Raw genomic sequence first — 144,179 nt, 5'->3', positions numbered from 1 at the left:
GTTAAAAATTGTTTGTATAGCACCTCGCTGTACCAGTGAACCCTAAAAAAACTAACTCGATTACATGGTAAATTTCATCCAACCCATCACCGTCCAGAAAGCCTACGATGGGATTACTCACGCACGGCAGTGGGCATCATGAAATTGGTGATGGAGGATGGTTGATGATGACGATGGCGACGATTTCCCCTCTCCGGAGCCCAAAACGGACTCCATATCTGCCCTCCCGAGGAAGAACAGGAGGTGGCGGCGGCTCCGTATCGTAAAACGCAATGAATCCTTCTCTCTGATTTTTTTCTCCCTGAATGTGAATATATGGAGTTGTAGTTGAGGTCGGTGGAGCCTCATGGGACCCACAAGACAGGGGGGACACGCCCTAAGGGGTGGGCGCGCCCTCCACCCTTGTGGACAGGTGGTGGGTCCCCTCTGGTTGATGCTTTTACCAATATTTTTTATTTATTCCAAAAATAATATCTATGAAGTTTCAGGTCATTCCGAGAACTTTTATTTCTGCACAAAAATAACACCATGGCAATTCTGCTGAAAACCGCGTCAGTCCGGGTTAGTTCCCTTCCAATCATGCAAATTAGAGTCCAAGACAAGGGCAAAAGAGTTTGGAAAAGTAGATAGACATATCAATCATGAGTATCATTCATAGCAGAACTAGCATCATCAATGACTTGTGACATATTAGGATTAATAGCATGTGGTGGTGTTCCAAGTCTACTCAAAACAGAAGGAGAATCAAGTGCAGAGCGTGATGGCAGTTCCTTACCTCCCCTCGTCCTAGAGGGAACAATCTTGGTTTTAGTATCCTTCAGATTCTTCATAGTGATAAATAGATAGTAATCCCAAGTGACTCAACAAATATAGCTATGCTCCCTGGCAACGGTGCCACAAAAAAGTCTTGATAACCCACGAGTATAGGGGATCGCAACAGTTTTTGAGTGTAGAGTATTCAACCCAAATTTATAGATTCGACATAGGGAGAGCCAAAGAATATTTGCAAGTATTAGCAGCTAAGTTGTCAATTCGACCACACCTAGATATTAGATATCTGCAGCAAAGTGATCAGTAGAAAAGTAGTATGACAGTTTTGATAATAGTGGTAGCAGTAATAGTAGCGGTAACAGTGGTAGCAACGATTTTGTAGCAAGTGTAACAGTAACAGCATCAGTAGTAACTTAGAAAGAACAATATATGAGAAATTTGTAGGCATTGGATCGGTGAATCCGTTGGATGATATTCATCATATAACAGTCATAACCTAGGGCGATAGAAAACTAGCTCCAGTTCTTGAATATAATGTAGGCATGTATTTCGTAAATAGTCATACGTGCTTATGGCAAGAACTTGTATGACATCTTTTGTCCTACCCTCTCATGGTAGCGAGTTCCATAAGCAAACTAAGGGATATTAAGGCCTCCTTTTAATAGAGAACCGGAACAAAGCATTAACACATAGTGAATACATGAACTTCTCAAAGTACGGTCATACCCGGAAATTATCCCGGCTATTGTCACTCCGGGGTTACGGATCATAACACGTAATAGGTGAATATGACTTGCAAGATCGGATCTAGAACATAGATATAATGGTGGAAACATATACGGTTCAGATATGAAATCATGGCACCCGGGCCCAAAGTGACAAGCATTAAGCATGGCAGAGTCATAACAACATCAATCTCAGAACATAATGGATACTAGGGATCAAGACCTAACAAAACTAACTCGATTACATGATGAATCTCATGCAACTCCTCACTGACCAGCGAGCCTATGAAGGAATTACTCACTCCTGGTGGGGAGCATCATGGAATTGGAAATGAAAGACGGTTGGTGATGACGAAGATCGAAGATCCCCCTCTCCGGAGCCCTGAACGGACTCCAGATTTGGCCTCTCGATGAACAACAGGAGGTGGCGACGACTCCGTATCGTGAAACGAGATAATTCTTCCTTCCTCATTTTTTCTCCAAGTATAGGTATTTAAGGAGCCGGTGATAGGGTCTGCGGGGCCACCTGGTGGGCACAACCCACCTGGGCGCGCCTGGAGGGGGACGCGCCCTGGAGGGCTGTGCTCCCCCAGGGGGGCCCTTCCGGTGGTTCTAGGCTCTAGTATTTTTCTTTTATTCTAAAATAAATATCCAAAAAGTTTCATTCCATTCTGAGAACTTTTAGTTCTGCACAAAAAAAACATGATGGTAGTTCTGCTAAAAATAGCGTTAGTCCGGGTTAGTTTCACTCAAATCATGCAAACTAGAGTCCAAAACAAGAGGAAAAGCATTAGGGAAAGTAGATACGGCAGAGACGTATCAATGAGTCAGTGTAAACATTTAAGTATGTACAGAACCGGTTATGTACATGCTTAAATGTATATAGTGATCATTAACCTCGAGGTCCTTATTTTGCAAATTTTGACAATTTTTGTGTTGTATTTTGAACACATGTTAAATGGCTTGAAGAAGATCTATCGCGTCACTTTACGACATGTTTCCAAAAAATGTGATATGACTTTGGTCAACTTAAAAGTCTTATTTGTCAAATTAAGCTCCAAGTACTTGTTCTCAAAATTTTGAGAATGATTTTTTGGTCAAATTTTCAGTCATGTCTCTCAAATTAACCTCCAAGTCATTTCACAATTTTTACAATGATTTTTTGGTGTTTCAAGACGTGTTTACTTGATTCTAGAAGGTCTATGGCATTAATTCAAGACATGTTTTCAAAAAAGTGATATGAGTTTGGTCAGCTTTTGAAGAATGTATTTGGCATTCTAATAGGTGCTATATGTATGATTGACAACAAATATCAGCAAGGTGCATCTTCCCTTTTGGTACCTCAATCGATGTGATAAGTCTTGATAAACATTGTCTAAATATTTATAAAGGCCCGTCACATCCTTTAAAATAATTTTGAAATCCTTGTTTTTAAAATTTTGGGAATGTATTTCATTTATTTTATTGACTTTGCGTGCATGACATTGATGAAAAATGTCCCACAAAGTCTGCTTCATTTTGATCTTATTTCAATTGCAAAAGTTAAAAAGAATAAAAGGTTTTTCATAGATGATCTGTTATTTTACGTGTATTTTCCTTATCACTTTATTACAAAGTTTATGCTGCAATTTAATCCTAATATTTCTGTGCTATGGCTAACAAGTGGGCCCAAAACTAGGCAGACGTCCGTGTATAATCCCATTAGCTTTGTCGTCTCTGTTTATCTCCTTCAGTGAAGACCCCCACTCGACGGCGTATAGTCCCAAATCCAGTCTCTCGCCCCTTGTCGCCGGCGCGTATCGCGGCCATACTTCGCAGCTTCATCTACGCCAATGAGGATTGTTTCCATCTTTCCCCCCTTGATCTAACACGCCGACTAGGGTAGTCGCCTATCGTCGACGCTTGCCATGGTTCAGGACTTCCCATACAAAATAAACCTAGTTTGTAGGGTTCAATCAGAAATGAAGGCAAGTCTTCATATACATTTGCTTATCCGATGCAAATCACCTTAATCTGCTACAAAACCCCTCCAGATGCTATTTTTGAAATAATCAAGGGTTTCGATATGCAGTGCCGGAAGTGTTTGGACACCAGGAATCTCTGGGTCTCCCCTATGTTCAGAAGGACAGGTACCTTCGCATCACACTTCCGCAAGGATTCAAAGAAATTATGGTATGGTTCTCATACTTGAAGTGTATCAAACATACATGTCGTTCGAGTGTTTGGTTAAGTTGTGAAGATTCTCTACATGTAGATTTTAACATAAATGCTGATGGATTTCATGATCGGTTAATAAGTAGAAAAGTCTAGTCATGAGTTGAACAGAAACCATGCTAATAATGGAAAGTATCTAAAAATAGGTATACCTAACTAAATTTGGTAAAGTGCCAACCGTACCCCCTTGGTACCACTTGCTGCTACATTCCCCTCTTTAGATGTCATAAGTAACCTATGTGTAGTCTGAAAATTTCTTTTATGATTATTACGACATAGAAAATTCCAGATTTGTATTGCAGCACTGATATTTCATAAATCATTCTGAAACTAAAAAATTCCGAACCTAATTTGTGATATCCAATGTTCCTAAATTCTAGTAAGCACTGCCGGAAATGGTATTTAGCACTTCCATAAATGGTACCTGCTTCATAAACATCGTAAATAATTTTGAGCAATCTCTGAATTTTGCTCAGTGCATCCCCTGCTTTGCAAGAGTCAAACTTTTGAAGAAGCTGAGTATAAACAGGTCTGTCAGGACCAATGTACATGTCCAATTGGAGACAAGAGAGGGCTTCCGTTTTTTATGCAGGATCAGGAACAAAGAAGATAGGACCTTTTTCATAGGACGTACTTGAAAAGAATTCGCCAAACTGTACCAGTTGGAAGTAGGTATGGAAATGTCCCTCGGACTAGGTGAAAAACCTAAACGTCACCTCCAGGTATGTTTGACCACTGATCCAATAACTCACCCGTGTAAGTTCTGGCAAATATCAAGCAGTTTTAACTAACAACATTTCATCGGGCTGTTATATTTAACAAACCTTATTTACAAATATTTTCATAGTTTATTATAGAGTGGATATTGTAACAAAACATTTTATAGAAAACATGGAGGTTACTGAAGGGAGCGGAGTATACTAGGAAGATCTGTGGTTTATTGTCGGCTTTGTTGATCAAATTTGGATGCTCGTGGACGGTTACAATGCTGGACCAAGAGATCAGTCCTACGTGCCCCTGCTGCACACTTTGAACAAGACCAACATTGACGACAGAATATGTTTGGAATATGCCCTAGAGGCAACAATAAAGTGGTTATTATTACATTACCTTGTTCATGATAATCGTTTATTATCCATGCTATAACTGTATTGACCGGAAACTCGAATACATGTGTGGATACATAGACAACAACATGTCCCTAGTAAGCCTCTACCAGACTAGCTCGTTGATCAAAGATGGCTATGGTTTCCTGGCCATGGATATGGGTTGTCATTTGATAACGGGATTGTGACGCCCCCGATTCAATCATACACTAATCATACACGCAAACCGATCAAGATCACAACACAACTCTAAAAATAAATAAGTCATACAAGCATCATAATACAAGCCAGGGGCCTCGAGGGCTCGAATACAAGTGCTCGATCATAGATGAGTCAGCGGAAGCAACAATATCTGAGTACAGACATAAGTTAAACAAGTTGCCATAAAATGGCTAGCACAAACTGGGATACAGATCGAAAGAGGCGCAGGCCTCCTGCCTGAGATCCTCCTAAACTACTCCTGGTCATCGGCGGCGGCCTGCACATAGTAGTAGGCACCCTCGGTGTAGTAGGAGTCGTCGAAGGTGGCGTCTGACTCCTGGGCTCCGGCATCTGGTTGCGACAACTGAGAAGAAAAGAAATGGGGAAAAGAGGGAGAAAAGCAACCGTGAGTACTCATCCAAAGTACTCGCAAGCAAGGATCTACACTACATATGCATGGATATCAGTGTAAAGGGGCAATATCGGTGGACTGAACTGCAGAAGGCTAGAATAAGAGGGGGATAGCTAGTCCTATCGAAGACTACGCTTCTGGAAACCTCCATCTTGAAGCAGTAGAAGAGAGTAGATGGTAAGTTAACCAAGTATCATCGCATAGCATAATCCTACCCGGCGATCCTCTCCTCGCCGCCCTGTAAGAGAGCGATCACCGGGTTGTATCTGGCATTTGAAAGGGTGTGTCTTATTAAGTATCCGGTTCTAGTTGTCATGAGGTCGAAGTACAACTCTGGGTCGTCTATTACCGTGGACACGGCTATTCTAATAGATCCACTTCCCTACAGGGGTGCACCACATTACCCGACACGCTCGATCCCTCTGGTCGGGCACACTTTCTTGGGTCATGTCCGGCCTCGGGAGATCAACACGTCGCAGCCCTACCTAGGCTCAACAGAGAGGTCAGCACGCCGGTCTAAAACCTAAGCGCGCAGGGGTCTGGGCCCATCGCCCATTGCACACCTGCACGTTGCGTACGCGGCCGGAAGCAGACCTGCCCCCCTTAATACAAGCGCAGGATTACGGTCCAATCCGGCACGCGCCGCGCAGTCATTGACGTCAAAAAGAGCTTCGGCTGATACCACGACGCCAGTTGCCCATATCTTGTCCCACGTGGCGGTTAGTGCGTATAAGGCCAACGACCCAACTCAGATCAAATACCAAGATCTCATTAAGCATGTTATTATGAAGTAACCGCGGACGCCGACCAGGGCCAGGCCCACCTCTCACCTAGGTGGTCTCAACCTGCCCTGTCGCTCCGCCACAAAGTAACACTCGGGGGTTGTCGGGAACCTAGGCCCACCACGATGGAACCACCTGTCCTTTCAGCCCCCCACATCGGAATCACTTGCGGGTACTCTACGAGCCAACCCGACTTTAGTCACATCATGTAACATGTATAATAGTGTAGTATGTATATACCCGTGATCACCTCCCGAAGTGATCACGGCCCGATAGTATAGCATGGCAGACTGACAAGAATGTAGGGCCACTGATGGAATACTAGCATCCTATACTAAGCATTTAGGATTGCAGGTAAGGGTAACAACTGTAGCAACAATGACAGGCTATGTAGCAGAATAGGATTAACCGAAAGCAGTAACATGCTACACTCCTCTAATGCAAGTAGTAGAGAGAAGGAATAGGTGATATCTGGTGATCAAGGGGGGGCTTGCCTGGTTGCTCTGGCAAGGAGGGGTCGTCAACAACGTAGTCGATCAGGGCACCAGCAGCGGCGTCAGTCTCGTAGTCTACCGGAGAGAACAGGGGAAGAAACAATGAATACAATGCAAACAGATGAATACCGATGCATGACATGACAATTAACGGTGCCAGCTGTGCCCTAAAACAGTAGGAGGTGATACCGGCGAAGGGGGCAAACATTCGAGAAAGTATCCCCGGTGTTTCGTGTTTTCGGACAAATGAACCGGAGGGGGAAAGTTGCGTGTTTGCTATGCTAGGGATGTGTGGCGGATGAACGGGCTACGTATTCAGATTTGTCTTGTCGTTCTGAGCAACTTTCATGTACAAAGTATTTTCATCCGAGTTGCGCATTATTTTATATTAATTTTCAAAGTTTTATCAATTTTCAGGAATTTCTGGATTTAATTTTAAATTGAAATCACAATGCAAACACTAGGTGCACCCGGTGCAGTGCACCCACAATGGACCACCGAGGCTGACAGGTGGGGTCAGATGGTCCAGTTGACCCAGTAAACAAAGAATGGTCAACAGGGTGAATAGTGCGGGCGGGATCCGCATGTCAGTGTCACATGTGTTATTTTAATTTTAATTTTTTAACTAGGTTTAATTTAATAGGGTGGTGTTGCGGAACATAGTAATTTCAAAAAAATCCCTACGCACACGCAAGATCATGGTGATGCATAGCAACAAGAGGGGAGAGTGTTGTCCACGTACCCTCGTAGACCGACAGCGGAAGCGTTATCACAACGCGGTTGATGTAGTCGTACGTCTTCACGATCCGACCGATCAAGTACCAAACGCACGACACCTCCGAGTTCAGCACACGTTCAGCTCGATGGCGTCCCTCGAACTCCGATCCAGCCGAGTGTTGAGGGAGAGTTTTGTCAGCACGACGGCGTGGTGACGATGATGATGTTCTACCGACGCAGGGCTTCGCCTAAGCTCCGCAACGATATTATCGAGGTGTAATATGGTGGAGGGGGGCACCGCACACGGCTAAAATATCGTATATCAACTTGTGTGTAGAGGTGCCCCCCTGCCCCCGTATATAAAGGAGCAAGGGGGAGGCCGGCTGCCTTGGGCGCGCCAAGGAGAGGGGGGGAGTCCTCCTCCTAGTAGGAGTAGGACTCCCCTTTCCTAGTCCAACTAGGAAGAGAGGGGGGGAAGGAAAGAGAGGTTGAGGGAGAGGGAGAGGGAAAGAGGGGCTGCGCCCCCCTCCCCTAGTCCAATTAGGACTCCTCATGGGAGGGGGCGCGCCACCTCCTAGCTGCTGCCCTCTCTCTCCCCTCAAGGCCCACTAAGGCCCAATACTTCCCCGGGGGGTTCCGGTAACCCCTCCGGCACTCCGGTTTTATCCGAAACTTCTCCGGAACACTTCCGGTGTCTGAATATAGTCGTCCAATATATCAATCTTTATGTCTCGACCATTTCGAGACTCCTCGTCATGTCCGTGATCTCATCCGGGACTCCGAACAACCTTCGGTACATCAAAACATATAAACTCATAATATAACTGTCATCGTAACGTTAAGCGTTCGGACCCTACGGGTTCGAGAACTATGTAGACATGACCGAGACACCTCTCCGGTCAATAACCAATAGCGGAACCTGGATGCTCATATTGGTTCCTACATATTCTATGAAGATCTTTATCGGTCAAACCGCATAACAACATACGTTGTTCCCTTTGTCATCGGTATGTTACTTGCCCGAGATTCGATCGTCGGTATCTCGATACCTAGTTCAATCTCGTTACCGGCAAGTCTCTTTACTCGTTCCATAATACATCATCCCGCAACTAACTCATTAGTCACAATGCTTGCAAGGCTTATAGTGATGTGCATTACCGAGTGGGCCCAGAGATACCTCTCCGACAATCGGAGTGACAAATCCTAATCTCGAAATACGCCAACCCAACAAGTACCTTTGGAGACACCTGTAGAGCACCTTTATAATCACCCATTTACGTTGTGACGTTTGGTAGCACACAAAGTGTTCCTCTGGTAAACTGGAGTTGCATAATCTCATAGTCATAGGAACATGTATAAGTCATGCAGAAAGCAATAGCAACATACTAAACGATCGGGTGCTAAGCTAACGGAATGGGTCAAGTCAATCACGTCATTCTCCTAATGAGGTGATCCCGTTAATCAAATGACAACTCATGTCTATGTCTAGGAAACATAACCATCTTTGATTAACGAGCTAGTCAAGTAGAGGCATACTAGTAACACTCTGTTTTTCTATGTACTCACACATGTATTATGTTTCCGGTTAATACAATTCTAGCATGAATAATAAAAATTTATCATGATATAAGGAAATAAATAATACTTTATTATTGCCTCTAGGGCATATTTCCTTCAGTCTCCCACTTGCACTAGAGTCAATATTCTAGTTCACATCGCCATGTGATTTAACATCAATAGTTCACATCACCATGTGATTAACACCCATAGTTCACATCGTCATGTGACCAACACCCAAAGGGTTTACTAGGGTCAATAATCTAGTTCAAATCGCTATGTGATTAACACCCAAAGAGTACTAAGGTGTGATCATGTTTTGATTGTGAGATAATTTTAGTCAACGGGTCTGTCACATTCAGATCCGTAAGTATTTTGCAAATTTCTATGTCTACAATGCTCTGCACGGAGCTACTCTAGCTAATTGCTCCCACTTTCAATATGTATCTAGACCGAGACTTAGAGTCATCTAGATTAGTGTCAAAACTTGCATCGACGTAACCCTTTACGACGAACCTTTTTTCACTTCCATAATCGAGAAACATATCCTTATTCCACTAAGGATAATTTTGACCGCTGTCCAGTGATCTACTCCTAGATCACTATTGTACTCCCTTGCCAAAATTAGTGTAGGGTATACAATAGATCTGGTACACAGCATGGCATACTTTATAGAACCTATGGCCAAGGCATAGGGAATGACTTTCATTCTCTTTCTATCTTCTGCCGTGGTCGGGCTTTGAGTATTACTCAATTTCAAACCTTGTAACACAGGCAAGAACTCTTTCTTTGACTGTTCTATTTTAAAATACTTCAAAATCTTGTTAAGGTATGTACTCATTGAAAAAACTTATCAAGCGTGTTGATCTATCTCTATAGATCTTGATGCTCAATATGTAAGCAGCTTCACCGAGGTCTTTCTTTGAAAAACTCCTTTCAAACACTCCTTTATGCTTTGCAGAATAATTCTACATTATTTCCGATCAACAATATGTCATTCACATATACTTATCAGAAATGTTGTAGTGCTCCCACTCACTTTCTTGTAAATACAGGCTTCACCGCAAGTCTGTATAAAACTATATGCTTTGATCAACTTATCAAAGCGTATATTCCAACTCCGAGATGCTTGCACCAGTCCATAGATGGATCGCTGGAGCTTGCATATTTTGTTAGCACTTTTAGGATTGACAAACCCTCCTGGTTGCATCATATACAACTCTTCTTTAATAAATCCATTAAGGAATGCAGTTTTGTTTATCCATTTGCCATATTTCATAAAATGCGGCAATTGCTAACATGATTCAGACAGACTTAAGCATAGATACGAGTGAGAAACTCTCATCACTCTCACTCTGGTTTACCTACGAGGTTTGGTAGTAACTTGATCTGAAGTTACATGATCATCATCATTAACTTCCTCACTAATTGGTGTAGGAGTCACAGGAACAGATTTCTGTGATGAACTACTTTCCAATAAGGGAGCAGGTACAGTTACCTCATCAAGTTCTACTTTCCTCCCACTCACTTCTTTCGAGAGAAACTCCTTCTCTAGAAAGGATCCATTCTTAGCAACGAATGTCTTGCCTTCGGATCTGTGATAGAAGGTGTACCCAACTGTCTCCTTTAGGTATCCTATGAAGACACATTTCTCCGATTTGGGTTTGAGCTTATCAGGATGAAACTTTTTCACATAAGCATCGCAACGCCAAACTTTAAGAAACGACAACTTTGGTTTCTTGCCAAACCACGGTTCATAAGATGTCGTCTCAACGGATTTAGATGGTACCCTATTTAACGTGAATGCAGCTGTCTCTAATGCATAACCCCAAAACGATAGTGGTAGATCGGTAAGAGACATCATATATCGCACCATATCTAATAAAGTACGGTTACGATGTTCGGACACATCATTAGACCGTGGTGTTCCAGGTGGCGTGTGTAGTGAAACTATTTCACATTGTTTTAACTGAAGGCCAAACTCGTAACTCAAATACTCTTCTCCACGATCAGATCCTAGAAACTTTATTTTCTTGTTACGATGATTTTCCGCTTCACTCTGAAATTGTATGAACTTTTCAAATGTTTCAGACTTCTGTTTCATTAAGTAGATATACCCATATCTGCTCAAATCATCCTTGAAGGTTAGAAAATAATGATACCTGCTACGAGCCTCAATATTCATTGGACCACATACATCTGTATGTATGATTTCCAACAAATCTGTTGCTCTCTCCATAGATCCGGAGAACGGCGTTTTAGTCATCTTGCCCATGAGGCACGGTTCGCAAGCATCAAGTGATTCATAATCAAGTGATTCCAAAATCCCATCAGTATGTAGTTTCTTCATGCGCTTTACACCAATATGACCTTAACGGCAGTGCCACAAATAAGTTGCACTATCATTATTAACTTTGCATCTTTTGGCTTCAATAGTATGAATATGTGTATCACTACGATCGAGATCCAACAAACCATTTTCGTTGGTGTGTATGACCATAGAAGGTTTTATTCATATAAACAGAACAACAATTGTTCTCTAACTTAAATGAATAACCGTATTGCAATAAACATGATCAAATCATATTCATGCTCAACGCAAACACCAAATAACACTTATTTAGTTTCAACACTTATCCCGAAAGTATAGGGAGTGTGCGATGATGATCATATCAATCTTGGAACTACTTCCAACACACATCGTCACCTCGCTTTTTACTAGTCTCTGTTTATTCTGCAACTCCCGTTTCAAGTTACTACTCTTAGCAACTAAACTAGTATCAAATACCGAGGGGTTGCTATAAACACTAGTAAAGTACACATCAATAACATGTATATCCAATATACCTTTGTTCACTTTGCCATCCTTCTTATCCACCAAATAGTTGGGGTAGTTCCGCTTCCAGTGACCAGTCCCTTTGCAGTAGAAGCACTTAGTCTCAGGCTTAGGACCAGACTTGGGCTTCTTCACTTGAGCAGCAACTTGCTTGCCGTTCTTTCTTGAAGTTCCCCTTCTTCCCTTTGCCCTTTTCTTAAAACTAGTGGTCTCGTCAACCATCAAAACTTGATGTTTTTCTTGATTTCTACCTTCATCGATTTCAGCATCACGAAGAGCTTGGGAATTACTTTCGTCATCCCTTGCATACTATAGTTCATCACAAAGTTCTACTAACTTGGTGATGGTGACTAGAGAATTCTGTCAATCACTATTTTATCTGGAAGATTAACTCCCACTTGATTCAAGCGATTGTAGTACCCAGACAATCTGAGCACATGCTCACTAGTTGAGCGATTCTCCTCCATCTTTTAGCTATAGAACTTGTTGGAGACTTCATATCTCTCAACTCGGGTATTTGCTTGAAATATTAACTTCAACTCCTGGAACATCTCATATGGTCCATGACGTTCAAAACGTCTTTCAAGTCCCGATTCTAAGCCGTTAAGCATGGTGCACTGAACTATCAAGTAGTCATCATATTGAGCTAGCCAAACGTTCATAACGTCTGCATCTGCTCCTGCAATAGGTCTGTCACGTAGCGGTGCATCAAGGACATAATTTTTCTGTGCAACAATGAGGATAATCCTCAGATCACGGATCCAATCCGCATCTTTGCTACAAACATCTTTCAACATAATTTTTCTCTAGGAACATACCAAAAAATAAACACAGGGAAGCAACAACGCGAGCTATTGATCTACAACATAATTTGCAAAATACTATCAGGACTAAGTTCATGATAAATTTAAGTTCAATTAATCATATTACTTAAGAACTCCCACTTAGATAGACATCCCTCTAATCCTCTAAGTGATCACGTGATCCATATCAACTAAACCATGTCCGGTCATCACGTGAGATGGAGTAGTTTCAATGGTGAACATCACTATGTTGATCATATCTACTATATGATTCACGCTCGACCTTTCGGTCTCCGTGTTCCGAGGCCATATCTGCATATGCTAGGCTCGTCAAGTTTAACCTGAGTATTCCGCGTGTGCAACTGTTTTGCACCCGTTGTATTTGAACGTAGAGCCTATCACACCCGATCATCACATGGTGTCTCAGCACGAAGAACTTTCACAACGGTGCATACTCAGGGAGAACACTTTTATCTTGAAATTTTAGTGAGAGATCATCTTATAATGCTACCGTCAATCAAAGCAAGATAAGATGCATAAAAGATTAACATCACATGCAATCAATATAAGTGATATGATATGGCCATCATCATCTTGTGCTTGTGATCTCCATCTCCGAAGCACCGTGCTCGTGATCTCCATCTCCGAAGCACCGTCATGATCACCATCGTCACCGGCGCGACACCTTGATCTCCATCGTAGTATCATTGTCGTCTTGCCAACTTATTGCTATTACGACTATCGCTACTGCTTAGTGATAAAGTAAAACAATTACATGGTGATTGCATTGCATACAATAAAGCGACAACCATATGGCTCCTGCCAGTTGCCGATAACTCGGTTACAAAACATGATCATCTCATACAATAAAATATAGCATCCTGTCTTGACCATATCACATCACATCATGCCCTGCAAAAACAAGTTAGACGTCCTCTACTTTGTTGTTGCAAGTTTTACGTGGCTGCTACGGGCTTAGCAAGAACCGTTCTTACCTACGCATCAAAACCACAATGATAGTTTGTCAAGTTGGTGCTGTTTTAACCTTCGCATGGACCGGGCGTAGCCACACTCGGTTCAACTAAAGTGAGAGAGAGAGACACCCGCCAGTCACCTTTAAGCAACGAGTGCTCCCGACGGTGAAACCAGTCTCGCGTAAGCGTACGCGTAATGTCGGTCCAGGCCGCTTCATCTCACAATACCGCTGAACCAAAGTATGACATGCTGGTAAGCAGTATGACTTATGTCGCCCACAACTCACTTGTGTTCTACTCGTGCATAGCATCAACGCATAAAACTAGGCTCGGATGCCACTGTTGGGGAACGTAGTAATTTCAAAAAAATTCCTACACACACGCAAGATCATGGTGATCCATAGCAACAAGAGGGGAGAGTGTTGTCCACGTACCCTCGTAGACCGACAGCGGAAGCGTTATCACAACGCGGTTGATGTAGTCGTACGTCTTCATGATCCGACTGATCAAGTACCGAACGCACGGCACCTCCGAGTTCAGCACACGTTCAGCTCGATGACGTCCCTCGAACTCCGATCCAGCCGAGTGTTGAGGGAGAGTTTGTCAGCACGACGGCATGGTGACGATGATGATGTTCTCCCGACGCAGGGCTTCGCCTAAGCTCCGCAACGATATTATCGAGGTGTAATATGGTGGAGGGGGGCAGCGCACACGGCTAAAATATCGTATATCAACTTGTGTGTAGAGGTGCCCCCCTGCCCCCGTATATAAAGGAGCAAGGGGGAGGCCGCCTGCCTTGGGCGCGCCAAGGAGAGGGGGGAGTCCTCCTCCTAGTAGGAGTAGGACTCCCCTTTCCTAGTACAACTAGGAAGAGAGGGGGGGAAGGAAAGAGAGGGAGAGGGAGAGGGAAAGAGGGGCTGCACGCCACCTCCTGGCTGCTGCCCTCTCTCTCCCCTGAAGGCTCACTAAGGCCCAATACTTCCCCGGGGGGTTCCGGTAACCCCTCCTGCACTCCGGTTTTATCCGAAACTTCTCCGGAACACTTCCGGTGACTGAATATAGTCGTCCAATATATCAATCTTTATGTCTCGACCATTTCGAGACTCCTCGTCATGTCCGTGATCACATCCGGGACTCTGAACAACCTTCGGTACATCAAAACATATAAACTCATAATATAACTGTCATCGTAACGTTAAGCGTGCGGACCCTACGGGTTCGAGAACTATGTAGACATGACCGAGACACCTCTCCGTTCAATAACCAATAGTGGAACCTGGATGCTCATATTGGTTCCTACATATTCTACGAAGATCTTTATCGGTCAAACCGCATAACAACATACGTTGTTCCCTTTGTCATCGGTATGTTACTTGCCCGAGATTCGATCGTCGGTATCTCGATACCTAGTTCAATCTCGTTACCGGCAAGTCTCTTTACTCGTTCCGTAATACATCATCCCGCAACTAACTCATTAGTCACAATGCTTGCAAGGCTTATAGTGATGTGAATTACCGAGTGGGCCCAGAGGTACCTCTCCGAAAGTCGGAGTGACAAATCCTAATCTCGAAATACGCCAACCCAACAAGTACCTTTGGAGACACCTGTAGAGCACCTTTATAATCACCCATTTACGTTGTGACGTTTGGTAGCACACAAAGTGTTCCTCCGGTAAACGGGAGTTGCATAATCTCATAGTCATAGGAACATGTATAAGTCATGAAGAAAGCAATAGCAACATACTAAACGATCGGGTGCTAAGCTAACGGAATGGGTCAAGTCAATCACGTCATTCTCCTAAGGAGGTGATCCCGTTAGTCAAATGACAACTCATGTCTATGTCTAGGAAACATAACCATCTTTGATTAACGAGCTAGTCAAGTAGAGGCATACTAGTAACACTCTGTTTGTCTATGTATTCACACATGTAATTATGTTTCCGGTTAATACAATTCTAGCATGAATAATAAACATTTATCATGATATAAGGAAATAAATAATACTTTATTATTGCCTCTAGGGCATATTTCCTTTAGGTGGGGTCCAGCTGTCGTACTCTAATTAGGAGGGGTGGTATTAAAGGGGGATTAGCCCCTTTCCCATTATGCAGCAGCCCGACCGGCCCGGCGAACAGAGGCCAGCAGCACAGGGCACCAGCGGCTGTCGGTGCGAGGCCTCACGTGGGCTCGAGCTAGCGAGCAGGGGCGGACGGCCACGGGCATGCGGGAGGAGCGGCAGGGTGGTGGGGCGCTAGGCAGCGAGGGCGAGCGGAAGCGGTGGTCCACGGCGGAGGTAGGCGGCGCGAGGGGCCAACAGCGGGCGACGCCAGCGGAGAGCAGCGCCGGCGTAGGGCGGCGCGCGCGTGGCAGGCTAGCGGGGCGGCGCCGGCGAGCGTTGGCGGCTGGAGGCGAGCGCGTAGCGGTGGCTGCAGCAGTTCACAGTAGTAGCAGTGCAGAGCGGCTGCGGGGCACACGAGGGAGGTGTGGGGTGGCCTGGGCGCGACTGGCCGCATCGGACAAGCACGGTGCGCGGCGGCAGCAACAGGAAGTAGCAGTAGTGGCTCGCAACAGCAGCAGAGCAACAGCATAGCAGCGTCGGCAATAGAGCAGGAGCATCGAGCAAAGGAGCAGCGGGCACATGTGTACGCGTAAGCACCGGTGCTCGGTGAACAACGGCGTAAGCGGCACGGATCAAAGGGGAAAAGGAGGCGAACGGACCGAGTAGCTCACAGTGGTTCCAGTGGCAACCTCGGGGAAGTCCGGAGAGCTCGGGGGAGACAGTGAGGTAGCGACGGCCGGGGATCGGCGAAGAACGGCTACGTCGATCCAAGGAAGAAGACGCGGTTGGTGTTGGAAATATGAGCAATTTACCGAATGCTTTTATTAACAGAAATACTAGATAAAGCACGACTAATATAGTAGTGATAAAACAAGTCATGCGATTTGACAAAGAGAAGGTAAACAGCATCTTCATATATGAAGTGTAACTAAACACATCTAGAGCAGACAGTATAGCAAGTTGCATATATAAAATAGTGTCTAACATATCAAGGGTAAACACTAGAACAAGGAACTGTAGCAGGGCCTCTAATAGAAAGAGGAAGAACATGTACGGGACAGCAGCAGCAGAAGCGCTGGACTTGGGGTCGGTGTCCTCGGCAGCCATGTCGTCGAGGAGGTAGTCGACGTCGGGGAAGAAGTCGTCGGAGACCGGGGCGTCCATGACGAAGAAGTTAGTAGTCGCGCTGAGCGCTCCCCAAAAACCTTATCACCCTTCTCCCGTACAGGACTCAAAGAGGTGGAGTTTCGGTGGCCTACTATCCCGACCTGCGGTGCACGCCGCAAGCCGGGATGGGGAAGATCGTAGCAGCAGCACAATGCTCAGGAACTTTGTGGCGAGAGGAAGAGGATCTTCTGGTGCGTCTCTCTGAGAGGAGCGACCTCCCTTTTATAGGCGCAAGAGAAGGAGGTGAGAGGCTGCGCCGGGAACTGAAGGGAACGAGGGAGACGAAACGAACGGGCAGCAGGCGAAGAGGTGCGCCGTTCGTATTCAATCTCCACTACAGCAAAATGTTTAAGCTTCCACGTGACCTTTCATATACCCGTCGTGCGTGGCAAAAATTTAGACATCGGCTCGGCTCATTCCCGCATCCCGTGGCGTGGCGCGTCGTGACGAGGCAGGCGGCGGAGGAGGAGCACGCGTGGATGTCTCTCTTGTTCTCATCTTCATACATGTGCAGAAAGAGCCTCCCTTATAAAGAGGTCCAACTCCCTCTAAACTAGCAATGTGGGACTAAACTTTAGTTCCACCTCTTGCCTTGCACGAATGGGCTATGTGGGCCTCTAGGATTTATTAGGAATTTCTGAAACTGCTATTGGGCTAGGCCCAAAATAGACGAAATTCCAGCAATCCCCCACCAGATCCCAAAGGCACACAAAATTTGCCTTTGGTTCCAAAACACTGTTTTATATAACGGTACTGCAGTGGAGACTGTTAAGTTGAACTTCCACCTAGAACTCTATGCTACACTAGTAATCAAGTTGAACAGTGGACTGGGCCTTGAACTGCAAGTTTTCTACGAATTTAGCTTCACATAAAGCCTTGACCGATACGTGGCTACCGTGGGTCTTCCCCGCGGGTGGAGCTTATGCGTCATACTCCGAGACCTTTCATGAGTTTACTAGAGAGAACCCTATTCTCATAGGTTGCGACGTTTGACAATCAGACTTATATAGGTGCGTTCTTGAAAAGATGTTCTGCGGGACGACATCTCTGCTTCAATGAGCCACTTAGAACACATTAAGATATACATCAACCTGCCATGCAGATTAGGAGAGTATTGCATCTTCATGGAATGGTATTGTTAATAGTAAGGATACTCTCCTCTCAGTTGACCAACAGCTTGTCTTTCACATCTAATTCACGGGATCTCCGATCACATAGACTAGGTTACCACTCTGTACAACTCATATTGTGGGTCTCATACCCATCTCCCTCGATGCATTATCTATCACATTATGTGATAGACCCTTAGTGAAAGGATCTGCCGGATTTTTAGACATTTGGATATAATCCAATGCAATAACTCCAGAGTTTCTCATTTTGCTGACAGACTTTAACCATCTCTGAACGTGTGTTGATGACTTCATGTTATCCTTTGAGCTGCTCACTTTCGTGATTACAGTTTGGTTGTCACAGTTCATAAGGATACCCGGTACAGGTTTCTCAACAACCGGCAAGTCATTCAAGAGCCGACGAAGCCAATCTGCTTCGAGCGTAGCTGTATCTAGTGCTGTGAGTTCTGCTTCCATTGTTGACCTCGTTAAGATAGTCTGCTTGCAAGACTTCCAAGAAACAGCGCCACCTCCATGAGTGAATACATATCCGCTTGTGGCCTTTATCTCATCAGCATCTGAGATCCAGTTTGACTCACTATACCATTCAAGCACCTTTGGGTGCCCGGTGTAGTGAATTCCATAATTTGTAGTGCCTTTCAAATAACACAAAACTCTCTCTAGATCTTTCCAATGCACATCTCTTGGTTTTGAGACAAACCGACTTAGTTTGCTAACAGCAAAAGAGATGTCAGGTCTTGTAGCACTGGCTAAGTACATAAGTGAGCCAATAATCTGAGAATATTTCAATTGATCTCTAGCAATTCTTCGATTCTTTCGAAGTAACACACTCGCATCATATGGTGTTGGAGAGGGCTTGTAGTCACTATAGCCAAAGCGACTCAAGATCTTTTCCACATAGTGAGATTGAAGCAATGTAATCCCACCATCATCGTCTCTCAACAACTTGATGTTCAGAATGACATCAGCCACTCCTAAATCCTTCATCTCAAAACAGCGAGATAGGAAATCCTTGACCTCCTTAATAAAATTTAGATTTGTTCCGAAAATCAATGTGTCTTCAACATACAAGAAAAGCATAACTCCCTCGCCCCCACCATGGCGATAGTACACACATTTGTCAGCTTCGTTTACAACAAGGTCTGCAGCTGTTAAAGTTCTTTTAAACTTCTCATGCCACTGTTTGGGTGCTTGCTTGAGTCCATAGAAAGACTTCAGCAACTTGCACACTTTTCCTTCCTGACCATCTAGTACAAACCCATCTGGTTGTTCCATATAAATTTTCTCGTCCAACTCTCCATTTAGGAAAGCAGTCTTAACATCCATTTGATGAACGATAAGACCATGTGAGGCAGCTAGTGAAAGTAGAACTCGAATAGTGGTCAGTCGAGCCACAGGTGAGTAAGTGTCAAAGAAGTCTTCACCTTCCTTTTGGGTATAACCCCTAGCCATGAGCCGAGCCTTGTACTTTTCAATAGTACCATCAGGCCTAAGCTTCTTCTTGAATACCCATTTGCATCCTATAGGTTTGCACCCATAAGGACGATCAGTTATCTCCCAAGTTTCATTCGCCAAGATGGAATCACTAGTAGGAAAAGGGGCTTTTACCCCGGTTTGTAAGGGCCTTTTGTCCCGGTTCTCGAACCGGGACTAAAGGGTCGTTACTAAGGCCTCCCCCCTTTAGTCCCGGTTCTTACACGAACCGGGACAGAAGGTCCTCCACGTGGCCGCTGCTGCCAGCCCATGCAGGGGGCCTTTGGTCCCGGTTGGTGGCACCAACCGGGACCAATAGGCATCCACGCGTCAGCAGCTGGCAGTAGCTGAGGTTTTTGTTTCTTTTGAAAGGGGGTGGTTTTGGGGTTTTGGGGGGTTAATTTAGGTGTTTCATATATTGTGTTAGCTAGCTAATTAATAGAGAGAAGTGTCCTCTCTTATCTCCGTGCTTGGTCGACGCTACGTACTATATACGTATGGAGAGGAGTAGACACGCTAGCTAGTAATCAAATGAAGGAAATAGAAGATCGTCATGAACATATGCATACAGAGAGAAGTGATATCGACCACCCTCTCCTTCTCCGAGATATTGGTCGAACAACAAGTTCTCGTATATCTATCCGACACTACCGGCTACACATATACAATAATTATCTCTTACAATACAATCTCCTAATTAAATTGTAGGAACACAAGGTCCACATAGTATTCTCCATTTTCAGCGATCACGTGGTCAAGGAAGAATGCCGCCAATTCCTCTTGAATTCCTCGCATACGATCTTCTGCTAGGAGTTCATCCCGCTTCCGAAACATCTAATTTGATGAATAAATGAAACTCAACACAAATGATGGTAATAAAATAAAATTGTGAATATTATAGCTTACGCACTTCATATTGTTCTTCAGTGTAGCCCCGCTCACAGGTCGTGTAGCGGATGGACTCGCAAACGTAGTATCCACAGTAATTATTCCCGGGTTCCTGCCAGAACCACTTTACAAGAAATAGAGGTCAATCAAACTGATAAGCAAGCATGCTAAATGGTATTGATGAAACTAGCGCTTGAATCACTAGGAGATGCGCGGAACATGCTACTATAGTTCTTACTTTCGGGTGATTAAATTGCAGCTTCTTTGGCAGTCCCGGAGCTTTTGAGGTGAATTTTCTCCAAACCCTGCCAGACAAAGAAAACAATTAATTGATATCAGGAAATGAACAAAGTTGCTGATATGGTGGATAATGATTGATTTAACTTACTTCTCGAGCATTTGAGTCATGTTCGCATAGTCCTGGGGATATTTTCGTCTCGAGTCTAAGATGGTTACTACTCCCTGCTCAAGCTTAATCTCTAGGAGAATATAGTGGAAGCTGCGCATGCATGCATAAGTCATCAATTACATTACCATAACCTGGACTAATAAGGGAAACCGAATATGCACAAGACAGTAACACTCACTTGAAGTTGTAAGGAAAGAGTATTATATCTTTGTTTTGATTTAATACCAACGATTGTAGCAAGTTGGCCTCGGCTTCTTTGAGATTTGTGTTAATGAACCCAATATCACCGATTTGTCTTTTCTTCAATTCGGCGATCTTCAATCTGCATAATATAGTGAGGATAGTTATAAATACATGCAATGAAAGAGCTGACCTATATAGAGAGACTTAATGACAGAAGTAGTACTACTTACAGACAGTAGCAAGTGATCGTTGTTTTATCGAGGGCCTTTTGATTGTAAAACTGGATGAAATCCTCAAATGGAACATTCAGCAGATCAATTCCAACGAGGTCATGCTCTGGTTTAACTCTCAGCGTCAAAGTATCCATCCCATCAGACTCTCTGCAGGTTTTCATGTACCAATCATGTAGTCTTCGCATCATCGTTGATAGAGATCTTTCATCTTTGACAAGAGGCTTCCCGTAATGGTATTTGTGTTCGTCCACCTCCATGATTTTATAATGTACATCGTCGGGCAGGTAATCTCCAAGATTGCTATAACCGGGCACCATACTCGGATCATTAGCGACGATGTCTTTTGACACCTTGAGCGGGGGGCACGATTGGTTCGCTTGTTCGCCGAGCTGGGCAATTTTTTTCCCAGCTCATCGTTCTTTTAACCTTTTATCACTGACAGTACTTCCCGACCGCTCCGCTTCGGCATATGTCTTTGCAAGAATGCGCTCATAGTTGCCTCTCGACGGAGACTTTGGTGGTTTTGTCAGGGCAGCCAGAGTGCGCTTTGCTTTCACCGGATCTACCTTCTCCTCCGGAGGTGGATGTTTCTTTGCTTTCACCCCTTCAAAGAAGTTCTTCACTTCGGCTCGCACGATCTTCGCGTTCTCCTCCTCGGTCCTCTCGTATGGTAACTTCTCTGGAGTCTTCAGAGAAGGACCGAATCTATATTGCCTCCCGCCTCTGGCAGCTGTACTGCTAGACGCCGGCAGAGCAGACGAAGTGGCTGCGGCTGTCTTCTTTCCTTGCTTACGAGGCGGAGGAGAAGGACTACGACGTGCCGGAGTAGCCGCAGCGGCGGCGGGTCTCTTTCGCCCTTGCTGACGAGGCGGAGAAGGAGGAGGCTGGCTGCTCTGGTGCGCCGGCGCTGGCGGAGAAGGAGGCAGAGTGCCGTCACGCGCCAGAGAAGGAGGCTGAGTGCCCTGATCACTCGCCGGAGGAGGAGGCGGAGTGCCCTTACTCGCCGGAGCCATCCAGTTCGGAAGCTTGATGAGCTCCTTCCGCCATAGGCATGGAGTCTTCAGAGCAGAACCCAGCCGAGTCTCCCCTTCACCGGTAGGGTGGTCAAGCTGGAGCTCCTCAAATCCCTCCGTTATTTCATCCACCATCACCCTAGCATATCCTTCTGGAATCGGCCGGCAGTGGTAGGTTGCGCCGGGTTCAGGAGGTGAAACAGAGCCAACAACCGCCTTGACTTTGAAGTTCTGCCATTCCGCCATAAGGTGGCAATGTTGAGACTCCGTGATAGCATCCACGGGGTAGCTAGCAGGAGCCGCATGCTCCAGCTGAAGCAGCTCGGTGGAAGCCACGCTGCTTCTCCGCTGAGATGGCGGTGTAGCTTCGGGGGCAGTTTCGGCATGTCGATTGCCGTCTCGTTCCTCTAGCGCTTGAACCCTTTCGTGCAGCTTCTGAATTTGGATCTGCTCCACTTTTTTCCTCCTCTCCTAGGTTTTGTAACCGCCTGCGTCCGGAAAACCAGCCTTCCACGGAACGGAGCCTGGCGTGCCTCGTGTCCGTCCAGGGTGCTCAGCATTCCCGAGGGCCATTGTGAGCTCGTCGTTCTCTCTGTCTGGAACGAACGTCCCTTCCTGCGCTGCATCGATATATTGCTGAATCTTCTTGACTGGTATTCTCAAAAGCTCGTTCGTCCAAACGCACCTCCCTGATACAGGGTCCAAGGTTCCGCCAGCCCCGAAGAACCAAGTCCGGCAACGGTCTGTCCAGTTCATTGTCTGTGGTTCGATCCCTTTTTCAAGCAGATCATTCTCAGCCTTGGCCCACTTAGGTCGGGCTTTGAGGTAGCCACCTGACCCCGTGCGATGGTGAAGCTTCTTCTTCGCAGCATTCTTCTTGTTTGTCGCTGACATCTTCTTACTCTTTTCCGATGTCTTGTGGGCCACAAATGCGGGCCAGTGATCTCTGATCTTCTCATACCGGCCGATGAATTCTGGTGTCTCTTCTTTGTCGACAAACGTTTTCAGCTCATTCTTCCACCTCCTGAATAGGTCTGCCATCTTCTTAAGAGCATGAGACTTGATTAATTGCTCTATAACTGGCTTCTCCGGATCCTCCTCTGGCGGTAGGGTGAAATTTGCCTTCAGCTCAGTCCAAAGATCATCTTTCTGCATATCATTGACATAAGACACCTCAGGGTCTTCCTTCTTAGGCTTATACCATTGGTGGATGCTGATCGGGATCTTGTCCCTAACTAGAACCCCGCACTGAGCAGCAAATGCATCCTTTGTCCGGATGGGTTCAATCGGTTGGCCGTCGCGCGCGATTGCTGTGATCTCAAACCTTTCATCCGAGCGCAACTTTCTCTTCGGGCCTCGTCTCTTTACCGCAGTTGTGCTCGATCCGGAGGGCTAGAAAAAAGAAGAAAGACGAGTGTTAATTAATATGTGTACATACCAAAACAATGAATGCATCAATTAGCTAGTCAGCACAGGCTTAACTAATATATTTACCTGGCCGGACTCTGTTCGGTCACCGGAGCCGTCACCACGGGCTCCTTCTTGCACCAGCATTGGGTCACCGGAGCCATCATAATCATGTCTTTCCTCCTCCACTCTTCGATCACCGTAGCCTGCTTCTTCACCCTGTTCTTCCAGACCATCATTGTCGTTAAGATACGACAAGATATCACCTCCGGCTAAGATTATGTCCCCCAACACCTCTTCTGCTTGCTCATCTCGTCCGTGCTCCATTGTTTCTGCAAATATTACAACATGGCAATTATTACACAAACATGACAGCAGGTGGATATATTAGTGCAAACGTAGACCTAGCTTATTCCGGGTTTGGGGTGGCCTAGGCAACGCTTCAAGGGTAGGGGCGCGGCGGGAGGGGGTAGGAGACCGACATCGTTTTTTTCTAGGGTTTGGGTGTCCTCGAGAGTTTTGGTCGAGCGAGAGGGCCGGGGGGTGCTCCCGTGGTATAAGTTATCACGGTCGAGAGGGGGTATAAATATCGACCGTCCATCATGTCGAAGTTATCTGGGAGGGAGTTATATATATCGACAACGACGACATACATACACGGGAAAATAATGTTATCGGGGAGGGGGTATATCGACCCCCCCACGTGTTGAAGTTATCGGGAGGGGGTTATATCGACAACGACGACATACATACACGGGAAAATAATGTTATCGAGGAGGGGGTATATCGACCCCCCCTCGTGTTGAAGTTATCCCCCCTCGTGTTGAAGTTATCGGGAGGGGGTAATATCGACAACGACGACATACATACACGGGAAAATAATGTTATCGGGGAGGGGGTATATCGACCCCCCCCCCACGTGTTGAAGTTATCAGGAGGGGGTTATATCGACAACGACGACATATATACACGGGAAAATAATGTTATCGGGGAGGGGGTATATCGACCCCCCGGTTCCCCCTCGTGTTGAAGTTATCGGGAGGGGTATATATCGACGACGATAGACCCGATAAAACATAAGAAAACGAAGAAGAAATAAAAAGAGGAGAAGAAGAAAGGAATAGAGGAGAGGATTGAAGAAAAAAAAGAAGAAAAAAAAGAGGAGAAGAAGAAAGGAATAGAGGAGAAGAAGAAAAATAGAATATTTTCTATTTTTTCTTCTTCTCCTCTATTCCTTTCTTCTTCTCCTCTTCTTTTTCTTCTTTTTTCCTCTTCTTATTTATTTCTCCTCTTCTTCCTCTCCTCTTCTTCTTTCTTTCCTCTTCTTATTTTCTTCTTTCCTATCCTTCTTTTTCTTCTTCTTCCCTTCCTAGCTAGATATATAAAACTTTTCTAAAATTGTAACTTTTGCATATATAAAACTTTTCCATGGATCATCATTTCTCATATATATCGAATATATATCCATTGTCATATATAAAAACTTTCTATATATGAACAAAAAACTTTCTATGAACAAAAAAACATTTTGGACATATATATTCATACATTTTGAACATCTACATACATACAAATTTTTTTTGTTCACATATACATTATAGCCACATACACATATACATCACATATGAACAAAAAATTAAACTAATAAAAATAAAAAACATATAGCCACATATGAACAAAAACATATAGCCACATACATACACATATACATTATATATATATGATCAAAAAACAATTAAACTAATAAAAAAACAGAGCCGGGGCGGCGGCTCTCACAGCGGGGGCGGCTAGGACGATGGCGACGGCGGGGGCGGCGAGGGCGCCGGCGCGCGGGGGCGGGATGGGGCGGGGGCGGCGAGGGCGCCGGCGAGCACGCGCGGGACGGGCAGGGGGCTCGGGGCGCCGAGGCGGCGCGCGCGAGCAGGGGAGCACGAGGCGGGGCGGCGCGTGGGGGCAGGGCGACGGCGACGAGCACCGGGCGGCGACCCGTCTTAGGCAAGGGCGCGGGGCGACGGCGACGAGGAGCGGGCGGCGACGGCGAGCACGGGCAGCCTGGCGGCGTCGGGGGCAACTGGCGAGGGATCTGAAAATTTCCCAAGTGTTGGCTTATATAGGCACACCTTTGGTCCCGGTTGGTGGCACCAACCGGGACCAATGCCACCCTTTAGTCCCGGTTGGTGCCACCAACCGGGACCAAAGGTCCCTTTTTCAGCAGCGCAAAGGGCGGGAAGCGGCGGCCTTTGGTCCCGGTTGGTGGCACCAACCGGGACTAAAGGGGGGGCATTGGTCCCAGTTGGTGCCACCAACCGGGACCAAAGGCCTTGCGCTGCCCGCGGCCAAAAGTTTAGTCCCACCTCGCTAGTTGAGAGGGGCTCGGAGTGGTTTATTAGCCCCACTGCGGCTGCCCTCTCGAGCTCCTCTCAAATGCAGGCTTACGGGCCTAATGTCACATTGTGCTGTCTGTGGGCCTATTGGGCCTTCTGCGGGCCTGAATCCTGGCCCAGGTTGGGTTTCTAGTCGTATTCAGGCCGTGGTGGCCCAATAGGTGGCAGTTTTTTAAAAAAATTCCAGTTTTTTGGTTCTGTTTTTTGCATTATTTATTTTCTTTTGTTTTTTGCTTTATTTTTTAATTCTTTGTGCTTTTAGGTCAGAAAATTTATAAACTTTCTGTTAGTGCCATTAGTTTTCAAATTTAAATAGTTAAAATTTGAATTCTATGAAATTTGTGTGAATCACAAGTTTGTGATTAACTTTACTATAAAAATAGTTTTTTTTCAGTTTTTTTGTTTTGTTTTTTGCATTATTTATTTTCTTTTGTTTTTTGCTTTATTTTTTAATTCTTTTTGCTTTTAGGTCAGCAAAATTATAAACTTTCTGTTAGTGCCATTAGTTTTAGAAAAAATATAAACTTTCTATTAGTGCCATTAGTTTTCAAATTTGAATTGTTAAAATTTGAATTCTTTGAAATTTGTGTGAATCACAAGTTTGTGATTAACTTTAGTATAAAAATAGTTTTTATTCAGTTTTTTTGTTTGTTTTTTGCATTATTTATTTTCTTTTATTTTTTGCTTTATTTTTTAATTCTTTTTGCTTTTAGGTCAACAAAGTTATAAACTGTCTGTTAGTGCCATTAGTTTTAGAAAAAATATAAACTTTCTATTTGTGCCATTAGTTCTTTATGAAAATTCTTTTTGCTGTATTTAGTTTTTTTTTGTTTTCTTTTTTGCTATATTTATTTTGTTTTGTTTCTACTTACAACAAAAAACTTATCTATTTTATTTTATTTTGTTTCTAATTACTTATTTATTTTACTTTATGACAATTCTTTTTGCTATTAAAGTTTCTATCAAAAAAAGTTCTTTATGAAAATTATTTTTGCTTTTAATGATTAAAAATAAAAAAGAGACTGCACTGCACATAGCTCGATGCACTCTACCTTATTCCTCAAGGCTTGAAGCTAACCAACGTGAGCATTGCGCCTCTTCTTCATTGTCTCTGCACTCAGGGCTTATAAACCGCTCCTAGTGCCTCTCAGCTAGCGAGGTGGTACTAAAAAACTGCTTAGTAAGAAACTCTAGTACCGGTTCGTGCCATGAACAGGTACTAAAGGTGCTCATGGGGCCACAGCCTCATTAGTACCGGTTCGTGGCACCAACAGGGACCAAAGGGTGGAATTGGTCCCGGTTCGTGCCACCAACCGGGACCAATGGCCTTGCACAGCGGCGTGGTGGTGAGTTTAGTCCCACCTCGCTAGCTAAGAGAGAGCCGCACCTGTTTATAAGGTGCCGTGCGCCTGAGCTGTCGAGCTCCTCTCTAAAGCAGGCTTACGGGCCTAACCTCTTTGTACATGCCTGTGGGCCTACTGGGCCTTCTGCGGGCCTGAATCCTGGCCCATGGATGGGTTTCTAATCGTATTCAGGCCGTGGTGGCCCAGTAGGTGGCATAATTTTTAATTTTTGGCCTGTTATTTTTCATGCATTTACTAATTATTTTGAGCTATAAGACCCTAAAATTGAAAAGCATTTCAAATGAACTCTGAAAAGGTTGAAAGTTGGCATGGTATCATCATTTCATCCACATAGCATGTGCAAGAAAGTTGAGAGGGTTACGGCAAAAACTAGATGCACTTCTTGTACAAAACGGACAATGGTATCATACTCGTCTATTACAAAGTTGGCATGGTATCATCATAATAGTTGCGGGAGAAAGTCTCCACTTTTTCTTCGCTTGTGTCATTTGCTTATTGCGCCGTAACCATGGATAATCTTCATCGTTTATCAGGATGCTTGGGTCAGCCTTGACTTTGAAGGGAGGAATTTCATGAAACTTTTCATAATCTTCAGACATGTCTGTCTTGCCCTCCACTCCCACAATGTCCCTTTTTCCTGAAAGAACTATGTGGCGCTTTGGCTCATCGTATGATGTATTCGCTTCCTTATCTTTTCTTTTCCTCGGTCTGGTAGACATGTCCTTCACATAGATAACCTGTGCCACATCATTGGCTAGGACGAACGGTTCGTCAGTGTACCCAAGATTGTTCAGATCCACTGTTGTCATTCCGTACTGTGGGTCTACCTGTACCCCGCCTCCTGACAGATTGACCCATTTGCACTTAAACAAAGGGACCTTAAAATCATGTCCGTAGTCAAGTTCCCATATGTCCATTATGTAACCATAATATGTGTCCTTTCCCCTCTCGGTTGCTGCATCAAAGCGGACACCGCTGTTTTGGTTGGTGCTCTTTTGATCTTGGGCGATCGTGTAAAATGTATTCCCATTTATCTCGTATCCTTTGTAAGTCAATACAGTCGAAGATGGTCCCCTGGACAACGAGTACAACTCATCACAAACAGTGGTGTCACCTCTGAGACGTGTTTCCAACCAACTGCTGAAAGTCCTGATGTGTTCACATGTAATCCAGTCGTCACACTGCTCCGGGTGTTTGGAGCGCAGACTGTTCTTGTGTTCATCGACATACGGGGTCACCAAGGTAGAGTTCTGTAGAACTGTGTAGTGTGCTTGAGACCAAGAATATCCGTCCCTGCATATTATTGAGTCCCCCCTCCAAGCGTGCCTTTTCCAGTCAGTCTCCCCTCATACCGCGATTTAGGGAGACCTATCTTCTTAAGGCCAGGAATGAAGTCAACACAAAACCCAATGACATCCTCTGTTTGATGGCCCATGGAGATGCTTCCTTCTGGCCTAGCGCGGTTACGGACATATTTCTTTAGGACTCCCATGAACCTCTCAAAGGGGAACATATTGTGTAGAAATACGGGCCCCAGAATGACAATCTCGTCGACTAGATGAACTAGGACGTGCGTCATGATATTGAAGAAGGATGGTGGGAACACCAGCTCGAAACTGACAAGACATTGCGCCACATCACTCCTTAGCCTTGGTATGATTTCTGGATCGATCACCTTCTGAGAGATTGCATTGAGGAATGCACATAGCTTCACAATGGCTAATCGGACGTTTTCCGGTAGAAGCCCCCTCAATGCAACCGGAAGCAGTTGCGTCATAATCACGTGGCAGTCATGAGACTTTAGGTTCTGGAACTTTTTCTCTGGCATATTTATTATTCCCTTTATATTCGACGAGAAGCCAGTCGGGACCTTCATACTGAGCAGGCATTCAAAGAAGATTTCTTTCTCTTCTTTCGTAAGAGCGTAGCTGGCAGGACCTTCATACTGCTTCGGAGGCATGCCGTCTTTTTCGTGCAAACGTTGCAGGTCCTCCCGTGCCTCAGGTGTATCTTTTGTCTTCCCATACACGCCCAAGAAGCCTAGCAGGTTCACGCAAAGGTTCTTCGTCACGTGCATCACGTCGATTGAAGAGCGGACCTCTAGCTCTTTCCAGTAGGGTAGGTCCCAAAATATAGATTTCTTCTTCCACATGGGTGCGTGTCCCTCAGCGTCATTCGGAACAGCTAGTCCGCCGGGACCCTTTCCAAAGATTACGTGTAAATCATTGACCATAGCAAGTACGTGATCACCGGTACGCATGGCGGGCTTCTTCCGGTGATCTGCCTCGCCTTTGAAATGCTTGCCTTTCTTTCGACATTGATGGTTGGTCGGAAGAAATCGACGATGGCCCAGGTACACATTCTTCCTGCTTTTGTCCAGGTATATACTTTCAGTGTCATCTAAACAGTGCGTGCATGCGTGGTATCCCTTGTTTGTCTGTCCTGAAAGGTTACTGAGAGCGGGCCAATCGTTGATGGTTACAAACAGCAACGCGTGCAGGTTAAATTCCTCCTGTTTGTGCTCATCCCACGTACGTACACCGTTTCCATTCCACAGCTGTAAAAGTTCTTCAACTAATGGCCTTAGGTACACATCAATGTCGTTGCCGGGTTGCTTAGGGCCTTGGATGAGAACTGGCATCATAATGAACTTCCGCTTCATGCACATCCAAGGAGGAAGGTTATACATACATAGAGTCACGGGCCAGGTGCTGTGATTGCTGCTCTGCTCCCCGAAAGGATTAATGCCATCCGCGCTTAAACCAAACCATACGTTCCTTGGGTCAGCTGCAAACTCAGCCCAGTACTTTCTCTCGATTTTTCTCCACTGCGACCCGTCAGCGGGTGCTCTCAACTTCCCGTCTTTCTTACGGTCCTCACTGTGCCATCGCATCAACTTGGCATGCTCTTCGTTTCTGAACAGACGTTTCAACCGTGGTATTATAGGAGCATACCACATCACCTTCGCAGGAACCCTCTTCCTGGGGGGCTCGCCGTCAACATCACCAGGGTCATCTCGTCTGATCTTATACCGCAATGCACCGCATACCGGGCATGCGTTCAGATCCTTGTACGCACCGCGGTAGAGGATGCAGTCATTAGGGCATGCATGTATCTTCTGCACCTCCAATCCTAGAGGGCATACGACCTTCTTTGCTGCGTATGTACTGTCGGGCAATTCGTTATCCTTTGGAAGCTTCTTCTTCAATATTTTCAATAGCTTCTCAAATCCTTTGTCAGGCACAGCATTCTCTGCCTTCCACTGCAGCAATTCCAGTACGGTACCGAGCTTTGTGTTGCCATCTTCGCAATTGGGGTACAACCCTTTTTTGTGATCCTCTAACATGCGATCGAACTTCAGCTTCTCCTTTTGACTTTCGCATTGCGTCCTTGCATCGACTATGACCCGGCGGAGATCATCATCATCGGGCACTGGTTCCTCTTGATCTTCAGCAGCTTCCCCCCTTGCAGCATCATTGGGCACATCGTCTGGTTCCTCTTGATCTTCAGCAGCTTCCCCCGTTGCAGCATCACCGTATTCAGGGGGCACATAGTTGTCATCGTCCTCTTCTTCTTCGCCGTCTTCCATCATAACCCCTATTTCTCCGTGCCTCGTCCAAACATTATAGTGTGGCATGAAACCCTTGTAAAGCAGGTGGGTGTGAAGGATTTTCCGGTCAGAGTAAGACTTCGTATTCCCACATATAGGGCATGGACAACACATAAAACCATTCTGCTTGTTTGCCTCAGCCACTTCGAGAAAATCATGCACGCCCTTAATGTACTCGGAGGTGTGTCTGTCACCGTACATCCATTGCCGGTTCATCTGCGTGCATTATATATAATTAAGTGTGTCAAAAACCATTACAGAACATCATGAATAGATAATTAAGTGACCAAATTAATAGAAGTTCATCATCACATTAAAACCAAAGTACATACATAGTTCTCATCTAACAACATATATATAGCTCTCCAGAGCATCTAATTAATTAAACCATACATTGAAACTATGTAAAACATTTCAATGCGAAAACAAATGCGATCATAATCGCAACCAAGGTAACAATTGATCCAACGGCATAATGATACCAAGCCTCGGTATGAATGGCATATTTTCTAATCTTTCTAATCTTCAAGCGCATTGCATCCATCTTGATCTTGTGATCATCGACGACATCCGCAACATGCAACTCCAATATCATCTTCTCCTCCTCAATTTTTTTATTTTTTCCTTCAAATAATTGTTTTCTTCTTCAACTAAATTTAACCTCTCGACAATAGGGTCGGTTAGAATTTCCGGTTCAACCACCTCCTAGATAAATAAAATCTATGTCACGTTGGTCGGTATATTTGTCATAAACAATAAATGAACCAAATAGTTATAAAAAGATAATATATACCACATCCGAATCATAGACAGGACGAGGGCCGACGGGGGCGGATACCAAAACCATCGCACTATGTAATAAGAAGGAATAATAAAAGTAACAAAATTAGACAAGTAACTATCTAAAGTAAGAATTTTTTCCTTTCAGAAAGAAGATAAGAACAAGAGGCTCACCACGGTGGTGCTGGCGACGAGATCGGCGCGGGCGATCGACGGCGGTGAAGACGGGGACGGGACGTGACGGACCGCTAAACCTAGACAAATCTCGGGGAAAATGGAGCTCGGAGGTCGAGTTTCGAGAGGACAAAGATTAACTAGTGTGGCTCAGACATTTCATCGAACACCTCATGTGCATAGGAGGTGAGCTAGAGCACCCAAATGCCCTCCCCTCGCCGGCCAGAAAAAACAGAGCACTCTGGAGTGCTCTGCTGTGGCGATGGGGTATATATAGGGAACTCATTGGTCCCGGTTCGTGGCACCAACCAGGACTAAAGGCCTTTGGTCCCGGTTGGTGCCACGAACCGGGACCAATGCCCCCTTTAGTCCCGGTTGGTGGCACCAACCGGGACCAAAGGCCTTGTGCTGGAACTGGCGCGGTGCGGTGGGATGTTTAGTCCCACCTCGCTAGCCGAGAGGCTTCGACAGTGGTTTATAAGCGCAGCTGCGCTGACCACTTCGAGCTCCTCTCAAATGCAGGCTTACGGGCCTATTCTGTCACTCTTTGCCTGTGGGGCCTACTGGGCCTTCTGCGGGCCTGAATCCTGGTCCATGGATGGGTTTCTAGTCGTATTCAGGCCGTGGTGGCCCAGTAGGTGGCATAATTTTTTTCCTCTGTTTTTTTCTCTTTTGCTTTATTTGTTTTGTTTTGTTTCTACTTACAACAAAAAACTTATTTATTTTATTTCTAATTACTTATGTATTTTACTTTAATTATTTTTTATTTTTTATTTTATTTTTACTGCTGCTATTTTTACTTAATTTATTAAGGTTTATTTATTGTAGTTACTATAGTTTATTTTATTTTATTTTATTAAGGTTTATTTAGTTTTATTTATTTTATTAAGGTTTATTTACTTTATAAATATAAAAAATGAAAATAGATGCGCTTATAGAGAAAATTCAACCTAAATTCATAATAAATTTCTATGAAATTTACTGTGAATTTAGGTCAAATTCCCTGTATAAGGGCATCTATTTTCACTTTAAAAGGCAGAGAGGGACGGGCTTATAAACTGGTGTGAGCGCCCTTCGTTTGGCGAGGTGGGACTAAACACTGGTCGCAACTAGGACCAGCCCTTTAGTCCCGGTTTGTGATATGAACCGGGACTAAAGGGTGGTGGGCCAGGAGCGTGGCCCTTTGGTCCCGGTTTGTCCCCCCAACCGGGACCAAAGGGGCCGGACGAACCGGGACCAATGCCCCCACGAGGCCCGGCAGGCCCCTGGCCGCACGAACCTGGACCAATGCTCACATTAGTCCCGGTTCGTGACTGAACCGGGACTAATGTGAATATTGCCCTGTGACCAAAGCCCAGTTTTCTACTAGTGAATCCATCTCGCTACGAACTGCTTCCTTCCAGTAGTCAGCATCTTCAGATGCATAGGCCTCTGAAATAGAACTGGGAGTGTCGTCTATGAGATACACAATAAAATCATCACCAAAGGACTTTGCAGTCCTCTGTCTCTTGCTCCTAGTAGGAACCTTATTGTTCTCCTCCACAGGATTTTCAAAATGTTCCATCAAAATGGCAGGTTCGATAATTGTAACTGGTTCCTGATTCGATGAACTAGGCATCTCCTGATTGATGAGGTAGCCATATCCTTCATTGGAAAGGTATCTTCAAAGAGAGTCGCATCATTCGACTCCATGATCGTATCGACATGCATGTCAGGTACCTCAGATTTTACAACCAAGAATCTATAACCAATGCTATGAAAAGCATATCCCAGGAAAACACAATCCACGGTCTTTGGTCCAAGCTTGCGTTTCTTTGGAATTGGCACATTGACTTTCGCCAAACAACCCCAGGTTCGTAGATGAGTTTTAATCTTTTCTTCTCCCATTCCTCGAATGGAGTTATCTCTTTATTCTTTGTGGGAACTCGGCTTAGGACATGACATGCAGTCAATATCGCCTCCCCCCACCATGCCTTGGAGAGACGCAATGTGTCTAACATGGCAGTAACTAAATCTGTTAGAGTACGGTTCTTTCTTTTGGCCACCCCATTTGACTGAGGTGAATAGGGAGGCGTCCTCTCATGGATTATACCATGTTCCGCACAAAAAGCATCAAATTCATTGGAAAAATACTCTCCAGCACGGTCGGACCTAAGCCTCTTGATTTTCCGATCAAGTTGGTTTTCCACTTCAGCTTTATAGATCTTGAAAAAGTTCAAAGCCTCATCCTTAGATTTCGGAAGATACACACGGCAGTATCTAGTGGAGTCGTCAATTAACGTCATGAAATATTTCTTTCCACCTTTTGTCAAAACACCATTCATTTCACAGAGATCTGAATGTATGAGTTCTAGTGGTGCAAGATTTCTCATTTCCGCAGTCGTGTGAGACTTACAAGGTTGCTTAGCTTGCACACAAACTTGACACTTAGATCCCTTGACAGTGGTGAAACTAGGGCTTAAGTTCAATTTGGCTAGTCGCGACATGCAACCAAAGTTAACATGACATAGATGTGAATGCCACACATTAGATTCACTATTGTTGCAAATATGATTAACAACTTTATTGCAAACGTCTGATAAGGATAAACGAAACAGGACTCCTGACTCATAGCCTTTACCAACAAAGGTTCCATACTTGGATATTACAAATTTATTCGACTCAAAGACAAGCTTGTAGCCATCTCTACACAGAAGAGATCCGCTAACAAGATTTTTATTGACGGAGGGGACATAATGCATGTTCTTTAGCCGCACAATCTTCCCCGAAGTAAACTTCAGATCGACTGTGCCAACACGACGAACTGAAGCACTTGAACCGTTGCCCATCAGCATGGTTGAAGTCCCTGCGGTCTGATAAGACGAAAACATGGAAATATCATCGCATACATCATTAGCACCCGTGTCAATCAACCAATTAGGAGAATGACATACTGAAAGAATAGTGGGAAATATACCATACCCAGCATCCTTCATGTCAGTGTCTCCAATGACAACATTAGCGGTCTTGTCGCCTTTCCCAGGATGACGCTTTTCATAGCGATTAGGGCAACTAGGAGCCCAATGATCAGGATCCCCACACACATGACAAAACCTTTCTTTTTGTCATGCTTCTTCTTGAAGTTCTTGTGCTGCACAGCCTTTTTATTCCCATCAAACTTTGCTTTACCATCAAACTTGCCCTTGTTCTTGAACTTGCAGCGCTGGAAGTTCTACTTCTGTACCAGATTGGCACTAGATCCTCCCTCAATATCTCGAGCACGTGTGTCCTTTGCTCTCGCCTTTTGTTCCACATCAAGAGTACCAATGAGATCCGGAACGGAAAACTCATGTCTCTTATGTTTCAGTAAGGTAGCAAAGTTTCTCCATGAAGGAGGAAGCTTAGTAATGATACCTCCAGCAACAGACTTGTCCGTTAGCATACAATTGAAGTGCTAAAGTTCTCTAACAAATGACTGTATCTCATGAGCTTGCTCAACCACGGAGCGCTCTTCAGTCATCCTGTAATCATAGAATTGCTCCATGATGTACAGCTCAGTGCCAGCATTCGAGACCCCAAACTTGGCCTCGAGTGCTTCCCACATATCTTTTCCATTGTTAATTGATGCATACGCATGAACTATGTTCTCACCAAGAACACTCAAGAGAGCAGCCTTAAACAGAGTATCCATTTTCTAAAAAGCTTGTTCCTACTGGGCATCATGCTCCCCTTCAGGTTTGCCAGGAGTGGCGTCATAGCAACTCATGGTTTGAAACCATAAGCTCTCACGCGCCACCTCTTATAGTGGATACCCTCAAACATAGGAGGTCTCATTGAAGCAGCAAAACCACTTGGTGTAAATTGCCTATAATAAGGTTTTTGGATTGTTGGAAATATGAGCAATTTACCGAAAGATTTTATTAACAGAAATACTAGATAAAGCACGACTAGTATAGCAGTGATAAAACAAGTCATGCGATTTGAAAAAGAGAAGGTAAACAACATCTTCATATATGAACTGTAACTAGTATAGCAAGTTGCATATATGAAACAGTGTCTAATATATCTAGGGCAAACACTAGAACAAGGAACTATACAGGGCCTCTAATAGAAAGAGGAAGAACACGTACGGGACAGTAGCAACAGAAGCGCTGGACTTGGGGTCGGTGTCCTCGCCGGCCATGTCGTCGAGGAGGTTGTCGACGCCGGGGAAGAAGTCGTCGTCGGGGAAGTAGTCGTCGGAGTCCGGGGCATCCGTGACGAAGAAGTCAGTAGTCGCGCGGAGCGCTCCCCAAAAACCTTATCACCCTTCTCCCGTACAGGACTCAAAGAGGTGGAGTTTCGGAGGCCTACTATCCTGACCTGCAGTGCATGCTGGAAGCTGGGATGGGGAAGATCGTAGCAGCAGCGTGGTGCTCAGGAACTTTGTGGTGAGAGGAAGAGGATCTTCTGGTGCGTCTCTCTGAGTGGAGCGACCTCCCTTTTATAGGCGCAAGAGAAGGAGGCGAGAGGCTGTGCCGGGAGCTGAAGGGAACGAGGGAGACGAAACAAACGAGCAGCAGGCGAAGAGGTGCGCCGTTCGTATTCAATCTCCACTACAGCAAAACGTTTCAGCTTCCGCGTGACCTTTTGTACACCCGTCGTGCGTGGCAAAAATTTAGACATTGGCTGGGCTCATTCCCGCAACCCGCGGCGCGGCGCGTCGTGCCGAGGCGTGGCGAGGCGGGCGGCGAAGGAGGAGCGCGCATGGATGTCTCTCTTGTTCTCATCCTCAATCATGTGGAGAAAGAGCCTCCCTTATAAAGAGGTCCAACTCCCTCTAAACTAGCAATGTGGGACTAAACTTTAGTTCCACCTCTTGCCTTGCACGAATGGGCTGCGTGGGCCTCTAGGATTTATTTGGAATTTCTGAAACTGCTATTGGGCTAGGCCCAAAATAGACAAAATTCCACCAGTTGGCGCTGGTGTTGATGCTCCGCGGTCCAGCTCCTTCTGCTCCAGTGTCGAGGACGACGGTGCTCACCTCCTGGACTTCCCGTTGTGGCTCATGGTGGACGATGGTCGCGACCATGACGATGGCATGGCGACGTGGTGCTCGGCTCTCTTCTAGAAAAGAAAAGAGAGGAGAAACTGGGGTGATGGGGATTTAGGGTTTGCGGGGAAGAGAGGGGGTGCTCTTATCCACGCGGGGAGGCGGCGGATGCACGACGTGCGGAGGATCCGCAGCGTGTACGAGCGAACGGTGGCCACCGAGCCTTCTGTGAACAGAAGGTTGAAGATGGCTGCAGGGTGGGCTGGGTCTGTAGCATTAGAAGTGATGGGCCAAGGACACAGTGCCCCGGCTATTCCCTTTTATTTCTATTATTACTTTTCTGTTTTGTAATTTTCTCCTCTGAATTGTATTTTGTTCTAATAATATTTGATTTTTGTTAAATGTGAAAACTTGCACATAAACCTAGCATAATATTGGGGGTGTTTCACAAAAAGTTTCAGAGCATTTGGAAATGTTTAAATATCTTTAGAAATTGAAAAGATCAAATATTTTACTGCTGATCCTCTTAATTAATTACCAGAAGCAATTTGGGAATTGAAATGAGGTTGGGTTCAACATGATAATTACTTAAGGATTTTATGGGACATTACCAACATTTTTGTTTTATTGTTTGAAGAAATAATAATTTGACTTGTATTTTAAATTTGAATTTGAATTGAGAATTGATTAAGTGGCAATTTGCATAGTAATCATGATGACATGGACACCATTAGGGGGAGATTACTGTAGCATGATTCTCGGGGTGTTACAGGGATCACATCCTTAGGAGAATGATGTGATGGACAAGACCCAAACTATGAACGTAGCATATGATCGTATCAAGTTTATTGCTATCTTTTTCTGCATGTCAAGTATATGTTCCTATGACCATGAGATCATGCAACTCACTGACACCAGAGGAGTGCCTTGTGTGTACCAAACATCGCAACGTAACTGGGTGACTATAAAGGTGCTCTACAGGTATCTCTGAGGGTGTCTGTTGAGTTGGCATGGATGAAGACTGGGATTTGTCACTCCGTATGACGGAGAGGTATCTTAGGGCCCACTCGGTAATACAACATCACAATAAGCTTGCAAGCAATGTGACCAATGAGTTAGTCACGGGATCTTGTATTACAAAATGAGTAAAGAGACTTTCCAGTAACGAGATTGAACTAGGTATGGAGATACCGACGATCGAATCTTGGGCAAGTAACATACCGATAGATAAAGGGAACTACATACGGGATTAGCTGAATCCTTGACATCGAGGTTCGACCAATAAGATCTTCATAGAATATGTAGGAATCAATATGGGCATCCAGGTCCCGCTATTGGTTATTGACCGTAGAGGTGTCTCGGTCATGTCTTCATAGTTCTCGAACCCGCGGGGTCTGCACACTTAACGTTTGGTGACGATATAAGTATAGTTGAGTCATTATGGTGGTTGCCGAAGGTTCTTCGGAGTCCCGGATGAAATCCCAAACGTGACGAGGAACTCCGGAATGGTCCGAGGGTGAAGATTGATATATTGGACGAAGGGTATTGGAGTCCGGAATTGTTCCGGGGGTGCCGGGTGATGACCAGCGTCACCGAAAGGGGTTTCAGGGGGGGTATGGGCCAAGGGGAGGTGGTAAACCAGCCCACTAATGGGCTGAGCGCCCCCCTCACCCCATCTCACGTAACCAGGAGGGTTGTGGGCGCCCCCTAGGGCTTCCCACCTCCCGGCTTGGGGGCAAGTGACCCTAGGGGAGATCCCATCTGCCCTGGCTGCCGCCCCCCTAGGGGAAACCCTAGGGGCGGCACCCCCTCCTGCCTTGCCCTATATATAGAGAGGTAGAGAGAGGGCAGCCGCACCCCAAGAGCACATCTCCACGCCATGGCGCTGCCTCTCCTCTCCCTCGCATCACTCTTCCTCTCCGTAGTGCTTAGCGAGCTCTGCTGAGATTCCGCCACCGCCGCCGCCGCCATGCCGTCGTGCTGCCGGAGGACTCGAGCTACTACTTCACCATCACTCGCTGGATCGAGGAGGTGAAGGCATCATCAAGCCGTACATGTTGAACGCAGAGGTGCCGTCCGTTCGGCACTTGGATCGGGAGTTCGCGGGACGGATCATGATTGGATCGCGAAGACGTTCGACTACATCAACCGCGTTTCTTAACGCTTCCGCTTAGAGATCTACAGGGGTATGTAGATCCAATCTCTCCTCTCGTAGATGGTCATCTCTTATATTGGATCTTGGTGAGTGTAGGAATTTTTTTCTTTCCCATGCAACGTTCCCCAACAGTGGCATCATGAGCTAGGTCTATGCGTAGATGACATCTCGAGTAGAACACAAAGGAGTTTCTGGGTGTTGATATTCAGATTGCTTCCTTCCTTGGTCTTCTCTTGGTTCGGCGGTATTGTGGGATGAAGCGGCCCGGACCAATCTTACATGTCCATGTGCATGAGACCGGTTCCATCGACAGACATGTGACTTTGTTGCATAAAGATGGCTGGCGGGTGTCTGTCTCTCCCACCTTAGGTGAATCAGATTTGACAAAGGCGGTCCTTGTAGAAGGTTAAATAGCAACTTGTATATCACCGTTGTGGCTTTGCGTAGGTAAGAATCGTTCTTGCTAGATACCCATAGCAGCCACGTAAAACATGCAACAACAATTAGAGGACGTCTAACTTGTTTTTGCAGGGTATGTTGTGATATGATATGGCCAAAGACATGATGAGATATATTTGATGTATGAGATGATCATGTTTGTAATAGTTTATATCGACTTGCATGTCGATGCATACGGCAACCGGCAGGAGCCATAGGGTTGTCTTTAATTATTGTATGACCTGTGTGTCAATCATTAAGAGCTATGTAATGCTTTACTTTATCGCTACGCGGTAGCAATAGTAGTAGAAGCATGGTTGGCGTGACAACCCCGATGGTGACACGATGATGGGATCATGGGTCATGCCGGTGACAATGGAGATCATAACGGTGCTTTGGAGATGGAGATCAAAAGCACAAGTTGATGGCCATATCATGTCACTTATGATTTGCATGTGATGTTAATCCTTTTATGCATCTTATTTTGCTTAGGACGACGGTAGCATTATAAGGTGATCCCTCACTAAAATTTCAAGATAAAATTGTGTTCTCCCCAAGTGTGCACCGTTGCGAAAGTTCGTTGTTTCGAAGCACCATGTGATAATCGGGTGTGATAGACTCTATGTTCACATACAACGGGTGCAAGCCAGTGTTGCACATGCGGAACACTTGGGTTAAATTAGACGAGCCTAGCATGTACAGACATGGCCTCGGAACACAAGAGACCGAAAGGTCGAACACGAGTCATATAGCAGATATGATCAACATGGAGATGTTCACCATTGAAACCACCTCATCTCACGTGATGATCGGACTTGGGTTGGTGAATTTGGATCGTGTTACACTCGGACAACCGGAGGGATGTTGATTTGAGTGGGAGTTCTTAGGTAATATGAATAATTGAACTCATTATCATGAACAATAGTCTAATGTTGCCTTTGCAAATTTATGTTGTAGATCAATGGCTCGCGCAGTAGCTCCCTAGAATTTCAATGCGTTCCTAGAGAAACCTAAGCTGAAAGATGATGGAAGTAACTTTGTGGACTGGGCCCGTAATCTGAGGATTATCCTCACGGCTTCACATAAATCTTATGTCCTTGATGCACCGCCTGGTGCGCCACCCCCTCCAGTGACTGTGGACGCTGTGAACGCCTGGCAGTCGCGTGTAGATGACTACTCAATAGTTCAGTGCGCCATGCTGTATGGCTTAGAACCGGGACTTCAAAGGCATTTTGAACGTCATGGAGCATATGAGATGTTCCAGGAGTTGAAGTTTATCTTTGAGAAGAATTCCCGGATCGATAGGTATTAGACCTCCCATAAGTTCTATGCCTACAAGATGGAGGAGAACGGGTCTATCAGTGAGCACATACTCAGAATGTCTGTGTACTAGAACCGTCTAGCTGAATTGGGAATTGAGCTCCCGCCAGTGGCTGTCACTGAGAGAGTTCTTCAATCGCCACCACCTAGCTACAAGAGCTTTGTGTTGAACTATAACATGCAAGGGATGAACAAGTCAGTCTCCGAGCTGTTCGCGATGCTGAAAGCCGCTGAGTCAGACATCCGTAAGGAGCATCAAGTGTTGATGGTGAATAAAACCACTAGTTTCAAGAATAGCAAGGGAAAGAAGGGAAACTTCAAGAAGGGTGGCAAAACAGTTGCTCCTCCCGTGAAGAAACCCAAGGCTGGACCTAAGCCAGAAACTGAGTGCTTCTATTGCAAGGGAACTGGCCACTGGAAGCGGAACTGTCCCAAGTATCTGGCCGACAAGAAGGGGGCCAACGCCAACAAAGGTATATATGATATACATGTTATTGATGTGTACCTTACAAACTCGCGTTGTAGTGCTTGGGTATTTGATACCGATTCGGTTGCTCACATTTGCAACTCAAAGCAGGAACTGCGGAATAGAAGGTGGATGGCAAAGGACGAAGTGACGATGCGCGTGGGAAATGGTTCCAAGGTTGATGTGATCACCGTCGGCACGCTCGCTCTTCGATTACCATCCAGATTAGTAATGAACCTGAATAATTGTTATTTAGTGCCTGCGTTGAGCATGAACATTATATCTGGATCTTGTTTATTGCGAGACGGTTACTCATTTAAACCAGAGAATAATGGTTGTTCTATTTATATTGGTAATATGTTTTATGGTCATGCACCCATCATGAGGAGTTCATACTTATTGAATCTCGATAGTTGTTGCGGGATATCCGCGGCCACCTATGGGACCAGGCGGCCCCTTGCTGGTTCAGCGGGGGACCTCGTGTTGCACAAAGAGCAGATCAGCGCACGGCAGCACGGCAGAGAGCACACAAGCAATTTACCCAGGTTCGGGCTGGCGCGAGGCGTAAGACCCTACTCCTGCTTTCGTGGATTGATAGTGGAAACGAACGCGGTGGTGCGTGGCACACTTGCCCGGCAAGACCTGCCTCAGGGCTACGGTGGCACACACATGTAGGGTGGCTTGGGTTCGTCAAGTTTCCAACCCTCTAACCCCCTCCTACGATTGCCATGGACCTCCTTTTATAGATTAAGGGGTCACCACAGTGGCAAAACAGTGATTACCCACTGATATGATAGGAAATAGTGCTATCATACCCTACTCTGCGGGCTGACAGAGTGCATTAAATGCACCGCTTAGTGTCACATCGCTAGCTGCCCGACAAGGCTTGTCGGGCTTGTCTTTCCAGCTCCGCATCTGTGTTCTTGACACGTTGCTGGACGGGTGTCATCTGTGGGCTTCTTCTGTAGGAGCCGGCTGCCATGTGGCAAATGCTACCACTTAATCATCTTGTGGCTTGACACCGCACTTATTGACGACGTGGGTCATACTTGCGCGGTTGGCGGGGTGGTTCAGCCCCCCGCGAGCCTGCCGGGGGTCTTGGTTGCTTGCTTCTGGTGGTGGCCTGGCCCCTTGCCGGGCTCGCCTGCCCGACGAGGGAGGCCCTTTCCCTGTAGACATCTTGTTCTCCTGGCTCGTCCTTGGTCTCTCGGGGTTGTATGTTTGGTACTTCAAATCTCTTGATTCACCAATCTCAGGCTTGAGCTGGTGCTTCAATCTTGATCTTATGCCTGTGCACAGTTGGTCAACATACCATGGGTCTGTTGCACCGACAGAAGCCCCCGGGCCTTCCCCGAACGCGCTGCGGAGCATCGTCGGGGTAGGGCCTAATAAGTGCATAGGCAGGGCTGCTGAAGGAGTTGGCACTTTGAAGTTTTCCGTCGCTGCTTCAGTAGTTGATTTCGGGGCGGTTTCCGATTTCTCCGCGCGTGGTGCGTGGTGTCGTGGAATAACACGGAACGTGGCCCGCGGATTCTCCCCGCTCCACGATCACGGGGCAAAAACTACCATCCCACTAGCCCCTGCGTCCCGCATGCAGCTCGCCATGTGCTCCGCATGCATTGGGCATGGTAAGTGGTGGATGCGGAGGGCACGGGGAGAAGTGTCGTGGCTGAAACCCGAGCGTCGATGGTTGGGGCAGAGGGGCGGCCTCGGCCCTCAGAGCCATAGTGGGTGTTGAGAGGCCGCATTGGAGGAGAGGGGCGGCCGTCTCCCGCAGGAGGGGTCAGCCCCTTTCCCTGTTTCCCTATAAAGAGGGCCCGGGGCGGTGTTCTTCAGCACACACTCCTCTTTCTCTTCTGTAATCTTTCTTATCTGGCAATGGTGCGGGGGTAAGGGCGCGGTGGAACTCCGGTGGCGGCGACGAGGGCTTCTCCTCGACAGCGCGTCCTCCCTCCCCCAGACCCTGAGGCAGCGGAACCGCCCGCAAGGAGGGGCGGAAGGGGGCGCGGTCGTGGTCGCCGCGGTGCTAGAGGAGGAGGAGGACGGGGCGGCTGAGGGAGTCCTGGATTAGGTGGTCCTCGGACTGCCGGACTATATCCTTTGGCCGGACTATTGGACCATGAAGATACAAGACTCAAGACTTTGTCTCGTGTCCGGATGGGACTCTCCTTGGCGTGGAAGGCAAGCTTGGCAATACGGATATGTAGATCTCCTCCCTTGTAACCGACTCTGTGTAACCCTAGCCTCCTCCGGTGGCTATATAAACCGGAGGGTTTAGTCCGTAGGACAACAACAATCATACCATACGCTAGCTTCTAGGGTTTAGCCTCTACGATCTCGTGGTAGATCAACTCTTGTAATACTCATATCATCAAGATCAATCAAGCAGGAAGTAGGGTATTACCTCCATCGAGAGAGCCCGAACCTGGGTAAACATCGTGTCCCCCGCCTCCTGTACACCACTATTGGGCCAGATTCCTCCTTGTAATGAACAAGGTCAAGGACTGTCACGAGGAAGACGCAATTTCATTCTTTTGCAATAATTGCACGGACAATGGAATCCTCAACGCCATAAGTCGCCGTGACATAGCACACTTCACTGAGTTGGCGGCCATAGTACGGAAGTACTGTGCGATGGAAAGCGCCTGGAAAACCCAAACAAAATTTTGGGATCCTCTGGCTCTGACAAAACCCCCAGTCCAAACTAAAAGGGTGCACTCTCGTAAGTCGCCCGACCCAATTACAAAGAAGCAAAAGCCCACTACAGGGCGGGGAACCGTATTGGAGCGATGGCTTAATGGGCCATGCAAAATTTACAGTACAGCGGATACCATACCAACACACAGCCTTAGAGCATGTTGGGTACTCCGGCAGGTGGCCAAGAGCGGTGAGGATCTCCTCATTAACAATACCACAGAGCACCATCCCGTGGCGAACAACAATACAGTATTGACAGTCTTCGAGACCTTTGCCTCAAATAATAGGCGTAAGCGAGCACTCCGCAGCCTCGCCGAAGTCGGCCACATGGCAGCAATAAATCCATGGAGCGATACGGCTATCACCTTGAATGCCAGTGACGAACCTAAATTCCGAACAGCCCGAGCACCAACCGCCTTGGTCCTTATCCAATTGTGGATGGCTTCCGGCTTACTAAAGTGCTCATGGACGGCGGCAGCGGATTAAACCTCATCTATGAGGAGACTCTTCAAAAAATGGAAATAGTCAGAAACCGCATTGAGCAAAGCAGCACAACCTTCAGAGGAATCATCCCTAGTCGGGAGGCATGATGTGCGGGGAAAATCACACTAGATGTGGTATTCGGCACGCCGGAGAATTATAGGTCCGAAGAAATCACATTCCAAGTGGCCCCGTTCAATAGCGGATACCACGCCCTTCTAGGGTGGGAGGCATTCACGATCTTCCAAGCCATACCCCATTACGGGTACATGAAGCACAAAATGCCTGGGCCCAATGGAATCATCACTCTAGCTAGTGATCCGGACATAGCACTCCGCGCCGAAAACAAAACAGCCGCACTGGCCCTCGAGGCGTTATCCGAAGCCCTCGCGGCCGATGAATTAAGTGCGCTGCGCTCCATAGTGGACAAGGACGACGTGATACTCGACAAAAGATCCAAGTCCACCTCTTTTAAACCAGCGGATGAAATAGTCAAATTCCAAGTCCACCCAACGGACCCTACAAAAACAGCATCCATCGGGGCACAGTTAAACCCCATAGTAGACGCCGCACTATGAGAGTTCCTGCGCGAAAATTGGGACATCTTCGCTTGGCACCCTTCAGACATGCCAGGAATCCCACGCAGGCTGGCCGAGCATAGCCTTAACATTCTAAAGGGGTTCAAGCCGGTCAAGCAGACTCTTCGGCGCTTCTCTGAACCTAAGCGGCAAGCCATGGGAGAAGAGCTAGCCAAGTTACTGGAGGCCGGATTCATCCGAGAAATAAAACATCCGGACTGGCTAGCAAACCTGGTGATGGTACCAAAGAAGGACAATTCCTGGCGCCTATGCGTCGACTTCAAGGACCTTAATAAGGCTTGCCCAAAGGATCCCTTCCCCCTCCCTCGCATCGATCAAATTACCAACGCTACCACAGGACACGACTCACTGTGTTTCCTCGACGCATACTCCGGATACCATCAAATTAAGATGGCAGAGTCCGATCAAGCCGCAACGGCATTTATCACTCCATACGGCCCCTTCTGTTTTAACACCATGCCTTTCGGGCTCAAAAATGCCGGTGCACCCTATCAACGCATGATTCAGACATGCTTGGAGACACAGATCGGCAAAACAGTGGAGTCATACGTAGACGATGTGGTCATTAAAACCAGACACGTCGAATCCTTAATAGACGACTTGAGGCTCATGTTCGACAATCTCCGAACATACGACATTAAGCTCAATCCGGAAAAATGCGTCTTCGGCATGCCCGCCGGAAAGCTCTTAGGCTTCATCGTATCCAATAGAAGAATCGAAGCTAATCCGGCTAAAATCCGAGCTCTGTCACAGTTGGCCATCCCAACAGACCTCAAGCAGATCCAGAAATTAACTGGATGCGTGGCTGCTTTAAGCCGCTTTATCTCTCGATTAGGAGAAAAGGCACTGCCTCTTTATCGCCTTCTTCGACGCACCGAACACTTCGAGTGGACGGGCGCAGCCACGACCGGATTAGAAAAATAAAGGCCATTTTGGCCACAAACCCAATCTTGGCCGCACCTAACGTCGGTGAACCAATGCTGCTGTATATAGCAGCGACACACCAAGTTGTAAGCGCAGTGCTCGTCGTCGAACGAGAGATGGACGGACATAAGTTCCCGTTTCAAAAAGCTAGTATACTATGTATCCACCATCGTCACTCCATGCAAATCATGGTACCCACATTATCAAAAGATAGCATACGCGGTCTTCATGGCATCCCGGAAGCTACGACACTACTTTCAAGAATGTTCAATCACGGTGGCCTCTGAAGTACCACTCAATGACATAATAAACAACCGCGACGCCACGGGCCGGATTGCTAAATGGGCTATTGAGCTCCTCCCGTTCGACATAATATATAAACCACGGCGAGCCATTAAGTCACAAGTATTGGCTGATTTTGTCGCCGAATGGACAGAAGCCGAACTCCCTAAAGAGTACGGCGCATACTCCAATTGGATTATGCACTTTGACGGCTCTAAAATGTTGGCCGGTCTGGGAGCCAGCGTCGTCCTGACATCCCCCACCGGAGATACAGACCAATACGTACTCCAAATACTATACACAGACTCCAACAATGCAGCAGAATATGAGGCCGTATTACATGGTCTCCGGATGGCAGTCTCCATGGGCATTCAACGCCTGGAGGTGTGTGGGGACTCGAACCTCGCGATATCTCAAATAAATGGAGATTTCGACGCCAAAGATCCAAAAATGGCGGCTTATCGCAACGCCGTCCTCAAAATGTCAGCTCGGTTCGAGGGGCTTGAATTCCACCATGTGGCCCGGGAAAACAATCAGGCGGCGGATATCCTCGCCCGCATCGGTGCTAAGCGCGATCGTGTCCCACCTAATATCTTCTTGGAAAGGCTGTTTAAGCCATTCGTGGTATGGGAAGGAGAGACCGGTAACAATAGTCCGGACCCGGCCACAACACAAGATACCGAACACTCTGACATAATCGGAGGCTCTGCCACCGAAATAACACCTTCCGCCCACGTGATTATGGCTGTCATCGCCCCCTGGACAGAACCTTTCCTGGCCTACCTAACTAGGCAGGAACTACCTGAGGACCCAAACGAGGCACGCTGCATTGTGCGGCGGTCTAAAGCCTACAAGGTCCACGAGGGAGAGCATTATAAGAAAAGCGCTACCAGAGTCCTTCAAAGGTGCATCTCCGAAGATGAAGGACGGCAACTTTTGGTAGAAATTCATGCTGGACTTGGTGGTCACCACGCCGCAGCTCGGGCCCTTGTAAGCAAGGCCTTCCGTACAGGTTTCTACTGGCCGACGGCCCGAGCAGACACACAGGACCTTGTCCAACGTTGCGTCGGTTGCCAGCTTTTTGCAAACCAAAGCCATATGCCGCCTACCGCTCTCCAAACAATCCCCATTACTTGGCCCTTTGCGGTCTGGGGGCTTGATATGGTCGGACCCCTCAAAGGGGGAAGCCATAATAAAAAATACCTATTGGTCATGGTGGACAAATTCACCAAATGGATAGAAGCCAAACCAGTTAAAACGGCTGAATCCGGACCAGTGATAGACTTCATATCTGGGGTTATACACCGTTATGGCGTCCCCCACAGCATGATCACCGATAACGGCTCGAACTTCACAGCCGACGAGGTAAACCTTTGGTGCAGCAACATGGGCATCAAGCTCAACTATGCTTTTGTCTATCACCCGCAAACTAACGGTCAAGTCGAGCGAGCAAATCGTCTTATCATGAGCGGCATTAAACCCAGATTAGTGCGGTCCTTAAAGGAATCAAACACGCACTGGGTAGAGGAGATCGACTCCGTACTATGGGGGCTGCGGACCATGCCGAATCGCACTACCGGATACCCACCGTTTTTTATGGTGTACGGCGCAGAGGCGGTACTGCCCTGCGACATAATTCATGACTCACCTCGAGTGCGCATGTATGAAGAAAAAGAGGCCGAGCTTGATCGGCAGGATAGTTTGGACGCCCTGGAGGAGGAGCGTGATGTGGCAAAAGCCCGTTCCGCATTCTATCAGCAACAGGCTCGAAGGTATCAAAGCAGAGAAGTACGGGCCAAAACCTATAACGTTGGCGAACTCATTCTACGCCTACCGGAGAAGAAAAAGAACAAGCTCAAGCCCAAATGGGAATGTCCCTTCAGTATTGACCAAGTTCTGACCGGTGGAGCGTACCGTCTACGGGATGCATCGGACAATCGACTCGAGCCAAACTCATGGAACGCAGCCAGACTCCGAAGGTTCTACGCCTAGTGCCGGACTCTATGTTCGTCTCCTTACCTCCGTCAATTTGTTACATATCCGTTATCTGTCTTTTATCTCTTTCTTTTTTCCTTTCTCTTCAAGGCCTTAAAAGGCTAAATTGTGTCTTGACTACACAATCTTGACGCGCTAACCGCGCTCATTATACCTGGGGGCTTCTTATACAGAAGCTTAATATAACTATTCTCTGGGCTCTATGCCCCACACATGTGTTATTCTTCGACATGTACCTTTTTTCGCCATTATATGCATCGATATGACTTAAGTTTTGGCCAAGCTGGGTTGCCTGGCTCTTGTGTTTATGCCCTACGTTCCTGTTAATTCGGCTAGGGCATAAGGGGTGCACTTCTGTGATTGTTACTGCCGGGTCAGCCGGATGTGTACCTCAGACTGGGTGAAGCAGAAAGCTAGCGTTCTTAAGGGAATACTCGGTCGGTGAACAAAAGATGAATTTTATTTATTTTAATACATGCCCCCAGATGTTTATAGCCTGCGTTTCTTTTCGCAGTTCGGACATGCACATTAGGGCATGCGTACCCAACGAAAGGAACCCTTAAGGAACTATTCTCCCTGGAAGATGTTTCTTACTATCCGTGTAATATAAAATAGCTAGTTGGGTACTTGTCTGTTCAAGCACTTATGACCCCTACGCCTGGTTTCCACGCATACCCTAGTTTTTACATAACTGAGCCGGTATTCGGATACACTCCGGACTGTCGGGTCCAGAGGTTGATGCGAAAAGGTCCGCCATGACAAATGATTTACAATCCATCTAGGGACAATACATGTCACTAGAAGTACACAGTCACTTAGACTGACTAAATTCTTCTTCTATACCATCCAATAGGCTGTCTAGCCTACAATCCTGTTGGCAATACTTTCCGGCTAATTCTACTTGGTCATACACCAAACTAACGGGGATCTCTTTCCCATCAGGCCCCACAGGTCCGACCTCGGCCATGTGGTTAGGGTCAGCCTTGGTATACCGCGTCTTCACCATGGCCCAGGCTTCCCTCGCACCTTGTCGGCAGGCTGATATCCTCCATAATCGGAAGTGCTGCCACGCTCCCTTGAGCTTCTCTACAAGCTCCCCATGACCCTGGCAGGGAGACGGATGGCCACAAGGCTCGGGCAATGCCCTGCATCACCTGCCGAACTTGTTCGTGTAGTTGTGAGACCTCTGGCAGAAGATCACCCGCAGACCCGGGCATCTCCTCCTCGGGACGACCCATCAGCATACCTGCAGATATAACTCTGTTAGCTGGTTTCTTCGCCGAACTCTTTAAAAGTTTGTTCAAGCACTTACTGAAAATGCCGCGTCAAAGCCTCTTATTCTCCTATACGGATTCAGCAAGCTGGGCCCGAACATCCTTCAGTTCCACGCCCAGCTGGATATTGGCATCTTGGAGATTGCTTTTCTCCTGCCTAACCTTTTTAAGCACACGCTCTCTAGCCTTTAGCTGTCGTTGGGCATGCGGCTCATTCCCTATCGCGACCTCCGGATTCACTCCGGAGTCATCTGCAGAATCTATTGTTAGATTTGCATGCATGTCGCATACTATCTGGTACCTATCATTCTTTGCAATAGAGACAAGTGCTACCAGAGGGGGCCTTCTCAGACTCCTTCAGCGCGGCAACTGCAGCCCGTAGCTGGGCTTTGCACTCTTCCAGCTCTTGAGACAATTGGGTATTCTTCTCCGTAAGAACCTGCACAAATAATGATCCTTAAATCAGTGGTGTCAACTGTTTCAAGTCTCAGGGGCTACGGATATACATAATTATTAGATTTCCTCACCCGTATATCCTTTACATACTGGTCCGTGGCTCTGGCAAGACCATTTTGAGCAGCTCGAATGTACGCGTCTCCTGAATCTAAGGCATCGAACGCCTCTGGGAGAAACAATCGTCACGAAGTACGGCCAGGCGACGCCTGTGATTCATGGCGCTCTCCACTTTGGAATTTGTAGCGGATAGCCTATCCGCATCCTCTATAGGAGGAACATCCGGCCTTCGCCCCATGTTAGCGTCTGCCTCTATGTCCGGCCCTGGAGCCCGACTGGTGGAGGCGTGATCGGCAACCTCTCCGGATATAGTCCGGCGAGCGTTTTTCCTACTAGGAAACATGGACGTTATTATATTTTAAAAGATGACAACCACGGAGCGGGGTTCTGTATCATACCTCTGCGACGGCGTCTCAGTCCTGACCGCCTTCCTTTTAAGCCTACCCGGCTTCGGTGCCCCTTGTTGGTGAGTCACTGCGGGTTCGGCATGGCGTCCCGAGGGCCTTCCTGTAAAACGCCATATGTGTGCGGTAGGTGAAGTGCAGAAAAAGGGATCCTTCTCAGAAGTTGGGACTCCGGTTTTACTTACGTGCGATGCAGGGAGTAGTCCAGGATAATCGGCTGTGATGGCCACCATGGCATCATCGCAGCTCAATTGATAGAACGTCCTGTCAATCAGCTCCACAAATATGTCCGGATCCTCTTCGAGTCCGGGGTTGAGGGCACGGTCAGGGTCCTCTGGTTGTGGAGGCGGGCTATGGACCTCCCTCACAGCTTTTCGCAGCTCCTGCTATGAAATGGCAAGGTAAATATTTATGACAAAGAATGCGGGAAGGTCTGGAGTAAAAAGTGATATTTCACCCAGCTTGGAGGGTTGTACATGGAGAATCCATCTCGTGGCTTAATGCGGATGAACTCCTCTTCCTCCCCCTTATATAAATCGGACAGTATCTTCGCTAGAGCAGCGACGGAGTCCGGCCCCTTACGACCGCAGCGGGTAGCATCGTCTTCTCCATTGAAGTGCCACATGGGTTGTCCCTGGTATTGAAGTGGCTGCACCCCCCGCATTATGCATATTGACATAACCTCGATTATTGTCAGTCCTGATTGACCCAGTATTTTTATCCGGCCCATCAGGTAAAGGACTTCTCCGTTATCTTCCTCCTGGGGGCTCTGAGGGCGCCAGCTGTGGCGTTTCTTCAGGGGAGCGTTGTCGAACTCAGGAAGGCCCATCCGAATAGGGTCCGGAAGGGGGACGTCCTCCATATAAAACCACTCCGAAGGCCTGTCCTCGGATGTCTTCTTTGGAGTACCGGACAGGTATCTGGTCCCGGCGATGCGCCATATTTCGGCTCCGCCCACTTGGTATATTGACCCCTCCTGTGTACGGGGTACGAGGCAGAATAGCCTCTTCCATAGCTCGAAATGAGCTTCGCAGCCCAGAAATAGCTCGCAAAGGGCGACATAGCCAGCGATGTGTAATATGGAGGCGGGAGTGAAATTATGCAGCTGGAGGCCATAGAACTCCAGGAGCCCGCGGAGGAACGGATGAATTGGAAATCCAAGCCCTCCTAATAAGTAAGGGACAAAGCATACCCGCTCCCCCATGGAGGGGTTGGGAAAGATCTCCGCTTGCTCCCCACCATTATAAGTGGCGAGCCCGGCTCGAACGGGGACCATATACGCTGGAGGGAGAAATCCCTGGGTCTGTAACTCTACTAATTGGCTGTGGGGGACGGAACACTTCTTCCAATTGCCGGGCTTAGGGCTACGGGAGCGAGAGGAGGAGCTGCGATGACCGGCCATGTTGGAATGGATTTTTTCCGGGCGCGCTCTGATGGATACACGCTGCGGGAGGATGGAGTGGTCTGGATCTGAGAATCCATGTCTCTTTAATAGACGATTTACTCGCGTGGCTAGGGTGGCAAATGTAAAAATGCTCCGGCTTCTCGCATTCGCTCGACATGGGGAAGATAGCCATTGTTAGGCGCGGAAGCCAAGGAGTGCAACATTTATGGGAAGCCGGACACTACTCAACAGGTATTCAGAATTTGGAGAAGAACCAGCCTTGCAATGCCGAAGAAAATCTGCACGTTGGACTCATCGCCATTGAAGCCTGCTTCGGGGTCTACTGAGGGAGTCCTGGATTAGGGGGTCCTCGGACTGCCGGCCTATATCCTTTGGCCGGACAGTTGGACCATGAAGATACAAGACTCAAGACTTTGTCCCGTGTCCGGATGGGACTCTCCTTGGCACGGAAGGCAAGCTTGGCAATACGGATATGTAGATCTCCTCCCTTGTAACCGACTCTGTGAAAGCCTAACCCCCTCCGGTGTCTATATAAACCGAAGGGTTTAGTCCGTAGGACAACAACAATCATACCATAGGCTAGCTTCTAGGGTTTTACCTCTACGATCTCGTGGTAGATCAACTCTTGTAATACTCATATCATCAAGATCAATCAAGCATGAAGTAGGGTATTACCTCCATCGAGAGGGCCCGAACCTGGGTAAACATCGTGTCCCCCGCTCCTGTTACCATCCGCCTTAGACGCACAGTACGGGACCCCCTACCCGAGATCCGCCGGTTTTGGCACCGACAGTGGCACCCTGACGGCGCCTCCGTCGGCAGCTCTACCCCCGATGGAAGGCCACGTCAGGGACCAACCCCAAGAGTTCATCATCAGGCTGTACAAGCCCTTGTGCAGTCGCCTTCGTCACCCGACCTTCTTCGCGCGGGAGATGGAGCTCGAGCACCCGCGCGCCCTGAGGCTACATATGAGGGGCTGCGGGGATGGGAGTACGAGGGTTGATGTCGACTTCCCCGCCCCTCATGTAATGTACCTCCGTCGCGGCTGGAAGACCTTTGCCCGTGCCCACAGCTTTTCAGAGGGGCACATCCTCCATTTCAAATTAATGGAGAGCGGCCTGCTCTCCATCAAGATCTTCGGGTGCTCGGGAGGCCGCTTAGGGTGCTGCGTGGAGAGCTCGACCAACGACGAAAGCTCCTCCTCGAGCAAAAGTGACGGGGAGGACAGTGACGGCGGTGACGACGGCAGCAGCCGGAGGGGAGACGACTCTGACTTCGGCTGACCGTTGCCCGCACCATCTTCATCAGGCGGCCCCACCATCATCTGCATATGCATCTCCTCCCGGCAGCGCGATTTGCCGGGGAGTTGGATGCAGAGGTGCGGATGGTGCTGCCGGGCTCCTCCAGCAGACTTCCAACTGGACTCCGGCAGGCTTCCTCTTGGGCTGCAGCTCCGTTAGCCCTGCCGAGTCCTGCTGGCCCTGGTAACGGTGGTTGACGGGGTCGCCTTCCGCCGTGCTCTCCATCGAGGCGTTCCCTCGCGCTTCTGCTTCCCCCGGGCTACCTCTCCTGGAGCCCGATGAGAGCGGGCTGGGCCTTCGCCTTGGCGCCCCTTTTGCCCTCCTCTCCTTCGACGGCTGCACCTAGGAGGAGAGGGACAAGAAAGGGCATCACGGAGCACTTATCTTTTTCAATCTTAAACTTGTAGGCAATCGCCAAATTTTAATTCAAATAATGTAATCTCTCGAGTCCATCTTTGTATTCTGTAATGCTTGTACTTGTAACTGCATATGAATTAAAAGGATGAATCCTTCCAGGAACCCGTGCATGTGTACGTCCATGTAGAGGCAAAGTGCATCTTTAATAGAATAAACGAGTTTTCCCCGGCAGGATATCCTGCCGGCACCCTCTTTGTCTGCCGGAGAACCACGTCTGCCGGGGAACAGACAAAGGGGCCAGCCGCCCGCCAACTCCTTTTTCCCAAAGGCTACTGCGACCATCCTAACCGAAGCAACATTTGAGTCGGGGATGGGAGCACCTAAGTTTCAAAGAGAGAGAGAGGTGAGGTTTTCTCATGCAAAGTTGTAGCTTTACAGAATACTAATGGACAAGAGGTGAACTCATCTGTTTGCATTGCCGAGGACCGCCATGCCGTGCAATCTTCTCGTCCCTTGTCGAAGCCAGATTCAAGGCAAGAACCTGCAACTCCATGTAGATGAGAATGAATGCAGGATGCAATCCTATCTATATGCATATGCAAATGCTCATGAAATGCTTATGCAATGATCTGGGTGTGCTTGTGCATGCATGCAATCTTAGTTGGGGCCCCCCTACAGCTTCTTTATTTTCTCTTGCACGAGGTCATCGCCCCGGCTTGTACAAAGGGTTACATGCAACTTTGGCAATGCCATGTACAGTGGGTGGCTGCCGGGCAGAGCCCGGCAGCCTCTGCACCTTACGGGTAGAACTTACGGAGATGCTCAATGTTCCATGAGTTTTGCAATGGTGTGCCATCTTCGGTCTCCAGACGAACTGCGCCGGGTCTAGAGACTCATACTACCTGGTAAGGGCCTTCCCACTTCGGTGACAACTTGTGTGTACCCTTGGTGGACTGAACGCGCCTAAGGACAAGGTCACCTTCCTCAAAACACCAGTTGTCCGTGTCAAAACCGGCGGATCTCGGGTAGGGGGTCCCGAACTGTGCGTCTTTGGATCGAAGGTAATAGGAGACAGGGACACGATGTTTACCCGGGTCTGGGCCCTCTTGATGGAGGTAATACCCTACTTCCTACTTGATTATCTTGGATGAATATGGGGGTTACAAGAGTTGATCTACCTCGAGATCATAATGGCTAAACCCTAGATGTCTGGCCTGTATGATTATGATCATCCCCTACGGACTAAACCCTCCGGTTTATATAGACACCGGACGGACCTAGGGTTGTACAGAGTTGGTTAACAGAGGAAGGAATCTTCATATCCAAACGCAGAGTTTGTTAACAGAGGAAGGAATCTTCATATCTTGTATCTTCATGGCCTATTAGTCCAGCCCACGTCACATAGCCCGGACGCCCGAGGACCCCTTAATCCAGGACTCCCTCAGTAGCCCCTGAACCAGGCTTAAATGACGATCTGTCCGGCGCGCAGATTGTCTTCGGCATTGCAAGGCGGGTTCCTCCTCCGAATACTCCAAAGTAGTCCTCGAACATAGGAAACGTGTCCGGCTATGCAAAACAGCCACCAGACACAGCCGCAAAGAGTATAATATTTCACAAGTCCCATCTGCTGACAACTTTTGTAACAAGACGTTACGTCCCTTGCCTGGTTATTATTTCGAACCGTCTTTCAGCCTCTCGCTCCGCGTTACGAGACGCAGTCTTTATTGGCACATCTTGTCAAAGGGGAGGTCGTGCCCTTTTATCATATGATTCTTATAAATATGGAAGTGGGTAATCCAACCATGTTGTTTGCATGATCCCTTGGGAGATAGGCGAGCTTTAAGGCCCATGAGGAGGCGTTCGATATTCATCGCTTTTATAAAGGGGTACAGACCCGTCTTTCTCCCCCAAGCCTACCTCTTTCCAGCCTCAAGCTCCAGTGCCCAGGTTTCGATCTCTTTCATTGCTACCAAGCCTCCTAGTCATGTCTAGATCCAGCTCCCAAGGCAGGTGGATGGCCTCCTTGGTCACCGAGGAAGATATCGTGAAGCTCCGGGAGGCGAGGTACCTAACTGCGGAAATCCCCCACAGGATCCCTGCCAAGGGGCAAGTTATCCCCACACCAAAATCCGGCGAGAGGGTTGTATTCATATCTCACTTCCTCCGTGGGCTAGGGTTCGCTCTCCACCCCTTTGTTCATGGCCTTATGTTCTATTATGGGCTAGATTTTCACGATCTAGCTCCAGACCCCTTTCTTCACATCTCGGCGTTCATCATCATGTGTGAGGCTTTTCTTTGCATCCCTCCACACTTCGGCCTATGGCTCAAGACCTTCAATGTGAAGCCGAAGATAGTCGACGGGGAGCAGGCAGAGTGCGGCGGTGCTATGGTGAGCAAGCTCACCAATACCATCTGGCCAAAAGGCACCTTCACGGAAACCTCCAACTTATGGCAGCGGGAGTGGTTCTATATCACTGAACCCCGCGGTACCAAATGGGCGGCCACACCTGCGTTCCAATCTGGCCCTCCATTGCGACTCGCATCATGGATTAACAAGGGGCTAGACTGGGATCAACTGATGAAGTGCAGACGCTGCAAAATCGTATCCAGAGCATCCTCGACAAGGACACCAGCCTGATTAACATGATCCAGGTAATGCTAGTCCGCCGGATCCTTCCGTGCCAGCGACGGCCTCTCCGCATGTGGGAATTCAATCCGAAAGGACCGCGGACCCTTCAGCAATTCTTCGGCACAACGCACAGAGGGATGTGGAAACTATTCTTCAAGACTCGAAAGCAGTGGCCGGACACATCCGAGGACATCAGCCTCGACTGGAACCATCCCGATACTTCGGTAAGCACCCAACTTCTGAATCCAACTTGGTTGATTATCCCATAGCGATGTACTGAGAAACCTTTCTTTGACAAGGGCTGGATAAAGAAGGCGGAACAAATTAGGTGTTTAGCTCCACTTCCCGAAGACTCAGCTGATCCTGTGTTAATGAGGATGCTGGCCCCGGCGCCGTATCAAATGCCAGCGAAGGAGGAAAAGAAGAAGAGCAAAAGGGCTAAAGGTGGCGTCCGCTCTAAAGGTATACTGGACACTACGTCCGGGGAGACTGAAGCTCCCACTTCTGAAGATGAAGACGAAGGGGAAGGAGAAGGTGATATCCCTTCTCCCCATGGGAAGAAAAGGACTGCCTCCAAGGACTTGGAGGTGGAGGCACCCAAAAGAGGGAAGATATCCCTGTCAGATGGTTCGGGTTCGGAAGCCGATGTTGATGCAGAGCTCCTCTCACAGGACAAGCCCTTTGCCGAATCGTAAGTGAACATGGATGTTCCAGCATGTCCCGTTCTTTTAGGTTTGCAAGGGTAACATTTAAACTATATGTTTGCAGTCCGGCCCGCTATCTACCTCAACAGTCCTCCTTATCGGGGGACTTGCCTCCGAAGATGATGGAAAGCGAGACGCCTCCACAAGCTTTCTCGCCCCTCAGGGCGGACGACTTTGAGGTATCATCCCGGAGGATCTCCCCTGACCATCAAGTGGCGCGGGGGACAATGAAGACAGCGCTCGAGGGTGATACCTGGGTCGCCAAAGGTCCAAGGGGCGCAGTCCCTACGGGGACCAACAGTGAGGGTCCCGAACTATTCGGTTTATAGCCGAAGTGAAGGAAATATGCCCTAGAGGCAATAATAAAGTTGTTATTAATATTTCCATATATCATGATAAATGTTTATTAGTCATGCTAGAATTGTATTAACCGGAAACTTAGTACATGTGTGAATACATAGACAAACCGAGTGTCACTAGTATGTCTCTACTTGACTAGCTCGTTGAATCAAAGATGGTTATGTTTCCTAACCATAGACATGAGTTGTCATTTGATTAACGGGATCACATCATTAGAGAATGATGTGATTGACTTGACCCATTCTGTTAGCTTAGCATTTGATCGTTTAGTATATTTCTATTGCTTTCTTCATGACTTATACATGTTCCTATGACTATGAGATTATGCAACTCCCGAATACCGGAGGAACACTTCGTGTGCTACCAAATGTCACAACGTAACTGGGTGATTATAAAGGTGCTCTACAGGTGTCTCCGATGGTACTTGTTGAGTTGGCATAGATCAAGATTAGGATTTGTCACTCCGATTGTCGGAGAGGTATCTCTGGGCCCTCTCGGTAATGCACATCACTATAAGCCTTGCAAGCAATGTGACTAATGAGTTAGTTGAGGGATGATGCATTACAGAACGAGTAAAGAGACTTGCCGGTAACGAGATTGAACTAGGTATTGAGATACTGACGATCGAATCTCGGGCAAGTAACATACCGTTGACAAAGGGAACAACGTATGTTGTTCTGCAGTTTGACCGATAAAGATCTTCGTAGAATATGTAGGAGCCAATATGAGCATCCAGGTTCCGCTATTGGTTATTGACCGGAGATGTGTCTCGGGTATGTCTACATAGTTCTCGAACCCGTCGGGTTCGCACGCTTAACGTTCGATGACGATCGGTATTATGAGTTTATGTGTTTTGATGTACCGAAGATAGTTCGGACTCCCAGATGTGATCACGGACATGACGAGGAGTCTCGAAATGGTCGAGACATAAAGATTGATATATTGGACGAATATATTCAGACACCGGATGAGTTCCGGGGGTCACTGGATATTTATCGGAGTTCCGGGGGGTTATCGAAAGCCCCGGGGGGGCTATTGGGCCTTCATGGGCCATAGGGAAGAGGGACGCAGCCTACAAGGGGCAGCGGCACCCCCTCCCTATAGGGAGTCCGAATAGGACTAGGGAGGGGGGCGCCCCCCCCCCTTTCCTTCTCCTTTCCCTCTCCTTCCTTTCCCCTTCCTCCTTCCTAGTAGGACTAGGAAAGGATGAATCCTACTCCTACTAGGAGGAGGATTCCTCCTGTCCTTGGGGCGCGCCAAGGGCCGGCCGGCCTCCCCCTTGCTCCTTTATATACGGGGGTAGGGGGCACCCTAGAGACACACAAGTTGATTGTTTCAAGCCGTGTGCGGTGCCCCCTCCACCATATTCCACCTCGGTCATATTGTTGCAGTGCTTAGGCGAAGCCCTGCGGTGGTAGCTTCATCATCACCGTCACCACGCCGTCGTGCTGGCGAAGCTCTCCCTCGAAGCTCTACTGGATCATGAGTTCGTGGGACGTCACCGAGCCGAACGTGTGCAGATCGCGGAGGTGTCGTACGTTCGGTACTAGGATCGGTCGATCGTGAAGACGTACGACTACATCAACCGCGTTGTCATAATGCTTCCGCTTACGGTCTACGAGGGTACGTGGACGACACTCTCCCCTCTTGTTGCTATGCATCACCATGATCTTGCGTGTGCGTAGGAATTTTTTTGAAATTACTACGTTCCCCAATAGTGGCATCCGAGCCAGGTTTATGCGTAGATGTTATATGCATGAGTAGAACAGAAGTGAGTTGTGGGCGATACTAGTCATACTGCTTACCAGCATGTCATAATTTTATTCGGCGGTATTGTTGGATGAAGCGGCCCGGACCGACACTACGCGTACGCTTACGCGAGACTGGTTCTACCAACGTGCTTCGCACGCAGGTTCTGGCGGGTGTCAGTTTCTCCAACTTTAGTTGAATCGAGTGTGGCTATGCCCGGTCCTTGTTGAAGGTTAAAACAACACATACTTGACGAAATATCATTGTCGTTTTGATGCGTAGGTAAGAACGGTTCTTGCTCAGCCCGTAGCAGCCACGTAAAACTTGCAACAACAAAGTAGGGGACGTCTAACTTGTTTTTGCAGGGCATGTTGTGATGTGATATGGTCAAGACATGATGCTAAATTTTATTGTATGAGATGATCATGTTTTGTAACCGAGTTATCGGCAACTGGCAGGAGCCATATGCTTGTCGCTTTATTGTATGAAATGCAATCGCCATGTAATTGCTTTACTTTATCACTAAGCGGTAGCGATAGTCGTAGAAGGAATAGTTGGCGAGACGCCAACGATGCTACGATGGAGATCAAGGTGTCGCGTCGGTGACGATGGCAATTATGATGGTGCTTCTGAGATGGAGATCAAAGGCACAAGATGATGATGGCCATATCATATCACTTATATTGATTGCATGTGATGTTTATCTTTTATGCATCTTATTTTGCTTAGTTCGGCGGTAGCATTATAAGATGATCTCTCACTAAATTTCAAGGTACAAGTGTTCTCCCTGAGTATGCACCGTTGCGAAAGTTTGTCGTGCCGAGACACCACGTGATGATCGAGTGTGATAAGCTCTACGTTCACATACAATGGGAGCAAGCCAGTTTTGCACACGCAGAATACTCGGGTTAAACTTGACGAGCCTAGCATATGAAGATGTGGCCTCGGAACACTGAGACCGAAAGGTCGAGCGTGAATCATATAGTAGATATGATCAACATAGTGATGTTCACCATTGAAAACTACTCCATCTCACGTGATGATCGGACATGGTTTAGTTGATATGGATCACATGATCACTTAGATGATTAGAGGGATGTCTATCTAAGTGGGAGTTCTTTAGTAATATGATTAATTGAACTTTAATTTATCATGAACTTAGTACCTGATAGTATTTTGCATGTCTATGTTGTTGTAGATAGATGGCCCGTGTTGTTGTTCCGTTGAATTTTAGTGCATTTCTAGAGAAAGCTAAGTTGAAAGATGATGGTAGAAACTACACGGACTGGGTCCGTAACTTGAGGATTATCCTCATTGCTGCACAGAAGAATTACGTCCTGGAAGCACCGCTAGGTGCCAAACCCACTTCAGGAGCAACGCCAGATGTTATGAACATCTGGCAGAGCAAAGCTGATAACTACTCGATAGTTCAGTGTGCCATGCTTTACGGCTTAGAACCGGGACTTCAATGATGTTTTGAACGTCATGGAGCATATGAGATGTTCCAGGAGTTGAAGTTAATATTTCAAGCAAATGCCCGGATTGAGAGATATGAAGTCTCCAATAAGTTCTACAGCTGCAAGATGGAGGAGAATAGTTCTGTCAGTGAGCATATACTCAAAATGTCTGGGTATAACAATCACTTGAATCAACTGGGAGTTAATCTTCCGGATGATAGTGTCATTGACAGAATTCTTCAACCACTGCCACCAAGCTATAAGAGCTTCGTGATGAACTATAATATGCAAGGGATGGATAAGACAATTCCCGAGCTCTTCGCGATGCTAAAGGCTGCGGAGGTAGAAATCAAGAAGGAGCATCAAGTGTTCATGGTCAACAAGACCACCAGTTTCAAGAAAAAGGGTAACGGGAAGAAGGGGAACTTCAAGAAGAACAGCAAGCAAGTTGCTGCTCAAGTGAAGAAACCCAAGTCTGGACCTAAGCCTGAGACTGAGTGCTTCTACTGCAAAGGGACTGGTCACTGGAAGCGGAACTGCCCCAAGTATTTGGCGGATAAGAAGGATGGCAAGGTGAACAAAGGTATATGTGATATACATGTTATTGATGTGTACCTTACTAATGCTCGCAGTAGCACCTGGATATTTGATATTGGTTCTGTTGCTAATATTTGCAACTCGAAATAGGGACTATGGATTAAGCAAAGATTGGCTAAGGACAAGGCGACGATGCGCGTGGGAAATGGTTCCAAAGTCGATGTGATCGCAGTCGGCACGCTACGTCTACATCTACCTTCGAGATTAGTTTTATCCCTGAATAATTGTTATTTGGTGCCAGCGTTGAGCATGAACATTATATCTGGATCTTGTTTGATGCGAGACGGTTATTCATTTAAATCAGAGAATAATGGTTGTTCTATTTATATGAGTAATATCTTTTATGGTCATGCACCCTTGAAGAGTGGTCTATTTATATTGAATCTCGATAGTAGTGATACACATATTCACAATATTGAAGCCAAAAGATGCAGAGTTGATAATGATAGTGCAACTTATTTGTGGCACTGCCGTTTAGGTCATATTGGTGTAAAGCGCATGAAGAAAATCCATTCTGATGGACTTTTGGAATCACTTGATTATGAATCACTTGGTACTTACGAACCATGCCTCATGGGCAAGATGACTAAAACTCCGTTCTCCGGAACAATGGAGCGAGCAACAGATTTGTTGGAAATCATACATACTGATGTGTGTGGTCCGATGAATGTTGAGGCTCGCGGCGGATATCGTTATTTTCTCACCTTCACAGATGATTTGAGCAGATATGGGTATATCTACTTGATGAAACATAAGTCTGAAACATTTGAAAAGTTCAAAGAATTTTAGAGTGAAGTGGAAAATCATCGTAACAAGAAAATAAAGTTTCTACGATCTGATCGTGGAGGAGAATATTTGAGTTATGAGTTTGGTCTTCATTTGAAACAATGCGGAATAGTTTCGCAACTCACGCCACCCGGAACACCACAGCGTAATGGTGTGTCCGAACGTCGTAATCGTACTTTACTAGATATGGTGCGATCTATGATGTCTCTTACTGATTTACCGCTATTGTTTTGGGGTTATGCTTTAGAGACGGCTGCATTCACGTTAAATAGGGCACCATCTAAATCCGTTGAGACGACGCCTTATGAACTGTGGTTTGGCAAGAAACCAAAGTTGTCATTTCTTAAAGTTTGGGGCTGCAATGCTTATGTGAAAAAGCTTCAACCTGATAAGCTCGAACCCAAATCAGAGAAATGTGTCTTCATAGGATACCCAAAGGAGACTGTTGGGTACACCTTCTATCACAGATCCGAAGGCAAGACATTCGTTGCTAAGAATGGATCCTTTCTAGAGAAGGAGTTTCTCTCGAAAGAAGTGAGTGGGAGGAAAGTAGAACTTGATGAGGTAACTGTACCTGCTCCCTTATTGGAAAGTAGTTCATCACAGAAATTAGTTCCTGTGACTCCTACACCAATTAGTGAGGAAGCTAATGATGATGATCATGTAACTTCAGATGAAGTTACTACCAAACCTCGTAGGTCAACCAGAGTAAGATCCGCGCCAGAGTGGTACGGTAATCCTGTTCTGGAGGTCATGTTACTTGACCATGATGAACCTACGAACTATGAGGAAGCGATGATGAGCCCAGATTCCGCAAAATGGCTTGAGGGCATGAAATCTGAGATGGGATCCATGTATGGGAACAAAGTGTGGACTTTGGTTGACTTGCCCGATGATCGGCAAGCCATCGAGAATAAATCGATCTTCAAGAAGAAGACTGACGCTGACGGTAATGTTACTGTCTACAAAGCTCGACTTGTTGCGAAAGGTTTCGACAAGTTCAAGGAGTTGACTATGATGAGACCTTCTCACCCGTAGCGATGCTTAAGTCCGTCCGAATCATGTTAGCAATTGTCGCATTTTATGATTCTGAAATTTGGAAAATGGATGTGAAGACTGCATTCCTGAATGGATTTCTGGAAGAAGAGTTGTATATGATGCAACCTGAAGGTTTTATCGATCCAAAGGATGCTAACAAAGTGTGCAAGCTCCAGCGATCCATTTATGGACTGGTGCAAGCATCTCGGAGTTGGAATAAACGTTTTGATAGTGTGATCAAAGCATATGGTTTTATACAGACTTTTGGAGAAGCCTGTATTTACAAGAAAGTGAGTGGGAGCTCTGTAGCATTTCTAATATTATATGTGGATGACATATTGTTGATTGGAAATGATATAGAATTTCTGGATAGCATAAAAGGATACTTGAATAAGAGTTTTTCAATGAAAGACCTCGGTGAAGCTGCTTATATATTGGGCATCAAGATCTATAGAGATAGATCAAGACGCTTAATTGGACTTTCACAAAGCACGTACCTTAATAAAGTTTTGAAGAAGTTCAAAATGGATCAAGCAAAGAAAGGGTTCTTGCCTGTGTTACAAGGTGTGAAGTTGAGTCAGACTCAATGCCCGACCACTTCAGAAGATAGAGAGAAAATGAAAGGTGTTCCCTATGCTTCAGCCATAGGCTCTATCATGTATGCAATGCTGCGTACCAGACCTGATGTGTGCCTTGCTATTAGTTTAGCAGGGAGGTACCAAAATAATCCAGGAGTGGACCACTGGACAGCGGTCAAGAACATCCTGAAATACCTAAAAAGGACTACGGATATGTTTCTCGTTTATGGAGGTGACAAAGAGCTCGTCGTAAATGGTTACATCGATGCAAGCTTTGACACTGATCCGGATGATTCTAAGTCACAAACCGGATGCGTGTTTATATTGAACGGTGGAGCTGTCAGTTGGTGCAGTTCTAAGCAAAGCGTCGTGGCGGGATCTACGTGTGAAGCGGAGTAGATAGCTTCTTCTGAAGCAGCAAATGAAGGAGTTCATATCTGATCTAGGTGTCATACCTAGTGCATCGGGTCCAATGAAAATCTTTTGTGACAATACTGGTGCAATTGCCTTGGCAAAGGAATCCAGATTTCACAAGAGAACGAAGCACATCAAGAGACGCTTCAATTCCATCTGCGATCAAGTAAAGGAGGAAGACATAGAGATTTGCAAGATACATACGGATCTGAATGTTGCAGACCCTTTGACTAAGCCTCTCTCACGAGCAAAACATGATCAGCACCAAGACTCCATGGGTGTTAGAATCATTACTGTGTAATCTAGATTATTGACTCTAGTGCAAGTGGGAGACTGAAGGAAATATGCCCTAGAGGCAATAATAAAGTTGTTATTTCTATTTCCTTATATAATGATAAATGTTTATTATTCATGCTAGAATTGTATTAACTGGAAACTTAGTACATGTGTGAATACATAGACAAACAAAGTGTCACTAGTATGCCTCTACTTGACTAGCTCGTTGAATCAAAGATGGTTATGTTTCCTAACCATAGACATGAGTTGTCATTTGATTAACGGGGTCACATCATTAGAGAATGATGTGATTGACTTGACCCATTTCGTTAGCTTAGCATTTGATCGTTTAGTATATTGCTATTGCTTTCTTCATGACTTATACATGTTCCTATGACTATGAGATTATGCAACTCCCGAATACCGGAGGAACATTTTGTGTGCTACCAAACGTCACAACATAACTGGGTGATTATAAAGGTGCTCTACAGGTGTCTCTGATGGTACTTGTTGAGTTGGCATAGATAAAGATTAGGATTTGTCACTCCGATTGTCGGAGAGGTATCTCCGGGCCCTCTCGGTAATGCACATCACTATAAGCCTTGCAAGCAATGTGACTAATGAGTTAGTTGAGGGATGATGCATTACGGAACGAGTAAAGAGACTTTCCGGTAACGAGATTGAACTAGGTATTGAGATACCGACGATCGAATCTCGGGCAAGTAACATACCGTTGACAAAGGGAACAACATATGTTGTTCTGCGGTTTGACCGATAAAGATCTTCGTAGGAGCCAATATGAGCATCCAGGTTCCGCTATTGGTTATTGACCGGAGATGTGTCTCGGGTATGTCTACATAGTTCTCGAACCCGTCGGGTCCGCACGCTTAACGTTCGATGACGATCGGTATTATGAGTTTATGTGTTTTGATGTACCGAAGATAGTTCGGAGTCCCAGATGTGATCACGGACATGACGAGGAGTCTCGAAATGGTCGAGACATAAAGATTGATATATTGGACGACTATATTCAGACACCGGATGAGTTCCGGGGGTCACTGGATATTTATCGGAACCCCCGGGGGGGCTATTGGGCCTTCATGGGCCATAGGGAAGAGGGAGGCAGCCCACAAGGGGCAGCCGCGCCCCCTCCCTATAGGGAGTCCGAATTGGACTAGGGAGGGGGGCGCGCCCCCCTTTCCTTCTCCTTTCCCTCTCCTTCCTTCCCCCTCCCCCCTTCCTAGTAGGACTAGGAAAGGATGAATCCTACTCCTACTAGGAGGAGGATTCCTCCTCTCCTTGGGGCGGACCAAGGGCCGGCCGGCCTCCCCCTTGATCCTTTATATACGGGGGCAGGGGGGCACCCTAGAGACACACAAGTTGATTGTTCCAAGCCGTGTGCGGTGCCCCCCTCCACCATATTCCACCTCGGTCATATCGTTGCAGTGCTTAGGCGAAGCCCTGTGCCGATAGCTTCATCATCACCGTCACCACGCCGTCGTGCTGACGAAGCTCTCCCTCGAAGCTCTACTGGATCGTGAGTTCGTGGGACGTCACCGAGCCGAACGTGTGCAGATCACGAAGGTGCCGTATGTTCGGTACTAGGATTGGTTGATCGTGAAGACGTACGACTACATCAACCGCGTTGTCATAACGCTTCCGCTTACGGTCTACGAGGGTACGTGGTAGACAATCTCCCCTCTCATTGCTATGAATCACCATGATCTTGCGTGTGCGTAGGAATTTTTTTGAAATTACTACGTTCCCCAACACAAAGACGACTCTAGGGTCGAGTAACCGTACCCATTTGAAGGGAGTCCGTACTCCCGCAGCAGCCTCCAGGAATCCAGAGGTGCCGGACATTCTGTGGGCACATTGCAAAGTGCGTCCATCTCAGAAGAACATCGTACCTTAATGGGTACGGTAGTTGAGAGGATTCTTTCCGCGAGAAGCGGATTAAATGAAGCCTTCAAAGGACTGCTGAGAGGCTTCGAGGTATGTAATGTAATATCTTAACCGCTCTTTACGTGCAAAATGTGCCTGTGTATAGATAGTAGCCCCTGAGACTTTGGTCGGCTTCCACAGGGAGGCAATCAGAGGATCAAAAAGATATGTTCAGGAAGTGACATAATTAATTTGAAAACGGGCTATTATGTCAATGGCGACCGCCGAGGCTGCGGAAGTCGCAGATCTAAAGCATAGACTTGAGTTAGCTGATGAGGACATTACTCTGATTAACAGGCGGCTCGACGAGGCACAAGGTATGTGTTGGGATACTCTGGTTATGCATGTATAATAGTATGAGCACGAAGCTGAAAATTATACACTGTGACATGCATAACTGTAGATGGTGCTGCCGCGGTTGAGACCCTTCAGGCTGAGCTTGCCCGGGCCAAGGAGCAGGCCAGAGTGAGCAATGCGGATGCCAAGAAGGCGGTTGCTGATTTAAAGGTCGAACAGGCCGCTCGACGCCAGTGCGAGGAGAGAATATCTACCATCACTGGTGCGCGTCGGTCCTAAACAAATGGTTTAAAACCCCTTTCCGCGACGGCATTTGGAACCGTCGCCAAGTGAGTGTGTGCGATAGGGTGTCCTTCCCACACGACCGAGAAATCATCGGGGATAGGCCCTCCTGAGACCCAGGCTGGGGCCATGTGCGATCGGGCGAGGCATCGAAACCCAATCATTTCCGTAGGTATGTACATCCCACACGGTGAATCCCAGAAATCATTTCCGTAGGTATGTACATCCAACACGGTGAATCCCAGAAAAACATTTTCGTTCGTATGTATATCACAGACAGTCAATCCAAGGAATACGTTTCCGTTCTTATGTACATCCCACACAGTCAATCCAGGGAAAACGTTTCCGTTCAGATGTACATCTCACACGGTTTTATGTATACACTCGTGTGTGAAAGGTGTAACTATCACACACGCTCTGCCTTGGTTAACTGTTTGCTTTCGTTAACTACATCACACACGATTTGATGTAGAAAACTGTGTGGCATTGGGCTATCCATCTCAAGCGCTTTTACAGCTAGAACCGTTTGCAAAGGTCCATGACCGTCTGTTATATTTTTATTTTTTCCTGTAATTTATTATTGTAATTGGAAATTTTGAAATACGAAACATGCAATTCAAATTCTTAGCACAATGGTTCAACAACGAATCCATAAATAAAATTGCCAGTACAATATGTTCAGTAATTACAGGATTAGGCAGCAATTAACTATGATGAACCACAGTATTTAAAGGCGGTAAAGGTGAAGAGACAAGTGTAAATCATTTTGACTACCGACGGTGTTGAAGAAGCGGAATGCCCATAATGTGCCTTCCTGCATGCCATTGGCACGAACCACTTTTGTCCAACCCCTTGTGACGATCGCCCGCCCATCCTTCACCGCCTTCAGGAAGACTTCTAGAGCATTATCATGGTAGCATGAATTATATACTTTAACCTTAGTTGCCTCCACTCCGGTCATGTACTTTGCAAGGTAATGATCAGTAAATAGCTTCGGAAACCACTGAAAAGAGAAAAATGTCAGATACTGAGGTCTAATAGAGTAACTTGTTGTGGGCAGGGGGAAAAGGCAACACATTACTTACCATCCTAAAGTTCACTGTTGTCTTCGACAAAGTGTAAATAAAGAGCTTAATTCCAATCACCCATTTCTTTCGCCTAACAATCTTTCTTAGTTTCCTCACTTGACGCTTGTTCATGAATATCTCATTGCCCCATACGCAAAAGGGATCGAAGCGTGGATCAGTACCCCTCATATATGTACCTACAAGCAACCAGTAAATGTTAGAAGCTAAACTGAGATTGCACAAATGATGTAAAATACAACTACCTATGTCCCTAAGTACAAGTTTTTTTTGAGATTTCAATATGAACAACATACGGATGTATATAGAATTATAGATATAGTTAAGATTAGAATCTAGATTCACTCATTTTGCTCCTTATGTAGTGTATATTGGAATCTCTAAAAATACTTATATTTTGGAATAGATGGTGTATAAGAGATGGGATGCAGCTAACCTCGACGGCAAACAACAGCATCACCCATTGTAGCCCTGTGTAAGTACATGGAAAGCCAATGTTAACTACAACAGGGTTAACATCCACCAAAGATAGCGAATGGTAATAAAACGACAGCATCAATAGTGATATCTTCATTTCGAAAGAGTAGCACGGTAGCAAAGGGATGGATTAAAAAATGGATACAACTATTAATTGCAACATGCTTAACAACATCCTAATTCATGTTTTGTAAGTTTGTAGCCAGTGAAATACAACTCTTTAAAAATGGATACAACCGTTAATTGCAATAGGCTTAATGGCCATTGAAACTGGTACTGATAAAAATGCAATTGGGAGAGTTAAACATCACAGGGCAGGTGCTGCCAGAACAGATAATGGCCCAGTTGTCTATAAAAAGGTAGGAAAAATAGCTCAAACATGTTAGGCATGTTTACTACAACATGCTTAATACATCGACAGTACAAAACATTGCCATTAATTGCAACTGGTATTGGTAAGATTGAGCTAGTGGGTACATACTTGGTAAGTACTGAGAGGTAGTTGTTGGGGCACTTCATCTTGGCCAGAGCCCGCCCAAAGTCAGCGACGGTGGAGGCGAGCTGTTCCTCCGGGTCGAAGTGTGGATCAGTGCCACTAACATGTGTACCTACAGGCAAACAGTAAATGGTAGAAGTTAAACTGCAATTGCCGAAATGATGTGAAATACTGTAAGACATGGGATGCAGCTAACCTTGACGGCAAACAACAGCATCGGCCGTTATGACCCTGCGTAAGTACATGGACAAGCATGTTAAGTACAACAGGGTTAGCATCCACCAAAAATAGCAAATGGCATAGTTAAACATCACAAGTCATGTTTTGTAAGTTTGTAGCCATTGAAATGCAACTGTTTAAAAATGGATTCAACTGTTAATTGCAACAGGCTTAATAAACATTGAAACCGGTACTGATAAAAATGCAATTGGCATAGTTAAACATCACAAGGCAGGTGCTGCCAGAGCAGAGAATGGCCCATATGTCTATAAAAAGGTAGGGATAGTAGCAAAAACGTGTTAGGCATGTTTACTAGAACATGCTTAATACATCGACCGTACAGAACATAGCCATTAATTGCAACTGGTATTGCTAAGATTGAACTGGCGAGTACATACTTGGTAAGTCCTGAGAGGTAGTTGCTGGGGCACTTCATCTTGGCCAGAGCTCGCCCAAAGTCAGCGACGGCGGAGGCGAGCTGTTCCACCGGGTCGAAGCGTGGATCAGTGCCACTGACATGTGTACCTACAGGCAACCAGTAAATGGGTAGAAGTTAAACTGCAATTGCACAAATTATGTGAAATACTGTAAGACATGGGATGCAGCTCACCTCGACGGCAAACAAAAGCATCGGCCGTTATGACCCTGCATAAGTACATGGACAGGCATGTTAAGTGCAACAGGGTTAGCATCCACTAAAAATAGCAAATGGGAAGCATCTCTAGTGATACCCTGAGTCATGTATTGTAAGTTTGTTGCTGGTATTGGTGAAATTGAGCTGGACACGGTAATATTTGAACATCACACAGTGTGTAGTACTGAAATAAACAAGGCACAAACATGCTTAATACATCAGCCATGCAAATCATAGCCGTTGCAAGTGGTATTGGTAAGATTTAGCTGGTCAGATCTTACCTGTTAAGTCCTGGGGGTAGTCGCTGGGAGACTTCATCTAGGCCAGAGCCTGCACCATGTCGGCGGCGGCGGCGGAGGCGAGGTGTTCCTCCGGGTCAACACGCACAGCGGCCATCGCGCCATGGACCGCCATCAGCTCCTGGCGGGGGGGATTTTGAGGCATGAGGATGTTTCGTAGGCACCATTTAAGCAATCAGGCCGGGGACGTGATAGAGATCGGTGGGTTCTGAGCAGAACGTAGATGTGGTTGCGGCGGCGGCGGTTTGAGATGTCGGTAGGGGGAGGAGCAAGGGAGGGGGATACTGAGGGGAAGGGGATGTGGTTGGAGGAATAAATTCTGAAATCGCGCGCCTAATGAAAATTTCGGTGCGAAATTTGAAACTTGGGCGGGGGAAACACACAACACAGACGAAGCGTGTAAAATACTCGTGTGCGAGAAAAAAGAAAGTTGGCAGATCCCGTCTCCAAAAAAATGTACATGTGTACTTGATTTTTTTCGGTCAATGGTATGGCTGGTTTATTAGGAAATATCGCACAGGTAACTGACTTATGGGTACGGCATAGAAACCGTGTGTTTTGTGATCTTCTAATGATTAACGCAAAAAACGCAGACGGGTACGGCATAGAAACCATGTGTTTTGTGATCTTCTAATGATTAACACAAAAAAACGCACACAGGCACACATGCTAATCAACGCTCAAAGCCCTCAAAGGATGCTCTTACCGACATTGTACGTTAATACTACAAACTTAAAGTACTACTCGTAATTTGCTCTAATACTACAAACTTAAACTACTTCTCACAAGCTGCCATCAGGGCATGCTGGCTAGACGCCGGCGTTCTCCTTCCCGGCCTTGTAGGCGGCAGCCCACCGTGCTTCGATCTCCGCCAGGCTCTCCTCACCACGGCGTGCGGCCTCTTTTTTCTTGCGGCGGCAGGACTCTCTTTTCTTGACTGCTTTCTGCCTTTTCTGCTCCTTCTGTGCGGCTTTGGCCGCCTCTAGATCCACCACCCATTCGGCCATGGCAGCCTCAAAGTCCGCCCATGTAACTGTCTGGCCGCTGACAGCGATGAACTCGGCGCGGCGAGATGCCATCGCTTCCTTACCATGTGCGCGGTCGCGGGCGGCGAGGAACACGGCGCGGCGGGATGCCATTGCTTCCTTACCAGTTACTATGCGCCGCGGTGCCATGGACGAGGCCTGGAGAGAGCTCAGGGACGGATGGGCCGGACAGCCGTACAGTGCGGTGGTATTCAAGAGCTCAACCACAAACGACAATAGAAATTTGGCTTCCCTTACAATTTTGCTCGTTCATTATCGAACACGGTTCATCTCCATCGCTTCCGGAAACAGTGTGTGGTGAGCCTATTGTGTGTTGCGTTATGATTGGCCGGAACCCCGGCCACGTGTATCGCGTGTGTGCACTGTTGGATGTGCCACGATCGAACGAAAATCCACGTCCCTCACATCACACCCGTGCACCTGTAGCTGGATTGGATTTATATGCGCTAAATGCCTAGAAAATGCACGTAATCCCCTAAATATGGTAAATGAGCCCGGAAAAATGCCAAATTTGAACACGGTGATTTGTAGGGTGTATGTTCGTCGTAGAAAAAAACTCCAGGGCAAAGAACGAAGAAAATTTGGATTCCCCTTCAATCTTGAGGATTTCCCTTTCGAAAGCATGGAACTTCCTCGGTGATGGTTCGATTTATGAAGGCCGTGCATGACAACATAAGCCAAACCTTCTCAAATAGTTACCAAGGCATGGTGAGGTCATACCATGGCACCATGCCAGGCGTCATGTTTTTTAAGCATTTATTTCATTTTTTATAGTTGAAAACCAAACAAACAGACATTTGTGGTTGACTATTGCCACATATTTCATGGAAATATCTGTCCATTCCTTGTAAAAGGCGTGAGAATTTACTAAATGGCACGAGCATGGTTTTCTAGGCCGTTCTTGTGGACCCTTTCATGCATCGATTGTTTGAACTTCAATTATGCGCATTAATGCCTAGGAAATGCACATAATCCCTAAATTTGGAAAATGAACCCAAAAAAGTGCCAAATTTGAACACGGTGATTTGCAGGTTGTATGTTCATCGTAGAAAAAACTCATGGACAAAGGACAAATGAAATTTGGACCCCCCCCTTCAATCTTGGTGATTTCCCCCTTGAAACCATGAAACTTCCTCGGTGATGGTTCGATTTATGAAAGGCGCGCATCACAACATAAGGAAAACATTCTCCAATTTTTACCAGGGCATGGTGAGGCCATACCATGGCACCAAGCCAGGCGTCATGTTTTCCAACCATGTGTTTCATTTTTTGTATAGTTGTTAACTGAGTAAACGACGCATTTATGGTTGACTATTGCCACACATTTCCTTGAAATATCTGCCCATTCCTTGTAAAAGGCATGAGAATGTGCTAAATAACACGAGCATGGTTTTCCAGACCGTTCTTGTGCACCTTTTCATGCACCAATTGTTCGAATTTGAATTATGTCCATTAATGCCTAGAAAATGCACATAATCCCCTAAATATGGTAAATGAGCCCGAAAATGCCAAATTTGAACACGGTGATTTGCAGGGTGTATGTTCGTCGTAGAAAAAAACTCCAGGGCAAAGAACGAAGAAAATTTGGATTCCCCTTCAGTCTTGAGGATTTCCCTTTCGAAAGCATGGAACTTCCTCCGTGATGGTTCGATTTATGAAGGGCGTGCATGACAACATAAGCCAAACCTTCTCAAATTTTTACCAAGGCATGGTGAGGTCATACCATGGCACCATGCCAGGCGTCATGTTTTTAAGCATTTTTTCATTTTTATAGTTGAAAACCGAACAAACAGACATTTGTGGTTGACTATTGCCACACATTTCATCGAAATATCTGTCCATTCCTTGTAAAAGGCATGAGAATTTACTAAATGGCACGGGCATGGTCTTCTAGGCCGTTCTTGTGGACCCTTTCATGCATTGATTCTTTGAACTTGAATTATGCGCATTAATGCCTAGGAAATGCACATAATCCCCTAAATATGGCAAATGAACCCAGAAAAATGACAAATTTGAACACGGTGATTTGAAGGTTGTATGTTCATCGTAGAAAAAACTCGTGGACAAAGGACAAAGGAGATTTGGACCCCCCCCCCCTTCAATCTTGGTGATTTCCCCCTTGAAACCATGAAACTTCCTCGGTGATGGTTCGATTTATGAAAGGCGCACATCACGACATAAGGACATTCTCCAATTTTTACCAGGGCATGGTGAGGCCATACCATGGCACCAAGCCAGGCGTCATGTTTTCCAACCATGTGTTTCATTTTTTGTATAGTTGTTAACCAAGTAAACAACGCGTTTATGGTTGACTATTGCCACACATTTCCTTGAAATATCTACCCATTCATTGTAAAAGGCATGAGAATGTGCTAAATAACACGAGCATGGTTTTCCAGACTGTTCTTGTGCACCTTTTCATGCACCGATTGTTCGAATTTGAATTATGTCCATTAATGCCTAGAAAATGCACATAATCCCCTAAATATTGTAAATGAGCCCGGGAAAATGTCAAATTTGAACACGTTGCATTTGAGGCAGTATGTTGATCGTTGGAAAAAAACTGAATGACAAACTAGGACGGAAATTACGATTCCCCTTCAATCTTGGGGATTTTCCCTCTCGAAAGCATGGAACTTCCTCGGTGATGGTTCGATTTATGAAGGGCGTGCATGACGACATAAGCAGAACCTTCTCAAATTTTTACCAGGGCATGGTGAGGTGATACCCGGCACCATGCCAGGCGTCATGTTTTTTAAGCATTTATTTCATTTTTTCTATAGTTGAAAACCCAACAAACAAACATTTGTGGTCGACTATTGCCACACATTTCATCAAAATATCTGTCCATTCCTTGTAAAAGGCATGAGAATTTACTAAATGGCACGAGCATGGTTTTGTAGGCCATTCTTGTGGACCCTTTCATGCATCGATTGTTTGAACTTGAATTATGCGCATTAATGCCTAGGAAATGCACATAATCCCCTAAATGTGGCAAATGAACCCAGAAAAGTGCCAAATTTGAACACGGTGATTTGCAGGTTGTATGCTCATCATAGAAAAAACTCTGTGTAAATTCCAACCATGTGTTTCATTTTTTGTATATCACGAGCATGGTTTTCCAGACCGTTCTTGTGCACCTTTTCATGCACCGATTGTTCGAATTTATATTTTGTGCATAATTAATTCTAGAAAATGCACACTATCCCCTAAATATGGTAAATGAGTTCGGAAAAATGTCAAATTTGAGCATGTTTCATTTGAGGCGGTATGTTGATCGTTGGAAAAAAAATGAAAGACAAACTAGGACAGAAATTAGGATTCCCCTTCAATCTTGGTGATTTCCCTCTCGAAAGCATTGAACTTCCTCGGTGATGGTTCGATTTATGAAGGGCGTGCATGATGACATAAATCAAACCTTCTTAGCTTTTAACCAGGGCACAGTGAGGCCATACCATGGCACCATGCCAGCCGTCATGTTTTTCAAGCACATATTTCATTGTTCTATAGTTGATAACCTAGTAAATGACGAATTTGTGGTTGACTCCATTGAAATCTCTGCCCATTCCTTGTAAAAGGCTTGGGAAATTACTAATTAAATACCACGAGTATGGTTTTTCCATACCGTTCTTGTGCACCTTTCATGCACCAATTGTTTGAATTTGAATTACGTGCATTAATGCCTACAAAATGCACATAATCCCCTAAATATTGTAAATGAACCAGGAAAAGTGTCAAATTTGAACACGATGATTAGCAGGGTTTATGTTCATCATAGAAAAAAACTCATGGATGAAATACAAAGGAAATTTGGATTCCCATTCAATCTCGGTGATTTACTATCGCACACGGTTCATCTTCGTCGCCTCTGCGAACCGTGTGTGTTCACTCACACATGCAGAAGGAAAAGAAAACCATCGCCCACTTCGTCCCCACACTCACTCGCCGCGGACTCCTCCGCAACTCTGCACCCTAAGCTCGACGGCTGTCGGCGGTGGCCGTACGTCGAGCTCCAAACGGAAACGGATTTCGCCTCCACCGCTTTCCGCCGCCTATCTACACCGACATTCTAGACTCTGGTCGGCTGGGGTTTTCTGCGGGATTGGGCCGGGGATTTTTCTCATGGAGAAGGTAACCAACTTAATTAGCAAAATATTCACTCATCTCTTATCGCAGTCCGTCCGTCGCTGTTAATCAACCGGCGGAAATCACCGTGGAATCATTTTTGTTCTAGCTGATTCGTGGGTGTTCATTCATGTGTGCACAGTGCGAGCACAAATCGGGCAACTGTGGTCGTGGCCAGTCGGAAACGAAGTTCTATCTCACCATTCCGATTGACTTCAGGGAGCGCTCGGTATGTTCAATCTCAACCTACCACGGTCAGCATGGCCTAAATTTGTGAACATATACCGTCTGTTGCTACATTATCTATATATTTGCATCAAATCTTTGTTACATTATCTATTTTTAATTCTATATTTTTGTACTTTGCTTGCATCTATATATGGATATGTTCTATCAGTTACTCCCATATTTGCATCTTGCTCGGTTATTTCAATATATCTAATTTATGATCTTAATTTTCATTTCAAGCAGTACATCCCTTGCTTTGCAAGAACAGGAGTAGAAGGAAATCTTGGGCTTTACTTTGCTGATGACTCCCAGGATGTCATATTGACAACGCAACATGGGTTTATAATGACGGTTAGCGTAATACTTAATAAAGATGGTCACTCCTATTTTAATGCGAACGTTTGGAGAAAAATGTCTAAGTGTTATGAACTGAAAGTTGGCAATAAAATTCTAGTGCGTGCACCACAGCCTGGTCTAATTAACATGGATGTTTACTTCCCCAACGTCCTCAGCCGATCAAAGTCTGATCGAGGTTAGTGTCCTTTCAACTTTCTCCATGCTGTCATATTACTATTTAAGCAACCAATTGATCACTATTTAAGCAACCAATTGTGATATCATATTCTGACTCCGTTCCTAGGCAGTAACAATTCATGTTTACCAATTTATGCGCACTATATATTCTTCTGCCATGTTCTGAATAAATAATACCTTTCCACCTTTTAAGCAGGATATGTTGGATGCATAGTGAACGATCTGTATGTTACTAAGCGTACCAAATTTCACTGGAAGGACTTGAAGCATGTCATAATCGTTGTTGATAATCTGACAGAGATAGCACAGTGTATGAACGCTGGATTTTGGATGGGATTAATTAGACCTATGGTGCACACACTGAACAAGACCAATTGTGTGCACAAAGCACTGGTAAAAAGTCTTATTTTAATGTTGATGCTCATAAACTATATATATCTTCAACGATATGTTACAATTGTTTTTTATTCTACATGTCAACAGAAATTGCCCCCTGTAGCCGTTCCTGGATCGATTTCCCGGCGTGGTCGAATTACACTTGTGCCTGCTAATAACGCCAAAGTGATTGCAAGGTACTGCATTTCCCGCAAAAATGGAACCATTCAAATTAACAAGTTCTCGCTTCTCGTGGCAATGCATCCATATTGGAAAATTGGAGACACTGTTCTACTCCTGCTCTACCAAGGCACATGAGGGCTCTTCCTTTTCATTGACGAGATGTTGAGTCATCATGATCAAGCTGCTTCCAGTGGATAGTTGTGGTTGTTGGCCCTCAGCCTCTTCAAATGTGCTAGCTGTTACTATATATGTTAAGTATGTAGATATGGACCATATGGTTGTTGGCCCTTAGCCTCTTCAAATGTGATAGTTGTTACTATGTTAAGTATGTAGATATGGACCATATGGTTGTCAAAACCGTGTTACGAAGATCCTCCTTTTGTCGAATAGTGTAAGCACTATATATATGCTACTCAAATGATGTTACCCAAGTACAAAAAATTTCATGGAAAGTATTAGTATCGTACACAGTTCATTGAGTTTAAGCGTGTGCTCGATGTCCAGAAGGCATTTGCATATTAACTGTCCATATTGCAAATTCACACACATGTTCACATAAGGAAATGTATGTGTAACATACTAATCATCGCACACGGGTACTCGCAGACGCATCGTGTGCGATACTCCTAGCCACTGCAAGCAATTAGTTTGCATTTTTCAAAGTTTTTTGTACACACAGAATCACACACGAAGTAATGGTATTGACCGTCTGTGTTGTAATTTCTCATCGCAAATAGTTCATCCGAGTCGGCTGTTTGCCACGTATCACACACATCTTGTTTACATGACTCGTTTGTGTTCTTTTGGCTCATCGCAAACAGTTCATCCATGTGAACTGTATGCGGCATATCACACACATCTTGTTAAGTTGAACCGTTTCTGTTGTGTTCCCTAATCGAAAACAGTTCGTCAGAGTTAACCGTATGTCGTATATCGCACACACACTGATATGGCTGCCCGTTTTTGTTTTTCTACCTCATCGCAAACAGTTCGAATGGATTAACCGTGTGTCCTGCATCGCACACACATTGTTATGGCTGCCCGTTTCTATTGTTCTGCCTCATCGCAGACAGTTTGAATGGATTAACCGTATGCCCTTCATCGCACACGCAACTAAAACCTGAACCGTGTTTGATGCATACATCATTGCAAATGTTTTGCACCTTTTTTGACGGTTTTTTCACACCATCGTTTGTGATTATTGCATCGCACACAGTTTCGGCAAAGGGTCTCTGATCGTAGTGTCGCGTTAGCAGTCTCCTGCAGTAGTGCATAGAGCGAGAGCTAAAGGATGCCACTGGCAAATGCAAATCACTTGAGGAAGATAACAAAGCCGAGGCAGCCGAACTTGACAAGGCCTTAAAAGAGGCGAGAGTAGCACGGTCCGAGTCTAGAGCGGCTCGGGAGGAGATCCGTCAAGCTGGGGAGATAGCGGATGGTAAGCCATTTCTTTTACAGACTAAGTTCGGCGGCCCGAAGTATGCTCTGCTTAATCAAATGTGGAGTTCTCCAGATGCGCTCTTGGACCTGCCGAAGAGTGTCTCCGACGCGGTGAAGTTCTTCCAAGCACGGGAAGGACGTGCTACGGAGAGGCTTTTCTGGTCACAATTCAACGTGTCACGGCGCCCGGCGTTGCTGAACGAACAGATGGCCTAGTGGGCCGAGCTTCACAAGATGTCCGGAGCTGCCGTGAAGGACGTCGTGGTCCAGCTATGGTCGGCTGAACCCATTCCGAACAGCTATTTCGGCTTGGTGCAGCGACTTGTCGATGCAGTGCCGCGTATCGATGCCGTCAAGCGGTCGGCGTGCATAGAAGTTGCCCGGATGGCCTTCACCCGCTGATGACCCACAAGTATAGGGGATTTATCGTAGTCCTTTTGATAAGTAAGAGTGTCGAACCCAACGAGGAGCAGAAGGAAATGACAAGCGGTTTTGAGTAAGGTATTCTCTGCAAGCACTGAAATTATCGGTAACAGATAGTTTTGTGATAAGGTAATTTGTAATGGGTAGCAAGTAATAAAAGTAAACAAGGTGCAGCAAGGTGGCCCAATCCTTTTTGTACCAAAGGACAAGCCTAGACAAATTCTTATATAAAGGAAAACGCTCCCGAGGACACATGGGAATTATCGTCAAGCTAGTTTTCATCACGCTCATATGATTCGCGTTCGTTACTTTGATGATTTGATATGTGGGTGGACCGGTGCTTGGGTACTGTCCTTCCTTGGACAAGCGTTCCACTTATGATTAACCCCTATTGCAAGCATCCGCAACTACAAAAGAAGTATTAAGGTAAACCTAACCATAGCATGAAACAAATGGATCCCAATCAGCCCCTTACGAAGCAAAGCATAAACTAGGGTTTAAGCTTCTGTCACTCTAGCAACCCATCATCTACTTATTACATCCCAATGCCTTCCCCTAGGCCCAAATAATGGTGAAGTGTCATGTAGTCGATGTTCACATAACACAACTAGAGGAAAGACAACATACATCTCAGCAAAATATCGAACGAATACCAAATTCACATGACTACTTATAGCAAGACTTCTCCCATGTCCTCAGGAACAAACGTAAGTACTCACAAATCATATTCATGTTCATAATCAGAGGGGTATTAATATGCATAAAGGATCTGAACATATGATCTTCCATCAAATAAACCAACTAGCATCAACTACAAGGAGTAATCAACACTACTAGCGACCCACAGGTACCAATCAGAGGTTTTGAGACAAAAATTGGATACAAGAGATGAACTAGGGTTTGAGAGGAGATGGTGCTGGTGAAGATGTTGATGGAGATTGACCTCCTCCCGCTGAGAGGATCGATGGTGATGACGATGGTGATGATGTCCCCCTCCCGGAGGGATGTTTCCACGGCAGAACAGCTCCGCCGGAGCCCTAGATTGGTTATGCCCAGGTTTCGCCTCGAGACGGCGGCGCTTCGTCTCGAAAGCTTCCTCCTTATTTTTCTAGGACGAAAGACTTCATATAGAAGAAGATGGGCACCAGAGGCCTTCCAGGGGGCCCACGAGACAGGGGGCGCGCCCAGGGGGGTAGGGCGCGCCCCCACCCTCGTGGCCAGGGTGTGGGCCCCCTCTGGTTGATTCTTTCACCAATATTTTTTATTAATTCCAAAAAGAGCTCCCGTGAAGTTTCAGGACTTTTGGAGTTGTGCAGAATAGGTCTCTAATATTTGCTCCTTTTCCAGCCCAGAATTCCAGCTGCCGGCATTCTCCCTCTTCATGTAAACCTTGTAAAATAAGAGAGAATAGGCATAAATATTGTGACATAATGTGTAGTAACACCCCATAATGCAATAAATGACGATATAAAAGCATGATGCAAAATGGACGTATCACCCGCGTCAAGATGTACTGGGCAAAAATGAAGGCCACTGATGTTGCAGCTAAGGGCCCGCCTGGAGGCAAGGACCATCGCACGCCGGAGAATTATTTGGAGGACGTTCTAGAGGGCACCCGCTTGATAGAGGGTCAGTGCTTGAAGGATATTATGTTTGAATAAATGTACCAGAATTGTCAGAACAATATTATGATGCATTAAGGCTGTGTTATATTTATACCTTTGCTTGAAAGTTATTTCCTCCTGTGCGGCCATTTTTTTATAAGCTGAAAGTTTGCCAGTCGTCGGCTTCGGCCCCCTCGCATATAATATGGGGGTGTTCGGGATGGCACCTAATCACTCTTGACCCAACGTCTTTGTCCGGAACGGAGGTGTCAGTGCGGCGAACAAGGCAATCGGATTATAGGGCTTTAACACTTTCACTTAGCCATAGGAGTTTGACAGTTGGTCTATGATGTAGCCCCTGGTATGTACGCGGTTATCCGAATACGGTTGTGTTACATAGGTGACCAAAAAGGCCCTTCGTGTAATACGGAAGGAATTGCAAAAGATTCTAATAAGTCGTCGAGTGGTTGACCAGCTCTCGCCGCATCATGACAGTCAATTTTCGGCTTTCTCTACTGAGGTGTTTAACCAGGTGAACCGGAAACACAATTGCAGTAGTTCTCCCTTTACTACCCTAGCCGATAAGACGGAACGTAAGGTAGTAAGCACAGGAGCCAGGCAACCCAACTGTTGACCAAAGACATGATTCAGAGCTGATGCATATAATGCCAAACTCGTGACGCCGAAGTATGATGTAGAGCTGTTCGGACTTTTCGGCAAACCATATGTTGCTGTATCGAGCCCCTTGCGATTTGTGCCGAGGTGTGTGCGTGAGACAACCGAAGAAGAAAAATATAGTTCTATGAGGAGAAGCAAATGCTGAAGACGGATTATGTTCACGGGAATCTGGTTGATACGTCGAAACGCAATCTTACAGATTATGACACCACTACCCAGGCCATTTTACATGCCAGGGGTTGAAGGCTGAGGGAAAAGGCTCTATATAGGTTTTAAATAGAGTGTTTTGGTCTACAAAAAATCTTTTGGACCTCCTGGCGCACGTCTACGCTGCCTTTGCCTCAGCGAAAAGGATTCCTTAAAAGGAGCAATCTTTGGTTATTTGGACGAAACCGGGCTCTGAAAGAGTCCTTTTAGGTCCGTAGGATGAACAGGTTTTGATTCACCTGTGGCAAAAGATAAGAAATAGTTAGAAAAAAGAGAAGAAGGTTGTAGGAGGGCGAACCGTATTGTAGGCTTGTCCGTATTGTGCATCCGCCGATGACCAAGGTATTTTAGGTGCATAATTATGCATGCGCTATACGAACTTCGCGGGTATATGTGGCGGGCGACGGAGGCGGAACTGCTAATCCAGCTCTAAGATTGACCGACGTTGTGTAACAGAGGCCGACGGCTTAATGGCCGATGAGATATGCGACTTGACGGGGCCGCTTTGTACTTCGGCTGCGATGGCTGCGGTATGTTCCTTGGTACAGAGGGAGCGTTCCGTGTTTCCTTTGATCGTGATGACGCCGTGTGGACCGGGCATCTTAAGTTTTAGATAGGCGTAGTGCAGGACCGCATTGAAACGAGCAAAAGTGGTCCGCCCGAGCAGTGCATGGTAGCCACTGCAGAACGAGACGATATCGAAGGTCAAGTCTTCGCTTCGAAAGTTGTCCGGCGAACCGAAGACAACTTCCAATGTGATTGAGCCCGTGTAGTGAGCTTCTACGCCGGGTACCACTCCCTTGAAGGTAGTTGTGGTGGGCTTGATCCTTGAGGGGTTAATGTCCATCTTGATAGAGTAAATTAAGGCTACTGCCGCCGTCCACGAGGACTCGCATGAGATGGAATCCATCGATAATTGGATCGAGGACCAGAGCTGCCGGACTTCCGTGACGGATACTAGTTGGGTGGTCCTTGCGATCAAAAGTGATCGAGCAGGCCACCCATGGGTTGAATTTTGGGGCAACCGGTTTTATGTCGTAGACATTTCGTGGTGCTCGCTTGCGCTCCCTTGTAGGGATATGCGTCACATATATCATGTTTACTGTTTTTACTTCGGGGGGAAGTTGCTTCTGTCCCCCGGTGTTCGGTTGGCGAGTCTCTCCGTCTTCGCTGTCACTGGGCGGCCCCTTCCCTTTGTGTTCGTCATTGAGCTTGCCGGTTTGTTTGAAAACCCAACAATTTTTACTTGGTATGGTTGGCGGGTTTGTCAGAGCTGCCATGAATCTGACAGGGCTGATCCAGTATCTTGTCTAAACTGGATGGACCATCTCTGTCTGCCTTGAAGGGCTTTTTCCGTTGACCAGATTTGGAGCCACTAAATCCGGTGTTGACCGCCATGTCTTGGGTTCCTGCATTATTGTTTTGACACTTGTTTTTATTGCGTCGTGGCTTACCATTGCCGTCCCTGGCTTCGGAGGTGCCAGGATCGCTGGTGCTATTGCTTCTACGAGTAAGCCAGCTATCTTCTCCCGCGCAAAAGCGGGTCATCAGTGCGGTAAGAGCTGCCATGGACTTCGGTTTTTCTTGGCCTAGGTGACGGGCAAGCCACTCATCTCGGACGCTATGCTTAAAGGCCGTGAGGGCTTCGGCGTCCGGACAGTCGACAATTCGTTCTTTTTAATTAAGAACCTAGTCCAGAGTTTCCTGGCTGACTCTCCGGGCTGCTGGATGATGTGACTTAGGTCGTCGGCGTTCGGAGGCCGGACATATGTACCTTGGAAGTTGTCGTGAAAGGCGTCTTCCAAGTCTTCACAATTGCCAATGGAGTTCTCTGGGAGGCTATTTAGCCAGTGCCGGGCTGGTCCTTTTAATTTTAGTGGGAGGTATTTGATGGCGTGGAGATCATCACCGCGGGCCATGTGGATATGGAGAAGAAAATCCTCAATCCATGCTGCGGGGTCGGTTGTTCCGTCATATGATTCGATATTCATAGGTTTAAACCCTTTTGGGAATTCGTGCTCCATTACTTCCTCGGTGAAGCATAGGGGGGTGTGCGGCGCCTCTATAACGGACGATGTCGTGACGGAGTCCGGCGGACGTCCCTATGCGGTTTTCACCCCGAGTGAGGTTCTGTTGATCGCGTCGTGCCAGATAGTCATCCTCTTGTGTTGGGGCACACCCCCTTGAACCATAGATTGATCTGGCTAGGCCTGCCCTAGTGTCCAGGTCCAGCCGTAGGTCGTAGGTGTAATCCTGGGCCACTATCCCCCTGCCTTTACGGCGGGGTAATGTGGGCTGGTGTTCGGCTTGGGTAGCCGTTCTGCCTCGGCCACGCGGTGGCCGGTCTGGTTTATCGGCTGCGTTACGTGTTGATGTTAGGGGCTCCCGTGCCTCAACGTCGAATTGAGGTAACAACTTGCACTTCGGGTAGCTTTTGGTTGGTCGTGCGAGGCTGTATTCCTCAGCTGCCAGGACATGAGTCCATCTGTTGTTGAGTGTATCATGTTCGGCTTGAAGCTGTTGTTGCTTCCTTTTCAGGCTCCTCACGGTTGCGATGAGCTGTTGCTTAAAGCGTTCTTGCCCGGGGGGTTCCTCTGGCATGATGAAGTCTTCGTCGCTGAGGCTTATTTCATTTTCGAATGGTGGTATATAACTGCTATCCTCTGAGCCCTCGTTCCCGACTGGCTCGTCAGGGTTACCCTGCCCCTCCTCCCTATCATCTAATTTGGACGTTCGTTCGACGGGTGCGTCTGGGTCCTTAGCATTCTCTGGAGTGTTATCGTCTCCATTTCCGGTATTGCTTTCTTTGTCGCGGCGTGATTTTGAACGGCGCCGCTGATGCCGCCGGTTTGGTGGTTTGTCAGTGTTATTGTCCTTGATTGGATCCTTACTGCCTTCATCGCCATCCTCTTTTGGTGTATCCACCATGTATACGTCGTACGTGGAGGTGGCCACCCAGCATCCGGTATGTGGCGGGCTTTGGCTTTGTTAATCTCCGGCATCGATGTCCATACCATAGATGTCTTCGGAGTTATGGTCAAGCATGTCGGTTAGGTCCTCGACAGTGGCTATGAGGTGGGTGGTGGGTGGGACGTAAAATTTCCCGCTCTCAGCCCCTAGTCCGGGCTGGGCGTAGTTCGGACATCGCCCCTCTGTAATGACGAGGGATCGCATTAAGTCTAGAGCCTCGCTTAAAGGCGAGGTTTGGCCAGGGAGAAGAAAGTCTGTGGAGTGCGGCGGGAAGAAAACTCCTTGGCCGAGCTCACACGATGCTGAATCCGAGGGTTCGGAGCCCGTGTCCGGAGAAGAATTTGACTTCATAATGATTGCCAGTGACACTACTTCCTTCGGCTCTCCCGTACTAGGCTCAATAGCCGCCGAGAGTCCAGCGGGTTCAAAAAACCCGTCTTCGGACTTGGGATCTAAGGCCAAAGCGGACGTTGGGATCGCGAATCCTTGGAATATCAAGTCTCCTCGGATATCAGCGACATAATCCAGATTTCCAAAACTAATCTGGTGACCTGGGGCGTAGCTGTCGATCTGCTCTAGACGGCCAAGCGAGTTGGCCCGCAGTGCGAAGTCGTCAAACACAAAGATCTGGCCGGGGAGAAAGACCTCCCTTGGGGCACCTTTTTTCTGGATGATAGATGGAGCCATCGAACCTTCTGACAACAACACAGCGGAACTCTCAATGAAAGCACCAATGTCGGTGTTAAAACCGGTAGATCTCGGGTAGGCGGTCCCGAACTGTGCGTCTTAGGATCAAAGGTAACAGGAGACAGGGACACGATGTTTACCCAGGTTCGGGCCCTCTTGATGGAGGTAATACCCTACTTCCTGCTTGATTATCTTGGATGAATATTGGGGTTACAATAGTTGATCTACCTCGAGATCGTAATGGCTAAACCCTAGATGTCTAGCCTGTATGATTATGATCATCCCCTACGGACTAAACCCTCCGGTTTATATAGACATCGGAGGGACCTAGGGTTGTACAGAATCGGTTAACAGAGGTAGGAATCTTCATATCTGAACGCCAAGGAGAGTCCCATCCGGACACGGGAAGAACTCTTTTGTCTTGTATCTTCATGGCCCATTAGTCCGGCCCATGTCACATAGCTCGGACGCCCGAGGACCCCTTAATCCAGGACTCCCTCACCGGGCACGAACCCTGCGGCTGTGATAGCGGCACAGGGCTTGCTGATAGCGTGCAGCACACGTAGCGGCCCGGAGACGGTTCTCCTCGAGTAGCACAGCGTCGTCACGCCGGTGCTGATCTTGCTCTATTTCTTGAGCACTGCGTTGAGTATTTCCCTTGAAGAGGAAAGGGTGATGCAGTAAAGTAGCGTAAGTATTTCCCTCAGTTTCTGAGAACCAAGGTATCAATCTAGTAGGAGATCACGCTCGATGACAAGCCAAGCAATTGTTTCATACTTTTGGTGTTCTCAAACTTTTTCAATCTTCACGCAATACATGAGCGTGAGCCATGGACATAGCACTATATGTGGAATAGAATGGTGGTTGTGGAGAAGACAAAAAAGGAGAAGATAGTCTCACATCAACTAGGCGTATCAACGAGCTATGGAGATGCCCATCAATAGATATCAATGTGAGTGAGTAGGGATTGCCATGCAACGGATGCACAAGAGCTATAAGTATATGAAAACTCAACAAAAGAAACTAAGTGGGTGTGTCCAACTCGCTTACTCATGAAGACCTAGGGCATTTTGAGGAAGCCCATCATTGGAATATACAAGCCAAGTTCTATAATGAAAAATTCCCACTAGTATATGAAAGTGATATCATAGGAGACTCTCTATCATGAAGGTCATGGTGCTACTTTGAAGCACAAGTGTGGAAAAAGGATAGTAGCATTGTCCCTTCTCTCTTTTTCTCTCATTTTTTTGGGCCTTCTCTTTTTTACGGCCTTTTCTTTTTTCGTCTGGAGTCTCATCCCGACTTGTGGGGAATCATAGTCTCCATCATCCTTTCCTCGCTTGGGACAATGCTCTAATAATGATGATCATCACACTTCTATTTACTTACAACTCAAGAATTACAACTCAATACTCAGAACAAAATATGACTCTATGTGAATGCCTCCGGCGGTGTACCGGGATATGCAATGAATCAAGAGTGACATGTATGAAAGAATTATGAACGGTGGCTTTGCCACAAATACGATGTCAACTACATGATCATGCAAACCAATATGACAATGATGGAGCGTGTCATAGTAAACGAAACGGTGGTAAGTTGCATGGCATTATATCTCGGAATGGCTATGGAAATGCCATGATAGGTAGGTATGGTGGCTGTTTTGAGGAAGGTATATGGTGGGTGTATGATACCGGCGAAAAGTGCGTGGTATTAGAGAGGCTAGCAATGGTGGAAGGATGAGAGTGCGTATAATCCATGGACTCAACATTAGTCATAAAGAACTCATATACTTGTTGCAAAAATCTACAAGTTATCAAAGCAAAGTATTACGCGCATGCTCCTAGGGGGATAGATTGGTAGGAAAAGACCATCGCTCGTCCCCGACCGCCACTCATAAGGAAGACAATCAATAAATAAATCATGCTCCGACTTCATCACATAACGGTTCACCATACGTGCATGCTACGGGAATCACAAACTTTAACACAAGTATTTCTCAAATTCATAACCACTCAACTAGCATGACTCTAATATCACCATCCTCATATCTCAAAACAATTATCAAGCATCAAACTTCTCATAGTATTCAACACACTCGTAAGAAAAAAATACTAATCTTGGATGCCTATTATATTAGGACTAATTTTTATGATTAAAGAAAATTACCATGCTGCTTTGTACGAATCTCAAAATAATATAAGTGAAGCATGAGAGAAAAATAGTTTCTATAAAACAAATCCACCACCGTGCTCTAAAAGATATAAGTGAAGTACTAGAGCAAAAACTATATAGCTCAAAAGATATAAGTGAAGCACATAGAGTATTCTAATAAATTCCGAATCATGTGTGTCTCTCTCAAAAGGTGTGTACAGAAAGGATGATTGTGGTAAACTAAAAAGCAAATACTCAAATCATACAAGACGCTCCAAGCAAAACACATATCATGTGGTGAATAAAAATATAGCTCCAAGTAAAGTTACCGATGGACGAAGACGAAAGAGGGGATGCCTTCCGGGGCATCCCCAAGCTTTGGCTTTTTGGTGTCCTTAGATTACCTTGGGGTGCCATGGGCATCCCCAAGCTTAGGCTCTTGCCACTCCTTGTTCCATAATCTATCAAATCTTTACCCAAAACTTGAAAACTTCACAACACAAAACTCAACAGAAAATCTCGTGAGCTCCGTTAGCGAAAGAAAACAAAACACCACTTCAAGGTACTGTATTGAACTCATTATTTATTTATATTTGTGTTAATCATACTGTATTACAACTTCTCTATGGTTTATAAACTCTTTTACTGGCCATAGATTCATCAAAATAAGCAAACAACACACGAAAAACAGAATCTGTCAAAAACAGAACAGTCTGTAGTGATCTGTAACTAACGCAAACTTCTGGAACTCAAACAATTCTACCAAAATAGGACGACCTAGAAAATTTGTTTATTGATCTACTGCAATTGGAATCAATATTTTATCACGTTCTGGTGATTTTAAACAATTGTTTTCGTGAACAGAAAGTTTCTAGAATTTTCAGCAAGATCAAATAACTATAGTACAAGAAGATCCTATAGGTTTCACTTGGCACAAACACTAATTAAAACATAAAAAATCTAACCAGAGGCTAGATCAAATATTTATTCCTAAACAGAAGCAAAAAGCAAAAAACTAAAATAAAATTGGGTTGCCTCCCAACAAGCGCTATCGTTTAACGCCCCTAGCTAGGCATAAAAACAAGGATAGATCTAGGTATTGCCATCTTTGGTTTTAGGGAAGAAAAGAGAAAACTTATTATCTATGGCATTAATCTTTCTATTTTGATAAAGCACATGGTTGTTAATGGTAGCAGAAAGATTAAGCATTTTACGGAAATTTGCGTCTAAGCTAGCTTTCATCTCTTTGATAGATTCGTTTTGGTAGGAGAGCAAAAGACATGTAGATTCAACCTTCTCATTCATGGGGTGCCCAAATATGGTTTTCATCTTTTCATAAGTATCTACGCAATCCCCTTCAAGAAAACCTTCTTCAAATATAGAATCTAAGACATGCTTAAATGAAGAAGGTAGGGCAACATAAAAGCTCTTTAAGTAAATTTCAATTTGGTATTGGGGCACATAGCTGGCCCGGATCCTTAGTAGTCTATCCCAAGCATCTTTCAAAGATTCATCGAGTAAATAACAAAAAATTCCGGAATCATCTTCATCAAAATTATTAAGATTCTCATTGATAACTTCGGTAGGTCTTTCCATAGCATCATTATGTATGAGTTTAGAGAGAATAGAAGGATTGTCCAAAGTACTAAAACTTGGGAGAGAACCCCCAACCTTTTTTGGTGCCGACATGGTGAAAGAAAGGTGAGCGGAAAAGAGAGGGCGAATAAAACGGCAATGGTGAAGTGGGGAGAGGAAAACGAGAGGCAAATGGCAAATAATGTAATGCGAGGGATAAGAGTTTGTGATGGGTACTTGGTATGTCTTGACTTGTGCGTAGACTCCCCGGCAACGGCGCCAGAAATGCTCGTTGCTGGGAGTCAAATCTTGACTTGACTTGGCGCGAGATTCCCCGGCAACGGCGCCAGAAATCCTTCTTGCTACCTCTTGAGCACTGCGTTGGTTTTTCCTTGAAGAGGAAAGGGTGATGCAGTAAAGTAGCGCAAGTATTTCCCTCAGTTTTTGAGAACCAAGGTATCAATCTAGTAGGAGATCACGCTCGAGTCCCACGCACCTACACAAACAAATAAGAACCTCACAACCAACGCGATAAAGGGGTTGTCAATCCCTTCACGGTCACTTACGAGGGTGAGATCTGATAGATATGATAAGATAATATTTTTGGTATTTTTATGATAAAGAGAAATAAAGATGCAAAGTAAAATAAATGGCAATAAAAATAGCTAAGTGTTGGAAGATTAATATGATGGAAAATAGACCCGGGGGCCATAGGTTTCACTAGTGGCTTCTCTCAAGAGCATAAGTATTACGGTGGGTAAACGAATTACTGTTGAGCAATTGATAAAATTGAGCATAGTTATGAGAATATCTAGGTATGATCACGTATATAGGCATCACGTCCGTGACAAGTAGACCGAAACGATTCTGCATCTACTACTATTACTCCACACATCGACCGCTATGCAGCATGCATCTAGAGTATTAAGTTCATAAGAACAGAGTAATGCTTTAAGTAAGATGACATGATGTAGAGGGATAAACTCATGCAATATGATATAAACCCCATATTTTTATCCTCGATGGCAAAAATACAATACGTGCCTTGCTGCCCCTGCTGTCACTGGGAAAGGACACCGCAAGATTGAACCCAAAGCTAAGCACTTCTCCCATTGCAAGAAAGATCAATCTAGTAGGCCAAACCAAACTGATAATTCGAAGAGACTTGCAAAGATAACCAATCATACATAAAAGAATTTAGAGGAGATTCAAATATTGTTCATAGATAATCTTGATCATAAACCCACAATTCATCAGATCTCGACAAGCACACCGCAAAAGAAGATTACATCGAATAGATCTCCAAGAGAATCGAGAACTTTGTATTGAGATCCAAAGAGAGAGAAGAAGCCATCTAGCTAATAACTATGGACCCAAAGGTCTAAGGTAAACTACTCACACATCATCGGAGAGGCTATGGTGTTGATGTAGAAGCCCTCTGTGATCAATGCCCCCTCTGGCGGAGCGCCGGAAAAGGCCCCAAGATGGGATCTCACAGGTACAGAAGGTTGCGGCGGTGGAAATAGGGTTTTGGATCCATATCTGATGTTTCCAGGGTATATGGGTATATATAGGAGGATGAAGTACGTCGGTGGAGCAACAAGGGGCCCACGAGGGTGGAGGGCGCGCCTGGGGAGGTGGGCACGCCCCTGCCTCGTGCCTTCCTCGTTGATTGCTTTACGTAGACTCAAAGTCCTCTGGATCACGTTTGTTCTGAAAATCACGTTCCCGAAGGTTTCATTCCGTTTGGACTCCATTTGATATTATTTTCCTTCGAAACACTGAAATAGGCAAAACACAACAATTTGGGCTGGGCCTCCGGTTAATAGGTTAGTCCCAAAAATAACATAAAAGTGTATAATAAAGCCCATTAAACATCCAAAATAGAATATAATATAGCATGGCACAATCAAAAATTATAGATACGTTAGAGACGTATCATCTTGCCGGTAGCTCGATTAGGTGTCGTTTTGAGGGACCAGAGAACTACCGGCAGCTCCTCGATCCACCGCCTGCCGTGCTTCTGCAGTGTATCAAAAGTCCTTGTCTTGAGTCCACGAAGCACTTCAGCGTTCGCCCTCTCAGCTTGTCCATTGCTCCGGGGGTGTGCCAAAGCAAATGAGATCTTGCATCCGAGGGTTTGAACTTATTGCATGAAGGCGTTGCTCGTGAATTGGGTGTCGTTGTCAGTGATGATCCTTGCAGGAACTTCGAAACGACACTCCAATTCTTTCAAGAACTTGATAGCTGACTGAGCAGTCACCTTCCTCATGGTAGTCACTTCTGGCCACTTTGTAAACTTGTCGATGGCGATGAACAAGAATTCAAAGCCCCTGATTGCTCGGGGGAAGGGGCCGAGGATATCGAGCCCCCAGACCGAAAATGGCCATGACAGAGGGATTGTCTGAAGAGCTTGGGCAGGCAGGTGTGTTCTCTTGGAATGTAACTGACAGGCTTCACATGTCTTGACGAGCTCAACTGCGTCTTGGAGGGCTGTGGGCCAATAGAATCCTTGCCCCAATGCTTTCCCATCTAATGCCCTTAATCCAATGTGTGAGCCGCACATTCCTCTATGAATCTCAGCCAGCAGTTCCTTTCCATCCTCCCGGCAGACACACTTCAATTTCATGCCGTTGGGCCTCCTTCTGTATAGAGTGTCATCGACAAACTGATACATATTGGCCCTCCGGGCTACTTTCCCAGCTTCATCTGGGTCGCGGGGGAGTTCTCCAGTTTGGAGGAAGCGGATGATGTGCTTTGCCCAAGTTGGAGACTGAGGCTCAGCAACCAGGACTAGCGGCACCTCCTCGGCTGCGGGAGCACCAGCCTCGTACGCGGAGTCCATAGGCCCGGCTGGAGGGGCTGGTCCGGCAGGCTGTGAGGAGTTGTTTCCGGCAGGGTCTCTGCCGACAGCGGATGGCTCGATTGGGAGAGGCTTACTGTAGTCCAACTTTCTCCTTTTCCGGGCCATTGTGGTTGGTGATACTGAGGGTTCACAGAGGTGGAGAACAAAAGTTCTTGGTTCCACAGGAAGCTTCTGCGCAGCACACTTTGACAGGTGATCAGCTATGTTGTTTTCTGCACGCGGTACGTGCTCTGTTTGCAACCCGTCAAAGTGCTCCTCCAACCTCCTTACTTCCTCAATGTATGCTTCCATCAATGGGCTTTGGTAATCCTTGTTGACTTATCTCACTACTAACTGTGAATCTCCTCGAATGATCAGCTTCTTGATCCCCAATTCCGCTGCAATTCTGAGCCCGGCAAGGAGCCGTTCATACTCAGTTGTATTGTTGGTGGCTTCTTCCCGGGCAAAGTGCATTTGGATGACGTACTTCAGGTCCTCCCCGGAGGGGGCAACAAGAAGCATGCCAGCTCCTGCACCTTGTAGGGAAAAGGCACCATCAAAATACATAATCCATTCTTGGGGTGATTCCTTGTCGGGGAGAGTTGTTTCTGTTGCTTCCTCATCAGGGCTTGGCGTCCATTCTGCAATAAACTCTGCCAACGCCCTGCTCTGAATGGTTGAAGTGCTCTCAAACTTCAAACCGAAGCTGGATAACTCCAAAGCCCACTCCACTATTCCGCCAGTAGCCTTAGGGTGTTGGAGTATCCTCTGCAACGGGAAACGAGTAACAACCGTGATCTCATGGGCTTGAAAGTAGTGGCACAGTTTCCTTGAGGCCATGATGAGGCCAAAGATCAACTTCTGCACACCAGAGTTCCTCGACCTAGCTCCTTGTAATAAGGAGCTGACAAAGTAAACTAGGCGCTGCACCACTTTCTTCCTTGCCGCATCCTTGGGACTGCTCTCATTGCCATGCTTACTATTGTCATGTTCCTCTGCTGATTCTGCCGTGATCTGGCCACTTTCCACATCTTCTGCTTCCTGCTGCGCTACCAAGGCTGCACTGAACACTTTGTTGGTTGCCGCCAAGTAGAGCAACAATGGCTCTCCGGGCTTGGGCGCAACCAAGGTGGGAACAGATGATAGGTAGGCCTTCAACTCCTACAAGGCTGTTTATGCTTCTGGGGTCCATTTCATTGGCCCTACCTTCTTCAAAATTTTGAAGAACGGTAGGGCATGCTCGGCGGATTTGGAGATGAATCTGCTTAGCACGGCAACGCATCCCGTCAACGCCTTACATCCTTGAATGTCCTTGGCGCTTGGATCTGCTCAATGGCCTTGGTCTTGTCGGGGTTGGCTTCAATCCCCCGGTGGGACACGAAGAATCCAAGTAGCTTGCCGGAGGGAACAACGAAGACGCACTTCTCCGAGTTGAGCTTCAAGTTGATCCTGCGTAAATTAGCAAACGTCTCCTCCAAATCCTGGATAAGGGTGGCCTTATCCTTGGGACCACAATGTCATCCATATAGGCTCAAAACCAATCTGGACTGCTCTTGCAAAAGTAGACCCGGCACTCTTCAATCCAAAAGGCACGCGGACAAAACAATACATACCACACAGAGTGATGAATGATGTTTTCTCCTCATCCTCTTTGGACATGAATATCTGGTGATATCCGGAGTAAGCATCCAAAAAGGAGAGCAGATCACAACCTCTAGTGGAATCCACAATCTGATCAATGCGTGGCAAGGGGAATGGGTCCTTTGGGCAAGCCTTATTGAGATCTGTGAAATCAATGCAAAGCCTCCATTTCCCATTCGCCTTCCGAACTACCACTGAGTTTGCCAACCATGTAGGGTGTAGTACTCCTCTGACCAATCCAGCTGCCTCTAACTTCTTGATTTCCTCCGCAATGAACTGGTGCCGCTCCAAGGCTTGCTTCCTAACTTTCTGCTTTACGGGTCGGGCATGTGGGCAGACAACAAGGTGGTGCTCGATTACCTCCCTGGGAACACCGGAGATATCGGATGGTTGCCAGGCAAACACATCGATATTCACCCGCAGGAAGGCAACGAGCGTGCCTTCCTATTTGTCGTCGAGGGTGGCACTGATGGTGAAAGTACCATCAACACCAGCCAGCCCTGCCGGGACCTTCTTCACTTGGGGTGCTGCAACCTTGGATCTCTTGCTTTTGGAACACTCTGGCACGTCGTCAACAGGTGACGTGCACTCGAAGGGGGCACGCGTCCCGGACTCCTTGCCGGAGGTCCTACAATCCCTCTTCTTTCCTTTGCTTTCCTTGGCGGGGACCGTTGCTGCCGCAGCCTCTGCTGCGACGGCATCCTGATACATCCTATCCACACAGATAATCTCATCCTTCTCATCCGGTGGGATGGTGATGACTCCCAATGGCCCAGGCATCTTCGAAGTGTTGTAAGCATAGTGGGATGCTGCCATGAATTTGGCCAAGGCCGGACGTCCCAGAATCCCATTGTACGGCAGGGGGAGCTCAACCACATCAAACACAATCTTCTCAGTCCTATAGTTCAGCTCTCCCCCAAACGTCACCGGCAACGTAATCTTTCCCTTAGGACGGCTCCTTCCGGGATTGACTCCTTGAAACGTGCCGGTAACCTCCAGCTCTTCCTCTCCTATCTGAAGCTTCTTAATAACTGATGGGGAAATCAGATTCAATCCGGCCCCGCCATCCACTAGCATCTTTGTGACCTTGAGGTTGCGAATTGTTGGGGAGACCAACAACGGCAAACACCCTACCGCGTTGGTGCGGCAAGGGTGATCCTCCTCATCAAAGATGATGGGCGTGCGGGACCATTTGAGCAGCTTCCGGGCCTCTGGCGCTGGCTCCACAGCATTGACCTCTCGTTGTCGGTGTCAAAATCAGCGGATCTCGGGTAGGGGGTCCTGAACTGTGCATCTAAGGTCGATGGTAATAGGAGACAGGGGACACGATGTTTACCCAGGTTCGGGCCCTCCCTATGGAGGTAATACCCTACTTCCTGCTTGATTGATCTTGATGAATATGAGTATTACAAGAGTTGATCTACCACGAGATCCTAATGGCTAAAACCCTAAAAGTCTAGCCTGTATGATTATGATTGCCTCTACGGACTAAACCCTCCGGTTTATATAAACACCGGAGGGGACTAGGGTTGTACAAGGTCGGTTACAGAGAAAGGAATCTTCATATCCGAATGCCAAGCTTGCCATCCACACTAAGCAGAGTCCCATCCGGACATGGCTGAGAGTCTTCGGTCTTGTATCTTCATAGCCAATCAGTCCGGCCCATGTCCAATAGGCCGGACACCCGAGGACCCCTTAATCCAGGACTCCCTCAGTAGCCCCTGAACCAGGCTTCAATGGCAAGGTGTCTGGCGTGCAGATTGTCTTCGGCATTGCAAGGCGGGTTCCTTCTCCGAATACTCCAAAATAGCCTCCGAACACAAAGAACGTGTCCGGCTCTGCAAAACAAGTACCACACACAACGCAGAGAATATAATAGTTCACGAGTCCAATCCACTGACAACTTCTGTAGCGTGACACCACGTCACCACTCGGTCATTATTTTGAACCGCTTTTTTAGCTTGCCGCTCCATGTTTTGAGACGCGGTTTAATTGGCACGTCTTGTCAAAGCAGAGATCCTGTCCCCTTATTGCGGGATTCTCATCAATATGGGCGTGGGTAACACAACCGTCCTGTTGGCATGATTCCTTGGGAATAGGCAAGTTTTAAGGCCCATGAGGAGGCGTTTGATATTCATCGTCTTTTATAAAGGGGCACAGACCCGTCTTTCTCCTCTACACCTACCTCTTCCTCAACCTTTCCAGCCTCGAGGTCCAGCACCCAGGTTTCAATTTAACCGAGCCTCCCAGTAATGTCCGGACCCATCCCTCAAGGCCGGTGGGTGGCCTCCTCTGTCACAGAGGGGGATATCACGAAGCTCCGGGCGGCAACATACCTGACCTCGGAGATCCTCCACAGGCTCCCTGCTAAAGGGCTGGTTATTCCTACTCCTAGATCTGGCGAGAGTGTCGTATTCATCTCCCACTTCCTCCGGGGGCTATGGTTCGCTCTCCACCCCTTCGTTCACGGACTCATGTTTTATTATGGTCTAGATTTTCACGATCTAGCTCCGGACTCCTTTCTTCACATCTCGGCGTTCATCGTCATTTTTGAGGCATTTCTCCGTATTCCCCCACACTTCGGCTTATGGCTCAAGACCTTTAATGTGAAGCCGAAGGTAATCGAGGGGAAGCAAGCGGAGTGTGGTGGCGCCACGATGGGCAAGCTTACCAGTACTCTTTGGCCAAAAGGCTCTTTCACGGAATCCTCCAGCTTATGGCAGCGGGAGTGGTTTTACATCACTGAACCCCGTGGTACCAAGTGGGTAGCTACACCTGCATTCCGATCTGGCCCTCCAGTACCGCTCGCATCATGGATCAATAATGGGTTGGACTGGGGATCAATTGACGAAGTGCAGACTCTACAAAGCCGCATCCGGAGTCTCCTTGAGAAGGACACTGGTCTCATCAACGTAATGCAGGTAATGCTAGTCCGTCGGGTCCTGCCATGCCAGCGATGGGCCCTCTGCATATGGGAGTTCAATCCGGAAGGGCCACGAACCCTTTAGCACTTCTTCGGCACGATGCACAGAGGAATGTGGAAATTATTTTTCGGGACACGAAAACAGTGGCCAGATACTACCGAGGACGTCAGCCTCGACTGCAACCATCCGGATACCTCGGTAAGCACTCAAACTCCCGAACACAGCTTAATTAAATATCTCGTAAGAAGATACTGAGAAAACCATCTTTGACCAGGGCTGGATAAAGAAGGCGGAACGGATCAGGTGTTCGGCCCCTCTTCCCGAAGACTCAGCTGATCCTGTGCTAACAAGGATGCTGGCTCCGGCACCATATGAAGTGCCGGCGGAGAAGGACAATGAGGAGAGCAAGAAGGCCAAAAGTGGCCTCCACTCTAAAGGTACACTGGACACTATGTCCGGGGAGATTGGAACTCCCTCTTCTGAAGACGAAAGAGAAGGAGAAGCTGACATCCCCTCTCCCCATGGGAAGAAAAGGAGCGCCTCCGAAGATTTGGAGGTAAAGGCTCCCAAGCGAGGAAAGATGTCCCTTTCAGGCGGTTCGGGCTCAGAAGACGACGTTGTCGCGCAGTTCCTCCGTAAGGACAAGCCTTTAGCCAAATCGTAAGTGAACAAGGGTGTCCTAAACATATCCCGTTCCTTTCAGGTTACAAGAGTAACATCATATATATGTTTGCAGTCCGGCGCGCAGTCTTCCTCAACAGTCCTCCTCCTCGGGGGATCTGCTTCCGGAGATGATGGAAAGCGAGACGCCTCCACAGGCCTCCACGCCCAATAGGGCGGACGACTTGGAGGTGTCGTCCCAGAGGATCTCTCCCGATCAGCAAGTGGTGCGGGGGACAATGGAGACAACGCCAGAAGGTGAAACTTTGGCCGCCCAAGATCCAGGGTGTGCGGCCCCTACGGGGGCCAACAATAAATGCCCCTGACTATTCGGTTTACAGCCGGAGACAGCTCTAGGGTCGAGTAAACATATCCCTTCAAAGGTAGTCCGTACTTCCGCAATCGCTCCCAGGAATCGGGAGGCGTCGGACACATTGATGGACATGTTGCAACATGCGTCCATCTCGGAGGAACATCATACCTTCATGGGTATGGTAGTTGAAAGGATTCTGTCCGCGGGGAGCGGATTGAATGAAGCCTTCACGGGCCTGCTAAAGGCTTCGAGGTATGCAATGAAATATCTTTAATTGCACTCTGCGTGCAAAATGCACCTGTGTATAGATAGTAGCCCCTGAGACTCTGGTTGGCGTCCAAAGGGAGGCAATCAGAGGATCGAAAAAGATATGCCCAGGAAATAATTTAATTAATTGGAACACAGGCTGTTACATCCATGACGACTGCCAACGCTACAGAGGTTGCAGGACTGAAGCAGAAACTTGATGTGGCGGATGACGACATCACGCTTATTAACAGGCGGCTTGACGAGGCGCAAGGTATGTTTTGGGGCGGTCAGTATAAGTATGTATAATGACATGAGCACGAAGCTAAGAATTATATACTGAGACATGCATAACTGCAGATAGTGCTGCCGCGGTTGAGACCCTTCGGGATGAACTTGCTCGAGCCAAGGAGCAAGCCCGGATGAGTAATGTGGCTGCCAAGAAGGCAGCTGATGAGTTAAAGGCCGAACAGGCTGCTCGGCTCTAGTGCGAGGAGAGAATGTCTACTATGGCGCGCGAGCTAAAGGTAGCCACTGTCCAGTGCGAATTCCTCGAGAGGGATAACAAAGCCAAAATGGCCGATCTCGACAAGGCCTTACAAGAGGCGAGAGAAGCACGATCCGAGTCTAGAGCGGCTCGGGAGGAGATCCGGCAAGCTAGGGAGATAGCAGCCGGTAAGCCTTTCTTATTACAGACTAAATTCGGCGATCCGAAGTATGCCCCTCTTAATAAAATGTGGAGTTCTCCAGACGCATTCTTGGACTTGCCGAAGAGTGTCTCCGATGCGGCGCAGTTTTTCCAAGTGAAAGAAGGGCATGCAATGGAGAAGCTTTTCTGGTCGCAATTCAGCACGCCAAAGCGTCCGCTGTTGCTGAACGAACAGATGGCCCAGTGGGCCGAGCTCCACAAGATATCCGGATCTGCCATGAAGGACGTCGTGTGATAACCCACAAGTATAGGGGATCGTAATAGTTTTCGAGGGTAGAGTATTCAACCCAAATTTATTGATTCGACACAAGGGGAGCCAAAGAATATTCTCAAGTATTAGTAGTTGAGTTGTCAATTCAACCACACCTGGATAACTTAGTATCTGCAGCAAAGTATTTAGTAGCAAAGTAATATGGAAGTAACGGTAACGGTAGCAAAAGTAATATTTTTGGGTTTTGTAGTGATTGTAACAATAGCAACGGAAAAGTAAATAAGCGGAGAACAATATGTGAAAAGCTCGTAGGCATTGGATCCGTGATGGAGAATTATGCCACATGCGGTTCATCATGTAACAGTTATAACATAGGGTGACACAGAACTAGCTCCAATTCATCAATGTAATGTAGGCATGTATTCCGAATATAGTCATACGTGCTTATGGAAAAGAACTTGCATGACATCTTTTGTCCTACCCTCCCGTGGCAGCGGGGTCCTATTGGAAACTAAGGGATATTAAGGCCTCCTTTTAATAGAGTACCAGACCAAAGCATTAACACATAGTCAATACATGAACTCCTCAAACTACGGTCATCACCGGGAATGGTCCCGATTATTGTCACTTCGGGGTTGCCGGATCATAACACACAGTAGGTGACTATAGACTTGCAAGATAGGATCAAGAACTCACATATATTCATGAAAACATAATAGGTTCAGATCTGAAATCATGGCACTCGGGCCCTAGTGACAAGCATTAGGCATAGCAAAGTCATAGCAACATCAATCTTAGAACATAGTGGATACTAGGGATCAAACCCTAACAAAACTAACTCGATTACATGATAAATCTCATCCAACCCATCACCGTCCAGCAAGCCTACGATGGAATTACTCACGCACGGCGGTGAGCATCATGAAATTGGTGATGGAGGATGGTTGATGATGACGACGGCGACGGATTCCCCTCTCCGGAGCCCCGAACGGACTCCAGATCAGCCCTCCCGAGAGGTTTTAGGGCTTGGCAGCGGCTCCGTATCGTAAAACGCGATGAATCCTTCTCTCTGAATTTTTTCCCCGAACACGAATATATGGAGTTGGAGTTGAGGTCGGTGGAGCAACAGGGGGCCCACGAGGCAGGGGGCGCGCCCCCCACCCTCGTGGACAGGTGGAGGCCCCCCTGACGTGGATTCTTCTTCCAGTATTTTTAATATTTTCCAAAAATAAGTTCCATGGAGTTTCAGGACATTCTGAGAACTTTTGTTTCTGCACATAAATAACACCATGGCAATTCTGCTGAAAACAGCGTCAGTCCGGGTTAGTTCCATTCAAATCATGCAAGTTAGAGTCCAAAACAAGGGCAAAAGTGTTTGGAAAAGTAGATACGACGGAGACGTATCAACTCCCCCAAGCTTAAACCTTTGCTTGTCCTCAAGCAATTCAGTTGATAAACTGAAAGTGATAAAGAGAAACTTTTACAAACTCTGGTTGCTCTTGTTGTTGTAAATATTTAAAGCCAGCATTCAAGTTTTCAGCAAAGATTATGACTAACCATATTCACAATAACATTTAGGTCTCATGTTTACTCATGTCAATGTCATAATCAACTAGCGAGCAATAATAATAAATCTCGGATGACAACACTTTCTCAAAACAATCATGATATGATATAACAAGATGGTATCTCGCTAGCCCTTTCTGAGACCGCAATACATAAATGCAGAGCACCTTTAGAGATCAAGGACTGACTAAACATTGTAATTCATGGTAAAAAGATCCAGTCATAGTCATACCCAATATAAATTAATAGTAATGGATGCAAATGACAGTAGTGCTCTCCAGCTGGTGCTTATGATAAGAGGGTGATGACTCAACATAAAAGTAAATAGATAGGCCCTATGCAGAGGGAAGCAGGGATTTGTAGAGGTGCCAGAGCTCAATTTTAAAGCAGAGATAAATAATATTTTGAGCGGCATACTTACATTGTCAACATAACAACCAAGAGATGGCGATATCTTCCATGGTACACACATTATAGGCGGTTCCCAAACAGAATGGTAAAGTTTATACTCCCCCTCCAGCAACAAGCATCAATCCATGGCTTGCTCGAAACAACGAGTGCCTCCAACTAACAACAGTCCCAGGGGGAGTTTTGTTTGCAATTATTTGATTTAGTTTGCTTAAAGCATGGGACTGGGCATCCTGGTGACCAGCCATTTTCTCGTGAGTGAGGACCGGAGTCCACTCCTCTTGAGAATAACCCGCCTAGTATGGAAGATAAGGACGGCCCTAGTTGATACATGAGCTATTCGAGCATGCAAAACAGAATTTCATTTGAAGGTTTAGAGTTTGGCACATACAAATTTACTTGGAACGGCAGGTTGATACCGCATATAGGAAGGTATGGTGGACTCATATGGAATAACTTTAGGGTTTAAGGGATTGGATGCACAAGCAGTATTCCCGCTTAGTATAAGTGAAGGCTAGCAAAAGACTGGGAAGCGACCAACCAGAGAGCGACAACAGTCATGAACATGCATTAAAATTAATAAACATTGAGTGCAAGCATGAGTAGGATATAATCCACCATGAACATAAATATCGTGAAGGCTATGTTGATTTGTTTCAACTACATGCGTGAACATGTGCCAAGTCGAGTCACTTAAATCATTCAAAGGAGGATACCACCCCACTATACCACATCACAACCATTTTAATAGCATGTTGGAACGCAAGGTAAACCATTACAACTCATAGCTAATCAAGCATGGCACGAGCAACTCTAATCTCTAATTGTCATTGCAAACATGTTTATTCATAATAGGCTGAATCAGGAACGATGAACTAATCATATTTACAAAAACAAGAGAGGTCGAGTTCATACCAGCTTCTCTCATCTCAATCAGTCCATCTTATATCGTCATTATTGCCTTTCACTTGCAAGACCAACGATGTGAAAATAATAAGAGTGCACGTGCATTGGACTAAGCTGGAATTTGCGAGCATTCAATAAACAGGAGAAGACAAGGCAATATGGGCTCTTGGTTAAATCAACGATAATGCATATAAGAGCCACTTCAACAATTTAATCATGGTCTTTTCCTATCGATCCCCAAAGAAAAGAAAAGAAATAAAACTATTTACACGGGGAAGCTCCCAACAAGCAAAAGAAGAACAGGAAATAATTTTGGGTTTTCTTTTTAATTATTACTACTACAGCAAAAAAGTAAACTAACTTAAAGTTACAACTAATTTTTTTGGTTTTCTTAAGGTTTATTAAACACACAAGAAGAAAGCAAGAAAAAGGAAAATAAACTAGCATGGATATTATAGTGAAAGAGTATGAGCACCAACAACTAGCAATGAGTGTGTGAACATGAATGTAATGTCGGTGAGAAATACGTACTCCCCCAAGCTTAGGCTTTTGGCCTAAGTTGGTTTATTGCCACGGATGGCCTGGAGGATATCCAAAGTTATAGTTGGTGTCATACTGAGATGAAGAAGACTCTGATTGCCACTGGTTGACAGTCATCTCCGGATCCCACTGGTAATTAGATTGTTGTGGAGGATCAAATTGTGGTTCCGGCTCTCGCTCTGTGGCTGATGGAGGGTTCCGGTAGGCGTGAATGGCCGCCAGCGGAACGAGATATGGACCTGCAGATAAATGAAACAAGGAAGGAGCAGGCAAGGTAATAGTCTCAGGGTGATGTTTATCAAAGAACAATTCGTATTTAATCGCCCCTTCCCTATTCTTAATAATAAAGTCATGTGCTACCATACTCTTATAATCTAAATAAACAGTGGGCAACAATTTTTCTTCTTTCTCATAGTGCCTAATAGGTATGTTATAATATGCAGCGAGGCATGAAGCATAGACACCTCCAAAGATGGGGCCCTTTGTATGGTTCAGACTTAACTGTTTGGCAATAATACCGCCCATACTAACAGTATTATCACAGAATAAACCATGGAACAAAATAATAATCTCAGGAACACAAAGGTTTCCACAGTTTTCGCGACCAATTAAGCAACGACTAGCAAATATTGCAAAGTAGCGTAAAATAGGAAAATGTGTGCTAGTAATTCTTGCATCGGAAACCTTCCTAGTTTCCCCTACAGTAATAGTGTCAATAAACCCATCCACATCTTGACGATGTGGTTCATCTAGACTACCCTCGAAAGGTATTTTGCAAACCTTGCAAAACTCATTTAGTGACATCTTCTTAACCAAATCATATAAATGAAACTCTACTGAAGGAGGTGATTCCTTAGGATAATAGTAGAAGTTTTGCACAAAAGTATTGGTGAGTAAGAGATACTGTTCGCGTTCGTCGCGGAGGAAGTCGATGAGGCCTGCATTCTCAGGCAATTCATAAAAATCATCATAAATCCCGGCTGCTCTCAAGAAATCATCGGAAGGCCATTCACACGGCCGAACCTCCGCGGTGCGAGGCAGATTATATTTGGGCCTCTCTGCTTCTTCACTTTGCTTTTCCTTCGAGCTTTGGCTCGATGAGCCCCTCAAAAATCTCTTCATTATTTTCTGAAAAATTGTGAAATTTTTAGTAACTTCAAATAAAAGTGAACCAAGCTCAACAACATTGATAGCAACTACTCCTACAAGTGCCTAGAGCCTATATCATGCATTAGAACTACTTGGAACCATATAAATTTGACATGCAAGCTCAAGAACATGGTCACCTAGGCAGCACAAATTTGCAATGAATAAAGTACTAGAACAAAAACTAATTGGACCAATGGAGGAGTCACATACCAAAGAACAATCCCCCCAAGTAGTTTTGTGAGAGGTGCTTTGAGCAAGGAGATCGAAAATCGCAGCAAAATGAGCTAGAACTCGTGCTTGAGCTAGATGGTGATTTTTTTGGGAGGAAGAAGAAGTGTGTGGGTGCAGGAATAAGTGGAGGGGAGCCACCATGGGCCCACGAGGCAGGGGGCGCGCCCTATAGGGGTGGGCGTGCCTTGGACACTCGTCGCCAGGTGCTTGCTCCCCTACTGTGTTCTCAGTGCCAGATATTCTCAAATATTCCAGAAAAATCATATTAAATTGGCAGGGCATTTGGAGAACTTTTATTTTTGGGGTATTTTTATATTGCACGGATAATTCAGAAAACAGACGGGAAAATACTATTTTTGCTTTATTTCAACTAAATAAAAGAAAGTAGAGAGAGGGTACAGAAGGTTGTGCCTTCTAATTTCATCCATCTCATGCTCATCAAAAGGAATCCACTAACAAGGTTGATCAAGTCTTGTTAACAAACTCATTCCGAATAACATGGAACCAGAGAAATTTCGAACAACACTATGTTACCTCAACGGGGATATGCACATCCCCAATAATAAGAATATCATATTTCTTCTTGACAGTAGGAAGAGGAAATTCAAAACCTCCAAAAATAATTGATGGAATTTTTCCAATAGAATTGATACTGTAGACTTGAGGTTGTTTCCTCGGAAAGTGTACTGTATGCTCATTACCATTAACTTGAAAAGTGACATTGCCTTTGTTGCAATCAATAACAGCCCCTGCAGTATTCAAAAAAGGTCTTCCAAGAATAATAGACATACTATCGTCCTCGGGAATATCAAGAATAACAAAGTCCGTTAAAATAGTAACGTTTGCAACTACAACAGGCACATCCTCACATATACCAACAGGTATAGCAGTTGATTTATTGGCCATTTGCAAAGATATTTCAGTAGGTGTCAACTTATTCAAGTCAAATCTATGATATAAAGAGAGAGGCATAACACTAACACCGGCTCCAAGATCACATAAAGCAGTTTTAACATAGTTTCTTTTAATGAAGCATGGTATAGTTGGTACTCCTGGATCTCCTAGTTTCTTAGGTATTCCACCCTTAAAAGTGTAATTAGCAAGCATGGTGGAAATTTCAGCTTCCGGTATCTTTCTTTTATTTGTAACAATATCTTTCATATACTTAGCATAAGGATTCATTTTGAGCATATCAGTTAATCGCATACGCAAAAAGATAGGTCTAATCATGTCAGCAAACGCACTCAAAATCCTCATCATCCTTTTTTCTTGGATGGTTTGGGAGGAAAAGGCATGGGTTTCTGAACCCAAGGTTCTCTTTCCTTACTGTGTTTCCTAGCAACAAAGTCTCTCTTATCATAACGTTGATTCTTTGATTGTGGGTTATCAAGATCAACAGCAGGTTCAATTTCCACATCATTATCATTACTAGGTTGAGCATCATCATGAACATCATCATTAATATTATCACTAGGTTCATGTTCATTACCAGATTGTATTTCAGCATCAGAAATAGAAATATCATTTGGATTCCCAGGTGGTTCAGCAACAGGTTCACTAGAAGCATGCAAAGTCCTATCATTTTTCTTTTTCTTATTTTTAGAAGGACTAGGTGCATCTTTATTAGTTCTTTGAGAATCCTGCTGAATTCTCTTAGGGTGGCCTTCGGGATACAAAGGTTCCTGAGTCATTTTACCAGTTCTAGTAGCCACTCTAACAGCAAAATCATTTTTTACTTTTCATTTCATTGAGCAAATCATTTTGAGCTTTAAGTACTTGTTCTACTTGAGTGGTAACCATAGAGGCATGTTTACGAATGAGTTTAAGTTCACCTTTAACTCTATACATATAATCACCCAAGTGTTCAAGCGTATCGGAATTATATTTCAATTGTCTGCCAATATAAGCATTGAAGTTTTCTTGTTTAACAATAAAATTGTCAAACTCATCTAAGCATTTTCTAGCAGACTTATAACGAGGAATATCACCTTCATCAAATCTATAGAGAGAATTTACCTTTACTACCTGTGCCAGGTTATCAAGACCATGAGTTTCTGTGACACCCAAAATTTTATTTGGATTTTTCAAAAGATTTTATTTGACTTGAGGGAGGTGATTTAAAAAAAAATTCCTCAAAAGAACTCTCCCTTTCAAAAAAAAATTCTTCTTTATGGCAAAGGTTTTATTTGAATTCACCCAAGATCTGTCTTTGGAGGTTCTTGCTTTTTATTTGGACTCAAGACAAAATGCTTTTCATTTGGGGAAAATGACTTTTGAAAATCTCTTTGAAAATGCACTATGGCTTTTGGAATAATCCTTTACCACTTTCAACTTTTCCCTCTTGCCATGGCCTTAGTGCAAATCCATTCTCCTAACCCTCCCCTCATCTTTGGATCATGTTTTGCATCAAATCCAGCAAGTTGTACATCTCCATATAAAATTTTCCATTCAAAACATATTTAAATAAATTTTTGTCTTCTATTCTAGCCATTGGTGATTTACAAAGGAACTCCACTTTCTGTTTTGATTTTTGCCCCCAAAACTTTTTCCCTTCCTAGTCCTTTGAACCCTCAACAAAGATCCATGAAGATCCACTGGTCTTCAATTCAAAATTTTCAAACTACACTTGCTGCAAGTTTGGACCAGATTTTTCAAATTTGGTGAAATTCGTTCAAATCTTTCTCCAAATATTCCAAGAAAAATCAGGCAGCCTCTGGGTGCATTGAGTGGTCACCTCACCAAGTACCAGCTCCAGACAAAATTTTCTGCTTGCCTAATCATTCTGTCGAACACCTGCAGTGCTTTGTCAATGTCAAGTTCAGAGATTCAGAAATTCAGTTCAGTGCCCTACTGTCGTTTTCTTCAGAACATGTTGTCGATCTCGACAGTGCAGCGTTGGCGCCTTGCTACCCGTCCCCTCCCCCTTGTTCCTGCACCGCACGAGCGTCTGGCACCTTGCGGACATCGGCGACGAGCAGCAGAAGGTGCGCCCCCCCGTGACCGACGCCAGCGGCGGCTTTGCGGCCGCCAAACAGAGGCGCGGCACTGACGGCGCCACCCAGTGCCGCCCAAGCCACCGGAGCTCGCCGCGTGGCCTTCCACTCCCCAGAACGCGCTGCCATCTTCGTCGTGAACCGCAGGGCGCGGAGCGCGCTCTCTGCCGCCGACGTGCCGGTGCGGCCACCCCACCGTGGACCGGCGCCGTTACGCCAAGACCAGCCGAGATTAGCGGGGGAATGACACCAGTAACTTCCACTGATGCTGCCTGGCCACTCAAACCTCCTACAAATCCACTGCCTCACCGTAATTGCTCGCCGGAGATTCTCCGTTCACGGCCACCCCGTCGATCCGCCTATAAATAGAGGCCCCGAGCTTCAACTCGAACCCACACCATCCCTGCACTCCACCTAGAGCACGCCTAGCCACTGGAAGAGCCCCGAGGAGGTCTCCTTCCTCGACTCCGGCCGCCGCGACCCGCCACGGGATCCAGCTCGATTCGCTTCCGTGCGTGCGCCTCTGCCTCCCATCTCTTGCCAGTAGCTTCACTATGCATCCCTCCTTCTGACCCGCGCTTCAATTCGAAGTTTGCAGCCCTCCACCGGAGTTCTCCACCTTCACCCGAGCCGCCGCCCGCCGGAGAAAGTGTCGCCGTCGACGTGGTGCTCTCCGACGGTCGAGTCCACCACCCACCGACGCGGAAGCACACGCTGAAGGTCTTGGTACCCTCCGATCGTCCTAACTCGCCGTGGTTCGACGCCGGCGTCCACCGCAGTCTTCGGGCGCCGGCGAGCTTTTCAAACCTGACATGTGGACCCCGCATGTCAGCCTCTGTTCTATTCTCCCTCGAACCGTTTTCTGTTGGCGCCTTCGGGCAAAATACGCTTTCCCTCTTTAGCTAGCGCATTTCTTTCCGAAGCGTTTTCTGGTTTCTCAGTTTAAACCCTGGGACTTTTCTGTTTCATTACAGATGGGTCCCTGGACAGAAACCTTTATAACTTTTTAATAAAAAGGAATTTTTGAGTGATTCTTTTTCTGACATTCTTAGAATTTTGTCTAGTTTTTTATGGGATTTATTTGGAAAAAATTTAGAGAAGTTTCTGTGCACGCATTGGTTTTCACGTTAGTACCCGTTTTCGTACTGCCGTAGGTTCCGGAAGAGGTGACGGAGCCGTGAACTTCGCCGAGCTAGACTCCGACTTCTCCGAACCAGGCAAGCATGTTTGAACCTTTGATATGATAGGTGTTTTGCATGTTTGCGTGAAAGTTTGTGCGTGGCATATGAGTATCGGTGAGTTCCCGTCGCTTGTGAGGCAACTACCCGCATATTCCAAAGTTGCGATGATCTCTGATGAGAGATGGCCTAATCATGTGGTGACATGAAGGGCAGCAAGGTGGTACTGTTGTAGCATACCAGCCTTGCGTCATCCGACAACTTCCGACGTTAACGTGGACGGAGTCACGTTATCGTTCTTTTCCCCTTCCGTGCTACCACATGTTTCATTTGCCAGGATGCGGTTTAGTAAGTTGGTAACCTCTTTCCGTGTACACACCAAACAGAGGGGCCGGGATGATGGTACCTTGGCCCAGGATTAAAGCCAGTCATCCGGTCAGGGGGCATGGGTGTTTCCGGTTGGGACCGAGAGGGGGGGGACCCCCTTAGAGCGCGCGTATAGAAATTTGATCCCATGCTACGTGAGGTTGTAGCCTCCCCGTCTCAAGGTTTTTCTTGAACGTTGCCGAGGGTGATCCCTGGCTTCGGAATGTTGAATGGGTGTGTACTGGTTAGACGTGTTTCTTCCAAAACACCGTAAACGAAACTAGTCCCCGTGACTACAGAAATCCGTTGGCTGTGGTTAAGTACAAACTCTGCAGAGTCAAATTCCTCCAAGTCATCGTATCCCTGATCAAGTAGTGGAATCAGTATATCCATATCTATCCGCGTGGAAAACTTGTCCCCCGGTGAACAAGCTCTTGTGGTGAACCCGTTTTAATTATTATTACTGTGGATGGACTAACCTTGTATTTGTCTCGTACTTGTAATGATTTATAATCTCGAGCTACTGATTTATTGAGCTACAATATAAGCCCTTTATGCGACGTCGCGCAGACGTCCGACCGTGGCGTGTTGTTGTTTCTTACTTTAGTATATAAGCCCTTTATGTGATGTCGCTCAGACGTCCGACTGTGGCATGCACTGCCTTTATTTTCTGTTATAAGCCCTTTATGTGGTGTCGCCCTGACGCCCGACTGCGGCATTATTTTACTTGCATTTTTCGCTCGAGGAGTCATTCAGACACTCGTTTGGCACTAGTACTATTATTCTTGCAGTTTCCTCTCGAGGAGTCATTCAGACCCTCGTTTGGCACAAGTATTTTTATTCTTGCATTTTCCTCTCGAGGAGTCATTCAGACACTCGTTTGGCACCAGTACTATTATTCTTGCAGTTTCCTCTCGAGGAGTCATTCAGACCCTCGTTTGGCACAAGTATTTTTATTCTTGCATTTTCCTCTCGAGGAGTCATTCAGACCCTCGTTTGGCACCAGTACTACTATTCTGCAGTTTCCGCTCGAGGAGTCATTCAGACCCTCGCTTGGCACCCAGTATTTATTATCTCTATGTCTGAACGCACTGGTTAACTTGTTTATATGCTTCGTGTTTACATTTGTTATATCTTATGTCCGAACTGTCTTGCGAGTACTTTCATAGTACTCACCTGGCTTGTTGATTTGGCCAGATGTTGACGAAGGCGATCTCTTGGATGAAGAGTTTGATAGCACGTCCGACGCCTAGAGGAGTCCCAGTCAGTCCTGCGCGATCCCGGATATTGGTCACTTGTATTATATTCGCTTCCGCCACCCGCAATAAGTCTCCTCGAGCCTCACTCCGACGCTCGAAGAGCTGTAGTCTTCAGGAGTCATATCACTCGCTTTGCAGTGATATTTCCACCACCGTTATTATCGTGAGTTAGTAGTTATGCCACCCTATCCGCCGTCTTGTTTTATCGGCGTGCATGTAATAAATTGTTGGGCAGTTTCTGCTCAACTTTATATTATATTCAGTACTCCTGGTATTTTTCGTCTGTGACCATGATATTGTCTACCAGTGAGAAGGAATTCTTCCTTACTGGTCCGTAAAAGGGATTGGTCTCTCAATAATTATATTATTGAAAAACCGGTCGTGACAAGCTTGGTATCAGAGCCAGGCTGACTGTAGGAAGCCACTAGGTGCGATCGCTATCGGTTATTAGCGTCTTTTGTGCTTTTTCAGCATTTTGCAATTGTAGCTATTTTCTGTTGGTCATCATAAATTTATGACATGACTACTCAGAATTTTTGCCTACTTTTGTAGATGGCTCGCAGCAGCTGTGAGAATCGAGTGTTCACGAACCTGCCCGAGGGGTTTGTCAAGCTCCTCGTCTCCATCACCAAGCTCGCGATCAGGCCAGCAGCTCGCCCGGAGTTCACACTCTATCAGCACAAACTCAGCGACAACGTGTCTATGCACCAAGTTGTGGTGAAATTCAAGGGAGGACGCTCTGCAGCTCGCCACTTCCGTTTTGTGGGAAGGGCCATGCCTACGGAGAGGCATGCCATGCAGATGGCTGCCCGTGAGGCGATAGCTCGTCTTCGGGACATCCTTCCTACGATGAAGACTCGTCGCTACCGCTACCTCCCGTGCCATGTGCCATACACCAGTCACTATGCATTCGCCTGCCATTTGGGAGAGCGAGATGAAGCCATCGAGATGGTTGTGGAGTATCTCAAGGCTCTGGAGGAGTCTTTCGACAACCTCGTAGACGATCTTGTGGCTGCCCGCATGGACTTAGTCCGGGGCGGTCCTGCCAGCAGGAAGGAGCTTCTCCACACAGCACCGCCTCTGACATTCGTCTCGTCTTCAGCCTCGTATGCACCGGCCGTTTTGGCCACTGCTCGCCGTCTGCCTACCACTGAGGAGTTCGACCGAGTCATCGCTCCTACTCCAGTCAGAGCCGCACCGCCCGCCGCACCCGCTCTGCCACCCGTCGCTCCCGCACCGTCACCGCAGCGCAGCGTTACGCGCCAAGAGCCAGCTAGAGAGTAGGTGGAGGTTGATTCTCCTGGACCGCTGAGCCTTGCCATCGGCAAGGGGAAGGAAATCTACACCATCTCCGACTGAGAGCACCGAGTAGCCGCGCGTTATGTCTGCTTGTATGATGTGTTTTTCTCTGTACGCTAGTTTGTATTGGTGTGTTTGCTGCCTTCCGGAGTAGTACGCTAGTCTAAATAACATGTCAGGATTGTGTACACACATCCTGAGTGATGTATCATGTGTTTGTATTTCGCGTGTAAGATTTGTGTTAAGCAGTCTTTTCTCCATGCAAAACCGCTTATGTTTTCCTTGAAAACCTTGAGGTCTTCTAAATTGTTGCCTTTGCAAAGTTTTCCTTGTGCTACATAGTTTTTCTCATGGGTTTTGCAAAATAATACCCCAGACTGGAAAAATGTCTCGTCCGTGGACTCGCTCCATGCCCAATCAGCCAGAAGAGGTTTATGGGACACAGACTAGCAACAATTTCACTCAGGGTCAGTCCAGTCAACAAGACAGCGAAGCAGCCCTGTCTCAAGTCTGCCGTCTCTTCGAGCAAAGCCAGCAACAACACCAACAGATGATGAATCATGTCATCAATATGGGAAACCACCGTGAGCCCTATCAACCGCATTCCAAGTTATCTGAGTTACAGAAGACTCGCCCCTCAACTTTTGCTCACACCGATAGGCCACTGGAAGCCGATGCTTGGCTTCGTGACATTGAAAGGAAACGGATTATTGCTCAGTGTTCAGATCATGAGAAGGTGCTTTATGCACCACACTACCTTACTGGAGCAGCTGCAGCATGGTGGGAAAACTTCCTACACATGCATCCCAGTGAACACAACATCACCTGGGAAGAGTTCAAGGAAGGCTTCCGTGGGGCACACATCCCCAGGAGCATCATAAAAATCAAGAAGAGAGAGTTTGATGACCTGAAGCAGAGAGGCATGTCAGTGACAGAATACAATGGTTAATTTACCCAGCTGTCTCGTTATGCCTACGACGAGCACATGACAGAAAATAAGAAGATGGAAAAATTCCTGGACGGCCTGGCACCAGCACTAAGATGCCAACTGATTGTACACACCTTTCCGGACTTTAAGACTCTGGTGGACAAGGCCATTACCTTGGAGAATGAGCGCCGTAGTCTGGAAGATATCCGTAAGCGAAAGAGGGACAAGACGACTCTTGCTCGCAACAGCCGAAGCAAGACTGAGGTTCCAAGGACAGAAGCAAGGAGATCCACGACTACTGATCCAAGGCCCGTCGGACAGTTTCATGCCAGGGACAAGGAGTACACGTACCGTCCAGGGGTCACCTGCTATGCTTGTGGTCAAGAAGGGCACTATGCAAAACAATGCCCAAAGCCGAGGAACGCGGCCCCCAAACCAAACAATGGTGGAAACAAACCAGCCCCCAAGCGCAACAATTTTAATGCCAACAACAACCACAGGAAGGGTCACCTGAACCATGTGACCAGGGAAGAAGCGCAGAATGCCCCAGACATCGTGCTCGGTACGTTCCCTGTCAACACAGTACCTACCACGGTTTTGTTTGATTCTGGAGCTTCCCATTCGTTCGTTTCGAAGAGTTTTGTTATACAACATGGTTTTCCGATACTCCCCTTGGAAAAATCTATGATCATCAAGTCCCCCGGAAATAAGCAAATCGCTCAGGGTTACTGCCAAGGAGTGGTCATTGAGTTCAAAGGACTACAATTCCCAGCAAATCTCATCGTGTTGGAGAGTAAAGGACTGGATGTCATTTTAGGGATGGACTGGTTGACCACCAACAAAGGATTCATTGACTGTTTCAATCGGAACGTGATTCTCACTCACCATCATGGCAAGACAATAAAGGTTACAGCTCAAGAAAGACCACGGTCACAGCAACCAAAACTGAACAAAGTGGACATTTCTGAACTGAGAAAAGTTCCAGTGGTATGCGAGTTTCCTGATGTGTTCCCGGAAGAACTACCAGGCATGCCACCTGACCAAGAGATAGAGTTCAGCATCGAACTAGCACCTGGCACCGCTCCCATCTATAAGAAGCCTTATAGAATGGCACCCTCAGAATTGGTGGAGTTGAAGAAGCAGATAAAGGAGTTGTTGGACAAAGGATTTATTCGAGCCAGCTCCACCTTGGGGTTCGCCAGTGTTGTTCGCCAAGAAAAAGGATGGGACACTGAGACTCTGTATAGACTATCGAGCCCTCAACATGGTCACCATCAAAAAACAAATATCCGATGCCACGGATAAATGATTTGTTTGACCAGCTCGCACAAGCCAAGGTATTCTCAAAAATTGATTTGAGATCGGGATATCATCAACTGAAAGTACGGACAGAAGATATTCCCAAGACAGCATTCACTTCCAGATATGGATTATATGAGTTCACAGTGATGCCTTTTTGGTCTAACAAACGCCCCCGCATATTTCGTCCACCTCATGAACAAAGTGTTTATGAAATTCATGGACAAATTTGTTGTGGTATTCATTGATGATATTCTGGTTTACTCAAGGACACCAGAAGAGCATGTTGAGCACCTCAGAATTGTTTTGGGAGAATTGAGGAAACATCAGTTGTACGCCAAATTTAGCAAGTGCGAATTTTGGCTAAGAAAAGTTGGTTTCTTAGGCCATATATTGAACCAAGAAGGCGTGGCCGTAGACCCAGAAAAAGTCAAAGCCATACTTGACTGGAAGCCACCCGCCAACGTTACAGATGTGCGGAGTTTCCTAGGAATGGCCAGATATTACAGAAGATTTATTGAAGGATTCTCCACTATGGCAAAACCTATAACACAATTGCTCAAGAAGGACAAGAAATTTGTATGGACGGAAGCATGCGAGAAAAGCTTCCAAGAACTCAAGAAGAAGCTGACAACCGCACCGGTCTTAACTGTGCCAGACATACACAAGAGTTTTGAAGTTTATTGTGACGCATCCCGAAAAGGTCTCGGGTGTGTGCTGATGCAGGATGGCAAAGTTGTCGCATATGCCTCCAGGCAGCTGCGAAAACATGAGGAAAATTACCCAACACGTGACCTGGAGCTAGCAGCAGTCATTCATGCACTCAAGGAGTGGAGGCACTTTCTGTTGGGAAATCGCTGTGAAATATATACAGATCATAAGAGCCTCAAATATATTTTCACACAGCCAGAGCTAAATTTACGCCAACGACGCTGGTTGGAACTGGTCAAGGACTATGATGTCGGTATTCACTACCATCCAGGGAAAGCAAATGTAGTGGCCGATGCCCTTAGTCGAAACCCCAGCCCGGACAATGACGGTCCGCAAAACTTGAGGCCTGAGTTTCAGCAAGAGTTCGCCAGGCTCAACATGATGTTAGTCCCAGAGGGCACCGTATCAAATCTGGAGATACAACCCACCCTGGTGGAACAAATTAAGAAAGCTCAACAGGGACATCCCAGCATCGAAGGTATAAAGAAGAAAGTGGACCTTGGTAAGGCTTCAGAGTTCGTCACAGACGGTGAAGGGACATTATGGTACGGAGACAGACTTTGCGTACCTAACATTGAGGAACTCAAGCAACAAATCTTAACCGAAAGCCACACCGCCCCATACTCAATCCATCCTGGAGGAACCAAAATGTACAAAGACATTCAGGAAAGATTTTGGTGGCACGGTATGAAAAGAGATATAGCCACATTTATTGCTTGTTACGATTCTTGTCAGCGCATCAAGGCCGAGCATCAAAAGCGAGCAGGGCTACTCCAGCCAAACAGGATACCGGAGTGGAAATGGGATGAAATAGGAATGGACTTCATTGTCGGATTACCCCGATCACAACGCGGAAATGACGCCATATGGGTCATCACAGACCGACTAACCAAGGTTGCTCATTTCATTCCCGTGAAGACTACCTACTCCACGCAAAGACTGGCCAAACTTTATCTCTCCCGTATAGTTTGTTTGCATGGAGTCCCAAAGATTATAATATCCAATCGAGGCACACAATTTGTCTCCAAATTTTGGGATCACCTACAACAAGCTCTGGGCACGCAACTAGCTTTCAGTACAGCGTACCACCCTCAGACTGATGGACAAACAGAAAGTGTAAACCAAAACCTAGAGGATATGCTAGGAGCCTGTGTGCTCACCTATGGATCCAGTTGGGAAGAGAGTTTGCCGTATGCCGAGTTTGCTTACAACAACAGTTACCAAGCCAGCTTGTAGATGGCACCCTTTGAAGCATTATACGGACGGAGGTGTCGTACCCCACTGAATTGGTCGGAAACAGGTGACAGCCGTATCTTCGGCCCAGACATTCTTAAAGAGGCCGAGGAGAAAGTTAAGCAGATCAGGGACAGACTGAAGACAGCGCAGACCCGACAAAAGAGCTACTATGATCAGAAGCATCGTGAAGTCAGCTTTGAACCCGGTGATTCCGTATACCTCCGAGTATCTCCTATGAGGGGTCTACAATGGTTCAAAATTAAGGGGAAGCTAGCCCCAAGATTTATTGGACCATTTGGTGTAAAGGCACGAAGAGGCACCGTAGCCTACCAACTAGACTTGCCCAAGGAACTGTCAGGCGTCCATGACGTATTCCACGTCTCACAATTGAGAAAATGTGTGAGTAACCCAGAGAAGCATGTACCGCATGAGAGCATTGATATGCAACCAGACCTCACCTACAGAGAGAGGCCAGTAAAGATTTTAGAAGAGTCTGGACGGAGGACCCGTCAGAAAACGACAAAGTTTTTCAGAGTTCAGTGGAGCAACCACACCGAGGATGAAGCTACATGGGAAAGGGAAGACTTCCTTCGGACAGAACATCCATATCTATTTGAGGATCAGCAGAAATCTCGAGGACGAGATTTTTTCTAAGGGGGTAGGTGTTGTGACACCCAAAATTTTATTTGGATTTTTCAAAAGATTTTATTTGACTTGAGGGAGGTGATTTAAAAAAAATTCCTCAAAAGAACTCTCCCTTTCAAATATTTTTTTCTTCTTTATGGCAAAGGTTTTATTTGGATTCACCCAAGATCTGTCTTTGGTCTTGGAGGTTCTTGCTTTTTATTTGGACTCAAGACAAAATGCTTTTCATTTGGGGAAAATGACTTTTGAAAATCTCTTTGAAAATGCACTATGGCTTTTGGAATAATCCTTTACCACTTTCAACTTTTCCCTCTTGCCATGGCCTTAGTGCAAATCCATTCTCCTAACCCTCCCCTCATCTTTGGATCATGTTTTGCATCAAATCCAGCAAGTTGTACATCTCCATATAAAATTTTCCATTCAAAACATATTTAAATAAATTTTTGTCTTCTATTCTAGCCATTGGTGATTTACAAAGGAACTCCACTTTCTGTTTTGATTTTTGCCCCCAAACCTTTTTCCCTTCCTAGTCCTTTGAACCCTCAACCAAGATCCATGAAGATCCACTGATCTTCAGTTCAAATTTTTCAAACTACACTTGCTGCAAGTTTGGACCAGATTTGTCAAATTTGGTGAAATTCATTCAAATCTTTCTCCAAATATTCCAAGAAAAATCAGGCAGCCTATGGGTGCATTGAGTGGTCACCTCACCAAGTACCAGCTCCAGAAAAAATTTCTGCTTGCCTAATCATTCTGTTGAACACCTGTAGTGCTTTGTCAATGTCAAGTTCAGAGATTCAGAAATTCAGTTCAGTGCCCTACTGTAGTTTTCTTCAGAACATGTTGTCAATCTCGACAGTGCAGCGTTGGCGCCTTGCTCCCCGTCCCCTCCCCCTTGTTCCTGCACCGCACGAGCGTCTGGCACCTTGCGGACATCAGCGACGAGCAGCAGAAGGTGCGCCGCCCCGTGACCGACGCCAGCGGCGGCTTTGCGGCCGCCAAAGAGAGGCGTGGCGCTGACGGCGCCACCCAGCGCCGCCCAAGCCACCGGAGCTCGCCACGTGGCCTTCCACTCCCCAGAACGCGCTGCCATCTTCGTCGTGAACCGCAGGGCGCGGAGCGCGCTCTCTGCCGCCGATGTGCCCGTGCGGCCACCCCACCGTGGACCGGCGCCGTTACGCCAAGACCAGCCGAGATTAGCGGGGGAATGACACCAGTAACTTCCACTGATGCTGCCTGGCCACTCAAACCTCTTGCAAATCCACTGCCTCGCCGTAATTGCTCGCCGGAGATTCTCCGTTCACGGCCACCCCGTCGATCCGCCTATAAATAGAGGCCCCGAGCTTCAACTCGAACCCACACCATCCCTGCACTCCACCTAGAGCACGCCTAGCCACTGGAAGAGCCCCGAGGAGGTCTCCTTCCTCAACTCCGGCCGCCGCGACCCGCCACGGGATCCAGCTCGATTCGCTTCCGTGCGTGCGCCTCTGCCTCCCATCTCTTGCCAGTAGCTTCACTATGCATCCCTCCTTCTGACCCGCGCTTCAATTCGAAGTTTGCAGCCCTCCACCGGAGTTCTCCACCTTCACCCGAGCCGCCGCCCGCCGGAGAAAGTGTCGCCGTCGACGTGGTGCTCTCCGACGGTCGAGTCCACCACCCACCGACGTGGAAGGACACGCTGAAGCTCTTGGTACCCTCCGCTCCTCCTAACTCGCCGTGGTTCGACGCCGGCGTCCACCGCAGTCTTCGGGCGCCGGCGAGCTTTTCAAACCTGACATGTGGACCCCGCATGTCAGCCTCTGTTCTATTCTTCCTCGAACCGTTTTCTGTTGGCGCCTTCGGGCAAAATACGCTTTCCCTCTTTAGCTAGCGCATTTCTTTCCGAAGCGTTTTCTGGTTTCTCAGTTTAAACCCTGGGACTTTTCTGTTTCATTACAGATGGGTCCCTGGACAGAAACCTTTATAACTTTTTAATAAAAAGGAATTTTTGAGTGATTCTTTTTCTGACATTCTTAGAATTTTGTCTAGTTTTTTATGGGATTTATTTGGAAACATTTTGGAGAAGTTTCTGTGCACGCGTTGGTTTTCACATTAGTACCCGTTTTCGTACTGCCGTAGGTTCCGGAAGAGGTGACGGAGCCGCGAACTTCGCCGAGCTAGACTCCGACTTCTCCGAACCAGGCAAGCATGTTTGAACCTTTGATATGGCAGGTGTTTTGCATGTTTGCGTGAAAGTTTGTGCGTGGCATATGAGTATCGGTGAGTTCCCGTCGCTTGTGAGGCAACTACCCGCATATTCCAAAGTTGCGATGATCTCTTATGAGAGATGGCCTAATCATGTGGTGACATGAAGGGCAGCAAGGTGGTACTGCTGTAGCATACCAGCCTTGCGTCATCCGACAACTTCCGACGTTAACGTGGACGGAGTCACGTTATCGTTCTTTCCCCTTCCGTGCTACCACATGTTTCATTTGCCAGGATGCGGTTTAGTAAGTTGGTAACCTCTTTCCGTGTACACACCAAACAGAGGGGCCGGGATGATGGTACCTTGGCCCAGGATTAAAGCCAGTCATCCGGTCAGGGGGCATGGGTGTTTCCGGTTGGGACCGAGAGGGGGGCACCCCCTTAGAGCGCGCGTATAGAAATTTGATCCCATGCTACGCGAGGTTGTAGCCTCCCCGTCTCAAGGTTTTTCTTGAACGTTGCCGAGGGTGATCCCTGGCTTCGAAATGTTGAATGGGTGTGTACTGGTTAGACGTGTTTCTTCCAAAACACCGTAAACGGAACTAGTCCCCGTGACTACAGAAATCCATTGGCTGTGGTTAAGTATAAACTCTGCAGAGTCAAATTCCTCCAAGTCATCGTATCCATGATCAAGTAGTGAAATCAGTATATCCATATCTATCCGCGTGGAAAACTTGTCCCCCGGTGAACAAGCTCTTGTGGTGAACCCGTTTTAATTATTATTACTGTGGATGGACTAACCTTGTATTTGTCTCGTACTTGTAATGATTTATAATCTCGAGCTACTGATTTATTGAGCTACAATATAAGCCCTTTATGCGACGTCGCGCAGACGTCCGACTGTGGCGTGATTTTGTTTCTTACTTTAGTATATAAGCCCTTTATGTGATGTCGCTCAGACGTCCGACTGTGGCATGCACTGCCTTTATTTTCTGTTATAAGCCCTTTATGTGGTGTCGCCCTGACGCCCGACTGCGGCATTATTTTACTTGCATTTTCCGCTCGAGGAGTCATTCAGACACTCATTTGGCACCAGTACTATTATTCTTGCAGTTTCCTCTCGAGGAGTCATTCAGACCCTCGTTTGGCACAAGTATTTTTATTCTTGCATTTTCCTCTCGAGGAGTCATTCAGACACTCGTTTGGCACCAGTACTATTATTCTTGCAGTTTCCTCTCGAGGAGTCATTCAGACCCTCGTTTGGCACAAGTATTTTTATTCTTGCATTTTCCTCTCGAGGAGTCATTCAGACCCTCGTTTGGCACCAGTACTACTATTCTGCAGTTTCCGCTCGAGGAGTCATTCAGACCCTCGCTTGGCACCCAGTATTTATTATCTCTATGTCTGAACGCACTGGTTAACTTGTTTATATGCTTCATGTTTACATTTGTTATATCTTATGTCCGAACTGTCTTGCGAGTACTTTCATAGTACTCACCTGGCTTGTTGATTTGGCCAGATGTTGACGAAGGCGATCTCTTGGATGAAGAGTTTGATAGCGTGTCCGACGCCTAGAGGAGTCCCAGTCAGTCCTGCGCGATCCCGGATATTGGTCACTTGTATTATATTCGCTTCCGCCACCCGCAATAAGTCTCCTCGAGCCTCACTCCGACGCTCGAAGAGCTGTAGTCTTCAGGAGTCATATCACTCGCTTCGCAGTGATATTTCCACCACCGTTATTATCGTGAGTTAGTAGTTATGCCACCCTATCCGCCGTCTTGTTTTATCGGCATGCATGTAATAAATTGTTGGGCAGTTTCCGCTCAACTTTATATTATATTCAGTACTCCTGGTATTTTTCGTCTGTGACCATGATATTGTCTACCAATGAGAAGGAATTCTTCCTTACTGGTCCATAAAAGGGATTGGTCTCTCAATAATTATATTATTGAAAAACCGGTCGTGACAGTTTCTTCAATAGGTGATGGATTAAGATCATATGTTTCTTCAACAGGCGGTAAATTAAGACCATGTATTTCTTCAATAGGAGGTAAATTCTTAACATCTTCAGCTTGAATACCTTTTTCTTTCATAGATTTCTTTGCCTCTTGCATATCTTCAGGACTGAGAAATAGAACACCCCTCTTCTTCGGAGTTGGTTTAGGAATAGGTTCAGGAGTTGGCTCAGGTAGTGTCCAATTATTTTCATTTGTCAACATATTATTCAATAGAATCTCAGCTTCATCCGGTGTTCTTTCCCTGAAAACAGAACCAGCACAACTATCCAGGTAATCTCTGGAAGCATCGGTTAGTCCATTATAAAAGATATCAACTACTTCATTTTTCTTAAGAGGATGATCAGGCAAAGCATTAAGTAATTGGAGAAGCCTCCCCCAAGCTTGTGGGAGACTCTCTTCTTCAATTTGCACAAAATTATATATATCCCTTAAAGCAGCTTGTTTCTTATGAGCAGGGAAATATTTAGCAGAGAAGTAATAAATCATATCCGGGGGACTACGCACACAACCAGGATCAAGAGAATTAAACCATATCTTAGCATCACCCTTTAATGAGAATGGAAATATTTTAAGGATGTAAAAGTAGCGAGTTCTCTCATCATTAGTGAATAGGGTGGCTATATCATTTAATTTAGTAAGATGTGCCACAACAGTTTCAGATTCATAGCCATAAAAAGGATCAGATTCAACCAAACTAATTATATCAGGATCAACAGAGAATTCATAATCCTTATCAGTAACACTGATAGGTGAAGTAGCAAAAGCAGGGTCAGGTTTCATCCAAACATTAAGAGATTTCTTCTTCCATTTAGCTAATAACTTCTTAAGATCATATCTATCATTGCAAGCTAAAATAGCTCTAGCAGCTTCTCCATCCATAACATAACCCTCGGGGACAACAGGTAATTCATATTTATTAGGGGGAGAGTCTTCATCATCACTCTCATCAATATTATCAGTTTCAATAATTTCATTCTCTCTAGCCCTAGCAAGTTGTTCATCAAGAAATTCACCAAGTGGCACAGTAGTATCAAGCATAGAAGTAGTTTCATCATAAGTATCATGCATAGCAGAAGTGGCATCATCAATAACATGCGACATATTAGAATTAATAGCAGAAGCAGGTTTAGGTGTCGCAGGCTTACTCAAAACAGAGGGTGAATCAAGTACAGAGCTAGATGGCAGTTCCTTACCTCCCCTCGTAGTTGAGGGATAAATTTTTGTTTTCTCGTCTTTCAAGTTCTCATAGTGACCAGCAGATATAAATCCCAAGTGACTCAAAGAATAGAACTATGCTCCCCGGCAACGGCGCCAGAAAATGGTCATGATAACCCACAAGTATAGGGGATCGCAACAGTTTTTTAGGGTAGAGTATTCAACCCAAATTTATTGGTTCGACACAAGGGGAGCCAAAGAATATTCTCAAGTATTAGCAGTTGAGTTGTCAATTCAACCACACCTGGATAACTTAGTATCTGCAGCAAAGTATTTAGTAGCAACGTAATATGGAAGTAACGGTAACGGTAGCAAAAGTAATATTTTTGGCTTTTGTAGTGATTGTAACAATAGCAACGGAAAAGTAAATAAGCAAAGAACAATATGTGAAAAGCTCGTAGGCATTGGATCGGTGATGGAGAATTATGCCGGATGCGGTTCATCATGTAACAGTCATAACATAGGGTGACACAGAACTAGCTCCAATTCATCAATATAATGTAGGCATGTATTCCGAATATAGTCATACGTGCTTATGGAAAAGAACTTGCATGACATATTTTGTCCTACCCTCCCGTGGCAGCGGGGTCCTATTGGAAACTAAGGGATATTAAGGCCTCCTTTTAATAGAGTACGGGACCAAAGCATTAACACATAGTGAATACATGAACTCCTCAAACTACGGTCATCACCGGGAGTGGTCCCGATTATTGTCACTTCAGGGTTCCCGGATCATAACACATAGTAGGTGACTATAGACTTGCAAGATAGGATCAAGAACTCACATATATTCATGAAAACATAATAGGTTCAGATCTGAAATCATGGCACTCGGGCCCTAGTGACAAGCATTAAGCATAGCAAAGTCATAGCAACATCAATCTCAGAACATAGTGGATACTAGGGATCAAACCCTAACAAAACTAACTCGATTACATGATAAATCTCATCCAACCCATCACCGTCCAGCAAGCCTATGATGGAATTACTCATGCACGGCGGTGAGCATCATGAAATTGGTGATGGAGGATGGTTGATGATGACGACGGCGACGGATTCCCCTCTCCAGAGCCCCGAACGGACTCCAGATCAGCCCTCCCGAGAGGTTTTAGGCTTGGCGGCGGCTCCGTATCGTAAAACGCGATGAATCCTTCTCTCTGATTTTTTTCTCCCCAACACGAATATATGGAGTTGGAGTTGAGGTCGGTGGAGCAACAGGGGGCCCACGAGGCAGGGGGCGCGCCCCCCACCCTCGTGGACAGGTGGAGGCCCCCTGACGTGGATTCTTCTTCCAGTATTTTTAATATTTTCCAAAAATAAGTTTCGTGGAGTTTCAGGTCATTCCGAGAACTTTTGTTTCTGCACATAAATAACACCATGGCAATTCTGCTGAAAACAGCGTCAGTCCGGGTTACTTCCATTCAAATCATGCAAGTTAGAGTCCAAAACAAGGGCAAAAGTGTTTGGAAAAGTAGATACGACGGAGACGTATCATCGTGGTCCGGCTGTGGCCGACTGAGCCAATTCTGAATAGCTATTTCGGTTTGGTGCAGCGACTTGTGGATGCGGTGCCGCGTATCGACGTCGTTAAGCGGTCAACATGCATTAAGGGTGCACGGATGGCCTTTGCCCGTGTCAAGACGTACTTGGCGAAGATGAAGGCCACCGACATTGCAGCAAAGAGTCCACCAGGGGGCAAGGACCATCACACGCCGGAGCATTACTTTGAGGATGTCCTAGAGGGCGCCCGCTTGATAGAGGGTCACTGATCGAAGGATATGATATTCGAGTGAATGTACCAAAATTGTGAAAAAATATTATGATATATTAAGGCTATTTTTTTATACTTTTGCCTAAAAGTTTTGATTCCTCCTGTGTGGCCGTTTTTTGTATGATCTGAAAGTTTACCAGTCGTCGGCTTCGGCCCCCTCGCATATAATATGGGGGTGTTTGGAAAAGCACTTGATCACTCTTGACCCAACGTCTTGGCCCGTGAAGGAGGTGTCAATGCGGCGAACTAGGCAATCGGACTATAGGGCTTTAATACTTTCACTTAGCCATAGGAGTTTGACGGTGGGTCTATGATATAGCCCCTGGTATGTACGTGGTTATCTGAATATGGTGCGTTTCATAGGTGACCAGAAGAACGGCCCTTCGTGTAATACGAAAGGAATCGCGAAAGATTCTGATAAGTCATTGAGTGGTTGACCAGCTCTCGCGCATCATGAGAGTCAGTTTTCGGCTTTCTCTACTGAGGTGCTCATCTGGATAAACCAGGACACAATCGCAGTAGTTCTCCCTTTACTACCTTAGCCGATAGGACGGAACGTAAGGTAGCAAGCACAGGAGCCGGGCAACCCAACTATTGACCAAAGACATGATTCGGAGCTGATGCATATAAGGCCAAACTCGTGACGCCGAAGTGTGCTATAAAGCTGTTCAGACTTGTCGGCAATTCATATGTTGCCATATCGAGTCCCTGGCAATTTGTGTCGAGGTGCGTGCGTGAAACAACAGAAGAAGCAAAATTCAGCTCTTAGAAGAAGCAAATACTGAATACGGACTATGTTCACTGGAATCTGATGGACACGTCAAACGCGACCTGTTAGATTATCATGCCACTACCCGGGCTATTTAACATGCCGGGGGTCGAGGGCTGAGGAAAAAAGGCACTTTACAGGTTTGAAATAAAGAGTGCGGTCTACAAAAAATCATTTGGACCTCCTGTCACATGTCTGCGCTGCCTTGCCTCGGCGAAAGGACTCCTTGACAGGAATGGCCTTTGGTTAGCTTATACGAAGCCGAACTCATAAAGAGTCCATAAGATGACCAGGCTTTGAATCACCTGTGGTAAAAGATAAAAAAATAGTTAGAAAAAAGAAAGAAAAGGCTATGCGAGTACTAACTGCATTGTAGGCCGGTCCGTACTGTGCCTCCGCCGATGACCAGGGTATTTTGAGTGCATAATTATGTATGCGCGGTACAAACTTCGCGGATATATGAGGCGAACGACGGAGGCCGAACTTCTAATCTAGCTCTGAGATTGATCGGTCCTATTTAATAGAGACCGGCGGCTTGATGGCCGATGAGATACGCGGCTTGATGAGGCCGCTTTGTACTTCGGCTGCAGTAGCCTTAGTATGCTCCTCTGTACGGATGGAGCGTTCTGCCTTTCCATTTATCATGATGATGCCGCGTGCACCGGGCATCTTAAGCTTTAGATGGGCGTAATGTGGGACCGCATTGAAACGAGCAACAGCGGTACGCCCGAGTAGTGCCTGGTAGCTAATGCGGAACGGGACAATATCGAAGGTCAAGCCTTCGCTTCGAAAGTTGTTCGGCGAACCGAAAATGACTTCCAATGTAATTGAGCCCGTGCAGTAAGCTTCTATGCCGGGTACTGCTCCCTTGCAGGTGTTTGTGGGCTTGATTCTTGAAGGATCAGTGCCTATTTTGCGGATAGTGTCTTGGTAAAGTAGATTAAGGCTACTGCCGCCGTCCATAAGGACTTTCTGAGATGGAATCCATTGATAATTGGGTAGATGATCAGAGCTGCCGAACCTTCGTAACGGATATGGCTAAATTTTGGGGTGACCGGCTCTATGGCGTATGCGTCCCGTGGTGCGCGCCTACGCTCCCCTGTAGCGGTGTGCGTCACATATACCATGTTTACGGTTTTCACTTCAGGGGGAAATTGCTTCTGACCCCCGGTTTTCGGCTGGCGAGTCTCTTCGTCATCGCTGTCACTAGGCGGCCCCTTCCCCTTGTGTTCGGCATTAAGCTTGCCGGCTTGTTTGAAGACCCAACAGCTTCTGTTAGTGTGAGTAGCTGGTTTATCGGGGGTGCCATGAATCTGGCAAGGCTGATCCAGTATCTTGTCTAAATTGGATGGTCAGTCTTTGTTTGCCTTGAATGGCTTTTTCTGTTGACCGGGTTTGGAGCCGCTGAATCTGGCGTTGATCGTCGTGTCTTCCGTTCCTTCGTTATTGTTTTGACACTTGTGTTTATTGCGTCGTGGCTTGTCGTTGCCGTCTCAAACTTCGGAAGTGCCCGGATCACTGGTGTTGTTGCTTCTACGAGCAAGCCAGTTGTCTTCTCCCGCGCAAAAGCGGGTCATCAGAGCGGTAAGGGCTGCAGTGGATTTTGGTTTTTCTTGACCGAGGTGGCGGGCTAGCCACTCATCTCGGACGCTGTGTTTGAAGGCCGCAAGGGCTTCGGCGTCCAGACAATCGACAATTTGGTTCTTTTTAATTAAGAACCTAGTCCAGAGCTTCCTGGCTGACTCTCCAGGCTACTGAATGATGTGACTTAGGTCATCGGCATCTGGTGGCCGGACATATGTACCTTGGAAGTTATCGCGGAACGCGACTTCCAGGTCCTCCCAACTGCCAATGGAGTTTTCAGGCAGGCTATTCACCCAGTGCCGAGCTAGTCCCTTGAGTTTTAGTGGGAGGTATTTGATGGCATGAAGATCATCACCGTGGGCCATATGAATGTGGAGAAGGAAATATTTGATGCATACCACAGGGTCTATTGTCCCATCGTATGATTCGATGTTCACGGGTTTAAACCCTTCTGGGAATTCGTGCTCCATTACTTCATCAGTGAAGGAAAGGGGGTGTGCAGCGCCTCTATATCGGGTCACGTCGCGACGTAGCTCGGATGGAGCCTGTCTGTGGTTTTTGGCCCGGGCGTGATTATGCTTGTCACGTGATGGCCATCGTCGCGTGTTGGGGCACACCCCCGTGATCCGTAGATCGATCTGGTGTGTCGTGCTCTACTGTCCAAGTCCTGTCGCAGGTCATATGAATATCCCCGAGCTGTTTTATCTCTGCATTTACGGCGAGGTAGTACGGGCTGGTGCTCGGCTTGAGTTGCCGCTTTGTCTCGGCCAGGTGGTGGTCGATCAGCCGCATTATGCGCTGATGGTACGGGCTCAGGTGCCTCTTCATCGAGTTGAGGTAGCAACTTGCCCTTCGAATAACTTTTGGTTGGGCGCTCGAGGCCGTATTCCTCGGCTGCCAGGACATTAGTCCATCTATCATTGAGCAGATCTTGATCTGCTTGAAGCTGCTGCTACTTCTTTTTCAGGCTCCTTGCAGTGGCAATTAGCCAGCGCTTAAAGTGCTCCTGCTCGAGAGGTTCCTCAGGCATGATAAAGTCTTCGTCACCGAGGCTCACCTCATCCTCGGAGAGTGGGAGGTAATTACTGTCCTCCGAGTCTTCGTTTGCGGCCTGTTCCTTATGGCTGACCTGCCCATCTTCCCGATTTTCCTGTTCGGCAGTTGGCTCGTCGGGGTTTTCTCTGTCTTCGGTACCGTCCAGAATGTTATTGTCTCCTGTGCCGGTATTGCTGTCTTTTCTACAGCGTGATTTGGAGCGGCGCCGCTGATGTCGGTGCTTTGGCTGTATCTCAGGAGGTTTATCCTCGATTGGGTCTTCTTTTTCATCGTCGTTAGCTTCTTTGGGTGTGTCCACCATATACACGTCATACGAAGAGGTGGCCGTCCAGCATCCGGTAAACGGCGGGTTTTGGGCCTGCTCATCTCCGGCATCATCGTCCATACCGTCGATGTCTTCGGAGCCGTAATCGAGCATGTCGGTTAAGTCCTCGAGAGTGGCTGTGAAGTGGGTGGTGGGTGGGAGGCCAAATTCCCTGCTCTCAGCCCCTAGTCCGGGCTGGGCATAGTTCGGAGGTTGCTCCTCTGTAATGACAAGGGATCACATTAAGTCCAGAGCCTCGCTTAAAGGCGAGGTTTGTCCAGAGAGAAGAGAGTCTGTGGATTACAGCGGGAGGGAGATTCCTCGGTCGAACTCACACGAGGCTGACTCCGAGGGTTCGGAGCCAGTGTCCAGAGAAAGCTCTGGCTTCGTGATGGTTGCCAGCGACGCTACTTCATCCGGCTCTCCCGTACTGGGTTTAGTGGCCGCCGACAGTCCGGCGGGCTCAAGAAGCCCGTCTTTGGGCATGGCGACGCGCTCCGGATCTAAGGCCAGAGCGGAAGTTGGGGTCGTGAATCCTTGGAAGATCAAGTCTCCTTGGACGTCAGTGACATAGTCAAGGTTTCCAAAACTAATCTGGTGACCTGGGGCGTAGCTATCGATCTACTCTAGATGGCCAAGCGAGTTGTCCCGCAGTGTGAAGCCGCCGAACACGAAGATCTGGCCGGGGAGGAAAACCTTCCCCAGGACGGCGTTGTTGTAGATGATTGATGGAGCCATCGACCTCTTGACGACGATGCAGTGGAACTCTCAATGAAAGCACCAATGTCGGTGTCAAAACCAGCGGATCTCGGGTAGAGGTCCCGAACTATGTGTCTAAGGTCGATGGTAACAGGAGACAGGGTACATGATGTTTACCCAGGTTCGGGCCCTCTCTATGGAGGTAATACCCTACTTCCTGCTTGATTGATCTTGATGAATATGAGTATTACAAGAGTTGATCTACCACAAGATCGTAATGGCTAAAACCCTAAAAGTCTAGCCTGTATGATTATGATTGCCTCTACGGACTAAACCCTCTGGTTTATATAAACACCGGAGGGGACTAGGGTTGTACAAGGTCGGTTACATAGAAGGGAATCTTCATATCCGAACGCCAAGCTTGCCATCCACGCTAAGGAGAGTCCCATCTGGACACGGGTGAGAGTCTTCGGTGTTGTATCTTCATAGCCCATCAGTCCGGCCCATGTCCAACAGGCCGGACACCCGAGGACCCCTTAATCTAGAACTCCCTCACTCATACCCATCGCTTGAGCTGGCGATGGGAGGAGTGCAAAGACGCACCCCCATCGATGCATAGGGCATCTGTGGCCCTCTGAAATTCCTGCTCACTGGTTTCCTCTTCATTCCCTCCATCACTCAAATCATCACAGGTTTCCTTCTCTCGGCCCCTGGCGGGTTTCCCTTGGTTCCGAAAGGGTTTGCGGGGGTGGTTTGCTTCACCGCCACGGTCCTTCCCGCTGGCAGCATTCTGACCTTTCTCCTTATCACGCTTATCATACCCTGCTCTCTGTCTCTTGACAAGCTGCTCGACTTCATAACATTCATGGAGGTGGTGGCCCTTGGTCCGGTGGATCATGCAGTACGACCCGTCACATTTCTCGGCTTTTTCCGCAGCAGCGGTATCCCGACAGGCAATGCACGCGGCAACTTCCTTGCCGGGGGCCTTAGCCTTGGCCTTCTTGCTGGTACTAGGTGTGCCAGAACCTTCCATAGTCATCACCGCCTTATCTCTTGGCTTCTTGTTACGCGTCTTGCCCTTTCTCTGACCAGTTGATTCATCTTCATCCTCTGAATCAACATTGGTGCAATCCTCCTCCCGGGCAACTTCCTTCCTTCCTCTATCTGAGCACACTTATCCACTAGGGTGTACAGCTCCTTCACGGTCTTGGGCAACCGTGCATTCATCTTAGAACGAATGCGACGGTTGCACACATTGGACTGGAAGGCTGCTATAACAGCTGCTGGATGGATATTTGGAATATTCCTATGGACTTTACTGAATCTTTGTAAATACTTACGGAGAGTTTCTCCTTCCTTCTGCTGGAGAAATTGTAGGTCGCTGGGCCTGCCGGGCTCCTGGTGGCCACCGGTGAAGGCACCGATGAACTCGTGTCACAGGTCTGCCCATGACGAAATGGAGTTCTCCGGCAGGTGGATGAGCCAAGATCTCACGTTGGACTTGAGAGCCAACAGGAAGTAGTTGGCGAACACCTCCTCGTCTCTTCCCCCGGCAGCTTGAACAGCGATGGTGTAGATGCTCAGGAACTCTGCCGGGTTCAGCCTCCCGTTGTACTTCTCGGGGATCTCTGGCTTGAACGTGCGAACGGACAGCCAACGGACTTGCCGCAGCTCACGTGTAAAGGCAGGGCAGCCGACCTCGAATGGTAGGCACCTGCCAACATCGAACGCAAGCTCGTCGACGTTGGGGCCGTCGGGCCCGTCGGTCTGGCGGGGGTCGTCAAGAGGCCGTCCTACGACGACTCGCGTCTCTCCCCGCCGCCTATCCTCCGGGGTTCATCGCTGGCCTGGACGCGCTCGAGGGTCGGAAGAGGCCGTCGAGACATCATCGGGATCTTGATCTTGCTGCGCCCGCGTGTGCTGCCGAGGTGGGGGCTGCACGGTGGGGACGGCCCCCTTTGTTCGGCCAGCAGTGCAGGTGGTCGCCGTCACTTGGGGAGTTCCTGGCGGGCCAGCGTGTCGCGAGCCCCCAGCCTCAGCGAAACCAAGCAGACTCTGGATGGTGGCATGCCACTCATCCATCTACTCAGCTGCTGGCGGGAACTTTAGCAGCAGCTGGGCCCGTGCCATAGCCTCCGTGGTTGTGCTTGGCATGGAAGTTGATGACCTCGACCGCACCGTCACCTGGCTCCTGATGGTGCCCACGGCGGCGGTGGCGCGCCCGTACTGTGGTGGGGTGGCCACCTGGGCAGCGGGGCCGCGCGGCGATGGCGCTCGAGGGTCCGCAGCTCCATCGGGCGCAGTGGTTGAGTCGGCTCGCCCACGAGGGGACACATGCGCCGTGACCGCCCCCGTGGCAGGGACGGCCGGAGGGTGGTGGCCCATCCCGGACCGAGCGCCGTTGCTGTGGCTGCGCCCACTAAGGGAGTCATGGGTTAGGGGGTCCTCGGACAGCCGGACTATGTACTTCTGCCGGACTGTTGGACTATGAAGATACAAGATTGAAGACTTCGTCCCGTGTCCGGATGGGACTCTCCTTTGCGTGGAAGGCAAGCTTGGCAATACGGATATGTAGATCTCCTCCCTTTTAACCGACTCTGCGTAACCCTAGCCCCCTCCGGTGTCTATATAAACCGGAGGGTTTAGTCCGTAGGACAACAACAATCATAACCATAGGCTAGCTTCTAGGGTTTAGCCTCTACGATCTCGTGGTAGATCAACTCTTGTAATACTCATATCATCAAGATCAATCAAGCAGGAAGTAGGGTATTACCTCCATCGAGAGCCCGAACCTGGGTAAACATTGTGTCCCCCGCCTCCTATTACCATCCGCCTTAGACGCACAGTTCGGGACCCCCTACCCGAGATCCGCCGGTTTTGACACCGACATTGGTGCTTTCATTGAGAGTTCCACTGTGCCGTCACGATAAGGCTGGATGGCTCGCCTTGTCGTCAAGGACAGCATTACCTCTGGGGGAGCCCTGGCTGTAGGCCAAACTCTCCGACTAGGCGGCTTCGTCATGACCGCCCGTTCGGCCGTCGCGCCGACGATGACTTCTCAGGTCATCAAAAACAGCCTCCACGTCGGCTCGGAATTCGCCGAGCAGATGGACCCAATGGAGCTCTCTTCTTTGAACGAGCTCTTGGATCGCATCGCCGCCCTGGGAGTCGCTATGGACTATGATCGGATCGGGCTCAAACCCGACCAAAGGGAGATTAACTCTCCGCCGGTCACCCATCAGATAGCGGTGGTGGAGGAGCAATGTAGCGATTCTTCCTCTATTTTGAGGACAAACTATGTCCGGATTCCTGAGCTCTCCGAGCCGGATACCCGTCTACGGGAGGACATGGCCCAAGCTTCGAACTTAGAATCAGGCATGGGGCCAGAACTATTGGGCAACATCCCGGAGCCCGAACTTCCAAGCTCGGAAGCTCCTCCGCCCCTGGGTTCCAGATCGGGTCAGGGTTTGGACCTAAATCTACCCACCCACCCAGACATAAGTGATCTTTCCCACATTAGACAAGAGCCCCAAGAGAAAGTACATCACTATTGGGCCAGATTCCTCCTTGTAATGAACAAGGTCAAGGACTGTCGCGAGGAAGACGCAATTTCATTCTTTTGCAAAAATTGCACGGACAAGGGAATCCTCAACGCCATAAGTCGCCGTGACATAACACACGTTGCTGACTTGGCGGCCATAGTATGGAAGTACTGCGCGATGGAAAGAGCCTGGAAAACCCAAGCAAAATTCTGGGATCCCCCGGCTCACACTAGATCCCCCGTCCAAACTAAAAGGGTATACTCTCGTAAGTCACCGATCCAATCACAAAGAAACCAAAGCCCACTACAGGGCGTGGAACTATACTGTAGGGATGGCTCAATGGGCCATGCAAAATTCACAGCACACCGGATACCATGCCAACACATAGCCTTAGAGCATGTTGGATACTCCGGCAGGTGGCCAAGAGCGGTGAGGATCTCCTCATCAACAAAACCGCAGAGCACCATCCCGTGGAAAATAACAATACAGTATTGACAGTCTTCGAACCTTCACCTCAAACAATAGGCGCAAGCGAGCACTCCGCAGCCTTGCCGAAGTCTGCCACGTTGCAGCAATAAATCCTTGGAACGACATGGCTAGAACCTTCAATGCCAGTGACGAACCTCAACTCCGAACAACCCGAGCACCAGCTGCCTTGGTCCTTAGTCCAATTGTGGATGGCTTCCGGCTTACTAAAGTGCTCATGGACGGTGGCAGCGGATTAAACCTCATCTACGAGGAGACCCTTAACAAAATGGAAATAGACAAGAGCCGCATTAAGCAAAGCAGCACGACCTTCAGAGGAATTATCCCTAGTCGGGAGGCACGATGTGCGGGAAAAATCACACTAGATGTGGTATTCGGCACGCCGGAGAATTATAGGTCCGAAGAAATCACATTCCAAGTGGCCCCGTTCAGTAGTGGATACCACGCCCTTTTAGGGCGGGAGGCATTCACGATCTTCCAAGCTATACCACATTACGGGTACATGAAGCTCAAAATGCCCGGGCCCAACGGAATCATCACTCTAGCTAGTGATCCGGACATAGCACTCCGCGCCGAAAATAAAACCGCCGCACTAGCCCTCGAGGCGTTATCCGAAGCCCTTGCGGCCGAAGAACTAACTGCGCTGCGCTCCACAGTGGACAGGGACGACGTGATACTCGACAAAAGACCCAAGTCCACCTCTTTTAAACCAGCGGACGAAATAGTCAAATTCCAGGTCCACCCAACGGACCCCACAAAAACAGCATCCATCGGGGCACAGCTGGACCCCACAACCGACGCCGCATTGCGGGAGTTCTTGCGCGAAAATTGGGACATATTCGCCTGGCATCCTTCAGACATGCCAGGAATCCCACGCAGGCTGGCCGAGCACAGCCTTAACATTCTAAAGGGGTTCAAGCCGGTCAAGCAGACTCTCCGGCGTTTCTCCGAGCCTAAGCGACAAGCCATGGGAGAAGAGCTAGCCAAGTTACTTGAGGCCGGATTCATCAGAGAAATAAAACATCCGGACTGGCTAGCAAACCTGGTGATGGTACCAAAGAAGGACAAATCCTGGCGCCTATGTGTCGATTTCAAGGACCTTAACAAGGCTTGCCCCAAGGATCCCTTCCCCCTCCCCCGCATCGACCAAATTATCGACGCTACTGCAGGACACGATTCATTGTGTTTCCTCGACGCATACTCCGGATACCATCAAATTAAGATGGCGGAGTCCGATCAAGCCGCAACGGCATTTATCACCCCATACGGCCCCTTCTGTTTTAACACCATGCCTTTCGGGCTCAAAAACGCCGGTGCAACCTATCAACGCATGATTCAGACATGCTTGGAAACACAGATCGGCAAAACAGTGGAGGCATACGTAGACGATGTGGTCATTAAAACCAGACACGTCGAATCCTTAATAGACGACTTGAGGCTCACGTTCGACAATCTCCGAACATACGACATCAAGCTCAATCCGGAAAAATGCGTCTTCGGCGTGCCCGCCGGAAAGCTCTTAGGCTTCATCGTCTCCAATAGAGGAATTGAAGCAAATCCGGCTAAAATCAGAGCTCTGTCACAGTTGGCTATCCCAACAGACCTCAAGCAAATCCAGAAACTAACTGGATGTGTGGCTGCCTTAAGCCGCTTTATCTCCCGATTAGGAGAAAAGGCACTACCTCTTTATCGCCTTCTTCGACGCACCGAACACTTCGAGTGGACGGATGCGGCCACGGCCGGATTGGAAGAAATAAAAGCCGTGTTGGCCACCAACCCAATCTTGGCCGCGCCAAATGTCGGCGAACCAATGCTGTTATATATAGCGGCAACACACCAAGTTGTAAGCGCAGTGCTCGTCGTCGAACGAGAGACGGACGGACATAAGTTCCCACTTCAAAAGCCGGTATACTATGTATCCACTGTCCTCACTCCATGCAAATCACGGTACCCACATTATCAAAAGATAGCATACGCGGTCTTCATGGCATCCCGGAAACTACGACACTACTTTCAAGAGTGTTCAATTACGGTGGCCTCTGAAGTACCACTCAACGACATAATAAACAACCGCGATGCCACGGGCCGGATTGCCAAATGGGCTATTGAGCTCCTCCCGTTCGACATAATATACAAACCACGGCGAGCCATTAAGTCACAAGTACTGGCTGATTTCGTCGCCGAATGGACAGAAGCCGAACTCCCTAAAGAGTACGGCGCGTACTCCAATTGGATCATGCATTTTGACGGCTCTAAAATGCTGGCTGGTCTGGGGGCTGGTGTCGTCCTGACATCCCCCACCGGAGATACAGTCCAATACGTACTCCAAATACTATACACAGACTCCAACAACGCAGCAGAATATGAGGCCCTGTTACATGGTCTCCGGATGGCAGTCTCCATGGGCATTCAACGCCTAGAGGTGCGTGGGGATTCGAACCTCGCAATATCTCAAATAAATGGAGACTTCGACGCCAAGGATCCGAAAATGGCGGCTTACCGCAACGCCGTCCTCAAGATGTCAGCTCGGTTCGAGGGGCTTGAATTCCACCATGTGGTCCGGGAAAACAATCAGGCGGCGGATATCCTCGCCCGCATCGGCGCTAAGCGCGACCCTGTCCCACCTAATATCTTCTTGGAAAGGCTGTTTAAGCCATCCGTGGTATGGGAAGGAGAGACCGGCAACAATAGTCCGGACCCGGCCACAACGCCAGATCCCGAACACTCTGACGTAATCGGAGGCTCAGCCACCGAAATAACACCTTCGGCCCACGTGATTATGGCCGTCATCGCCCCGTGGACAGAACCCTTCTTGGCTTACCTAACTAGGCAAGAACTCCCCGAGGACCCAAACGAGGCACGTTGCATTGTGCGGCGGTCTAAAGCCTACAAGGTCCACGAGGGAGAGCTTTATAAGAAAAGCGCTACCGGAGTACTTCAAAGGTGCATCTCCGAAGAGGAAGGACGGCAACTATTGGCAGAAATTCATGCTGGACTTGGCGGCCATCACGCCGCAGCCCGGGCCCTTGTAAGCAAGGCCTTCCGAACAGGTTTTTACTGGCCGACGGCCCGAGCAGACGCACAGGACCTCGTTCAACGTTGCGTCGGTTGCCAGCTTTTTGCAAACCAAAGCCATATGCCACCTACCGCTCTCCAAACAATCCCCATTACTTGGCCCTTTGCGGTCTGGGGGCTTGATATGGTCGGACCCCTTAAAGGGGGAAGCCATAAGAAAAAATACCTATTGGTCATGGTGGATAAATTCACCAAATGGATAGAAGCCAAACCAGTTAAAACGGCCGAATCCGGACCAGTGATAGACTTCATATCCGGGGTTGTACACCGTTACGGCGTCCCCCACAGCATCATCACCGATAACGGCTCGAACTTTACAGCCGACGAGGTAAAAACTTGGTGCAGCAACATGGGCATTAAGCTCGATTATGCCTCCGTCTATCACCCCCAAACAAACGGTCAGGTCGAACGGGCAAATGGTCTTATCATGAGCGGCATTAAACCCAGATTAGTGCGATCCTTAAAGGAATCAGATACGCACTGGGTAGAGGAGCTCGACTCCGTACTATGGGGGCTGCGGACCACGCCGAATCGCACTACCGGATACACACCGTTTTTCATGGTGTACGGCGCAGAGGCGGTACTGCCCTGCGACATCATTCATGACTCACCTCGAGTGCGCATGTACGAAGAGAAAGAAGCCGAGCTTGATCGGCAGGACAGTTTGGACGCCCTGGAGGAGGAGCGTGACGTGGCAAAAGCCCGCTCCGCATTCTATCAGCAACAGGCTCGACGGTATCAAAGCAGAGAAGTACGGGCCAAAACTTATAATGTTGGCGAACTAGTTCTACGCCTACCAGAGAAGAAAAAGAACAAACTCGAGCCCAAATGGGAAGGTCCCTTCGTTATCGACCAAGTTCTGACCGGTGGAGCGTACCGTCTGCGGGATGCATCGGACAATCGACTCGAGCCAAACCCATGGAACGCAGCCAGACTCCGAAGGTTCTACGCCTAGTTCCGGACTATGTGTTCGTCTCCTTACCTCCGTCAATTTTTTATATATCCGCTATCTGTCTTTTCTTTCTTTCTTTCTTCCCTTTTTTCTTCACAGCCTTACAAGGTTAAAATGTGTCTTGACTACACAATCTTGACGCGCTAGGCGTGCTCATTATACCTGGGGGCTTCTTATACAGAAGCTTAATATAATTATGTTCCGGGCTTTATGCCCCCCGCACATGTGTTACTTTTCCACATGTACCTTTTCTTCGCCATTATATGCATCGATATGACTTAAGTTTTGGCCAAGCTGGGTTGCCTGGCTCTTGTGTTTATGCCCTACGTTCCCGTTAATTCGGCTAGGGCATAAGGGGAGCACCTCTGCGATTGTTACTGCCGGGTCAGCCGGATGTGTACCTCAGACTGGGTGAAGCCGAAAGCTAGCGTTCTTAAGGGAATATTCGGTCGGTGAACAAAAGATGACTTTTATTTATTGTAATACATGCCCCCAGATGTTTATATCCTGCGTCTCCTTTCGCAGTTCGGACATGCACATTAATGCATGCGTACCCAGGGAAAGGAACCCTTAACGGAACTATTCTCCCTGGAAGATGTTTCTTACTATCCATGTAATATAACATAGCTAGTTGGGTACTTGTCTGTTCAAGCACTTATGACCCCTACGCCTGGTTTCCACGCGTACCCCGGTTTTTACATAACTGAGCGGGTATTCGGATACACTCCGGACTGTCGGGTCCGGAGGTCGAAGCGAAAAGGTCCGCCATGACAAATGATTTACAATCCGGCTAGGGACAATATATGTCAATTGAAGTACACAGTCACTTAGACTGACTAAATTCTTCTTCTATACCATCCAACAGGCTGTCTAGCCTACAATCCTGTTGGGAATACTTTGCGGCTAATTTCACCTGGTCATACACCAAACTGACGGGGATTTCTTTCCCATCAGACCCCACAGGTCCGACTTCGGCCATATGGTTCGGGTCAGCCTTGGTATATCGAGTCTTCACCATGGCCCAGGCTTCCCTCGCACCTTGTCGGCAGGCAGATATCTTCCATAATCGGAAGCGCCGCCGCGCTCCCTTGAGCATCTCTACGAGCTCCCCCATGCCTCCTGGCAGGGAGGCGGATGGCCACAAGGCCTGGGCAATGCCCTGCATCACCTGCCGAACTTGTTCATGCAGTTGTGAGAGCTCGGGCAGAAGATCACCTGCAGACCCGGGCATCTCTTCTGCGGGACGACCCGTCAGCATACCTACAGATATAACTCTGTTAGCCGGTTTCTTCGCCGAACTCTATAAAAGTTCGTTTAAGCACTTACTAAAAATGCCGCGTCGAAGCCTCTTATTCTCCTTTACGGAGTCAGCAAGCTGGGCCCGAACATCTTTCAGTTCAACACTCAGCTGGATATTGGCATCTTGGAGATCGTTTTTCTCCTGCCTAACCTTCTTAAGCAAGCGCTCGCCAGTCTTTAACTATCGTTGAGCATGTTGCTCATCCCCTCGCACGACCTCCGGATTCATTTCGGGATCATCTGCAGAATCTATTGTTAGATTTGCATACATGCCGCATACTAACCGGTACATGTCATTCTTTTTGATAGATATAAGTGTTACCAGATGGGGCCTTCTCGGACTCCTTCATTGCGGCAATTGCGGCCCGTAGCTGGGCTTTGCACTCCTCCAGCTCTTGAGACAACTGGGTATTCTTCTCCGTAAGAACCTACACAAATATGATCCTTAAATCAGTTGTGTCAACTGTTTCAAGTCTCAGGGGCTACTGATATACATAATTATCAGATTTTCTTACCCGTATATCCTTTACATACTGGTCGTGGCTCTGGCAAGACCATTTTGAGCAGCTCGAATGTACGCGTCTCCTGAGTTGAAGGCATCGAACGCCTCTTGAGAGAAACAAGCGTCGCGGAGTACGGCCCGGCGACGCCGGTGATTCATGGCACTCTCCACTTCGGAATTCGTAGCGGACAGCCTATCCGCATCCTCTGTAGGAGGAACATCCAGTGTTGGCCCCACGTTGGCATCTGCCTCTAAGTCCGGCTCTGGAGCCCGGCTGGTGGAGGCGTGGCCGGCAGGCTCTCCGGATATAGTCCGGCGAGCATTTTTTCTGCCAGGACCATGGACGTTATTATATTTTAAAGACGATAACCACGGAGCAGGGTCCTTTTCATACCTCTGCGACGGCGTCTCAGTCCTGACCGCCTTCTTTTTAAGACTACCCGGTTTCGGTGCCCCTTGTTGGTGAGTCACTGCGGGTTCGGCATGGCGTCCCGAGGGCCTTCCCTGTAAGACACCAAATGTGTGCGGTAGGTGAAGTGCAAAAAACGGGATCCTTCTTGGAAGTTGGGACTCCGGTTTTACTTACATGCGATGCAGGGAGCAGTCCGGGATAATCGGCTATGATGGCCACCAAGACACCGTCGCAGCTTAACTGATAGAACGTCCTGTCGATGAGCTCCACAAATGTGTCCGGATCTTCTTTGAGTCCGGGGTCGAGGGCCCGGTCAGGGTCCTCTGGTTGTGGAGACGGGCTGTGGACCTCCCTCACAGCTTTTCGCAGTTCCTGCTATGAAATAGCAAGGTAAATATTTATGACAAAGAATGCGGGAAGGTCTGGAGTAAAAAGTAGCAGCTCACCCAGTTTGGGGGGTTGTACATGGAGAATCCATCCCGTGGCTTGATGCGGATGAACTCCTCTTCCTCTCCTTTATATAAATCGGACAGTATTTTCGCTAGAGCAGCGACAGAGTCTGGACCTTTACGACTGCAGCGGGTGGCATCGTCTTCTCCATTGAAGTGCCACATGGGTTGTCCCCGATATTGAAGTGGCTGCACCCCCCGCATTATACATATTGACATAACCTCGATTATTGTCAATCCTGATTTGGCCAGCGTTTGTATCCGGCCCATCAGGTAAAGGACCTCTCTGTTGTCTTCCTCCTGGGGGCTCCGAGGGCGCCAGCTGCGGCGTTTCTTCAAAGGGGCGTTATTAAACTCAGGAAGGCCCATCCGAACAGGGTCCGGAAGGGGGACGTCCTCCATATAAAACCACTCCGAAGGCCAGTCTTCGGATGTCTTCTTCGGAGTACCGGACAGGTATCCGGTCCCGGCGATGCGCCATATCTCGGCTCCACCCACTTGATATATTGACCCCTCCTGTGTACGGGGTACGAGGCAGAATAGCCTCTTCCATAGCTCGAAATGAGCTTCGCAGCCCAAAAACAGCTCGCAAAGGGCGACATAGCCAGCGATGTGTAATATGGAGGCGGGAGTAAAATTATGCAGCTGGAGGCCGTAGAACTCCAGGAGCCCGCGGAGGAACGGATGGATTGGAAATCCAAGTCCCCTTAATAAGTAAGGGACAAGGCATACCCGCTCCCCCATAGATGGATTGGGAAAGCTCTCCGCTTGCTCCCCGCCATTGTAAGTGGCTAGTCCGGCTCGGACGGGGACCATATACACGGGAGGGAGAAACCCCTGGGTCTGTAACTCTACTAACTGTCTGTGGGAGACGGAACACTTCTTCCAATTGCCTGGCTTAGGGCTACGGGAGTGAGAAGAGGAGCTGCGATGGCCGGCCATGATGGGATGGATTTTTCGGGCGCGCTCCGATGGATACTCGCTGAGGGAGGATGGTGTGATCTGGATCTGAGGATCCCCGGCCCCTTAAATAGACGATTTACTCACATGGTTAGGGTGGCAAGTGTAAAAATGCCCCGACTTCTCGCATTCGCTCGACACGTGGAAGACAGCCATTATTAGGCGCGGAAGCCAAGGAGTGCAACATTTATGGGAAGTCGGACACTACTTGACAGGTACTCAGAATTTGGAGAAGAACCCGCCTTGCAATGCCGAAGACAATTTGCACGCCGGACTCATCGTCATTGCAGCCTGGTTCGGGGGCTACTGAGGGAGTCCTGGATTATGGGGTCCTCAGATAGCCGGACTATGTACTTATGCCGGACTGTTGGACTATGAAGATACAAGATTGAAGACTTCGTCCCGTGTCCAGATGGGACTCTCCTTTGTGTGGAAGGCAAGCTTGGCAATACGGATATGTAGATCTCCTCCCTTGTAACCGACTCTGTGTAACCCTAGCCCCCTCCGGTGTCTATATAAACCGGAGGGTTTAGTCCGTAGGACAACAACAATCATAACCATAGGTTAGCTTCTAGGGTTTAGCCTCTACGATCTCGTGGTAGATCAACTCTTGTAATACTCATATCATCAAGATCAATCAAGCAGGAAGTAGGGTATTACCTCCATCGAGAGGGCCCGAACCTGGGTAAACATTGTGTCCCCGCCTCCTGTTACCATCCGCCTTAGACGCACAGTTCGGGACCCCCTACCCGAGATCCGCCGGTTTTGACACCGACACCCGCCGGTGGGAGGAGGGGGTGCAAGCGGAGTCACCCTCCCGTCCGCACCTTGCGGAGCTTAACCGTTGATACGTTGCTGAAGTTGTTCTCCTCCGACACCTTCAGCCCCCGTGTCGGCTGCAAGGGGAGTGGTGATGGCGCCACCTGCTCCTGCCACACCCCCAGCATCGCTCACATCCTCATCCGTCCCCGCATCCCCCGCAGCGTCTGAGGCCGCGGGCGGTGGAGCCTTCGAGGTGGATGGCTGGGCCGAAGGGCCGGACTTCTTCTTCTTGGGCGCCATGGTCGATGGCGTCGTCGAAGATGAAGATGGCGATGAAGATGACGCGTTGTGCACGCTTTCAAGTTCGCACAAGTGAGTCCCCTACCTGGCGCGCCAAAGATGTCGCGGGATATCCGCGGCCACCTATGGGACCGAGAGGCCCCTTGCTGGTTCGGCGGGGGACATCGCGTTGCACAAAGAGCATATCAGCGCACGACAGCACGGCAGAGAGCACACAAGCAATTTACCCAGGTTCGAGCCGCTGTCGGTGTCAAAACCGGCGGATCTCGGGTAGGGGGTCCCGAACTGTGCGTCTAGGATCGATGGTTACAGGAGACAGGGGACACGATGTTTACCCAGGTTCGGGCCCTCTCTATGGAGGTAATACCCTACTTCCTGCTTGATTGATCTTGCTAAATATGAGTGTTACAAGAGTTGATCTACCATGAGATCTGTCGGTGTTCTGGGAACGGGGGTCCCCAGAGTTCCCTGCCTACGGCCCACGGCGTGGCTGAGCTAGCAGGCCGTACGGCCCATCTTCATCGACAAGGCATTCAAGACCCTCGCGAGGGGCCAAGCCTCGCGAGGCGGACGACGCAAGACCTCCTCAGGAGCGGCCAAGCCAGGCAGGCTCACGGGAGCGGAGATATCAAGGCGGGGCAAACCTCACGAGGCTCTCGTGACGTGAGCCATGACGATCAACACCAGGCGGGCGCCAGGCGGGCGCCAACGCGCGCAGCGTCCTTGTTTCCTCTTTGGTGCTAAGGAAGCCAGCGCAAGCGAGGAGTACCGAGGCATCAGGCAAAGGTTGCTATATTGGTGCAATGAGACCAAGACCAGGAGCACGGCAAGACGGAGGTCATTGTGGAGCCCAAGACGGCGTCACCACCAGAGCTTTTCACAGGCGAAGACCACTTTTGTCAGGATAGCTTGTACTAGCTGTCCCCCTTCAAACTTGCCCACCGTTGTTGGCTCCCTTCCCGCTCATTATTTGGGAAGAGGACCAGGGCCTCTATAAATAGGTCTAGCCACCACAGTAGTGGGGGAGAAATCGAAGAGATCGAAAGCCAACACTAGCACAAGAACACCTCAACCTCACGAGGCTGTTCTTCCCCTTGTACTGTTCATCATCGGCCCAAGAGGCAATCCACCACCACCACACTGGAGTAGGGTATTACACCACAATGGTGGCACGAACCAGTATAAATCCCGTGTCTTTCTGTGTTGCAAGTTCATCGAGTTCGTCCGCGAGATCTTAGCGAGCTAGGGCGTAGATCGGTAGGAGGGAAAGACTTCGCGCGCACCCCAGTGTTCGAACCTTAAGGGTTTGTCGGAACCCCACATCCGACATTTGGCGCGCCATGTAGGGGTGCGCCGTAGCTTCCCTTCCATCAGTTCATCGCTCCGTCGCTCCATCGTCTCCATGGCGGACGCTCGTCGTGCTCGAGCTGAGCGTCGGGCTGCCCTCACCGCCCGTGTTGCTCAGACGGCTCCCATCGGCGGGCAACCTCGTTGTTCTCCGTCTCCCGCCGCTAACGCTGCCACCAGCCCGGCAGGGAACGAGCCGCAGGCATCCTCGCTGCATCTTTCGGTGCGGCAGGACGGCCGCACCACCACACCATCGCTAACCCCGGCCGGTTCTTCGTCTCACGCACGTCGTGCTCCCATGGAGGCACGGGCCGCACTCCTTGCCGCAAACGAACTCCTGCGCTACCGCCCCGTCGACGACCTCTACAAGTGGCTCGACCGCGTCGCCGAGCTCGTCCGCGCCGCAGGGGGCTCCCCGGTGCCGTCCCTCTCTCTACCTCACCCTCAGCCAGCCACAGGCGATGAGGCTCATGGCGCGCCTCCACCACCTCTGCCCCAAGACGGTGCCTTGGCACCAAGGCGCGCGGCTCCACGGCGTGATCCACCACGCCCGGTGCCCGCGCATGAAGAAAGAAGCTGCTAGGAAATCCCGCGGCCGCGAGAAGCTGCACCCATGCTTCCTGCGCCGCCTCATCAAGACCGCGCACCGCCAGCGGCGGCGCCGCACGGACCTCGTCAAGACCAAGCTCCTCCTCCAAAGCAGGCCCCAGCAACCACGGCTGGCTGCCACGCCTTCACCCCCGAGCTGCGTAGTGTCGCCTGGCCAGGCAAGTTCAAGCCGGACCTGCTTCCTCGCTACGACGGCACCGCCGACCCCACGGAGTTCCTGCAGCTCTACGAGCTGAGCATCGAAGCAGCCAACGGCGATGAGAAAGTCATGGAGAATTGGTTTCCCATGGCTCTCAAGGATGGAGCCCGCTCCTGGCTCCTGAACCTGCAGCACGGCTCGATCTCCTCCTGGGACGAGATGCGCAACCGGTTCGTCGCCAACTTCCAGGGCACTCGCGACCGCCCGCCAGCCGCGGGCGACCTGCGCTGCATCAAGCAACAACCAGGAGAGACCCTACAGAAGTACATCCAGCGCTTCAACAACACCCGCCTCAAGATCCCCAAGGTCACAGATGAGGCCATCATCTCCGTGTTCTCCGACGGCGCCCACGACGTCAAGATGAAGGAAGAGCTCGCCATCCACGAGGAGCTCTGCACATCTCAGGAGCTGTTCAACCTGGCGACCAAGTGCGCAAGAGCTGAGGAGGGGCGCCTCTCTCTCCTCGAGCTGCGAGCTACAGGAGCGGAGGAGAAGAAGGCCAAGGCCGAGGACGTGAAGCGCAAGGAGGCAGTGGTGCTCGCAGCGGAGCCCGACACCAAGCGGGGCAGAGATCAGCCCGAGTCATCCAAGAACGACCGACCGTTCTGCGCCTTCCACAACCTGAACACCCACAACACCGGCGACTGTCTAGAGCTCAGAGCCATACGGGAAGGACGCTTCGGTCGATGCCCCGAGCGCAGCAACCGGGGCTATGGCCGTGGAGGAGGACATGGAGGCGGACGCTGGGACGACTGTGGCCTGCGCCAGGGGTGGCGCGACCGGCCTCGTGAGGACCGCTGGCAGGACCATCCTCGCGAGGGCGCCTGGAGGGACCAGCCTCGTGAGGATCGCCCCCAAGGCAACGCCGGTCTTCCCTCGCTGCCGCCACCAAGAAGGAACGACGATCACCACCAGGACGAGGGGGCTGGGGGTTTCCAGGAGCCGCGTGCAATCACATGCATATTGGGCGGCGCCCAGGCCCCAGCCTCTCAGCGCATCTTTAAACAGTTCACTCGCGAGGTGAACGCGGTGCTCCCCAAGCTCGAGGCCACGTGCCCGCTCAAGTGGTCCCAATGCGCCATCAGTTTCAACTCGGCAGATCAGCTCAATTGCGCGGCCACCGCCGGCGCCCTCCCGATGTTGTGTTTCCAAGTCATCAGCAATATGCAGGTTACCAAGACCCTCATCGACGGCGGCGCAGGGCTCAACGTCCTGTCGACATGTTCGACAACCTCCAAGTGCCATATGAGCAGCTCCAGCCTACCAAGCCTTTCTCAGGAGTGACCGACGGTTCCACCACACCGATAGGGCTGGTCCGCCTGCCTGTCACCTTCGGAGAGCGCAAGAATTACCGCACCGAGCTCATCGAGTTCGACGTCGCGCACATCCGACTGCCGTACAACGCCATCCTCGGGTATCCAGCCCTGGCCAAGTTCATGGTAGTCACCCATCATGGCTACAACATCCTCAAGATGCTAGGAAGCGGAGGAATCATCACGGTCCCATGTGCTCCCTCGAGCGCGCCTTCCAAGCTGCAGCCATCAACAACCCCGACAGTAGAAGTGAGGGCCCTTCGGAGACCATCCCCAAGAAAATGCAGCTGCACCGCACAGGACCTCAGGAGGATGGCGTCGCGGCAGGAGCCTCATCAGGATCAGCGTCCGTCCCAGGGGCGCCTCCCTCCATCGCATAGGAAGGCGCGCCCGGCGCCCTCCTCGGGCAGGGCTCGGGGCTCTCTTCTGGAGGGCCTCAGACCTTGCCAATATCGCGAGGGAGGCGCTTGGGCACCACTTGGAGGTGTGCTTCGCGGCACACGTCCCTCAGGAGAGCACAGGGCAATGAGTGCCCACCACTCAGGAGTTCATCACCAAGACCACTCAGGAGCTGCAAGACGCAAGAGCCATGCGCGGCGACGGCCGCTCACGAGGCGCAGCTCCCCATCCAGGCGAGGATGCTGGGCTGCGTGTCTGCATCGATGTCCCAGGGCTCAACAGGGCCGCCTCTCAGGAGCGCTTCTGGCCTTCGCATGCGGGCCGCTGCAGGGCCCGCCACACAGCTAAGTTCGCATGCCCTTCGGCTTGCCGAGCGTGGCGTCAGCCTATCAGCGCAATCTGCGGCGTGACCTGGCGGCTCAGGAAGGCCAGGTACCATGCCGTCCTGGAAGAGATGGAGATGGTCTTCAGGGAACCTCCTGAGCCCCCAGAGCCTCCTGAGGCTCAGGGCCCCGGTGGCTCATGAAGAGTCATCCCTTCAACGCACGTCTTCAGCTGCACCAACTCTACTTCGTCTACAAAACCAGGTGACATCTTCCAAGCTCGTTTAGCTGGGAGCGCCCCTCGGGCTGCATCATTCCCAGGCCACATGGGTCCGTCCCTGTGGCATGTATCCCTTTGCTTATGTCTTTAGCTTACCTTGCTGGGGGCGCCTCTCGGGCTGCATCATCCCCAAGCCGCTCGGGCCAGACCCAGTGGCGTGTATCTTCCTGCATTTACCCAAGTTGATCTGCTTTCCATGCTTAACCTGCCAATTGCTATCACCTGCTCGACCATCGCCTCCCACGGGGGCCTCCTCACAGGCACGGCGCTGGTGCATGGGTCCGTCCCTGCCACGTCTACAAATCTGAGCGGCCGAGCTGTGGCTCGCGGCACGCCCCGCGCCCGTCATCTCACCAAGCCCTCAGTGCCTTCACTTCATTCAAAGCAACCAGTGGCAGGCTGACAGCTATAATGGCGAACCATGTTTCTGCTTGTGCCTGTTCACAGGGATCCCGTGGGAAGGATAGCAGGCGGCACCGCGAGTCTCCTTTTCTCTCGTGCAATTCGCTTGCGCGTTAAAAGGGGGTGTCAGTGTCAAAACAGGCGGATCTCGGGTAGGGGGTCCCGAACTGTGCGTCTAAGGCGGATGGTAACAGGAGGCGGGGGACACAATGTTTACCCAGGTTCGGGCCCTCTCGATGGAGGTAATACCCTACTTCCTGCTTGATTGATCTTGATGATATGAGTATTACAAGAGTTGATCTACCACGAGATCGTAGAGGCTAAACCCTAGAAGCTAGCCTATGGTATGATTGTTGTCGTCCTACGGACTAAACCCTCCGGTTTATATAGACACCGGAGGGGGCTAGGGTTACACAGAGTCGGTTATAAGGGAGGAGATCTACATATCCGTACTCCCAAGCTTGCCTTCCATGCCAAGGAGAGTCCCACCCGGACACGGGACGAACTCTTCAATCTTGTATCTTCATAGTCCAACAGTCCGGCCAAAGGATATAGTCCGGCTGTCCGAGGACCCCCTAATCCAGGACTCCCTCAGTAGCCCCTGAACCAGGCTTCAATGACGATGAGTCCGGCGTGCAGATTGTCTTCGGCATTTCAAGGCGGGTTCCT

This window comes from Triticum aestivum, chromosome 4D, assembly GCF_018294505.1.
Source record: "Triticum aestivum cultivar Chinese Spring chromosome 4D, IWGSC CS RefSeq v2.1, whole genome shotgun sequence".
NCBI classification, from domain to species: domain Eukaryota; kingdom Viridiplantae; phylum Streptophyta; class Magnoliopsida; order Poales; family Poaceae; genus Triticum; species Triticum aestivum.
This window is presented reverse-complemented; position numbering follows the sequence as displayed.